The 144,179-nt window shown below is 44.8% G+C and overlaps 6 protein-coding genes across 7 annotated transcripts in view; 2 read left to right on the plus strand and 4 right to left on the minus strand.

Moving 5' to 3' along the window:
• zmat4b (zinc finger, matrin-type 4b) overlaps window positions 1-2,500 on the plus strand; it is a 36,067-nt gene extending 33,567 nt beyond the window's left edge. Inside the window, exons 7-8 of the mRNA XM_030768121.1 lie at window positions 2,317-2,367; window positions 2,455-2,500. Of these exons, the coding sequence (XP_030623981.1) occupies window positions 2,317-2,367; window positions 2,455-2,500 (97 nt within the window). The remainder of the gene's footprint in view (window positions 1-2,316; window positions 2,368-2,454) is intronic.
• A 14,639-nt stretch (window positions 2,501-17,139) lies between these two features.
• LOC115807252 (zinc metalloproteinase-disintegrin-like brevilysin H2a) lies at window positions 17,140-27,421 on the plus strand. The gene is made up of 19 exons (XM_030768122.1): window positions 17,140-17,230; window positions 18,989-19,077; window positions 19,176-19,252; window positions 19,486-19,564; window positions 20,111-20,187; window positions 20,526-20,706; window positions 20,902-20,982; window positions 21,187-21,258; window positions 21,958-22,127; window positions 22,234-22,312; window positions 22,606-22,739; window positions 23,044-23,224; window positions 23,534-23,623; window positions 24,089-24,284; window positions 24,763-24,868; window positions 24,978-25,134; window positions 25,394-25,474; window positions 26,225-26,315; window positions 27,285-27,421. Exons 1-19 carry the CDS (start codon window positions 17,140-17,142, stop codon window positions 27,419-27,421), a joined length of 2,169 nt encoding a protein of 722 aa, XP_030623982.1.
• A 6,294-nt stretch (window positions 27,422-33,715) lies between these two features.
• On the minus strand, window positions 33,716-72,217 carry ppp3ccb (protein phosphatase 3, catalytic subunit, gamma isozyme, b). 2 transcript variants are annotated; one of them, XM_030768349.1, is made up of 14 exons: window positions 71,808-72,217; window positions 59,470-59,667; window positions 57,627-57,751; window positions 51,304-51,415; window positions 49,850-49,995; window positions 48,330-48,469; window positions 47,592-47,669; window positions 47,327-47,421; window positions 47,081-47,206; window positions 44,976-45,053; window positions 42,496-42,580; window positions 42,290-42,387; window positions 39,652-39,678; window positions 33,716-33,897 (listed from the first exon to the last, which is right to left on the minus strand). In XM_030768349.1, exons 1-14 carry the CDS (start codon window positions 71,857-71,859, stop codon window positions 33,722-33,724), a joined length of 1,536 nt encoding a protein of 511 aa, XP_030624209.1. In that variant the 5' UTR covers window positions 71,860-72,217; the 3' UTR covers window positions 33,716-33,721. The 2 variants fall into 2 exon arrangements, with proteins under 2 accessions (XP_030624209.1, XP_030624210.1); XM_030768350.1 differs by lacking the exon at window positions 39,652-39,678.
• Window positions 72,218-82,294: 10,077 nt separating this feature from the next.
• Window positions 82,295-91,900, minus strand: LOC115807398 (complement factor B). Its single transcript, XM_030768351.1, has 18 exons — window positions 91,793-91,900; window positions 90,571-90,777; window positions 90,193-90,378; window positions 89,172-89,345; window positions 88,920-89,012; window positions 88,541-88,680; window positions 88,168-88,315; window positions 87,830-87,958; window positions 87,425-87,517; window positions 86,764-86,901; window positions 86,506-86,612; window positions 85,977-86,115; window positions 85,600-85,738; window positions 85,190-85,266; window positions 84,791-84,891; window positions 83,407-83,536; window positions 82,898-82,947; window positions 82,295-82,729 (listed from the first exon to the last, which is right to left on the minus strand). The coding sequence occupies exons 1-18, from the start codon at window positions 91,836-91,838 to the stop codon at window positions 82,553-82,555; spliced, it is 2,274 nt and encodes a 757-aa protein (XP_030624211.1). The 5' UTR covers window positions 91,839-91,900; the 3' UTR covers window positions 82,295-82,552.
• Window positions 91,901-113,194: 21,294 nt separating this feature from the next.
• Window positions 113,195-123,177, minus strand: LOC115807253 (complement factor B-like). Its single transcript, XM_030768123.1, has 18 exons — window positions 123,100-123,177; window positions 122,173-122,379; window positions 121,792-121,977; window positions 120,696-120,869; window positions 120,444-120,536; window positions 120,056-120,195; window positions 119,676-119,823; window positions 119,337-119,465; window positions 118,935-119,027; window positions 116,981-117,118; window positions 116,723-116,829; window positions 116,279-116,417; window positions 115,902-116,040; window positions 115,492-115,568; window positions 115,120-115,220; window positions 113,956-114,085; window positions 113,802-113,851; window positions 113,195-113,633 (listed from the first exon to the last, which is right to left on the minus strand). Exons 1-18 carry the CDS (start codon window positions 123,143-123,145, stop codon window positions 113,457-113,459), a joined length of 2,274 nt encoding a protein of 757 aa, XP_030623983.1. The 5' UTR covers window positions 123,146-123,177; the 3' UTR covers window positions 113,195-113,456.
• A 12,380-nt stretch (window positions 123,178-135,557) lies between these two features.
• Window positions 135,558-144,179, minus strand: part of dmtn (dematin actin binding protein) — a 9,888-nt gene continuing 1,266 nt past the window's right edge. The window contains exons 4-15 of the mRNA XM_030769195.1: window positions 143,022-143,066; window positions 140,575-140,707; window positions 140,323-140,367; window positions 139,969-140,112; window positions 139,596-139,696; window positions 139,225-139,330; window positions 138,882-138,946; window positions 138,485-138,533; window positions 137,619-137,626; window positions 137,096-137,161; window positions 136,439-136,519; window positions 135,558-136,212 (exon numbers count right to left, since the gene is read on the minus strand). Coding sequence (XP_030625055.1) covers window positions 136,099-136,212; window positions 136,439-136,519; window positions 137,096-137,161; window positions 137,619-137,626; window positions 138,485-138,533; window positions 138,882-138,946; window positions 139,225-139,330; window positions 139,596-139,696; window positions 139,969-140,112; window positions 140,323-140,367; window positions 140,575-140,707; window positions 143,022-143,066 — 957 coding nt within the window. The 3' untranslated portion in view covers window positions 135,558-136,098. The remainder of the gene's footprint in view (window positions 136,213-136,438; window positions 136,520-137,095; window positions 137,162-137,618; window positions 137,627-138,484; window positions 138,534-138,881; window positions 138,947-139,224; window positions 139,331-139,595; window positions 139,697-139,968; window positions 140,113-140,322; window positions 140,368-140,574; window positions 140,708-143,021; window positions 143,067-144,179) is intronic.

Consider the following 144,179-nt stretch of genomic DNA (forward strand, 5'->3'; position numbering starts at 1 on the left):
TTTTAGGACTGTGAATCTGATGATGTCTTAGGTCATTTAAGCAGAAATAGGCTATTGAAAATTCTTAAGGGGTCAACTTTCAAGCAACGCTGTATGTGTGAAAAGGTGGAGTGCAGTGGAATTGGAGCAGAGGCCAGTTTTCCCAATTAAATATAGCGGAAATCTTTTAGTAATTCACTGGGTTAAACAGGGGAGACAATAACATTGAGCCTCATTCAGCAATATCTTGAGTGTTTTTCTTAAATTTGTACTTGAAAAAGGTCCCAAGAAAAAGTCTACGTCAGGTTTCTGACGTGTTATTAAACTGCAGAATTGTTCGCGTCTTTGTTCTTATAATGATGAATCCCATGCTCATTGTAAACTGAAAGAGCGTGCCAGTTTTTCTCAGTTAACATGGCTAAACGCCCCGCCAATCCCCATACAATGGCAAGAGACTGCAGGTCCGAGCGCACACACAGAAATCTGTGGAAGCCCGAAGAAAGCTGGCTTCATTGCGACTTTATTCCTCACAATTCTGACTCTTTTCTCGTATTTTTGACTTTTCTCCTCTCGCAATTCCGACGTTTTTCCGCACTCGCAATTCTGACTTTATTTCTCGTAATTCTGAGTTCTTTTCTAACAATTAACAACAGGTAGTTTAAGACAGCACTTCTGCTCCAGCTTTAATGGTGCGATGCAGCGCGCGTACAGTAGTAGACAGGAGCGAAGGCTACAATGGCTACGTCTGCTATGTCCGGGTATTTTAATATTTATCCATATGTATAAAAGTAAACTGATTCTCACACACCTGCTTTACAACCTGTCAGGTTTCAGATAGGATAACCCATAAGTAGTGTATGTAAAACTACTGCTCACTTATCACAGTCTCCATCAACTATTATATTCTCATGTTGCTCTTTTTGTTCATTATACAGAAGTATGAATAAATATGCACTACATTCTGGAGTGTTACATGAAGTGTTAGTGTAGTGTTTATTTATTTTAAAAGACCATAATGCTTTGTAAAATAATGAAAATAATTATTTTAAAAAATTATTAAAATATTATCATAATTTAAATCCTGTAATATTATACAACTGTAGAATTGAATAAAATGGAATAAACAGTTATTTTGCACAAAAACCTGTCTGCACTCAACTGTGTGTAAGTGTGCTCTTGAGTGTGCGTACATTCTGTTCTTACCCAAGAAAAAACTCCAAATAAGAAAACATTGGTAAATGTCAGAAAACTGCATAAGTAGGTTTTAACAACAAGTTTCTTCATAAGAATGGTCAGTGAAAGAGGCCCATTAATCTTTCAGCAAACTGGGTGGACGATAACATTAATTCTTTCAGAAAATCGCTGGGTCCAACATGGTTGACAATAACATTCTAATGAAGTTCAGTTCAGTAAAGTCCCGTAAACTAAAAAATATCAATAAAGGTCAATTTAAGAATGGAAGAAAAACAGGAACGTGTTTGGAGCAGAGTAGAGCCTGCTCGGGGCTTATCAGACAGGAATCCCTGCTCTCAGGAATGACTGGACGTGATCTGGCCCTGTTTACAAAGATCGTGGGTGTGGCCTGGCCCTTTTTTCCAGTGACGGTGGGTGTGGTCTGGTCATGTTTACCAAAGACGCAGCTGATGCTGATGGCTCCAGTCCTGTGCTCTACATGTTTACTGTATGTTCCAACGTTTTTTGCTGTTGTTGTTGTTGTTTTTTATTTTATTTTTGGACAAAGTCACAGTGCACATCCTTTCCCCTTCACATACCACCCCAGCGGGAACACTGTCTCAGGGAACGTGACGATTCTTGGTCGGCATTTTCCCAGTTTAGATCTCTCTTAATTTATCCCTCCGAATATAAGTGACCATTAAGTTATCATAATACTATATAATACTATACATTACATAGTGCCCTAAGATCCACATTATAGTTCTTTGCTCATGAAACTACTGCTGCAAAACAGTGGAGAAAATGGCAGAAAATTCTGACAATTTTTAAAAACATACTCTTACGGTGTCTTAGAATCTATGGTCACAGTAAAAACACTTTCAATGTTTCTTATATTTCAGCATCTTTTTAATGAAACTCTCTGTGGCACCATTCCTCAGAGAAGCGCTCAGTACACATTAAATATCAAATTACCACATACAGAACCTAACATGTCACATGTAGTGGCAGTGCATTTGCAACATCAGGAATAACAGTAAAAGACCCTAAAATATCTATTAGGTGCAAAGGGTGAAATAGTGAAACATCTCTCCTGTGAGATGGAGAGTGCACCGGAGTGATCTGGTCTCTGTGAACTGAACAGGATCTTGCCCCCTGTTTCAGTGTTCAGTCAGGCATGTGTCTCTCCCATTATGAAACCGAATGCAGCGTCCAGTGAGAGTGAAACGCATGTGGTTGGGTGTTAAAGTTACAGTTTAATCAGCAAACTCCATAACCCCATTGTCTCCGCGGTTACCACAGCCTGGAGCGCAGTCTTCAGCCCCCTGTCCACATCAGAACACAGTGAAGTCACGATTGTAAAGTCTACAAGCGCACGCACGGTTGTGTAATAATGACACTTTGGTAGGCTGCTCTCCGTATGGCTTTCTGTAACACATATCTGCACCTCGCAGGTGTTTTATGAAACAGGATTTCACAGACAGACATGTCGAGCCAAGGGTCAAACCTGTCCAATAGGAGAACAGTGAAGGAGCATTCCTATTGGACAGTCTTGACTTTCGATTTGAATCATCAACCTAACTGAACTTTCCTGGAAGGGGATGTCACAAAATGTAATAGTCAGTTAGACAGATAACTTGAACGGTGCGTGCAGTCTTGAAAAGACTTGAAAAGTCAAGACCATCCATTTGGGTTGTCCCTCAGATATGCTTCTTTTGGACAGTCTGGAATTTCGATTGAAATAGTCCATTTAACAAAGACATCCTGATTTGTAGGAAACACCTCAGTTTAAAGTCAAATGAGAGTGGATGATTTGAATTGGGTATGTTTGTGTTAAAGAAGCTTGGTGATTTGAGTGGTCAGGGACAGAGCGAAGCATCACTGGCTGAATTCCTTTCACATTCTGCTCATGCTGTGTTGACCACTGGATTACCAATAGACTAGTCACTGGATTACCAACAGACTAGCCACTGGATTACCAATAGACTAGCCACTGGATTACCAATAGACTAGTCACTGGATTACCAACAGACTAGCCACTGGATTACCAATAGACTAGCCACTGGATTACCAATAGACTAGCCACTGGATTACCAATAGACTAGTCACTGGATTACCAACAGACTAGCCACTGGATTACCAATAGACTAGCCACTGGATTACCAACAGACTAACCACTGGATTACCAATAGACTAACCACTGGATTACCAATAGACTAGCCACTGGGAGAGGTGGAGTTTCCCACTGTCACACAGCTGTCACTCCTCCTACACATCACTCAGTGTTTGACAGAACATCAGAAAAGACAAATCAGTCGGCACAAGAGAGGAGGATAAACTTCAGCTCTGGACTTCAACACATCATAACACATTCTGATAAACAACATCTCATAACACAATCTGATAAACAACACATCATAACACATTCTGATAAACAACATCTCATAACACAATCTGATAAACAACATCTCATAACACATTCTGATAAACAACATCTCATAACACAATCTGATAAACAACATCTCATAACACAATCTGATAAACAACACATCATAACACAATCTGATAAACAACACATCATAACACAATCTGATAAACAACATCTCATAACACAATCTGATAAACAACATCTCATAACACATTCTGATAAACAACATCTTATAACACAATCTGATAAACAACATCTCATAACACAATCTGATAAACAACATCTCATAACACAATCTGATAAACAACATCTCATAACACAATCTGATAAACAACACATCATAACACAATCTGATAAACAACATCTCATAACACAATCTGATAAACAACATTTCAACTATTTTTTTTGTCTTTGTTTGAAAAGGTTGATAAATGGACGGGTTAAAAGTCATCTGATAGACAGATGCTGTGCTTTCGTTGTACAAAACCAAACAAAATAAACTTTGAGGTGTTTGGTATATAGTTTAGAGGCATGAGTATCTGTTTTTTCATGTAGCCACACCATCCCCTCCTAAATTTATACATTTCAGAGTTCTCCCTCCACAAAGTCTATTGAATGGAATATGACTGGTCATAGTGGAACACTGACGGTATGTGTGTCTGTGTCCACCTGACCGATATGTCAGGTTATGACAGTGAGGGTTAGTGGAGCCCGGGCAGGCACCAGTCATCAGGCTTGTATGTAATTGTATCTCTGGTGGGAGGTGTGCAGCACTTGACTTGTGGGTCATGACCTGGGCTTCAGTCTGTTCATAAACACGAGCTTATTCTTTGACACAACACGTGGTTGAACTTTAATTTCCTCTCCTGGTCTGGATCTCACCAGTCTACACTGGAACGGAAAACACCTCCTCTTTCCAGGGAACCAACCCTTAATGCTTCTGTGATTCTGTGTTCTTCCTGTTGCTATGGGAATGTTGGAGAGTTTACTGATATAACTTAATACAAAATAAAAGATAACACTTTCCACCACATATTACATATCACCCAGCTCTTGGCAGTCTCAGACATTTCCCCGTAAAAAGTTTTATGCCCGACTCAGCCGTGTATGTACCAGCACATATAGGAAAAGACTGTTTGAAGAGAAAACATCTAATTAAAAGAGACACAGTTTCAGATAGTTGTACACTAATCCTCAGACAAACAAGGCGACACACTCCAGTCTGGTTTGAACTGGTTAGGATCAACAGACACTGTTTATGAGGTTCCTGATGAGGGAGACGCCTTACTCAGCCTCCTGGGCCCTTATCTTCACTTAACAAGCAGCTACTGCTGGCTGCCTGTTAACTGACCTAAAACACACGCATGTGACCTTTACAAGACTTTCACTGTGATGCTGTCTTCTATTACAAATCCATGAAACTAAACTATGGTGTGCAACACTGAAGAAAACTCAGTACACACACGCACGCATGCATACACACACACACACACACATGCACCACATTTTTAATGTTTTTTGAGTTTCTTTAGTTTCATTCTCTAGAATATTTACAACCACTGAGGTAAGGTTTATTTTTATGATCACCTAATGTTCTGGTTGTGATGTCACCGCCTGCTGGATTGGCCAAAGAGCGTAAGAATACTCACCAAAAGTCACCCATCTACTCTCTGGAACGTCATATATTTTTAACACCACTCAATGATTCAGTGATTTTATTTTTAATTTACACCTGATGCCCACAGCTACTTCAACACGTCCCAAACTACAGACAGCGTTTTCTCTCAGGAGAGCTGGACGATGAAAAGGTCTTACTCAAATGAAGGAGGTGGACTTTTCATTTACAGCCCCTCTGAAGTCTTAACACATAAAAACTACAATAATCCCCCCATGGAGGATTCTTTTGACATATTATTTTACTGCTAGATTCACAGTTTTATTCATATTGGAATAGACATATCTAATCTAATCTAAATCTAATATTTTGCGGTGCTGTAGAAACCGCCGGTGGCAAAATGTCTCTAAGCACTTAGTGGTATATGCAAGAGTTGTTTGGTGTGAGATTGCATAGAACCACACATGAATGCGGTCTTTAAAAACAGGTCAAAAAGAGAGCTCTCAACAAAATATGAATTTTTTGAGAAAATCTTTATTTCAACATGTCATTTCATCTTTTGTTTATCGTGTACTCAACGACTTTAAAAATCATTATAAACATTGAACGTCGACATATCCCCGTTCTTCTTTGGCATTTGAACAAAATTCTATATTTGCAGGGGGGGAACAAGTGTAGGGTGTAAGCACCCGAACTGCAAGGGAACATCAAAACTCCTCGTCCGACACACTCCTGATATGTCTCTGAAATTCTACGTAGTTCCACCACGTAGTGCAAACATCTTGGTTACTCCGACGCGTAAGAACAGTTTACTTGGCTTGGAACTGGAACCGCCACCGATCGGAACTCAAAAAAGCAGTTCTCACCGGCGAACAGGAGTTGAAGCCGTCTGACATATTTCCCCAGGCTACCACTGGGATTCGTGGAGTAGAAATCAGCGAAACTTCAGCGACTGTCTCGACAGACCCGTGATCAGAAAAAACTTGTCTTTCTTTTGCTGCTGAAGCGCCATTAAGGCTTTCGACATTTCTTCGGGGTCCTGATACAGTGACACTATACTCATCGCTCTCTCCACGGCTTTCATGTCTCCTGCCTTCTCAAACAGTCTGATGAGAACATCCTTGTTTACGTTCTCGAAAATGTTCGCGGAGGCATTCTTGCGATGGGCTGTGTTAAATTTTGTCCCGTATGAAGGACTGACGCATCTAGAGGCTGAGGATGAGTCGGTCGACATTGTCGTTTCAGCAGCTGTCGTGCAGAGATGTCTCACTGAAACGTTTAGCTGTGTCTGTGTCGTTAGGGCAGGTGGTGGGTTTATATGATGCTGTCCGCAACACGGTGTAATCCCTGTATAAATGACATCATGCAGGTCAGTGCAGTAGTACTCACTGAGACCGCCCTATTCTGGGGAACGCTGACACCCAGGGGAATCCGTTAGTGACGCAATTACGCATGTGGCTGCCCAAAGTCAAGACGGGAAGACGGAGCTTTTTTTTTTTTTTTAATTTTTTTTATTTATCTGAGACAATAATATTTTAATAAACAATAATCGACTGCACGTGGTAACTCTAAAAGCTCTTGCTATTTCCATGTGGAAGCATCCTGTCGTATACTAGCCTCATGCTCTAACGCGAAATGAAAAGTGACAGAGTTCAAGGCAAGTAAACAGACTTCATACACACGCCATTGTGTGTTATTCCACTGTTCAGTGCCCCTTAGGTTCAAACAGTTAGCGCTACCAGTCATGTGTAAGCTATGCACTATAATCAAGGCTATTAGCTCACTGGATTCAATCGATTTTTTGTTTGTTTGTTTGTTTGTTTTTTGCTTAGTAAGAAATGTAGTTCAGTTTAGACCCTACACATGCTGTTATCATCAATGATTAAATTACCAATAATAAAAAAACAGTTCACAGACAAACAAACAAAAATGATATCTCTTTAATGAATACCTTAGGTCAGACCTGGTCAAATTTTACAAAACAACATTTAATGTATTTTGCCGCCTGTCCCGTTGCTTTCACTTCTTACTGTCATTCCTCAGTTTTATAAAATGATCTCATTTCACGGTGTGTCTTATATAAGTTTAAAATGCCTGTCTCATATGATACAGGTTTCCCTGACGAGCATCTCGTCATTGCAGGGTTTTTTTTTTTTTTTTCAGTAACAAGGAAAGGCACAAGGAGACAACATTTATGTTTAGAAAAGATGATTTCATCTGTCCGCTGGTATTTTAAAGTTTCATCTCAACAAGGAAGGCTAAACTTGATGTGCATTGTTGTGTACCTCAAACTAACCTGAACTGTTTTGAAAATTTAAAATAGCGTTTAATTTTTCATCATGTAAGTTTCTTCTTTGGGTCATAACGTAAATGTTTTATAGAACTGATTTGAATCGAAAAGAGTTTACAGTTAAAAGATCCTCATCTTCTTGGATTATGAATTGTGTAATTGTCTCGGGGAGCCAATTTCTTACTCCTCTCAGTACGTTATAGAGTTTCATTTTTCTTCATTCATTAGTCAGGTTTTCTGAATCGAATCACAGACACCAGTTCTTTTACTGTTAGTCTCCACTGCCTGCCCTCTCATGCACCTTCCCCAGAGTTACACCCATGCAACATGTAGTTCCTCTTAAAAGGAACAGCACACCATTCAGTATACGACAGAACCCTGATTCCCAGTCAACACAGTCAGTGTCCAGTCAACGCAGTCAGTTCCCAGTCAACGCAGTCAGTTTCCAGTCAACACAGTCAGTTTCCTGTTGATGCGGTCAGTTTCCAGTCCACACAGTGTAGAAGTGGAGAGAAGATGTTGAGGAAAAGCGACTGTTTTTTTGGAGGGCCAGTAAACACTAAGCCACTCAGAGAGATCACCCTCATCCAGTGAGTCAGAGGATTATGACAGACGCATTCTCATTCCGTGTGACAGTGGCCCCATCCAAAAGCGAAAGAGTCGTCACTGAATGGTTTGCTTGAGCATGAAACTGACATAAACCATATAGCATCCTGTGTGTGTTTCAGTCACCATGTCTCAACGCAATCGTCTGCTTCCGGGGGGTTCCCAGGCAACAGCGGTGAAACCGTGTTTTCCACCATATGAAGGCCTTTCTGATGGAAGAGTGGTGTTTTCTGGCGATGTAAGATTAGCACCTGTCCATTGTGTTTGTAGTTCTCCCGAGAGATCAGACGCTGAAATCCTCAGATGAGATGGGCAGCACCAGCCTTTCATCTTTAAAAAGTCTCTCTCATCTGCCTTTTACCGCAAATATCTGTTAGAAATTTATGCTTATTAAGTTTGCAAATCTCTGCTCTCAAATGCAATTACAGTTTTTTACAATTGCTTACACACTAAAATTAAAAATAACACACAGTTAGTGAAACCTGACACTCCAAGAGGAAAACCTCAGCCCAGATCTGCACGACTATAAGCACATTCTCAGCCTCACGCTTTTTACAAAACACCAAACACACTACTCTGCATTAGACACAGAAATCCAACATGATGACACTTCTTTACTATTTCAAGGCGCTGCCTTTCAAACTTTCGAACCAATTGATCAAACACGGCCGTCAGACGTACAGACTCTTAGGTGTTTAACTGTAAACTCACCAGTCAGATGTAAGCACTGTAAAAAAGACAACAGGTGAGTTTACCTGCCCTCAACTAAAATGGAGGGCAACGTTACTGTGAGAGGAAGAGGAAGAAGAGTGAGGATGAGAGGGGTGAGGAGAGGAAGAGGAGGAGGTAGAGTGAGGATGAGAGGGGTGAGGAGAGGAAGAGGAAGAGGAAGAGTGAGGATGAGAGGGGTGAGGAGAGGAAGAGGAAGAGGGAGAGTGAGAATGAGAGGGGTGAGGAGAGGAAGAGGAAGAGGGAGAATGAGGATGAGAGGGGTGAGGAGAGGAAGAGGGAGAGGTAGAGTGAGGATGAGAGGGGTGAGGAGAGGAAGAGGGAGAGTGAGAGGGGTGAGGAGAGGAAGAGGGAGAGTGAGAGTGAGAATGAGAGGGGTGAGGAGAGGAAGAGGAGGAGGTAGAGTGAGGATGAGAGGGGTGAGGAGAGGAAGAGGGAGAGGTAGAGTGAGGATGAGAGGGGTGAGGAGAGGAAGAGGAAGAGGGAGAATGAGGATGAGAGGGGTGAGGAGAGGAAGAGGGAGAGTGAGAATGAGGATGAGAGGGGTGAGGAGAGGAAGAGGAGCAGGTAGAGTGAGGATGAAAGGGGTGAGGAGAGGAAGAGGAGGAGGTAGAGTGAGGATGAGAGGGGTGAGGAGAGGAAGAGGAGGAGGTAGAATGAGGATGAGAGGGGTGAGGAGAGGAAGAGGAAGAGGAAGAGGGAGAGTGAGAATGAGAGGGGTGAGGAGAGGAAGAGGAGGAGGTAGAATGAGGATGAGAGGGGTGAGGAGAGGAAGAGGGAGAATGAGGATGAGAGGGGTGAGGAGAGGAAGAGGAAGAGGGAGAATGAGGATGAGAGGGGTGAGGAGAGGAAGAGGAGGAGGTAGAGGTAGAGGTAGACCTGGAGGAGGACATGGACAAAGAGGACGAGGACTAAATGTATCAGATGAGATTCGAACAACATTGGTTGACCATGTTGTAAACCATGGGTTGCCATTGAGAGAGGTGAGAGAGGACACAGCCTGTGATGTGGATGAAGTGCTATGGCCAGATCCAGCTTGGTGAAGAGATGATGCTTAGGGTTTTTTCTTTTTCAATTCATGCTTCCTTTTTTGTCTCCACAAGAGTTTTTGCTGTACTTATGGTATTTACTATATTCTGTTCAGAACTGTTCTGTTCTGATTTTCAGTGCAAAATGCAACCTTTGGAAATGCATGGATGTATTGACTGATTTTCAGTGTGGAGAGAAATAAATATTTTCATCAGTGTGCAGTACTGGTCTTGTGTGTTGTGTTAGGTCAATATATTCATGTACTTTACTCTAACAATATCTCTGAAAAAATCAAACCAAGAATATATCATTAGAAATGTTAGAAGTGTTAAAAGTGTTTTGGATTGAGCACAGCAGTGTGTCACTGGTTCAAACTGAGTCAGATCCTATGAACCATGTGAGTGCCATACGGTGACAAAATTGGGTATTTATGAATCACTGTATAGTTTTGAATGAAGTGCTTCATTTTGAAAAAGATCTGAGGTGTTCTACTATTTGTGTGTGTGGTTGTGTGAACTGTGTGTAGTGTTTTGACAGAATGTTTTTAAACTGTGAAAAGCTGTAAAAGCTCTTCATGATTAATTCAGCCTCCTGAATGTTATCTTTGCCTCGCCCACACTTTAGTTTGAAGAGAGATATAAACATTGGCATGCTCAAAAAAATACCCATCACACAGAGGCCACGTGAGTAAACAATAATAAACTATTTAAATGATATAAATATTAAATGAAAAGTTCATTTTATAACATTTTACGTGATCTATGTGAGGGACTGAATGACATCAGTGTGCAAATTTTTGTGTGTGTGTGTGTGCGCGCGTGTGTGCATATGTTTGTGTGTGTGTGTGCACGTGCTCACACACATGCCTGTATGTGTGTGTGCATGTTTGTGTGTGTGTGTGTGTGTGTGTGTGTGTATGTGTGCGTGTGTGTGTATGTGTGCGTGTGTGCATGTGTGTGTGTGTGTGGGTGTAGGGTGAAGGTTTTGCGTCTGTAAAGTGCAGAGTTTAGAGGATACGTTTCAGCGAATTCGATCAGGAAGGAGCAGAACAAATTTCTCTCTTGTTGTCATTAAGGTAGGTGACCTGTGCACCGCACTCTGGGCACTGGACAGTATTCATGTCAGTTCATTGACATCAGTCGTCGCCAAAAAATTATTTATCATCATGGCAACAAGACTTCACACACAGAGTCTCAGGTTGTGCATAACTGGACAAACAGCTTTTGTTTCAATGAAAAAACAAAAACACAGAATAAAGAGTGGACATGATACGATGATGTCTCATCGTGTGACAAGGAAGTGATATCATAGACCTAACAGCACTAACAGTAAACTGGAACAAAGTCCTTCCTCTCTGTTGGTGCTGGGCATCTTGTTTTTAGTTTCTTTTTTCACTTTTACTATCAGGTTGAGTCAGTCCAAATGGATCCTCAGATCATTGCATTACTGAGGGTGATAAAACTCCCCAGGCTGCGCCCAGGGCCCTGGGTGTCTGCAGTGGGAAAAGACACTACAGTGTTAAGACTTGTGAAGAGGACCACTGCATGTCTTCCACCAAGAGCCTCTTCAAAATCACCGTCTGTTCACCACCGAACCTCTTCAATATCACCATCTGTTCACCACAGAACCTCTTCAAAATCACCGTCTGTTCACCACCGAACCTCTTCAAAATCACCAAGTCTATTCACCACCGAACCTCTTCAAAATCACCAAGTCTGTTCACCACCGAACCTCTTCAATATCACCGTCTGTTCACCACAGAACCTCTTCAAAATCACCGTCTGTTCACCACAGAGCCTCTTCAAAATCACCATCTGTTCACCACAGAGTCTCTTCAATATCACCATCTGTTCACCACAGAACCTCTTCAAAATCACCGTCTGTTCACCACAGAGCCTCTTCAATATCACCAAGTCTATTCACCACCGAACCTCTTCAAAATCACCGCCTGTTCACCACAGAGCCTCTTCAATATCACCATCTGTTCACCACAGAACCTCTTCAAAATCACCAAGTCTGTTCACCACCGAACCTCTTCAAAATCACCGCCTGTTCACCACAGAGCCTCTTCAATATCACCATCTGTTCACCACCGAACCCCTTCAAAAACACCATCTGTTCACCACAGAACCTCTTCAATATCACCATCTGTTCACCACCGAACCCCTTCAAAAACACCATCTGTTCACCACAGAACCTCTTCAAAAACACCGTTTGTTCACCACCAAGCCTCCTCAAAATCACTGTCTGTTCACCACTGAACCGCTTCAATATCACCGTCTGTTCACCACTGAACCTCTTCAAAATCACCATCTATTCACCACAAGGAAGGTGCTGATGCTGAAAATGCACAAAATTTCCACAACAATTTAATTAACCGTTCTGGCTTGCGATACCAGGGGAATATATCTGATACAACACCTTCACAGAAAAAAGCTTCAGGTATAATGTATTCTCCAGTTAAACTGACTGCTTAGTTTAGAGTTGCTTATCAATTTTCGGGATGAAAAGACTTCTTGATCCTGATTCTTCCTGATCCTGTGTTTTTCTCAATTTAAGCAAGTCACTGGCTGATCACTCACTGATCTCTAGCAGTGTCTAACAGAATAAAGGCGCCCTCTAGTGGTGGTCCACACAAGAAGCAAAACGAAGCCGGGATGGTTGGGTGATTTAGCCAGAGGCAAAATTCAAATGAGGGACTGCACCTCATTTTCAATGAATGTTCCTGTTGGACAAACAATACCTTCAACAATACCCTCTCTTCACGTTTCCCACGAATCACTCATCTAATGCTGACCTCATTTTTTAGTCAGAGAACGCTGTTCTAAAACCTACCGCTTCCACTGAAGTGGTCAGTGGTGTTTGACTTTGTATCTGTGACCAACCACTGTTAAAACACCCTGATATGGAGTCAGACACACAGAGATTAGACAATGACATATCTGTTATGATGTGAAAGAGAGGAGAGATAGAACATGGCACATATTAAAAAAACTGCACAGAAAACTATGCCTGAGTGAGAAATATAAACAATTTCTTTTCTTTGTAGCTGTACCAGTAAGAGTTCAAGTGTCTATTATCGTTCCCTGTGTTTGTTTACCTGGTCTGAGGCAATACAGGAATTTTTCAGGCAATGTACACAAACCAGCCACTTATCGGTAATTAGTCCGATGAGTCAGTCCCCTTGAGAAAAGAGTGTGAGAGAATGAATGACTGATTAATCCAGGTCAGGATTGCACCAGACCAAAGAGCAAAAACACCAGTTCACGAGGCCGCGCTGCTCAGGTCGCGTGAGTCTAGAGGTGAGGTCACAGCTAAAGGAAAAGCTTGTTTGTCTACGGACGACTTATCAGATCCAGTTTTCATACCACAATAAGAAAACTGACACGTGTTAACTTCTCAGTGCTTCATATCCAGATCTCTCAGTAAAAAGAATTTGAAAGAGCAGTTGTTATTTCAGTGAGGTAATAGGGTGTTAGAGAGTGAGTGAGCTGCAGTCCAGAGAAACAGACAAACCTTGACCCTTTTCCTACTGCTGCTTTTCCCGTAACACCATCATGCTTTAACGGTCTCTTGTTCTGTTTGTTTTCGAAGTCGCTTGTGAACACTCTCGCAACCTTTTGAGGTTTGACAGTTGCTACGTCCCAAAAGAATACTTTACCACATGAGACACAATGCTATGTCCTGACCGAGGCAATACATCAGTGCTCGGCTTCCAGTGTATTCAACGCAGGATTATCTGTAAAAATGTAGACGTGCAGGCAATGTGGCAACACTGGCAGCATTCTACTGAATCAGTTCAAACGGTCACAAGAATTATTGGTCACTCAATAGACAACAAGTGGATGAGTGTGACTGTGGATGAGTGTCCTCCTGCACTGCCACAGCTGTGCCGTCCACCCCAACTGAGCCCCATGCTGTCTTGTCATTCCTCATACTACCTACTAGTTGTGTTCTCATTTATTATCACTCTGTTGTTTTGTAAATTGCCCTCTGGGCTGGCACCTACTGCACGCCTGGCTGGCCTAGAAGGGGTCTCCTCTCTTTGTGGTCCTTCTCAAGATTTCTCCTATTTTTCCCTAACGTCTGGGTTTTTTGAGGAGTTTTTTCTTGCCCGCTATGAGGATCAAGTCAGGGGGTGCCACCCTGCTCTGTTTTGTTGTAATCCTGTGGGCATGTAAAGCCCTTTGAGACTGTAAACAGTGATATTGGGCTCTAAATAAACTTAAACTTGAACTTGAAACTTGTGTGTGTGTGTGTGTGTGTGTGTGGTGTGAGAGTCTCAGTAAATTAAATGGCCTCTTCTTGGCTTCTGAAAAAAACGTGACCATCTGTTTTCCTCTTCTCATTTCCTTCACATCATATGTCAGAGAAAACCGACAGCACAACCTCTCTCTTTCACACGTCATTAATCACAAAGTGAGACAGAGGTCTGCGCTGGGTCTGTAAACACATCCAGACAGGATCATCTCAGGCCTCTACAGTCCTCTGACGGCTCCAAGACCTGTCAGATAATCAAGACTCATTCAGAAATAATGCAAAACAATCACCGTAAAGAAGAGGACAATCTCCTCTGTGACCACATTTTTCTCAAATATGGATGAGTATGAGATGAAAAGAAAGCCCCTGAGGGACTTCTGTGTTTGGGAACTCCAAAGCCTTGTGACGAAATATTGTTCTACAGAGGTTCTGTGTTCTGTCAGACATTCAACCGCCCGCTGAGAACATGGTGTGACTACACGTCCACCCACAGTTCTCTTCTCTCCTGTTCGCATATCACTCTCTTAACAGATCCACACCTATGTGACCTCTCAGACAGGTCACCGTGTTAAAGAGCTCTGACAGAACCCACAAAGCAGGTGACCTGGTGACCCCTGTGCCAGATACACCTGAATCTGCAAGTCCCTGTGGCAGCGACACATGCGCTCTACGCACCTGTACCAGAGCTGGCGCACAGAACCGTGATGATGCGGTCGTTGTGGGTCGCTCAGCGCTCGCCGACGCAGAAAACAAACACGGCCTGATCGCACAAACTTGTTTTTCTAATATGTAATACTCATTACTTCATCACTTAATTAAACCACGTTAAACATATTAAACAGCAGCAGAGATGGAGTTTGTCCCTGTTGTCTGCATTAACATGAGTAAAGTTTACATCAGATTGAGCGAGGAAGGTAAGGGCACTCCTGTGGACCAGTGGAAGGGACACTGGCCATCTGTGCCCACCCTGGCGTGCGTGGGGGTGAGTGTGCGTCACGTTTTGGGCCAGGTGTGAACATGACTTACAGAACTGGGTCGCGATTAATAATACTCAGCATGGAGCTCGGCCCGTTCTGGCCTGGGCTTCCACCAGACACTCATAAATCAGAGCAGAACCGGTACCGGCCAGCTGTGCAGAAAAGGTCCTGGGCCAGGTTCGATTCGCGTACTGGCCTGGACCTGATGCTGTGATGGATTCGGCACAGATCTGGTGCTGGCACAACCCAGTGACAACACTGTAGCACTGGCAGACATCCTTCCCTCTGGGAGCAGGTGTCCTCGAGGGTGTCAGCCTGGCTTGAATACTATACACTACAAGTCTGCATAACTCCACAGGCATCTCCTCCAGTCCCGCAGCCTGTATAAAAACACACAACACTGACAGCCTTAAATAAACAGACAAAACTCAGCTATTTCAAAATCAGCCCTTCCCCATGTCACGTGTTCAACTGTAGTTTATTTTACTCATTATTAACCAATCAAACAACATGATCAACCCACAGCATTCTAAAATTAAACATCAACCCACAGCATTCTAACATTAAACATCAATCTGCAACATTCTAACATTACAGATCAACCTGCAACATTCTAACATTAAACATCAACCTGCAACATTCTAACATTAAACATCAACCTGCAACATTCTAACATTAAACATCAACCTGCAACATTCTAACATTAAACATCAACCTGCAACATTCTAACATTAAATATCAACTTGCAACATTCTAACATTAAACATCAACCTACAACATTCTAACATTACAGATCAACCTGCAACATTCTAACATTAAACATCAACCTACAACATTCTAACATTAAACATCAACCTGCAACATTCTAACATTACAGATCAACCTGCAACATTCTAACATTACAGATCAACCTGCAACATTCTAACATTACAGATCAACCTGCAACATTCTAACATTAAACATCAACCTGCAACATTCTAACATTAAACATCAACCTGCAACATTCTAACATTAAACATCAACCTGCAACATTCTAACATTAAACATCAACCTGCAACATTCTAACATTAAACATCAACCTGCAACATTCTAACATTACAGATCAACCTGCAACATTCTAACATTAAACATCAACCTGCAACATTCTAACATTACAGATCAACCTGCAACATTCTAACATTAAACATCAACCTGCAACATTCTAACATTAAACATCAACCTGCAACATTCTAACATTACAGATCAACCTGCAACATTCTACCATTAAACATCAACCTGCAACATTCTAACATTACAGATCAACCTGCAACATTCTAACATTAAACATCAACCTGCAACATTCTAACATTACAGATCAACCTGCAACATTCTAACATTAAACATCAACCTGCAACATTCTAACATTACTCATCAACCTGCAACATTCTAACATTAAACATCAGCCTGCAACATTCTACCATTAAAGATCAATCCTCAGCATTTCACAGAGGGCAAAAATCGCCCCAGTTCTACTTCAACGCTTCCTTATGGCCTCTCAGAGTGTGTGTAGATTTACTGGCCCTAAGATGCACATATGCACTGTGCATATTAAGACAAACGGGAGAACTTTCAAATGCTGGACTTTTTTCTGTTGGACTCTCAGACAGCAGCATTGTTCTGACAAGTATGAGTCACATAAACTATGGCTCTAGTCTCCACTTGACACGACCAAAGGTTTTCTGTCCATGGAGATGATTAATGACACAAATGTTTCATTTAACACTGTTGTAAACTGTGTGTGTGTGTGTGTGTATTTCTGTATCAGATTTGTAGAATTGTTTGATTTCCTGTTTTGGAGAGGGCCATGTGTCTAAAAAAAGAAGGTGTTGAATTAGAGGGTGTATAGGAGAGTGAAACGTAAACACTGATAGACAGCGCAGGAAAAACCAACTGCACAAGTGAATATGGTGAGGAGGAAGTACAGCTGGAGCTTTAGGCTGATCCACCTGTGGGCAGGAGCAGAGGGTGGAGACCATGCAGCCAGAGTCTGATAAAAAGGCAGAGAGGGGTGAACATGGGCAGACAACGTCCGGGATCCGACAGTTTCACGATGCACAGACTCCTGCTCTCAGCAGGGCTTCTCCTGGCCTCTCTTGGCCACGCAGGTAAGAGAAAGAATTTGACTCTTTGACTCTGAAATTCGTAGAGATTCTTTGTCATTGATTTGATTCCAAACCTATTCCAGAACTGCTTCTTTCAAAAACACGATATCAAATACTAACATTACAGATCAGAAAATCCATTGAGTTTTCATCCATATAAAACTGGGAGAAAAAGAGAGATAGTCATTTCCTTTACTGTCATTGGCTGCGTTTCCTGTGTCTGAGTTATGGAGTGTACACCTGTCATGCTGCACTGTGCCTGACTGATAAACAATACCAGTGTGTCTCGTCAAACTGTTGAAATAACAGTTTAGACACTGAAAATCTAAACGTAGGGTGTTTGACAACGCATATTTTTTGAGTAAAATAAAATGCACTCCAGTATCGTGTCTATCTTGATCGATTAAAAAATACATATTTTTTTTTTTGTCTGTTGTCACTCCACTGCAGGTGAGTATTTTTGTCAGATTTTAGACCTGGATTAAAAAGCAGGATAAAAACGTATTACAGTCACTGACTGGCTGTGAATCAGTGGGATGATACAGAAGGTTTTGATATCACTGGCACAACCTGTTTGAAAAACCACGCAACCATTTTGAAAGCTTTTTTTTAAGATGGCACCACAGCACTGGGTTTGACTTTACAGTGGCTGACTGGCTGTGACCTGTGTTCTGGGAACACTGGGTCAGAGATGTAAAGCAAATCCACTCGTGTTTTCGTCGGTGACGGGCTGAAGCCGCCGCCGGCTGAAGCCGCAGGGTCAAATCATGATCTGACTTTCTGAGACTAAGGCGAAACCGATGGTGTCCAACTCTGAGACAGGGAGCGCCTCTTTTCCTCTGACCCACTAACACACATCGGGTCACCCGTGAGTGGAGGGGAGAGCCTTGTGTTGTGAGTGAGCTGTAATCAGGCCTGTGAGTGCTACGTGTGGGCGTCTGAGATATGCGAGAGGTGGGGGGTGTGCCTCAGAGCGAACGCTTAAACACTCACGGTCCCCCACACTCTGAGACACCACACATATACAGCTCACACACTGTACTCGTCCAGTAAACAGAGAAAATATAAATGAAGTGAACGTCTAGTTTAACAGAAACACGTAGTTTAACAGAAAACATGTAGTTTAACAGAAACATGCAGTTTAACAGAAGCATGTAGTTTAACAGAAAACATGTAGTTTAACAGAAACATGCAGTTTAACAGAAACATGTAGTTTAACAGAAACATGCAGTTTAACAGAAGCATGTAGTTTAACAGAAAACATGTAGTTTAACAGAAACACGTAGTTTAACAGAAAACATGTAGTTTAACAGAAACATGCAGTTTAACAGAAGCATGTAGTTTAACAGAAAACATGTAGTTTAACAGAAACACGTAGTTTAACAAAACATGTAGTTTAACAGAAACATGCAGTTTAACAGAAACAAGTAGTTTAATAGAAACAAGTAGTTTAATAGAAACATGCAGTTTAACTGAAACAAGTAGTTTAACAGAAAACAAATGGCCTGAAAGACCTCCCATGAAAAAGCTGTGTCTGGTTCCATCAGCGGGAGTGTGTGTTTCCCTCACGGTGACCGACATCAGCGGGAGTGTGTGTCTTGCTCACGGTGACATGGTTACGCTACAAAGAGGAAAGCTGCTAGATGAACACACACACACACACACACACACACACACACACATGCATGTACACACACACGCACATATTTTACATACTATAAAGATGCTTGTGAGAGTGACAGACATCTTTCTGTTCTCCAGTTGCACTAGCAGTTGACCTAAAAAACGTTGACACGTACGAGGTGGTCCGACCTGTCCGGCTACACACACAGCACAGGGCACGCAGACAGGTACTTTTTCATTAAATCTGTTAGACTGATATTCTAAACATCACCAACCCTACGACGGTACCCAGATGACATTTATCCGTGTTTCTTTTTTCCTCCAGGTGCCAGAGCCGGAGAGACTGTCGTACGCTTTCAGACTGGAGGGGAATGACATTGAGATTCATTTGGAAAAGAACAAGTGAGTGACAGTTTTGTCTTCTTCTCAGGGAAAAGAAAACCGTGTCAAGGACAAAAGGGCGATCAGGAGGAGAGCTGAGTTAGTTTCCACATTACTGTAGAGCTTTGACTGGTCTGTGGATAACGATTGGCTGCTGAGCCGTTTCGTCCTGAGCTCCTCCGTGGCTCTCCCTCACCTGGCCTCCGGGCTGACTCACCTGTGTGTGTGTGTGTGTGTGTTTTCCCTTCTGACAGAGGACTGATAAGCCCAGACTTCAGTCTGATCCACTACACCAGCAATGGCACAAAAGTGACCTCCTCTCCTCGGGATGTGGTGAGGCCTAATTCTGTCCCATCTCTCTTTGGATGCACATAAATATACTGAGAAACATTTCAACATTTGAGCCCTAGTTGGATGAGAGCGGTTTTAGAGGTAACTATGACCTGACTATCGCCGTGATTATACAGAGGGCGATGGGTCTTGTAAGACCGAGAGATATTTGCCTTAAACTTCTGCAAATGTGGCACCCCAAACCGAACAGCTGTGAACCATCCCCCTCAAACTTGGTTCTGAAAACAGTGTTCACCTCAGATGAAATAAGACACAATGGCTCATCCCCGGTCCAGTCGCGGCCCGTCGTCCATCTGGGCGGTACCAGACATTTTTGTTTTGAGTACCGGAGGCAATGTACGATGTATGAGAGCTTTTTGGTGTGACGACAGCGCATGAACAGACGGGACACTCCTGTCTCTTATCCAGTACAAACTGGTCATAAACATGACAGATATCCTGTGATAAGAACTACTTTATCAACATTTGTCATGAAAATCGATCCCGTCTGAACAGGGCTTCACTCTCTCATCTCTTAATTCACCACAGAACCACTGTTACTACCATGGGCAGGTTGGAGAGGACAGTCAGTCTACAGCCAGCATAAATCTCTGTGCTGGATTAAGGTAGAGAGATAACAACAACATCCATTATTGCTGTTAACACTAACTAGCAACAACTACGACAGTTACCAGTACTAATCCTGCCATTACTACCACAACCACTAACACAACTAATAAAACTACTGCTATTGTTACTACTACAACCACCACAACCACATTATCACTACTATCACTGTCTGTCAGAGGAGTCCCTCGTATTTTACACCTGAGACACAGAAACTGCTGGTGTTTATGTTCAGCTGTTAGATTCATTTATTGTGTGTTTGACTCTTTTCTCTAATCATACAATAAGCTATTATCTAACTTTAAACATAAATCCTTCGTGCCCTCGTTCTCGGCAGAGGTTACTTTAGGACAAGAGGCCAAGGTTACGTGATAGAACCGATGGCGGAGAGTGACACGGGAGACCACGTTGTGTATGCGTATGAAACCCTCGCAGCAGAAGACTTAGAGTGCGGAGTCGCTACTGCAGGGGAGCATGCACTACCTCCCTTCATCGGCAGGGGGCCCTCTCAAGCCATGGTGAGAAACCCATTCCACCCACACTGTGGCACCTCTACAGATCTACACATCACAAGTTCTCTTCGCACTTTTCTCTACACGTCTCTGTGGTCACTGTCCTCTGCACAAGAGTGACAAATACGCTTTACACGATGCATTAGACACAAATGAATTTTTAACTTCTCTCTTTCTCTCTCTCTCTCTCCATGTCTATAGCTTGTTCTGCCTCCACAAAACCAGTCTCTGTGGAATATGCAGAAATACATCGAGCTCTTTCTGGTTGTGGACAAGAGTCTGGTGAGTAAAACTCTGTTTTTTTTGTTGTTTTTTTTATAAGTGATGTGACAACGTGCAGTGGTGTGGTGTGACTGTGTTTGAAGAGTTGATGTTCACAGCACACCCTCATCACACTGTTCATTACTCTGACTCCTCTCCTCTCGTGACTGTGACTCTCATATCTCACATGACTCTTCTCTCTGACTCTCCTCTGTGTCCTCTCAGTTCCTGAGCATGCAGAGCGATCTCAGGGAGGTCACGAAAAGGATATTCGAGATCGTTAACTTTGTGGACATGGTGAGTGAGTTCCCCTCTCTGGGCCAGGCAAACATTTTTTCCCTCATCAACATCAGAGTTCCACACATCCATAAATACTGGAATAGACTCTTTGTGTAAAGTTCCACACATTGTAGGCTGAGTTCCATTTGTGTATGCTGAGTAGAGGCCCAGATAGAAATGCCCAGATTCTCTTAGCTTCAGAGGGTAGATACTGTTGTTTGGGCCACAGGAAAAGCAGGTACTCACTTTCTGTCCACTGGACACCAGAGGGTCCAGTCAGCTTCAGTGTTCAAGTTCAACTTCAACTTTATTGTCATGTGTATACTTGAATTGCTTGTGCTCTCTGCCTTACCATAAAGAGGCTGTACAGTAGGGGACTGAGACAGCAGTCCTGAGGCATTCCTGTCCTAAGGACTAATGTAGATGAGTGTATTTTACCTATTCTCACAGTCTGGGGCCTGCGTATCAGAAAAGCAAATAGCCAATTACAGACAGAGTTGCCCAGACCAGCTTGGATGGTACAACTGTATTAAAAGCAGAACGATAGTGTTGTCAAACGTGTTGGGATATTCCAACGGGCGATCTGCTGTTTCCAAGGGAATGTGCACAATAACTCATACACTAGTCTCATACCGAATCACTGGTCTCAGTAGACGGTGCCGAGGCAGCAGTGCTACGATGTCTTGTTCCCCTATTAAAGATCCTGACTCTGTGCAGGTGTACACACCCCTCCAGACATCTGTGGCTCTGGTCGGCCTGGAGGTGTGGACAGACACTGACAAGATTAACGTTGAGTCCTCCATGGGAACGACTCTTCAAAGGTTCACCCAGTGGAGAAACGAGGTGCTGATGAAAGCCAGGAGTCACGACGTCGCTCACCTCCTCTCGTACGTCTCTCTCACGCACTGGCCACGCCTTCCTCTCCTTCTTTTGGCAAAATACCATGGTGATGTGTCACAACGGCTAAAAAACGCGTCTCTGATTTCTTTTCAGAGCGGTGGATTTCGGGCAGATAGCCGGACTGGCGTACCTGGGGAGACTCTGTACTTCAGAATCCACGGCTGTCGTCCGGGTACTTGCGCATTTCAAAATTAAGCAGATTTCATGCCACAAGCTGTGAACATGTTGTCTGTACAAAAGCTCGTAAGAAGTCCCATGTTCACTCCCTGAAAGACAGAGACACCCTGTCTGGGACACCGGTGCGGGACGACTCATTTATCTCAGCTTCTGACAGAGCTACACTTTTTTTTTGTTGACACACAAGCTTGAGGCTCTAACTCAAGCTTCGTTGGAGCAGTACATTGGCAAGCACAGGGCTCAAAAGGGGGTGAGGTTTAATCTCGTACAATCTCCTGTGTGTTTCAGTATTACAGTCACAGCTCTTTAGCGGTTGGGGCGGTGTTGGCTCACGAGCTGGGACACAACCTGGGCATGAACCACGATGTTCCAGCATCCTGTTCCTGCTCAGAGACGTCCTGCATCATGGCCCCTGTCCTCAGGTACCGACGCACCATCAGCAAAAACACATACAGGGAGCTAACGAAGAGAAACACATACAGGGACACTACTCTAAGAGACAGCTAAAGTAAAGAGACACATACAGACTGACTGCTATTGAGTATCCAAATCATGCTAGCCTACAGTTTAGAGTGAATTAGGCTTGTGCTAAGCTGGGATGTCAAGTTATGTGTTGCATTGTGTAGCGTAGCACTGACTAACAACATAATGTTACGTGACGTGGCGTAACGTGACATAACGTGACATAAGATAGCATCTGAACTCAGGAATGTTTTCCCTGTGCAGCTTCATTCCACCCAGGCACTTCAGTAACTGCAGTAAGGCGAACTATGAGCAGTTCCTGCGGTCCTCCCCTGCTCCGACCTGCCTGCAGAACCAGCCGGCCGCAGGGCTACTGCTGACACCTCCTGTGTGCGGCAACAGTCTCCTAGAGGAGGGGGAGCAGTGCGACTGTGGGTCCGTGGAGGTACGTCTGCAATAACTCATTCATACGACTGCTTCCCGAGAGCACTCCCTTCAGGACAACTACCTGACACGAAAGTGGTTCCTGACACGAAAGTGGTTCCTGACACGAAAGTGGTTCCTGACACAAAAGTGGTTCCTGCATGTAGACAGAGAGAGAGCGTGGGGTAGTGGACAGTCAGTTTCTCTGTCAAACGGTTGAAAGATCTTCACCGGTGCTGGCGAACAGCGTCTGAATAAGAGGAGTAAATGTGGTTGGTATGGGCTACGCCTCGTGGGGTTGACTTTTGGTGCTGTGTTTTCTGTCGGACAGGAGTGCACAGACCCCTGCTGTGATGCCGCCAGCTGTCTGTTCTCGGAGGGAGCTCAGTGTTCTGATGGGGAATGCTGCAAGAAGTGCAAAGTAAGAGGTCAAACAGACACACGAGAGAAAACACAGGTCAAACACACACACGAGAGAAAACACAGGTCAAACACACACACGAGAGAAAACACGGGTCAAACACACACACGAGAGAAAACATGGGTCAAACAGACACACGAGAGAAAACACGGGTCAAACACACACACGAGAGAAAACATGGGTCAGCAACAGGTCCTGTCTTTCTGTGGACATTTGGCTCCTCTGTCATGACAATGCTTATCAGAGGCATATCGTTCTGTGCATGAGGATGAGATGTAAAGTCTCTATGTTTATGTTTATGTATATGAGGTTTATCTGTGAAGTTTCTTTGTTTCTGTGTGTGAGGTTTATCTGTGAAGTTTCGTTGTTTCTGTGTATGAGGTTTATCTGTGAAGTTTCTTTGTATGTGTGTGTGAGTCTCATCTGTGACGTCTCTTTGTTTGTGTTTATTGTTCTAACGTCCAGTTCCTGCCGTTGTGGAGGGAGTGCAGACAGAGTCGCGGGGAGTGCGATCTCCCTGAGTACTGCACAGGGACGTCCGCCCAGTGCCCTGAGGACACATTCGTGCAGGACGGACTCCCGTGCAAAAACCACACGGGCTACTGTTACGCTGGCCAGTGTCCACGCCGGGTGGACCAGTGCGTCTCGCTGTGGGGGAACGGTAAGTAACCAGTACTTACCTATAAATGGTTTTCAAAACTGCCTTTCTCCTTGCTCTGCTGGCACGAATGAAAAGGAATTCATGACACTTGAACTCTTCAAGGACTTGAGGAGGAGACAGAAACAGTTTTTTTTTTTTTTCAAATACTGAGCCTGAGATGAAAAAAGACTTTGTTTTCAAGTTTTTTCTTGGAGGCCATTCACATGCTCTGTAGTGTAACACCACATCGATTATAAAACAGTTGTAGCAACATAAACCCTAACATGTGGCACAAAAGAACAATTCTAAAATACTAGTATTGTGTTATTTTAAAGGAGATCCTCTCCTGGATCTTTGAAAGCAAATCAACATTATTTTCAGTTTTCCCTTTGTGCACTATCCTTGCTTGTTTGTTTGTTTTTTTTGTTTGTTTGTTTGTTTATGGCAGAGTGGTCTGATCACAGTGAAACTGTGTTGAGGTTTTTCTTACTTTTTGCAGACACAGAAGATGCTGCAGATGTCTGTTATGATCTGAATCTTCACGGCACTAATTATTCCTACTGCAAACACCCAACCTCTGAAGACTACGTAGGATGCTCACAAAAGTAGGTTTGAGGTTGAGTCTCTCAGGGAACTGCACGTCCATGCTGGCACTGCTGGGGTCTCTTCTCTGGACACGTCTGGTCCTGAGCTGCTCTGTTCTGTCTCCGTCAGGGACGTGATGTGTGGGAGCCTGTTCTGCTCCGGTGGGAAGGAGGAACCAAACCACGGCATTAAAATGGAAGTCGACAACTGCAAGGCCACGATTTCCACTGACCCCAGATCAGATTATGGTCAAGTCCTCAATGGAACAAAATGCGGAGAAGGCCTGGTAAGATCGAATGAATCACAATTACGGAGTATATTCCGCCAATTAGTCTCTATCCCAGTAACAACCAATAAGTGGTTATTTTGCTATATACATTTTTATTTTCTTCACTGCTCACTATGAAAGAGCCTCTAACCACTGAAACGTCTTTACCTGAACTGAGTTTATAGATTTTGTAGTCATGTAATGATGAATACTAACATGGTCGGTACTGATGAGAATAAAACAAGAACAGCGTGTGATGCCCGTTGCTCCTGTCCAGGTGTGCAATAGTGGAGAGTGTGTGTCCGTGGAGATGGCGTACAGAGCACAGAACTGCTCAGAAAAGTGCCGAGGAAACGCGGTAAGAAAAGCCCTGATTATGAACGTCAGCTGTGGCTTTCAGCAAACTCCATCTTTCTGTCTGTCTTTCTTTCTTTTTCATTTTAACTCTGTTTCAGTTTTGTGACCTTGATGTTGAGGAGAGGGAGAGAAAAAGCCTTAAAACGAGTGAGAGGGATCTCAGGGAACTGCAGCAGAAAAACATGCACCCTCTCACCCCATACTCAACACACACTAACACAATCACCCCATACTCAACACACACTAACACAATCATACCATACTCAGTACACACTAACACAATCATGCCATACTCAACACACACTAACACAATCACCCCATACTCAATACACAATTCCTGTATCTGTCTTAGCCTCAGCCAGTTAGCACTGTTTCCGCCTGTATCTGTCTTAGCCTCAGCCAGTTAGCACTGTTTCCGCCTGTATCTGTCTGGAGTTCACTCTCTTACTTCAGCTTTTCTCACATTTGTATCTGGTCTAATACTGAATTCAGTGGCAGCACTTGCTCCACAGACAGCTCCTTAATGACACCATGTTTGGTTTGTATTCTGCCTGTCTGGGAAATCACTTTGTATAAAAGTGTCTGCTAAACAAATAAATGTAATATACACGTTCTTCTGAGTATTTAATGCAATTTAAAATGTCACCTCCTCTGTGTATAAAAGAGCATTAAAACCAAACAGTACAGGTTGGCACCGAGTGCCAGCCTTGCCAATCTGACGTTAAGGTAACACGGCTGTCCTGTGTCTCAGGTTTGCAATAACAGGGGAGAATGTCAGTGCAGGGAGGGATGGCTTCCCCCTGACTGCACACTGATGGTGAACAGCATCAATTTAAACCAGGGTGAGTAACACAATGCCAGACTGGCTGGACACAGACCATGCCAAGACCCAGACAGTGAAATCTGTGCTTGTTTTGTCAGAGGTGTGGCCCACATTGTTATCAGTATATGAGTAAAGGAAGATAAACTTTGACTGACCCTGAAAGGCAGGGAGAGGCAGTTTATAAAAGAGATGAGGATGAGGATGATGATGATGTCATGTTTGTTTTCTGACAGATATGGATTTGCATTCAGGACCAGATCAAGGTAAAGCCCAATTCACTGTGTCTACACTACTGTCTGTGCGTATGTGTGTACCCGTGCACCCACTGTCTGTGTGCATGTGTGTACCTGTGCACCCACTGTCTGTGTGCATGTGTGTACCTGTGCACCCACTGTCTGTGTGCATGTGTGTACCTGTGCACCCACTGTCTGTGTGCATGTGTGTACCTGTGTACCCACTGTCTGTGTGCATGTGTGTACCCGTGTACCCACTGTCTGTGTGCATGTGTGTACCCGTGTACCCACTGTCTGTGTGCATGTGTGTACCCGTGCACCCACTGTCTGTGTGCATGTGTGTACCCGTGCACCCACTGTCTGTGTGCATGTGTGTACCTGTGCACCCACTGTCTGTGTGCATGTGTGTACCTGTGCACCCACTGTCTGTGTGTATGTGTATATACATTGCCTATGTGTGTACATACAGTGTCTGTATGTGTGATTCTTCGGAGAGAGGACTACATCTCTAAAATCCTCCTCAGCCGTCACATAGACATTCATCCTTGAGCTTTGTTGCCGTGGCACCCACTGCATAGAGAGGAACAGCCTTGGTTCTTTCCAAACAACTGAACAGCACTGAATATTTTCACAAGTGGAAAAGAGAATTATGGGAAATTTTCAGAAGGACTCTTCCAGCAGTGAAAACACAGCTCTGCTTGGTAACAGCTCACATGTACAGCGTGTGTGTGACCATGTTCCCGCTGTGTCCGCAGGTGCGTTCATTACTGTTGGAGTTCTTGTCAGTTTGGCTGTCTGTCTTGTTCTGCTGGCCGCTGCCAAGTCTGTTCATTACTTCAGAAAGACACGCCGCAGGTACCTAACACAACCTCTGTCCAACACACACCCTTAGTCAGTTCATTATCTTAACGCATCCACTTGCTCCAAACACCACGACACTCATAGCACTGAGGAGAAGGTACGGCTGGGATCAACCCAACCAAACACACAGCTTGTTTTTTCTCCAAACTGGCAAAAGAGTCTCCAAACAGAGCTGTACAAAAAAACCCCCTATGTTTCATTACAAAGAATCTTAAATTTGAGTTTTAGATCACTCATTACGTTTTGGTCCAGTTTGAATCATCTGTGCCCAGTTTTCATGACTGTTTTTTTGACGTGCCTTTTTTCTTTTCACTAAGGCATCTGCGACAAGAGCAGAACCCACAAATCTCAACGATCTTCACACAGGAAATCCAGGTAAATCAATGTTGGTTTTCTAAGCGCCATCATCTGATGGCATAACAGGCCTGTGCTGTATTTTACGGAGGTGTTTCATTGTAAAAAGCAGCATCTGTAAAGTTCAGGCAACAGTTGGCCAATGTCTCCAGTTAAGCTCAAATCACTTTCTAAACAAGCATCTCACCCCAAACGTCACTCTATAAAATTGCATTTCATGCCAAACATCACTGTCTAAACTTGTGTCGCATCCCAAACCTCACTCTCTAAACCTGTATTTCACCCCAAATATCACAGCAACAGACATCCTGGGGACTGCAGGTTTGAGTCAGAGGCAGCGCTGATACCATGAGGAAATGTTGCCTGACAGATGGACGGAGGACAACTGTCACTCTGGACCTGATAACTGTCGGGGTCGAGTGCAGACAGGGTGAAAGGCTACGCAGATCCTGATAACTGTCAGGGTCGAGTGCAGACAGGGTGAAAGGCTACGCAGATCCTGATAACTGTCAGGGTCGAGTGCAGACAGGGTGAAAGGCTGCGCAGATCCTGATGACTGGAAACAGAACAGGGCCTGGGTTTGAGAGTCTACTCTGAGTCACACACGTGCGGATCTGAGGCCACGAGGCAGATCCACGGTCTACACTGTCCGTGGACCTCAACTCCCACCTACAAAGTCTTTCACTGCACTCAGTGTAGTATTACAGAAGAACTGAGCTGTCTCACAAAATAAAGACAGACCACCCACGCCGACAAAGATGGTTCGTCCTCCAAACGACCTTCCACGCTGCCTCGTATTCACTCAAAAACCACGTTTGACTTTGGCAGAGAACCAATGCAGTTTTTCAAACAAACTGCACCGTTGTCAATATTTTCAGTTAGCTCGCAGAAATGAGATGTATGTGAGACAATGTTGAGGTCGCTAAAAAAGCTTTCTGTGACAAGTGTTGCAACCTTCTACCCAAGTCATAGCAGACCAGCTGTAGAGCATGCATGGACCACATATGCCAAACTTTTAGATTTGAAGAAATGTGGATGTATATTAAAAAAAAATATATATATATATATATATAAAATAAAAAAAAACAGAAAAGTAGCACTTGGTGAAGCAAGTTATTTCAGAATGGACAACATATTGTATATACTGCTTACACTTATTAAAAACTCCTGAATTCAACTGTTTCAGTTGTTTCTGTGGGACATTGAACTTCATGACACTGACACAGATGGCTGAAGTATTGCACATTAAACATCGCTGCATTACTCAGGGGTACCACTGTATTGTTCCGTGAGGTCACGCAGACCTGTGGTGAGTGACCTGGTCATTCAGGGAGATAACAGCCAAAAACTCTGGGTTGGTCACACAGCAAAGTCAACGCCCAGAGTGTCTCAAACATCTAATCAGAGAATTTAACACGTGACCTTGACAAGTGTTCAGGTCAGTAAAACCAAAGCTTCAGTCACAAAAGAGGTGAAATCATAACCACAGTGTGTGTGTGTCTGTGTGTAACAGAGAGAGAGAGAGAGAGAGAGAGAGAGAGAGAGAGAGAGACAGAGAGAGAGAGAGAGAGACACACACAGAGAGAGAGAGAGAGAGAGAGAGAGAGAGAGAGAGAGAGAGAGAGAGAGAGAGATTAAAAACATGTTTTCTGTCAAAGGGCATAGAACAAACTCAAAAAGTAGACAAGAGAAATAATCAATCGACATCAGCTTTTTTCCACAACTTTTTTTTTTAATATTTCTTTAGTTTAGTTTTCTTTTCTTTTCATGGAGTGATACATCTACATAAATCAAGATTTAAAGAGGCCTCGCAATGCACATACTTGACAAAAAGTTTTTTTTTTTCCTTTTTTTCAGCCGTTAAGAAAATTTTAATAAACATTTTCTGTACATTCTGTAAGATATGTCTTAAATCCATAACAGAAGTCAGAAAAGAAGCCCCCCCCCCCCCCCCAAACTACCACACACTTCATCATCCAACTGCCAGCCTGTCCCACCCTAAACCTCATACACCCCCCCCCCCCCCAAACAACCCGCCCCCACCTCCCCTCTCCGATTAAACAGGAGACGGAGACAGGTCTACCAAGCCTCTTTACAGCAAACACAGAGCACAACCTGCAAAGACATTCCAAAAAAACAAAAACAAAAACAAAAAACAAAAAACGAAAACAAGAGGAGTGGGGTGAGGAGAGCACAGAAGCACGCCTGATCTGAGACCAGCTGCCAGAGGAGCGGGGTGAGGAGAGTACAGAAGCACGCCTGATCTGAGACCAGCTGCCAGAGGAGTGGGGTACGGAGAGTACAGAAGCACGCCTGATCTGAGACCAGCTGCCAGAGGAGTGGGGTGAGGAGAGCAAAGAAGCATGCCTGATCTGAGACCAGCTGCCGGCCTTCCAGGCCCTTCTCTCGGGTGTGTTTCCATAACAGAAGGGATTGGACTGCTTTGAGCGGAAGCTTGTGTAACAGGGCTGACTGACTGGACTGTCTGCTCAGAGCAGAGCAAAAGAATTTAATACAATCAGATCCTCAGTCAATGGTTACAGCCTATACTATTTGAACACTGTTTAATCTTTGGATGCGAAGATTACTACTGAATACAGCACTGAGTCAGCACACAGCTGTGCTGCACCACACGTCCATGGTACGCACATTTCTCAGGGCTTTCCGGAGCTCACCTCACAAAGTCTGGCAGTACTGAGAAGAACGCTGTTAAACGCTGAGAGGGTCACAGGAGCTCCACACACACACACACACACACACACACACATGCACGCACACACACACAAGCACAGGATCTATACACAGGAGCTGCTGTCATGGCACAAAATCTCTCTCCAATATGAAATCAATGACGATTTCCTTTAAATCCTGCAACGGTGACGCGGGAAGCTAATCAGGATGTCCTAACCCTGTCTTCTGGAGTAACAGTACAACATGACAGTGTAGAAAAATGTAAGTAAACAATGAATCACAATTTAAAAAACAGAAAAAGAAACCCCCAAAAGTGAAAAGAGAAAATCTGTCCCCTGTTGGAGATGAACAGTCGGTTAGTAAGGGACGCACACTTTGTGACATAACATCTATGGGACTTAACAGAGACAGTTGTGGAAGTGACTGCGCACTCAGCTCCATTGGGAAAGACACAAAAAAAGAAAGAAAGAAAGAAAAACATAAACAGAAAAAATATAAATCAAATCTTGTATCAACAGATGGGCTTCTACAGTTTCAACTGTAAAAGGTATTTTCACCGTATCTTTGCACAAAAGATAAGGGAGACAATTTCAGGGTCCTCTGCTCACGGGGTCTCCACGATGGTTCTGGCCCCTTCTACGATCAAACACGCGGGGACTGCCGTGATGCACCTTGTCACGGGGTTGGTGAAAAGGGAAAACTGTGAGGAGGGTAACTGGGAGGAGGGTAACTGGGAGGAGGGTAACTGGGGGGAGGGTAATTGGGAGGAGGGTAACTGGGCGGAGGGTAACTGGGAGGAGGGTAACTGGGGGGAGGGTAACTGGGAGGAGGGTAACTGGGCGGAGGGTAACTGGGAGGAAGATGGAACACTACACTGCAGTCCTGTAGGCAGATGAATCTAAGGAAGAGTGGGTCTGATCCAAACAAGAACTCCAAACGAGAACTCCAAACGAGAACTCCGCAAGAAGACAGCGCTCGTGGATCCAGGTAAAGGTTATTCAGAGCTTCGTCTTCCTCTGGGAATGACGAAAACAGCAGTGACGAGAAAGACGGAGGCAGCCCCTGGACCCATGAGGGGGGAGCTGGGTTGAGAGGGGGAGCTGGGTTGAGAGGGGGAGCTGGGTTGAGAGGAGGAGCTGGGTTGAGAGGGGGAGCTGGGTTGAGAGGGGGAGCTGGGTTGAGAGGGGGAGCTGGGTTGAGAGGGGGAGCTGGGTTGAGAGGAGGAGCTGGGTTGAGAGGGGGAGCCGTGGGACGGAGAGGAGGTCGAGGGCGGTCTCAGAGGGTGATGAAAAGAGCAGTGATTCTGGAGGCACAGGGAGTCAGGGAGGATTCCGACAGGGTGGGGAGGATGTTGGACTGGGAGGGGTTGGCGTGGAAGGTGGTGGGGGTGGGGGGGGGGGGCAGAGGAAGGGATAAAGAAATGCTCTGTAAAGGCTTCAACACGGCTGATGATGGCGAGGGGGGGTGGGGTTGGGGGGGTAACACTGCTCCAACGGAAAAACAAAAGGAAGTCTGATTTTACAGCCACGTTCCACTGTCAGGAGAAGATAACAACAAGACGTATCCATGGAAACCCGGAACAGAGAGCACCAGAGCAAGCCCTTGGCACTTTCTACTCTGCAGAGTTTCCTATTCTGGCAGCCACGGAACTGACACGACACTGAGTGTGTTCAACGCATGGTGAACTTTGACCTCTCTCTCAACACTAATTTAGTGTGTGACAGAGGAAGGTGAAGGAGGTGGAAAAGAAGGTGGGGAAATGCGGAGAAAGAAAGGCGCGAGGAAAGGGTGTGGTCTGGGACCGCACCAGGGGATGGGCATAAAGCCACAACTCACTTAAAATCATCACTAACGCCTGCTCGGTCACGCAGACGCCTGCTCGGTCACGCAGACGCCTGCTCGATCACGCAGACGCCTGCTCAATCACGCAGATGCCTGCTCGGTCACGCAGACGCCTGCTCGGTCACGCAGACGCCTGCTCGGTCACGCAGACGCCTGCTCAATCACACAGACGCCTGCTCAGTCACGCAGACGCCTGCTCGGTCACGCAGACGCCTGCTCGGTCACGCAGACGCCTGCTCGGTCACACACAGAGCCTACAGACGCAGAGCAACATCTCAGTGAACCTACATCCAGTGGGCCCCAAGTGTGAGAGTAACCAGATCTGCTAACATGCCTGTCAGACCCAGAACTTGACCCAACAGGTCTGTCAGGAGAGAACCCAAAACGACAGGTCTGTCAGGAGAGAACCCAAAAGGACAAAAGGACAAAATGATGCTGCTGTAGTCTCTCACACTCACACACACACACACACAGACACACACACGTGCACGCACATACACACCACTGTCCAGACAATCTTTCTCTGATGATTGTCATTGTTGCCCATGGGTAGATTTGGGACATCTAAGCTTAAAAAAAAAAAAAAAAAAAGAAAATAAAAGGAAAAAAAAAAAAAAAAAAAAGAACCAATCAAAGCAGAGAGAGAGTGAGGGACCACATGAAAAGACGCTCTTAAACATGCCCCGCCCCCAGCACTGGCATCATTAAACAACAGAGCACCCCCCCACTTCATTCAAATCACACACATACACACGGTGCCTACGCTACGCCAGCGGTTCTTTTGCCAAGCATACAGACAATAACACACACACACACACTTTTCTGCTTCAATTACATATTTTGGTTGATAAAAAAGGTGCTGGAAATAAATCTCTTAACAACTGAAATTTACAAAATGGATCTGGATTTTTCTCTTTTCTATTGCGGCTGTAATGACCATATACCAACCAAATTCTATATCTATCTATCTATCTATTCCATATTCTATATATATATATATATATATATATATACTTTATTTATGTACACTGAGCTCTCCATGTATGCATTTATTCATCCTGATTTTCAGTCATAATGTGTGTGTGTGTGAGTGTGTGTGTGTGTGTGTGTGTGTGTGTATATATATATATATATATATATATATATATATATACATACACATATACATATATACATATATATATATATATACATATATACATATATACGTGTGTGTGTGTGTGTGTGTGTGTGTGTAGCCTCTTCTGGACTTGACTTGACCCTTGTTTGTGGTGTTTTGTGATAAGCCCCTCCAAAGACACACAGGCAGTTTGCATGTTGGGGGGCGCCACCTCTACCAGTGGGATGGAGGGAAGGAGCGGGGGAGGAGGGGGGGCGGGCGGGGGCGCGAGAGAGAGAGAGAGAGAAATGGAGGCGTGGTAGGGCGTGTCAGGCTCGGCGGGTACTACGCCTGGGCGTTGGTGCCGTTTTTGTCGGGGGAGTTGACCGCGTTGATGGAGTTGGCGGTGCCGTCCGGCTGCTTCCCGTCCTTGCGCGGAGGCATGCGCTCATTTATCCGGTCCAGACCACGCGCCTCCTCAAAGCTCTGGATCCTGTGCTGCGGGTTAAAGCCTTGGATGGCTGCAGGAGGAGGAGGAAGAAGAGGATGAAGATTAGCTCCGGACCCCACGGTCACTGCACTCCAGCCCAACCAGCTCAGACTGGTGGAGTGGAGTCTGTCACAAAGGACACACACACACACACATCACACACACACACATATCTACACACACACATCTACCGCTGGGAGAGAACAGATAGAGCTCAGCTCCTGGACACATTATCCCCACACACACATCCAACACTACCACTGTAAGAGCAGACAACACATTATCCCCACACACAAATCCAACACTACCACTGTAAGAGCAGACAACACATTACCCACACACAAATCCAACACTACCACTGTAAGACCAGACAACACATTATCCACACACAAATCCAACACTACCACTGTAAGACCAGAACCAGACAACACATTATCCACACACAAATCCAACACTACCACTGTAAGAGCAGACAACACATTATCCACACACACATCCAACACTACCACTGTAAGAGCAGAACCAGACAACACATTATCCACACACATATCCAACACTACCACTGTAAGACCAGACAACACATTATCCACACACACATCCAACACTACCACTGTAAGAGCAGAACCAGACAACACATTATCCACACACACATCCAACACTACCACTGTAAGAGCAGACAACACATTATCCACACACACATCCAACACTACCACTGTAAGAGCAGAACCAGAGCCAGGAAGCTTGAGTCTGACTGGCCTGAGTTTATTCATCTCTCTGTCTGCTTTTACAGGCAGTGAAATCAGATGTGACACACAGCAGTTTTACCAACACAACAGCCATCATCAATAACAACTAACATACTCACATTCAAACAAACAGACCAACCAACGCCTGTGAGGAGACATCAGGCCTCTACATTTACATGTTTGGGTGTAGATTTGGGAATTTGAACTCACAGGCATAAAACTGACAGACAGACAGACAAGGAGGTGATGGAGGACAGTGATGAACACAGATAAAAACATACCCTATAAACACAACTTTCACTGTTCAGTCCCAACACCCGAAATTAAATACAGAAACGATCGCTATGGCAACAGCAATCTTCAGCAGGTCTAGGAAACGCCCTTTTCTATAAAATGGCACTGATAGGATCTCTCACACCATGATTCAGTCACATTCCTCTATCCACAAACACACACCAGAACACAACCATGTTCCTCTGTCCACAAACACACACCAGAACACAACCATGTTTCTCTGTCCACAAACACACACCAGAACACAACCATGTTCCTCTGTCCACAAACACACACCAGAACACAACCATGTTTCTCTGTCCACAAACACACACCAGAACACAACCATGTTCCTCTATCCACAAACACACACCAGAACACAACCATGTTCCTCTATCCACAAACACACACCAGAACACAACCATGTTCCTCTGTCCACAAACACACACCAGAACACAACCATGTTCCTCTATCCACAAACACACACCAGAACACAACCATGTTCCTCTATCCACAAACACACACCAGAACACAACCATGTTCCTCTATCCACAAACACACACCAGAACACAACCATGTTTCTCTATCCACAAACACACACCAGAACACAACCATGTTCCTCTATCCACAAACACACACCAGAACACAACCATGTTCCTCTATCCACAAACACACACCAGAACACAACCATGTTCCTCTATCCACAAACACACACCAGAACACAACCATGTTCCTCTATCCACAAACACACACCAGAACACAACCATGTTCCTCTATCCACAAACACACACCAGAACACAACCATGTTCCTCTGTCCTCAAACACACACCAGAACACAACCATGTTCCTCTATCCACAAACACACACCAGAACACAACCATGTTCCTCTATCCACAAACACACACCAGAACACAACCATGTTCCTCTGTCCACAAACACACACCAGAACACAACCATGTTCCTCTATCCACAAACACACACCAGAACACAACCATGTTCCTCTATCCACAAACACACACCAGAACACAACCATGTTCCTCTATCCACAAACACACACCAGAACACAACCATGTTCCTCTATCCACAAACACACACCAGAACACAACCATGTTCCTCTGTCCTCAAACACACACCAGAACACAACCATGTTCCTCTATCCACAAACACACACCAGAACACAACCATGTTCCTCTATCCACAAACACACACCAGAACACAACCATGTTCCTCTATCCACAAACACACACCAGAACACAACCATGTTCCTCTATCCACAAACACACACCAGAACACAACCATGTTCCTCTGTCCACAAACACACACCAGAACACAACCATGTTCCTCTATCCACAAACACACACCAGAACACAACCATGTTCCTCTATCCACAAACACACACCAGAACACAACCATGTTCCTCTGTCCTCAAACACACACCAGAACACAACCATGTTCCTCTATCCACAAACACACACCAGAACACAACCATGTTCCTCTATCCACAAACACACACCAGAACACAACCATGTTCCTCTATCCACAAACACACACCAGAACACAACCATGTTCCTCTATCCACAAACACACACCAGAACACAACCATGTTCCTCTATCCACAAACACACACCAGAACACAACCATGTTCCTCTGTCCACAAACACACACCAGAACACAACCATGTTCCTCTATCCACAAACACACACCAGAACACAACCATGTTCCTCTATCCACAAACACACACCAGAACACAACCATGTTCCTCTGTCCACAAACACACACCAGAACACAACCATGTTCCTCTATCCACAAACACACACCAGAACACAACCATGTTCCTCTATCCACAAACACACACCAGAACACAACCATGTTTCTCTGTCCACAAACACACACCAGAACACAACCATGTTCCTCTATCCACAAACACACACCAGAACACAACCATGTTCCTCTATCCACAAACACACACCAGAACACAACCATGTTTCTCTGTCCACAAACACACACCAGAACACAACCATGTTCCTCTATCCACAAACACACACCAGAACACAACCATGTTCCTCTGTCCACAAACACACACCATAACACAACCATGTTCCTCTATCCACAAACACACACCAGAACACAACCATGTTTCTCTATCCACAAACCCCACACACGGTCAGTTAACACGCAGCTTCTCTCTCTGACAAACCCCACACACGGTCAGTTAACACGCAGCTTCTCTCTCTGACAAACCCCACACACGGTCAGTTAACACCCAGCTTCTCTCTCTGACAAACCCCACACACGGTCAGTTAACACCCAGCTTCTCTCTCTGACAAACCCCACACACGGTCAGTTAACACGCAACTTCCCTCTCTGACAAATCCCACACACGGTCAGTTAACACGCAGCTTCTCTCTCTGACAAACCCCACACACGGTCAGTTAACACGCAGCTTCTCTCTCTGACAAACCCCACACACGGTCAGTTCAGCCTTTAGACCACTCGGCCAAAAACAGCCGACACACACAAAACAGGACAGTGGAACTTCTCAAAACCTCTCAGTGTTTCAGTGTCCTCTAGAGATTTGAAACTTACTCAACTTATTTATTACAGCTTAGATACTAGGGGTGTAACAATTCACCGATACGAATTGGAAACCGGTTTTAACGTTAAAGATGGGACTACATCGACGCGCGGACCCCTGGATCGATCTAAATGTACCATGCACCGGTCGACGGCCCGATTCTAAAGTTACGAATCGGTTGTCTGAAGCTTTGCTGCTTATTCTACTTCAGTATAAACTAAGCTGCTGCGGAAGACTCGCTGATCTAACAACATCTACAGGTCACTTTCAAAACAATAACCACGCCTCTCACTCGCTACTAAATCTGCACAGCGTCTCGCCTCGACCTTTCAGCTTTTACGAGAGTAACGTTAGCGCTGCTTGCGAGGTAAAAACAAGAACACCGCGTCCGCCAAGGCTGACACGGTTTACAGCGCACCGTCAAATCTAAAGTCTTAAGTCTGGAAGACATTTGGGTTTTATAAGAAGGAAGGAAAACTGGACAAAAGTCTGGACATTTGTAAGGTCTGTAGGACAGCGATGAAACACGGCGGAAGCATGACTCACCACTCACCTGCCGAGACGGCTTTTAATGAAGCCGATATTTATTGTATGAATGTTTGTTCATACAATAAGTCTTTTTTGTCTAACTGTGTCTATTGGAAAAGCAATAAACACAATGACATGGAATTCTGAAATGACACATTTGTTTTCCATTTTTCCCCCGTGCCATAAAGTAACAGAAACACTTAGGATTCCCTGGTCTTTTATGAAATATGTCTATTTGAAGGAAAGCAATGCCACTGTTATAGAATAGGCTTATTTTAATTTATAATGGAAAAAGAATGTCTACATTAAACAAATATTAAGTACTGTATCAGACTGCATCGAGTCAAGGCTAACTGGGGTTAGTTTAGCACAGACTAAAATGTATCGTCCCTGAATCATATCGTAGCCCCTGCATCTAGACACGTATGGGATGGTCTGATAAGGGAGAGATGCACACCCCTATTAGATACATCTCTTAGTTCTGTTTTTCCTTACACGTGTAACACACACACACACACACAGAGTTCTAACAGGACTACATCTATCTTAGTTCTCTGCAGACTTCTTATCGTGTTTATATTTATAGTTTCGTCAGAACTGGGAAGTTGTCAGATAAAAGAAAAAAATAGTTCTCTTTCACTCTGCGGACTTCATACTTGACTGACCTAGCTTTGCAGCAATGCAACCACGCTTTTGGTCCTGAAACACAGCAGTCTCATATCCAGTGTGTGTTCTTTATAAGGTCGCTCACCGGCAGGCCGCCATGACGACAGAAACACGCATTCCACTCAGATGAGGACTTAACGCCACATGCCTCACTGTCTCTATTCATTTACTCAACGTTTGTAAAGGTCATCGGACTCAAACTTAACAAGAGTAAAGGGAAGTCTCTAAAAACACAGATATCATCAACACAACGTAGAATGACTGCTCTGGGATCAGTGGACACAGATCAGAGTCTCTATGTGCTTCACCACAGAAATACATTACATATATGATCATTGAAGACAACACATAAGCCTACACAAGACACAAACAAATAAATAACATAAAACAACATGAAAAAGACTAAATAAAACTACACATCCACAAAGACAGAGAAATGATGCTTTACAGCACAACATTAACACACATATATACAAATACACACACATACAACACACATATACACACACACACGCACACACACACATATACAAACACACACACACATATACAAACACACACATATACATATACACACATACACACACACAAAAACACGCACACATATATACAAATACACACACACGCACACATACACACGCACACACTCGCACATATATACACACAAACACATGCACACATACACAAAAACACACACGCACATACACACACACACACACACACACACACACACACACACACGCGCACACACACACGTGCACACACATGCGCACACACACATGGACGCACATACACACACACACACACACGCACACACGCGCACATACACTCACACGGGCACACGCACACACATACACATAAACACACACAGAGCACACAGAAGAGGAGCAATCAGGCGTTGGGAGAGAGGGCAGACAGACAGGGAGACGGGACAGGAAGAGAGGCGAACAGAGAGACAGGAGAGGAGGAGAAGACCCAGACAGGCGTGTTGCATTACCTCTTGCCTCCGCTGCCTCTACGGTGGCTGTGTAAGCATGAGTAGTAGAGCCAGGGAAAGAGAGTGAGTCAAGTTATCAATGCAATCAAAGTCCATTCCATACCCCCATCTCCACACACACCCCCCACCCAATGGCCCCCACAAACAGCATTCACACTACAGCACAATCAGGGTTAGAATAGCACAGAGCAGGGTTAGACTAGCACAGAGCAGGGTTAGACCAGCACAGAGCAGGGTTAGTCCAGCACAGAGCAGGGTTAGTCCAGCACAGAGCAGGGTTAGTCCAGCACAGAGCAGAGTTAGACCAGCACAGAGAAGGGTTAGTCCAGCACACAGCAGGGTTAGTCCAGCACAGACTAACCAGGGTTAGTCCAGCAAAGACTGGGGTTAGTTTAGCACAGACTAAGCAGGGTTAGTTCAGTAGAAAGTGGCCAGGGTTAGCCTGTGGCATGCACTGGGCCTTTTGGTCTAGATCCCTCTGTGACAGATTAAGAAGTTGGCCTCTTTTTTTCCATTTTGTTTTTAGTTTGTTTTTATGAAGTTATGCATTAAGACTTCAACCCCAAGTGGAGAAATTTGTGTCTGTGTCTGTGTCTGTGTGTGTGTGTGTGTGTGTGTGTGTGTGTGTGTGTGTGTGTGTGTGTGTGTGTACGCGCAGGCGGTGGCGGGGGCTTTCCAACCACTGAAACTGAACACATGTGTCCAAACAACAGCGATAACTGTGATGGTAAAACGTCTGTGGCTTTAACAGGATGGTAAAGGGTGAATGTGGTTTGATCAGTGTGACAGAAAAGAGTGAGTTCAACTTTGTTTAATATGCACAGTATTAACTCACATACGCTACTCACTCACATACGCTATCAACTCACATACGCTACTCACTCACATACGCTATTCACTCACATACGCTATTCACTCACATACGCTATCCACTCACATACGCTATCCACTCACATACGCTATCCACTCACATACGCTATCCACTCACATTCGCTACGCACTCACATACGCTACGCACTCACATACGCTACGCACTCACATACGCTATCCACTCACATACGCTATCCACTCACATACGCTATCCACTCACATACGCTATGCACTCACATACGCTACTCACTCACATATGCTATTCACTCACATACGCTATTCACTCACATACGCTATCCACTCACATACGCTACGCACTCACATACGCTACTCACTCACATACGCTATTCACTCACATACGCTATTCACTCACATACGCTATCCACTCACATACGCTATCCACTCACATACGCTACGCACTCACATACGCTACTCACTCACATACGCTACTCACTCACATAAGCTATTCACTCACATACGCTATTCACTCACATACGCTATTCACTCACATACGCTATCCACTCACATACGCTATCCACTCACATACGCTATGCACTCACATACGCTATGCACTCACATACGCTACTCACTCACATACGCTATCCACTCACATACGCTATCCACTCACATACGCTATCCACTCTCATACGCTATCCACTCACATACGCTACTCACTCTCATACGCTATCCACTCACATACGCTACTCACTCTCATACGCTATTCACTCTCATACGCTACTCACTCACATACGCTACTCACTCACATACGCTATTCACTCACATACGCTATTCACTCACATACGCTACTCACTCACATACGCTATCAACTCACATACGCTATTAATTCATATACACTATTCACTCATATATATTACTCACTCACACACACTATTCACTCAAGTGCACTATTCATTCCCTTCCATTATTCACTCATGTATACTATTCAGTAAAAGAAAGCACAGTGTCTTGTTGTCTACTCGATTTGATTTGACTGAAATTAGTTTGCTGTTTAAATGCTTCCTCCTCTGACTTACTCCAAGTCTAAAAACCGTCCATATGAGAGTGAAACTCTAACTGTGTTCAAGACACGGGAGGTCTCTTCCTCTCCAGACATTTCCCTCGTTTGTGTTTGGACTGGACGTGTTGGGTAGTGTTCAGGAAAAACAAACCTAAGCGTGTGAGTGTGTTAGGGGAAGAGCAGTCAGAGGCACTGAGCTGGGGTGAGTGTGTGAGTGTGTGTCAGCACAGGCCGGAGAGGAAGCCTGTTTCACTAGCAGGGACCCACAAAATCAGGTCAGATTACATCATAGTTTCACAGTGCACGTAGAGAGTCTCTCACTACAATGTCCTACATCAGCACAAGCGGCTCTGTCGACATCCTCTCCGACCACGGCTGAAAAGTGCGGTTTTGCCTCACGGAGAACAGGGAAAAAGGAACATTTTGGTCTGAAAGATGAGTGTTTCCAAGCGAGCCTAAGTGTTTGAAACACAGAGGGCCTGTGAGGTGTTGGTATAGGAGTAGTGATGTGTTTTGTGAGAGATTTGAAACACAGAGGCTCTGTGAGGTGTTGGTACAGGAGTTGTGTTGTGTTTTGTGAGAGATTTGAAACACAGAGGGCCTGTGAGGTGTTGGTATAGGAGCAGTGTTGTGTTTTGTGACGGATGGAGCAGCAGGAGTTGAGACAGGAGCAGGACAGCAGTACAGCTGACGAGGCTAAAGGAGGACAGAGGAGGAAGAGGAACAGCCAGCAAAAGGAAGGTGGCTTACCGCTCTGCAGTGTCTGACGGCCTCCAGACAGAACACCCAAAGGCAACGTCCCAGTGGGAGTCAGACCCTTTAGCTGTAACACACTCTCATTCTCCTCTCTGACACACACACACACACACACACACACAGAGATAATTACACACCATGTTCTTTTAATAGCTGTAGGGACAGGTGGGTTGCTGAGAGTGTAAAGCCGTCACACTTACCTGAGAACAGAGAAAACTCGGGCCATCTTACCAATGGCGCGAATCTTATTCCGGATAACCTCCTTACGGACAGCAGGAGCTCCACCTGTCCGGGCACACACACAAGGTGTAAGACGGAGGGGGAGAAAAAAAAGAACACACACACACGTGGAGTAAGACAGAGGGGGGAAATAAAGTGAGAGATGATGAGGGTGCTCTGAGTGTGTAACCGCTGTCTTCTCTGCCCAGAGAATTTTGCCTGTTCGTCACGGCCTACAAAACTCAGTCAAAGCTGGATAAGAAACATAATGAGACACAGGCCAGGCCCAAAAGGAACAGATCTGGATCATTGATAGTTTAATTTCCCGTCGTCTGTTTTTGCTGGGACTACATGGTGACACGCTGCTATTTTAACTGGTCTGTCTCCCTGATCGTTGGACTCTACGACATAGACTCTGTCAGCTCCTTCTCTAGGGAAGGGCGAATTCTCTCTTCTGAGATGTGGAGGCCTACAAACACACAGCCAATCTGGGTCAGGCCAAGTTAAAATTACACTCCACCCAGAAAGACGGACCAATCAAACGCGTGCGTCAGAAACGGGAATCGGGACAGCCTGTTCCAGAGTGACGACACCACACCAACGCCATGCCTCAGACTGGGCCCGCTCCCCAGGCAAACTGAGCAAACTGGCCTCACTTTGCTACCAAACTGGGTGAACTGGGCTGGCGGTGGAGGCAAACTGGGCCCTGATCAGTGTGTCTGGGTTTGGAGCAGTGGGAAGGCTCTGTCTGAGTAACAGGACTCTGAAGGCACAGTAAACTTTACACCAGGGACACACTAAACGCTCAAACACCACAAACATTTGGCCAAACCCAGGAAAAACAGCACATTTGGCTGAATGAGTAAAACTGTGGAGTACGGTGCTGGCTGTAGATGATGCTGGTTAGCGATGACCTGTTTGTACAGATCCCACGGCCTATGCTGCATATAGCCTTCTCCTCCTCTGTGAAACGACAGCGATTTTCAACAGCAAACGGCAAAGCTGACGGAGGACAGAGGACTCAAAAGCACCCCCACGCATCGCCCACAGTCCCTGTGACTGACACCCAGTGAGGGAGTGCTGATTCAGCACGTCACACCTCATGACTGACACCCAGTGAGGGAGTGCTGATTTGGCACGTCACACCTCATGACAACAGGAATCAAAAGGGTTCTGTCGTTACTTAGTTCAGTCATTCAGTTTCATTAAAAACCTCAATTAAAAGCAAAATCCATTTAATTTATGTAAATGTTTGAAAACAAATTGGGAGATAAATGAAAGAATATGGGTGGTTGCTATTCGATATTCAGCTCAGTGGTTTCCTGAAGTTCAGCTTCAGTTTCATTTCACTGTTGGAAATGCTATCAGTCAAACCACTGATAATTTTACACACTGCAGACAGGCTGTCAGCACATTTCCAGAGCTCTCAGTGTGTGTTCTCAACTCTAAACAATGTTTGTTCAAAATGAAACACAGACACACACACCAACCTACCCACCCACACACACACACACCCACACCGGCTCTCTGCAGACCTCCCTGTTGTAAGCCCAACTGGCAAAGTCTACCTAATTACACATTTGTATAAATCACAAGGCAGGGGGGTGCATTAATTGGTTGTAGGTAAGAATCACAATGAGAAAAGGGGTTGAGTCAATGATTTTAAGAAAAGGCAGAGGGGTGGGTCTCTAAGAAAGCAGCTCCAGACCAGGTCCAGCTCTGACACAGGCATACTGACACACTGACAGCACATTCACGTCCTCACTAGTACTGTTCTTATCATGTCTCTCAAGCTTGTTCTGATCCACCCGAAACGTGATCTAGTCTGATTAAGTCCATTTGTCATTATAATGGGAAAATCATCTCTGTGCCTGACACGTTCACACCTTCAGAGCAGAGTGTGTTGTTTGGATGGTACAGTCTAAGGTTAGGGTTATTAAAGGCAAACGGCATAAGGACGGCAGTCGGCGTCTGCCGAGCTGAGGGCGTGGCGGGGACCAGGCTGAGGGCGTGGAGGGGACCAGGATGAGGGCGTGGCGGGGACCAGGCTGAGGGCGTGAAGGGGACCAGGCTGAGGGCGTGAAGGGGACCAGGCTGAGGGCGTGGCGGGGACCAGGCTGAGGGCGTGGCGGGGACCAGGCTGAGGGCGTGAAGGGGACCAGGCTGAGGGCGTGAAGGGGACCAGGCTGAGGGCGTGAAGGGGACCAGAATGAGGGCGTGAAGGGGACCAGAATGAGGGCGTGAAGGGGACCAGAATGAGGGCGTGAAGGGGACCAGGCTGAGGGTGTGAAGGGGACCAGGCTGAGGGCGTGAAGGGGACCAGAATGAGGGCGTGAAGGGGACCAGGCTGAGGGCGTGGCGGGGACCAGAATGAGGGCGTGGCGGGGATCAGGCTGAGGGTGTGGCGGGGACCAGGCTGAGGGCTGAGGTGACGTCAGCAAGACAGACGCCACACTCTTACCTTCACACGTGTCATCCCCCTCAGACATGAGCTCATCGTCAGAGCAGATATTCAGCACGTTCACCAGCATCTCCGTCACTGCGGGAAACACACACACACACACACACACACACACACACACAGGAGACGTCTCAGTCAGTCACTCACACACAAACAAACCCACACATTCGCAGACAGACGTGCACACACAGGCACAGCTCCAGCCGCAGAGCAGAGCGGCTAAGAAACGAGGCGACATCATCCGCTCTGTCTGAGTTAACTTTACAGTCTGACTGGAAACATGAGGGTAAACCACTGCATGGAGTCTCTGTCTGAGTTAACTTTACAGTCTGACTGGAGACATGAGGGTAAACCACTGCATGGAGTCTCTGTCTGAGTTATCTTTACAGTCTGACTGGAAACATGAGGGTAAACCACTGTGTGGAGTCTCTGTCTGAGTTATCTTTACAGTCTGGCTGGAAACATGAGGGTAAACCACTGTGTGGAGTCTCTGTCTGAGTTAACTTTACAGTCTGGCTGGAAACATGAGGGTACACCACTGTGTGGAGTCTCTGTCTGAGTTAACTTTACAGTCTGGCTGGAAACATGAGGGTAAACCACTGTGTGGAGTCTCTGTCTGAGTTAACTTTACAGTCTGGCTGGAAACATGAGGGTAAACCACTGTGTGGAGTCTCTGTCTGAGTTAACTTTACAGTCTGACTAGAGACATGAGGGTACACCACTGTGTGGAGTCTCTGTCTGAGTTATCTTTACAGTCTGGCTGGAGACATGAGGGTAAACCACTGTGTGGAGTCTCTGTCTGAGTTATCTTTACAGTCTGACTGGAGACATGAGGGTACACCACTGCTTGGAGTCTCTGTCTGAGTTAACTTTACAGTCTGGCTGGAAACATGAGGGTAAACCACTGTGTGGAGTCTCTGTCTGAGTTAACTTTACAGTCTGACTAGAGACATGAGGGTACACCACTGTGTGGAGTCTCTGTCTGAGTTATCTTTACAGTCTGACTGGAAACATGAGGGTACACCACTGTGTGGAGTCTCTGTCTGAGTTATCTTTACAGTCTGACTGGAAACATGAGGGTAAACCACTGTGTGGAGTCTCTGTCTGAGTTAACTTTACAGTCTGGCTGGAAACATGAGGGTAAACCACTGTGTGGAGTCTCTGTCTGAGTTAACTTTACAGTCTGACTAGAGACATGAGGGTACACCACTGTGTGGAGTCTCTGTCTGAGTTATCTTTACAGTCTGGCTGGAGACATGAGGGTAAACCACTGTGTGGAGTCTCTGTCTGAGTTATCTTTACAGTCTGACTGGAAACATGAGGGTACACCACTGTGTGGAGTCTCTGTCTGAGTTAACTTTACAGTCTGGCTGGAGACATGAGGGTACACCACTGTGTGGAGTCTCTGTCTGAGTTATCTTTACAGTCTGGCTGGAGACATGAGGGTAAACCACTGTGTGGAGTCTCTGTCTGAGTTATCTTTACAGTCTGGCTGGAAACATGAGGGTACACCACTGTGTGGAGTCTCTGTCTGAGTTATCTTTACAGTCTGACTGGAAACATGAGGGTACACCACTGTGTGGAGTCTCTGTCTGAGTTATCTTTACAGTCTGACTGGAAACATGAGGGTACACCACTGTGTGGAGTCTCTGTCTGAGTTAACTTTACAGTCTGGCTGGAGACATGAGGGTAAACCACTGTGTGGAGTCTCTGTCTGAGTTATCTTTACAGTCTGACTGGAAACATGAGGGTACACCACTGTGTGGAGTCTCTGTCTGAGTTATCTTTACAGTCTGACTGGAAACATGAGGGTACACCACTGTGTGGAGTCTCTGTCTGAGTTAACTTTACAGTCTGGCTGGAGACATGAGGGTACACCACTGTGTGGAGTCTCTGTCTGAGTTATCTTTACAGTCTGGCTGGAGACATGAGGGTAAACCACTGTGTGGAGTCTCTGTCTGAGTTAACTTTACAGTCTGGCTGGAGACATGAGGGTACACCACTGTGTGGAGTCTCTGTCTGACTTATCTTTACAGTCTGGCTGGAGACATGAGGGTACACCACTGCGTCTTTGACAGTCAGTACAGGCTTGAGCAGGCGCTTACCTTTCTCCCCAACGAAAGGCAGCGACCACGTGAAAACATCCATGAAGTTGGGCAGCCAGTACGGGTGAGGGGAACAGTTAAACTGTCGGATGTTCATCACGTTGTTCTCATATTTTAACACAGCAGCTGAACAGAGACAGAAACAGAGAGATGAATAGAAAAGTAGAGAGATGAACAGCTGACAGATGAACAGCTGACAGATGAACAGCTTTAACGAATGCTCAGTAACTCTTCATCATCTCTTACCTTTGTTGTTATAAACGTCTAAGTAGTTTGGCGCTGAGAAGATTGTGATTAAAGAAGGAAACCCGGTCGTCTGGCTTTTTCTGTACATTCGGTACCTGGGAGAGGAGAGGAGAGGTGAGGGTTAGAGATAGGTTAGTGTTCTTCAGTTATAAGAAACTGGGAGCCAATGGGAATTCCCCACTTGTAATGTATATGTGTGTGTATGTAATGTGTGTGTGAATAACGCGTAAAATGTGTATGTGTGTGTGTGTGTGTGATAACTCACCCTGCATCCTGGGCTTCATGTGCTCGTATTACTGACAACAAATTATTGTTCATCAGAAAGTCACATACTGCAGGGTAACTGTGGGAGAGAGAGAGAGAGAGAGAGAGAGAGAGGTAAAGAGAAAGAGAGAGGGTGAGAGAGAGAGGGGGAGGGGGTGTCAGTGTTGTGTAAAGACATACTACAGACCTGACAAACTCTCTACACGGGCACTTCATTTCCCTCAGTCCTCACATGCTCTCACACAAGCAGACACAAAAAATTTACACTGCCACGCTCTCTCTCTTGCTCTCTCTCTCTTTCACACACACACACACACACACAGACAGACAAAAACATAGGCCGTTACGCTCTCTCTCACCCTGACAAGACCTTACACGGTTACAGCTGTTCTGCTAGGGGTGACGCATGTACACTACAGCCAATGATTACCTGTGGCTGGTCACTACAGGCATTGGTTTTACTCATAGCTGGTAACTAGAGACATTGGTTTTACCTGTAGCTGGTTACTAGACACGCTGATTTCACCTGTAGCTAAATATTCATTACCTGCTTCTGGTGACTAGAGGCATTGATTTGACCTGTAGCTGGTGACTAGAGGCACTGATTTGACCTGTAGCTGGTGACTAGAGGCACTGATTTGACCTGTAGCTGGTGACTAGACGCACTGATTTGACCTGTAGCTGGTGACTAGAGGCATTTATTTGACCTGTAGCTGGTGACTAAATGCACTGATTTTACCTGTAGAAGTAGGAGCAGCCTCTCACGCTGTTGTGACAGAAATGCTCTAACGACTTTTCACTGCCGTAGTCTTCTCCAGGATCAGACCAGAGCAGGTCACACATGGGCCCAAAAGCAGGAGGCTCCTTAAACCTGTCTAACTGCAAACATTACACACAGCCCCATGTGAACACCACACACCACTTCAACACATCACTCAAATACGTCACACAGTCACCTACAGACAGCTTCTGGAAGACAGTCCACTGTGTCACTCCTCATATAACTAATGCACAGAAACCTGAATGCCAACATACACATGATGAGATAAAACATATATTCTAGAATTATTTAATATAGTTCAATTCACCACTTATTGACAACATCTGCATACATACAGATCACATATGTATTTACACAGATATTTAATTAAGCAAATACTACTGTGCGTAAACCTTTACACCATGTTATGACCGTATTTATAAATGTATGGGTATGGTGTTTACTCTGAAATAATGAAACCTGTCAGCGGTGGAGGGAGAGTCTGATATCTGATTGGCTGTTGAATTTGACATGACGGCTTTCACCGCCCCGCTCTGACGTTTGGAAAAACCTGAGCCCGGCGCTGATCTGGGAGGAGGCCGCCCATCCGTCAGGCAGAGACTCGGCCTGTCACTCTCGGAGAGGACGACCCAGTGATCGGCGGAACCCTTCAAACCAGCGACGGGGACGACCTCGGAGCGCTCGCATCACTAACGGCTACATTCTCAGTGAGGGAGAGGAAGTCTGAGCCGCGGTAGCACGTTAGCGCGGGGTGTGGACAGTGTGAAGTTTCGCGGGGCTCGTATGGCTCAGCAATAAGCTAATGGTCTTGGGAGCTCAGAGCAGCTTGTCTCACAGGCTGTCGCCACAGGACTCGGGCTGACTCTGATCCCCACTGGGCAGCTGCTAAACGCCTTACTGTGGCTGAGTTTGGTAGAATTTTGAAATGTCGTGGTGACAGTTACCAATCACACGTTAGGCTCCACCCATTGGCCTTGACAGATGACAGTTTCAACTAGCTCAGAGAAAACACCACATCACCACTGCTGAAATAAACATCTACATAAACACAAGCTACTACACACAAGAGCATAAATTTGTCCAAATAGCTACTGTGCAAGTTAAAAAAAACAGATGAGTGAAAAAAAAAAGGAATGAATGTCTCTGAGAAACTAAAACTTCAAATACATAAAAACCTGGAAAAACTGAATGTTTTCTATTAAACAAATCTTAACTTATATTTCATCAAACATATATATTTTTGTTGTTATTTCATTTATTTAATAAGTACACAATTTAACTTCCAGGCACAGGACAGTGAAACAGATCCATCTCTGACCGACCACAACGCCAGGCAAGAACAGCAGAAAAGACTAATCGTCCGGGATGACTGTGCACACTCATGTGAGTAACAAACCATAAGAACCGACGTTTCCGTTCAGGCGCTCTGCGGACACAGAGACCAGGGTGCGAGGGGCAGGGGCACGTAGCATCCTTACCTTACGGATGTCGTCCAGGCAGCTGATCTCTGGGGACAGGCCTCCGTGGACGCAAAGGAACTGCTGATTCAGCAGGGCGGCCAAAGGCAGGCAGTCGAAAGCGTCCATGCAAGCGTCATACACGCGTTCAGAGTACTTGATTTTGCCTGCGAGAGACGACACAGAGAGAACATGTATGTGTCTGTCGGCCGGAGGCGGCGTACTCCAACGTGTCGCTCTGACAGGCCGCAGCGACCCTGGGCAGGCCACGCCAGGGGCTTGCCAACTTTCCAAGGCCAGCGGAGGAGGCATGCCTTGCTAAGCCATGCTGCGACAGCTTCAAGTGCTGATCGGGAACTGTCGGGGCTCAGCTGACTACAGGGGCCGAGCTCTGACCACACCAGCAGCACAAAACACTTCACTGAGTTTAGAGAATCAAGACGACAAAAAGGAACATTCTGCTCAACAGACAATAATAATACTGACTTTTTTTTTTTTTTTAATTTTAAAAAAAAGGATGAGTTGACAGCTGGTGGGAACCGGTGCATCACAGGTATGAATGAGCCTTGGCACTGAGAAGCTGAGTTACGCTGACCAGACGTGCGTCTCCCATCGGGACAGAACAGCGCCCAGCGGCCACGGGGACCATTACGTAAGCTATGACAAGCCTCAAAAGTTTCAACACACAGTTATTCCCCTCACAAGCACACAAGACGGGCCAGACCAGCTGGGGTGAATTAAGATGTGTGTTTTCATGCCGTTCAGTTTAACGGCCTGGTTACCGGCCCGTCTCTGGCTGACAGACAGACAGACAGAGAGGAGTGCATAAACTATGACTGTGAAGTGTAGCATTTCACAATGCATATCACTGGACATCATTCAAACAGTGTCATCACCTTCCTCTGCCCTGCCTGGCACTAGCATTGGCACTGCCAGCTACAGGCCAGTCTGGAATGAGCACCATCTCAGGCCTCTGTCTTAGGCGCTGACAGCTTTTTCCATCACTGTGTTTTATTGCTCTGGCATGAAGTACTCCAAAGCCAGGTCTGAATCCTGAATCTGTGCGGTAACCATTTAAACCACCAGAGTGGGCACTGCATCATGTCTGCATCCGATCAAGCCCTGTTCTACAACATCTTCAGTTAAAACACAAGCCCTCTCCTACAACATCTTCAGTTAAAACACAAGCCCTGTTCTATAACATCTTCAGTTAAAACACAAGCCCTGTTCTACAACATCTTCAGTTAAACACAAGCCCTGTTCTACAACATCTTCAGTTAAACACAAGCCCTGTCCTACGACAACTTGAGGGAAAAAAAGCAGAATACACATAACAGAGTCAAACACAACAGAAGGGCGCGTCAGTTCACAGACAGACAGACAGATACAGACAGACGGACGGACGGACAGACAGACAGACAGATACAGACAGACAGACGGACGGACAGACAGACAGGCGTGGTCGAGGCACTTACACTCCTGTTTGAAGGTGAAGTACTCGGTGAGGTGCCGGCACTCATGGTTTCCTCTGAGCAGGAAAAGTGTGGTGGGGTAGTTTATCTTCAGCGTCCACAGGTACAGTACACACTGCATGCGCGCACACACACACACACAGACACACACACGCACGCACACAGACACGCATGCACGCACATACACACACAGACACACACAGACACACGCACACACACAGACACAGACACACACACACACGCACGCGCACGCACACACACACAGACACACAGACACATACACACGCACACGCACGCACGCACGCAGACACGCATGCACACACAGACACAGACACACACGCACACACACAGAGGCAGGCACATACGCGCGCACACACAGAGACAGGCATGCACACACACACACACACACATACGTACACACGCACGCACACAGGTTCAATACGACCACAGAGAGAGAACATCAATAGAAAAAATTTCAGTCAGTCATTTCTGTAAACATTATCAAACTTTGATGGTGAGAAACTTAGTTGTAAAATTGTTATTTTCTGGTTAGATGTGCTCATTTATTTCAAATATGGAAGTTTACATTGGTACATTAATAACCACAGAAAAGGCTGCAGGTTAAACACAATGTGTTGAGACATCAGTGGTTACAGTTAATAACATCTACATCATTTAACACAGTGACTCAAACCACAAGCCTACAACTGACCAACATACTAAAGATTAAACCAAACCGATGGTTACAGGACTGATCACTTATCAGTACTGTGCTGTAATACAGAAATTCCAGAATGTTCTACACCAACCAAATGAAGAAATGCTATCTAGACATGGACCACCTGAGACGTGTTGAGTAGCGTAGAGATTGATTTATGCGTGTGTGTGTGTGTTGTGTTGTGCAGTGTGGAGAGAGAGGTGTGTGTGTGTGTTGTGTTGTGTTGTGCAGTGTGGAGAGAGAGGTGTGTGTGTGTGTGTGTTGTGTTGTGCAGTGTGGAGAGAGAGGTGTGTGTGTGTGTGTGTTGTGTTGTGCAGTGTGGAGAGAGAGGTGTGTGTGTGTGTGTTGTGTTGTGCAGTGTGGAGAGAGAGGTGTGTGTGTGTGTTGTGCAGTGTGGAGAGAGAGGTGTGTGTGTGTGTGTGTCGTGTTGCGCAGTGTGGAGAGAGAGGTGTGTGTGTGTGTGTTGTGTCGTGTTGCGCAGTGTGGAGAGAGAGTTGTGTGTGTGTGTGTTGTGTTGTGTTGTGCAGTGTGGAGAGAGAGGTGTGTGTGTGTGTGTTGTGTTGTGTTGTGCAGTGTGGAGAGAGGGGTGTGTGTGTGTGTTGTGTTGTGTTGTGCAGTGTGGAGAGAGAGGTGTGTGTGTGTGTGTGTTGTGTTGCGCAGTGTGGAGAGAGAGGTGTGTGTGTGTGTTGTGTCGTGTTGCGCAGTGTGGAGAGAGAGGTGTGTGTGTGTGTGTGTCGTGTTGCGCAGTGTGGAGAGAGAGGTGTGTGTGTGTGTGTGTGTGTGTCGTGTTGCGCAGTGTGGAGAGAGAGGTGTGTGTGTGTGTGTTGTGTCGTGTTGCGCAGTGTGGAGAGAGAGATGTGTGTGTGTGTGTTGTGTTGTGTTGTGCAGTGTGGAGAGAGAGGTGTGTGTGTGTGTGTGTTGTGTTGTGTTGTGCAGTGTGGAGAGAGGGGTGTGTGTGTGTGTTGTGTTGTGTTGTGCAGTGTGGAGAGAGAGGTGTGTGTGTGTGTTGTGTTGTGCAGTGTGGAGAGAGAGGTGTGTGTGTGTGTTGTGTTGTGTTGTGCAGAGTGGAGAGAGAGGTGTGTGTGTGTGTGTGTTGTGTTGTGCAGTGTGGAGAGAGAGGTGTGTGTGTGTGTCGTGTTGTGTTGTGCAGTGTGGAGAGAGAGGTGTGTGTGTGTTGTGTTGTGTTGTGCAGTGTGGAGAGAGAGGTGTGTGTGTGTGTTGTGTTGTGTTGTGCAGAGTGGAGAGAGAGGTGTGTGTGTGTGTGTGTTGTGTTGTGCAGTGTGGAGAGAGAGGTGTGTGTGTGTGTGTGTGTTGTGTTGTGCAGTGTGGAGAGAGAGGTGTGTGTGTGTGTGTGTTGTGTTGTGCAGTGTGGAGAGAGAGGTGTGTGTGTGTGTGTGTCGTGTTGTGTAGTGTGGAGAGAGAGGTGTGTGTGTGTGTTGTGCTGATGACACATATTACCCATTACCCATGTTTGTCCCACCCAGTATTTTCCATGATTTTGCTTTTAAAAATATGAATAAATTTGTCGGGAGAATTTGGTTGTCATCTAACCTACTGACCGAGAGGAACAAAAAAAACGTTTGGCCGACAAATTCAGCTGCATACGCGTAAACGTTTCTGTTGTCATGGCAACGTTTGTCAATGACCCTGAGCAAGCAGCGTTGAGAGGGATTGTGGGGATAGTGACATCTTTCCGTGAGCGAGTTTTCCATCATGGATATGAGGAAGGGGGAAATGATCAGGCTGATGCAGACTAGTTTACTCGACCCGTGGAAGAGCCTACGTTCTCGGCTAAATTAGCGACTAATTTTTTTATTTATTTATTTTTTTTAATTCACAAGGTGGACAAGGAACAAGGAGTAATCGTCAGACTAACGATTGCTCCCTCCAATACTGATAATACAGTTACGCCCTTGATTGTAGGTTTATTTATGAAACAGTGTGGTAGTTCCAGTGAGTAAACAAACAACGATCATTTCACCCATATTTCTCTCAAGGATTAAATATTTGTGTTTGATTTTTTTTTTTTTAATAGTTTCTCTTTGATGGCCATATGGCAGGCCAACACAACACACACATACACTATTTCCTTTAATGTGCATTAGTAGTAGTTCTCTATAATTTATAACGAATCTGATTTTTTTTTTTTTTTTTTACTTTTTTGCATTTTTATACATTTGACTCTTATTTATCAAAACTTTATATTTTGTGGTACTTCTGTTCAAAGTACTATTAAACTATAAGTTTATTTTTAAGACTGCATTATGTCATGTTGTCTTGGTGAGGACTCACATAAATGTTAGGGAAAACCTTTATGTTTATGTGTTTCTGGGAAATAAATAAATAAATAAATAAATAAATAACGGCCGATATGTCATTATCGGATTTTTAAATCCTCAGATATCAAAATTGGTATCGGTCTTAAAAGTCCTGTATCGGTTGAGCTCTGGTGTAGATGTGGTGTTGGAAGGGAGCAGGTGGACGAGAAGTGGCCTCTCTCTCCCTCTCTCTCTCCCTTTTTTCTATTTATGGAGCAGCTCCTAATCCCCGTAAACCAAACACAGGCTAACAGGGGGCGACTTTAAAAATGGTCTCCTAAAATAACACAGAGACAACGCTGAGGTACAGTATGCATACAGGCTGAAACATATACACACACATATAACCTGCTTTAGCGTCGACGATCTCAAAAGCCCTACAGACGCCCACACGTAAATGCCTCTGACAGTCTACTAATGGCCCATCTGCTCTGCTTATCATTACACATTGTGCCGATTACTGGCCCCTGAGGAAAGAGAGAACACAACACAAATTTAAAGTGAAAGAAGCCGCCAAAACGATTTTCATTTCTTCCAATAACTGGGGGTAGGCAAATGCATGTACATCTGGGTTCCTGAATAACAGACCTCCTGAAGGCCCAGCCTCACAGAATAGGGGGCCATGCTACACCCCAGCTGTCTTATTAAAATACGATAAAATAAGGTAAGACAAGAAAGAACTTTATCAGCCTCCCGGGGGGAAATTCATGATCGACTGTAGTTAGGTCGCTGTGAGACAACGTGTCCTTATCAATGTCAAGCGGCCAGTTTCAAGTTCAAGTTTATTTGTAAAGCGCTTTTTACAATCAAAAGTTGTCTCCAAGCAGCTTTGCAGGAATAAGTGCCTAAACCCCAGTGAGCAAGCCGTGGGTGAGAGTGGCAAGGGAAAAACCTTGGGAGGAACCAAGACTCAGCAGGGGGAGCCCATCCTCCTCTGGCCAGCACATAGAATAGACATTTACAGCATGAGCCAGGGTAACCACATTCAATGGTCATTACATTTTTTTTACAGTATATGATTTGCTTACAGTGCAAGGCAGATAATATATAGAAGTTCTAAGAGTTCTAAGTGGTATCAGATATAGATATATCGGATATAGATCAATTTGATTATCAAGCAGTGTTCATATCAATAAGTTTGTCTTCCAGACAAACTGTATAATGGCTGAACAAACTGTATCACTGCCAACTGTACAAGGGTCAAATGCAGTCGTGTCGCTGTGAGACAATGTGTCGTCATTAAGGTCGACTGTAGTCGTATTGCTGTGAGACAATGTGTCGTCATTAAGGTCGACTGCAGTCGTGTCGCTGTGAGACAATGTGTCGTCATTAAGGTCGACTGTAGCCGTGCCGCTGTAAGCCTGAGTGTCGGCCAGAGTTCCTCTCGCATGTGATCAGACACTAGTGCGTTTGTGGGAATCGCCAAGCAAACAACACTCTCCTCGAAGCATGTTCCATTGCTGGGTGACACTTGGCAGTTTGCAGTGTGAGAAGATGCAGTGACTGGTTTCAAATGTGTCAGAGGAGCAGTGGTTTCACTTCCCTCTCAGACACTCAGGTGGCCGTCACGAAAGAGGCACACAGAGAAATGATGGGTCGATGGCAAAAATTACGGCAGAGACAAAACACAGCTCAGTAGCAGAGGAAGAGAGAGTCAGGGGTTTGCTGGAAGCTGTGTGGATTGTAAAGCAGGTCCAGTCTGGAACAGCATTAAAAGATCAAATCCAGAACCCTTTCAGAGCAACGGCCCAGTAACAGGATAGCTCCACACCGACCCGAGATGTTTATGCATTAAAGCAGATGATGAACACTGTGATCCGAAACTCTCTGAGAGAGAGAGAGAGAGAGAGAGAGAGAGAGAGAGCTCTCAACAGTGAGCACATTACAGGCCAGATTGTGCTCAGGCCAATGTTTAGCCTCCTGAGTTTGATCCTGTTAAAAACACCAGCCTGGCTTTTCATCTCCTCTCCTCTGATCAGAACTGTCAGAGGATTTTCCCTCTCAGCCCCAGGCACTGTGCTCGACAGGCCTGCACGGACGCCCCGCCCCCCCGCCCGTGTCAATCATCTCGCTGCCTCATCACGCCCTACCCGCGCCACAGGAAGCGCTGTGGTCGGGTCTTGCTACTTCCTCACAGCCCATACGCAGAGCTGCATCTGCTTTTAACTACTCTTTTTCTTCTCAAATCTAAAAAAAAACAAACAAACAAAAAAAAGAAACGCGTGCCCGCAATAAAACTACCTGCTCCACCTCCGGGCTTTTGTGCCCACACGCACCACAGAGGGCAACGCAAGGCAGGCAGCCACCAAAGGTCAGGGCTGTGACCTTCAGAATGTTCAGATGGCCACAGGGTCGCAGCCAGGGGCCAGGGGCAGGTGGTCAAGTCTCTTCCTTTGTGTTCAGAGAACGTCTGTGATGTCCAGGAAGATCCAGGGCTCACAGAGTTCCCTCTGTTCTGATATTCTGTCTCTCTCTCTCACACAAACACACACACACACACACACACACAGACCAGCTTTTGATGGCTGTGTCTGTCATGCTCCACCACTAACCTGCCTTTTAACACTGACATTTTCAGCTCCCACAACTTCCCATAAAACCCCAGCGCTTGTAGAAACCCACAGACCAACAGGCCCGCTCCTCTACTGTTTAAACACATACAAAAATACGCATTTATCTTCTGTAAAAATACATGTTTGTCTTTTTTTTTCCACAATCCGGTCAAAATCCCCACAGGACACCCTCAGGGGGGGAGAGGCGCTGGACCATGACAGGCCAAATTGCTTTGGTGCTGTCTCTCAGTGTACAACGTTGAGCAATGTCAGTAGATTCCACGTGACTCAGCGAGAACAAGAGATCAGAAAGATCAAGCTCGTCTTAAAAAGAAAAAAACAAACAGTAAAAAATGACTACCACAAATACGGAAACTGTTTTTAAAAAGACAGCAGCAGCTAAAGAGAAAGAGAAAGCTGACAGCTCTGCAGCGCTCTCTGAATTCAGCGCCCTCTGACCTCAGCGTCCACTGACCTCGGCGTTCTCTGACCTCGGCGCTCTCTGACCTCAATTTACTCTGACCTCAGCGCTCTCTGACCTCAGCGCTCTCTGACCTTAACGTCCTCTGACCTCAGTGCTCTCTGACCTTAACGTCCTCTGACCTCAGTGCTCTCTGACCTCAGCGCTCACAGATGTCTGATTTATACGCTCAACACACAGCTCACCATCTTCAGCCCAACGCTGGGTCATTGCCGAGCGGGTCAAACGTCTCCGGGTCGCGTAGATGCTCCACTCACCTCAATACTGAAGTAGCCTCGGTCCACGTAGTCTCCCAGGAAGAGGTACCGCGTGTTATGAGGCGAACCGCCCACCTCAAACAGCTTCATCAGGTCGAAGAACTGGCCATGGACGTCTCCGCACACTGTGGAGACAGAGACAGAGACCCGGGTCAGAACCAAGGCTCACAGTGTCCTGTTAAAACTGTCTGTAGATGACAGCTTGGTTCATAATCTTCACTAAATTCAGTGTTTCTCAACTCCACTCCCACACAGTCGTTAAGACCCTGCACTATGCTTGGTGTCTGAACCCTTGGGGCCGCCGTGCAGAAGAAAGGTTGAATCAGTAGTTGATGATGGTCTGGGTTTTGGGTCTGTGCGGCTCTCCTGAGCTAACTATGTTAACGTCAAACTGTTTAAGACACAGAGAGGCAGGAGTCACACTGTCCACATTCTCATTAACATGGTACACTCTGCTCTATTCAGTCCTGTGTTTTACCACCTCAGCCCCACACACACGCGCGCACACACACACACACGCACACACGTATGCGTGCACACACATGCACACAAACTGTGGGATCACTTACAGCATACGACACGTGTGTAAAACGTGGGCTTGTGTGATCTACATTTAGCCCGGATGGCGTTTCTCCAGAGAGGTGAGCGGAGGCTGCTGCTCAGGGCCTGGCAGTCAGTGGGTCATGATGACGCAGAGGGACCTGACATGAGAGGCGTGAACATCGCTTGCTGTTGCTACGGAGAAACGGTTCAGGTAACGAAATGCCCTTCTCTAGTCACATTGGGCTTTCAGAGGCCAAGACACCCAGCAAACAGACAAGCCCTTTGTCAGCCAATCTGACCGTCTCGCACGGGCCAGAGACACAGAGAACCACAGAGATGACTACCACTCTGCCCCGTGCACCTGGCCCTGGCAGGCCCAGCTCGGCCTGAGAGCAGGGCCTCTGCTGGCTCCCGCCCTGGAGAACTCTGTTCAGGCAGGACGTCAGAGCGAGAACGTCAAAAGAACCTTAACGCTCGGACCTTTTTTGGGAGAGAGTGAAAAGCCCAGTTCAGGACGCCTGCGTGTCTGCAGTCAGGTGATGCTAATGAAGGATTTCTTCACGCGTGATACGATCAAGGCAAACAGGGAGGGCTGACATCCTCACGCTTTGGTGGGTCTAAGGGACGTTCACAGCTCACGTAAGACAGACAGGAAACATCCGAGGACGTTCCCGTGACAATGTGAACGTCTGGGCCGGCACCTCGGCACCAACCATCCAGAGATCTGCCGGGGACTCTCTTTGGGTTTGTACAGGACAAGAGGTCAGAATCAAAACCTCTGGGAGAACTGGGAGATAACTCAGGCGGGTCTGGCATATAGCTGCACGAGGTGCCTGAACAACAGCGGCCTGTCCTAACGTTTTCACCTCCTCACACGGCTCCTTCACCTCCTGTCCTAACGTTTTCACACAGCTCCTTCACCTCCTGTCCTTTACTACTGCAGTTATTACTCACATTCTAACAAAGTCTTCATCAAACTCACCATTTATCCTGTTAATTAAGAGAACAAGGTCGCAAGGAAAGGCAGCACTGAGGAGAATTGGTACGGGGCCCAGCCATTCAATTACTTCAGAGACTTAGGCTATTTGACCCCCGGCATGAGATGAGGATAGTGTGCGTGTGTGTGTGTGTGTGTGTGTGTGACTAACGGTAATATGCAGAGCAGGTTGTCTGAGGAGAGGTACATCTTTTTTTTTTTTTTTTTGCGCTGATGCAATAGTTCTGCGGCGGACACGTTGAGTCATATGCTGATGAATCTTTTTGATAAAAACAGAGAGAGAGGGTGCACATGCTGACGTACCTGTGATCGGAGCCTCCACCTCCAGCATGCACTTCTCCCGGCGGAGGATGGCGGCTCCCTCGTTAATGATCCGCAGGGCCGCGTCCTCTTCCAGACGACCCTCCTTCACCAGGTGACTCTTCAGCAGGTCCACTTTGGGCTTCCCGTCCACGTACAGCTCTGACATGGTGAGTCGTGTCGTGGGAGGGTATGGCACCGCTGTGGGGAACAGGAGACGGCGCGTTTGTGTTAAGGCACAGGTTTGGGTCTTTGAATAACAACACTCCGGAAACAGTGTGTCCTGTAATTCAGCCTGTTACAGCAGTCTCTTAGAGCACTGCCTGTCAGGGTTTGTGAGGTGGTTTAGTCAGCCACTAAGAGTCAGACCAGGATCAGCCTTGTGACCAGGACTGTAGGGTTACGACCTGTAGCCAATGCCCTGATCAGAAACACACACACACCCCAGTGGTTTACAGCATGACCGACAGCAGAAGACCAACACTATATCTGGCGCGTATGAAACACTATACCCGGCGCGTATGAACCTGCCAACACCACCGGCTAACCTTTAACAAGCTGCAGCCGCAGTGGACCAGTGGAACACTGACAGACAACAGGAGGGTCACACAGAGCTCAGCCTATGGTCAGGAGCATCCCACGGCCTAGCCCGTGCGTCAGGGTCAGGGGCAGAAGGTCAGTGGGGATGTGGATCACTGACACACACTGTCTGGCCTCAGCTCTCTGCACCAAGACTGACTGCAATGCTATGTGTGAACTGCGCTCTCAGACAGGACTACCTCTGAAAATAGTCCAGGGACGTGACTACAAACCACATATATAAAAACAACACACACAACCAAACGCTGCTCAAGACTCTCATGCACTGTTTCTGTACCAGACCAAACACACTCACACTAGTGTTAGTGCAGTGTCACACTAAACCAAACAGACTCACACTAGTGTTAGTGCAGTGTCACACTAAACCAAACACAGTCACACTAGTGTTAGTGCAGTGTCACACTAAACCAAACACACTCACACTAGTGTTAGTGCAGTGTCACACTAAACCAAACAGACTCACACTAGTGTTAGTGCAGGGTCACACTAAACCAAACACACTCACACTAGTGTTAGTGCAGGGTCACACTAAACCAAACACAGTCACACTAGTGTTAGTGCGGCGTAGTAAAAGACCAAACACGCATACACACGTTAGTACCATGTAGGCCTAGCACATGACCAAACACACACTAGTGTTAGTGCAGCGTAGCACCAGACCAAACACACTCACACTAATGTAAGTATAGCTTAGCAACACAGGTGGCATCCAAAGACATGTTAGTTACCACTCCGCTGCAGCCCAAGGGCTGAAGTTATTTTGGGCATTAGAAATCCCACAGGGGAGGGATTACAGTAGTTCTAAGGCTGGGGGGGCCTTACCGACCTGGACTGGCTGGAATGAGTAGTGACAGAGTAACTCCCTGTGAGGGTCCGAGGCCCGGTAAGATGCGTACGGCCCGGGATGAGCCTGGATACCCGGAGGGAGACACTTCACTGAAAGGCCTGACATTGGAACTCTGTAACCAGTGTCACAAGCTTTACAGGATGTGATGTGATGATGACACAAGCACTGCCACCCTTTCTCCCCATTCATACAGTAAGAGAGAGAGAGAGAGAGAGAGAGGCAGAGAGCGAGAGAGAGGCAGAGAGCGAGAGAGAGGCAGAGAGCGAAAGAGAGGGAGAGAGAGAGAGAGAGAGAGGGAGAGAGGGAGAGAGAAAGAGAGAAAGAGAGAGAGAGAGAGAAAGAGAGAGAGAGGGAGAGAGAGAGAGTCCTCATCTTTCACGCCTCACAGAATAAAAACAGGACACCTGTTCATTTGCCTCTTTCAGTGAAGCGGGAACGTGAAGATCATCTGCCTTAAGGGCCTGCGCTTCTCGGGGACCAACAATCGAGCGACACACACTTTCAACCACGCACATTTGCATAGGAGCAGAGCCAGCGAAGTGTGGACGGGGAGGAGAAGTGTGCAGAGCAGATGGACCAGAATCCAGCGGCACAGGAAACACTTAAACCCACTGACTCCGCACAACTCCTCTACTGCTCAGGTCGCCACTGCGCCGTCTGATCAAACAGTTACATAACTCTGCACATCACCAAATTATACTGCCGAACCTCCACGGGGACAGATTAAAGATAATGCTCTCTCATTCAAAAATCCAGGTAATTCATTCCATTAATACAATATATCTGCAGCAAAAAAAAAATCAGATAGTCACAATTTATTACTTAAAACGGCAAATCCAATTTATTACTTAAAACGGCAAATCCAATTTGGACGTTCAAAGATTAGAGGGAATTTGCAGCCTTATTATATTTAGATTTTTATTATCATACACTGTCTGTCCCCTTAAAGCCCAATAGCCCCCCCCACCACCACCCCAAAACCTGATGCAAATGACCCAGGACAGCATAATGACAAGTTTGACTGAATGAGCTATGCTTGTGTTGTGCTGCGTGGGGCGGGGCAGGGCAGGGCGGGGCGGGGCGGGGCGGGGCAGGACGACCCTACAGCCTGGGCTTGAGAAGCACTGATACAGGCCACACAGACAGAGCGTGTGCTCATTCATTTGGGTTTCTGCCTTTCTCAGCAGGGCCGACCCTGAACTACGCCCCACAGTCACAACTCCAGACTGTGCAAACGAACGGCGAGAACATCAAAATTCGCTCTGCCCCCCTCAGAGTGAATGTAGGGTAACAGTGTGAATGTAGGGGTAACAGTGTGAATGTAGGGGTAACAGCGTGAATGTAGGGGTAACAGCGTGAATGTAGGGGTAACAGTGTGAATGTAGGGGTAACAGCGTGAATGTAGAGTAACAGTGTGAATGTAGGGGTAACAGTGTGAATGTAGAGTAACAGTGTGAATGCAGGGGTGACTGTGTGAATGTAGGGGGAACAGTGTGAATGTAGGGGTGACAGTGTGAATGTAGAGTAACAGTGTGAATGTAGGGGGAACAGTGTGAATGTAGAGTAACAGTGTGAATGTAGAGTAACAGTGTGAATGTAGGGGTGACAGTGTGAATGTAGAGTAACAGTGTGAATGTAGGGGTGACAGTGTGAATGTAGGGGTGACAGTGTGAATGTAGGGGTGACTGTGAATGTAGAGTAACAGTGTGAATGTAGAGTAACAGTGTGAATGTAGGGGTGACAGTGTGAATGTAGGGGGAACAGTGTGAATGTAGAGTAACAGTGTGAATGTAGGGGGAACAGTGTGAATGTAGAGTAACAGTGTGAATGTAGGGGTGACAGTGTGAATGTAGAGTAACAGTGTGAATGTAGGGGTAACAGTGTGAATGTAGGGGTAACAGTGTGAATGTAGGGGTAACAGTGTGAATGTAGAGTAACAGTGTGAATGTAGGGGTAACAGTGTGAATGTAGGGGTGACAGTGTGAATGTAGAGTAACAGTGTGAATGTAGAGTAACAGTGTGAATGTTGGGGTGACAGTGTGAATGTTGGGGTGACAGTGTGAATGTAGGGGTGACAGTGTGAATGTAGAGTAACAGTGTGAATGTAGGGGTGACAGTGTGAATGTAGAGTAACAGTGTGAATGTAGAGGAACAGTGTGAATGTAGAGTAACAGTGTGAATGTAGAGTAACAGTGTGAATGTAGGGGTAACAGTGTAAATGTAGAGTAACAGTGTGAATGTAGGGGTAACAGTGTGAATGTTGGGGTGACAGTGTGAATGTAGAGTAACAGTGTGAATGTAGAGTAACAGTGTGAATGTAGGGGTAACAGTGTGAATGTAGGGGGGACAGTGTGAATGTAGGGGGAACAGTGTGAATGTAGAGTAACAGTGTGAATGTAGGGGAACAGTGTGAATGTAGGGGTAACAGTGTGAATGTAGGGGAACAGTGTGAATGTAGGGGGAACAGTGTGAATGTAGGGGAACAGTGTGAATGTAGAGTAACAGTGTGAATGTAGAGTAACAGTGTGAATGTAGAGTAACAGTGTGAATGTAGGGGTAACAGTGTGAATGTAGGGGTAACAGTGTGAATGTAGGGGTGACAGTGTCTTTGAGAATTCAGAGGTAATCAATTCATATTCTTTTAAAGTGGTGCGACTCTGAGAGAAGCCATCTGGGACTGAAGGGTTAGAATTGAGAGCGTCGTGATCCTTGTGTTGACTCTTGCGGTGAAGCTCAGCGTTGTGTTGTGGCAAGAGTCCGTTAAACATGCATGAGTAGAGAATAGTCACAGAGGCTGGGAGGCACTGGCCTGTAAGCTTCAGTTACAACCTGTAAATAACCCACGAGGTTAAAACATCAAACCCACCACGGTCCCTCCTAGTGCCCCGAAACACAGAACCTTAACCCGGTCACAGTGCCCTAAATCACAGACCCTAAACCAGGTCTCAGTGTGCAAAACACACTGACAGTTTAAGCTGTCCGCCTAGTGTCTTTCCATCCTGCTCATGTAGATGGTAGCACACACTTCTGTTGAAACAGGCGTCACCTCCCGAAACGACTCTGGGCAGATGTTCTCATTTCCTTACAGAGGCTGACCCAGGCCACATCCAGACTGGAAATAAACCAGTTATGTCATTTTCTAACCAGAATATTCCTTCGTCAATTTGCCAGAGAGACAACGTCAAGCATATCAGGGACAACGATGGAAAAAATGTGTGGTTTAACACAGTTATTATCTGACACAGAGGAGCATTTCCACTGAACCTGAGACGTCTTTCTCCTCTGTGTGTGTGTGTGTGTGTGTGTGAGAGCAGTGTACACTGGCCCAGTGAGAGGGTGGTACACAGTCAGTGTGCCTGATGTGTCAGAATGGATAAGGGGGTTTAAAGACCTTTTCAAACTCAAGCCAGAGAAAAACAACTGCAGGCGTATGTACACACACACACACACACACACACACACACACACACACACACACACACACACACACACAGAGGTTACAGTTTAAAAAAATCTTGTCTCCCAACCCACATGTCCATAATCTTTTGTGATGTCTACCAGCTGAGCACATCCAAGCATTTCACTAGTTGAGGTGTCAGCAGGTCCACGTGGATCATGAAGCGTAAGACTGGTGGCCACATTAATCAAAGGACAGGTTCTATCAGAACTGAACCCTCATGCCTCCTTCTGCCTCTGATCCACAGACCAGCGCACGACAGAGAGACGGCAGCATCCACACACCGTCACGGACACGGCAGTGAACAGCACCGTCACGGACACGGCAGTGAACAGCACCGTCACGGACACGGCAGTGAACAGCACCGTCACGGACACGGCAGAGAACAGCACCGTCACAGACACGGCAGTGAACAGCACCGTCACGGACACGGCAGAGAACAGCACCGTCACGGACACGGCAGTGAACAGCACCGTCACGGACACGGCAGAGAACAGCACCGTCACGGACACGGCAGCGAACAGCACCGTCACGGACACGGCAGCGAACAGCACCGTCACGGACACGGCAGAGAACAGCACCGTCACGGACACGGCAGAGAACAGCACCGTCACAGACACGGCAGTGAACAGCACCGTCACAGACACGGCAGTGAACAGCACCGTCACAGACACGGCAGAGAACAGCACCGTCACAGACACGGCAGTGAACAGCACCGTCAGAGTCGGCAATGAACAGCACCGTCACAGAGACGGCAGTGAACAGCACCGTCAGAGTCGGCAATGAACAGCACCGTCACGGACACGGCAGAGAACAGCACCGTCACAGAGTCGGCAGTGAACAGCACCGTCACAGAGTCGGCAGTGAACAGCACCGTCACGGACACGGCAGAGAACAGCACCGTCACGGACACGGCAGTGAACAGCACCGTCACAGACACGGCAGCGAACAGCACCGTCACGGACACGGCAGTGAACAGCACCGTCAGAGTCGGCAATGAACAGCACCGTCACAGAGACGGCAGTGAACAGCACCGTCAGAGTCGGCAATGAACAGCACCGTCACGGACACGGCAGAGAACAGCACCGTCACAGACACGGCAGTGAACAGCACCGTCACAGAGTCGGCAGTGAACAGCACCGTCACGGACACGGCAGTGAACAGCACCGTCACAGAGTCGGCAGTGAACAGCACCGTCACGGACACGGCAGTGAACAGCACCGTCACAGAGTCGGCAGCGAACAGCACCGTCACAGACACGGCAGAGAACAGCACCGTCACAGACACGGCAGCGAACAGCACCGTAACGGACACGGCAGCGAACAGCACCGTCACAGACACGGCAGCGAACAGCACCGTCACAGAGTCGGCAATGAACAGCACCGTCACAGAGTCGGCAGTGAACAGCACCGTCACAGACACGGCAGAGAACAGCACCGTCACAGACACGGCAGTGAACAGCACCGTCAGAGTCGGCAATGAACAGCACCGTCACAGAGACGGCAGTGAACAGCACCGTCAGAGTCGGCAATGAACAGCACCGTCACGGACACGGCAGAGAACAGCACCGTCACAGACACGGCAGTGAACAGCACCGTCACAGAGTCGGCAGTGAACAGCACCGTCACGGACACGGCAGTGAACAGCACCGTCACAGAGTCGGCAGTGAACAGCACCGTCACGGACACGGCAGAGAACAGCACCGTCACAGACACGGCAGTGAACAGCACCGTCACAGAGTCGGCAGTGAACAGCACCGTCACGGACACGGCAGTGAACAGCACCGTCACAGAGTCGGCAGTGAACAGCACCGTCACGGACACGGCAGTGAACAGCACCGTCACAGACACGGCAGTGAACAGCACCGTCACAGAGTCGGCAGTGAACAGCACCGTCACGGACACGGCAGTGAACAGCACCGTCACAGAGTCGGCAGTGAACAGCACCGTCACGGACACGGCAGAGAACAGCACCGTCACAGACACGGCAGTGAACAGCACCGTCACAGAGTCGGCAGTGAACAGCACCGTCACGGACACGGCAGTGAACAGCACCGTCACAGAGTCGGCAGTGAACAGCACCGTCACGGACACGGCAGTGAACAGCACCGTCACAGAGTCGGCAGTGAACAGCACCGTCACAGACACGGCAGAGAACAGCACCGTCACAGACACGGCAGCGAACAGCACCGTAACGGACACGGCAGCGAACAGCACCGTCACAGACACGGCAGCGAACAGCACCGTCACAGAGTCGGCAATGAACAGCACCGTCACAGAGTCGGCAGTGAACAGCACCGTCACAGACACGGCAGAGAACAGCACCGTCACGGACACGGCAGTGAACAGCACCGTCACGGACACGGCAGTGAACAGCACCGTCACAGACACGGCAGCGAACAGCACCGTCACAGACACGGCAGCGAACAGCACCGTCACAGAGTCGGCAGTGAACAGCACCGTCACGGAGTCGGCAATGAACAGCACCGTCACAGAGACGGCAGCGAACAGCACCGTCACGGAGTCGGCAATGAACAGCACCGTCACAGAGACGGCAGCGAACAGCACCGTCACAGAGACGGCAGCGAACAGCACCGTCACAGACACGGCAGCGAACAGCACCGTCACAGACACGGCAGCGAACAGCACCGTCACAGACACGGCAGCGAACAGCACCGTCACAGAGTCGGCAATGAACAGCACCGTCACAGACACGGCAGAGAACAGCACCGTCACGGACACGGCAGTGAACAGCACCGTCACGGACACGGCAGAGAACAGCACCGTCACGGACACGGCAGAGAACAGCACCGTCACAGACACGGCAGCGAACAGCACCGTCACGGACACGGCAGTGAACAGCACCGTCACAGAGTCGGCAGAGAACAGCACCGTCACAGAGTCGGCAGTGAACAGCACCGTCACGGACACGGCAGTGAACAGCACCGTCACGGACACGGCAGAGAACAGCACCGTCACAGACACGGCAGAGAACAGCACCGTCACAGACACGGCAGTGAACAGCACCGTCACGGACACGGCAGAGAACAGCACCGTCACGGACACGGCAGAGAACAGCACCGTCACAGACACGGCAGAGAACAGCACCGTCACAGAGTCGGCAGTGAACAGCACCGTCACAGACACGGCAGAGAACAGCACCGTCACAGACACGGCAGCGAACAGCACCGTCACAGAGTCGGCAATGAACAGCACCGTCACAGACACGGCAGTGAACAGCACCGTCACAGACACGGCAGTGAACAGCACCGTCACAGAGTCGGCAGAGAACAGCACCGTCACAGAGTCGGCAGAGAACAGCACCGTCACAGACACGGCAGAGAACAGCACCGTCACAGACACGGCAGAGAACAGCACCGTCACAGAGTCGGCAGTGAACAGCACCGTCACGGACACGGCAGAGAACAGCACCGTCACGGACACGGCAGAGAACAGCACCGTCACGGACACGGCAGAGAACAGCACTCAGCAGTCCAGACAGGTTAAGTCACAGGGACCTGCACCAAAGCCAGGCCCCCTGCCCACCCCCACCCCCACCCCCCGACAAGAGGACACAACCACACACTCCCCGACGTGTCGTAAGACTCGCCGTTACGTTCAGTCAAATCGCTGATGAGCAGACAGGATTCGGTCGATGCTCATAAAACAAACACTGCCTTTGAAATAATCAAAAAGACAGAACATGTGCTTTTCTCAAATGAACAAAACCAACTCTCCGCTCACACACACATTCAGCACACAGTCTTCACACAGCCCACAGGACCCCAGCACAGGCGTCAGCATTTTCTTCCGAAGAAATAGGCGTGAAGATCTTATCAAGAACAGCTGCCAGTTCTCATGCACTAACAGGGCTTTTTTGGACATAGTACTCAGTGGAGACTAATACAGAAATTTATATTTGAGTGTGTGCGCGTGTGTGTGAGAGAGAGAGAAAGAGAATGTGTGTTGGAACAGAGAGCTCTGTGGTCTTAGATTTACTGCGTATTTTCATCCTAATAGGGTTTTTTTGGACATAGCATTCAGCAGAAACTAATACAGAACACATATAGACGTGTGTGCGTGTGCATGTGCATGTGTGTGAGAGAGACAGAGAGAGAACGTGTGTTGGAGCAGACAGCTCTGTGGTCTTAGGTTTAGTGTGGTTTTTCATCCTGAGGCATGCATGCCCTGAGATCTGACAGAGACTAGCCACTGCAGCACAAAAACAACACCTACTGCTGCCACAGAGGGCTCTGCTTCACACTGCAGCCAGAAAGTGCCCCATTCTTCCCCCTCACATGTCACACAGACCTGTCAGACGGAGGGAACGGCAACATCACTAAAGAAAAAGCAGCGCACGCAGCATCGCACCCTTTCAAACGTGAACCTCTTTTGTACCTGGCCCAAAATGGGATTAAAGCCTACGCAGCCCTGTGCACCACTTGGGTCAGGACCTTGAAGGGGCAGAGGCCAAGGCCAGCGGAGTAAAAAAACGGGACTGCCGGCGACTGGCCACTCTCCGAACTGGTCTGTGATCTGAGTTCATGGTTGGGGACCGCTGTAAAGGCAGGGTTATAGCATCCTTCACTGTTACACCGTATAGATATAAACATTACAGAACTGTCTAGGGCTGAATGGTTTTCCTTTACTGTCAGTGTGACAGGTTGTTGTCACAATAAACCTTGTCATTATGTCCTTTCAGGGGAAAAAAAAAAAAACAGCTACGAGGTTCGCTTTTGCTCACGCTGCGGTCAGTGTGAATACGGCGGGAAATGTCGAGCGGACTCGCTCCACGGGTCCTGTCATTCAGCTGCACTCCACTGCGCTCAGTGCCATCAGCCTCATCCAAACGGCGATCGACACATGACACTGGGCCAAGCAGAGTTCCAGCACACGCCTTTTTATTCGTTGCATCACGAGATGCAACGTTTCAAAAAATCCAATCAAATCAAAGCGTCCGAGCTGCCTGCTCCAGCCCTGATCACAGATGCGAGAGCATCCCGTGAGAGGCAGGGCAGCGTGCCAAGGTGTTTTACAGCTCCGTTAATGTGGCCAAATGAACCATTCTGCTCCAAAGCCTCTGGAGCAGGACTCAGAACTTCTGCTGGAAGCGCAGGTCAAACAGGGTGCAGCCGCTGGGCTGGAGTAAACCTCAGCTGTCAAAGACAACATCAGCCACCGAGAAACCAGTCACAATTCTGCTCTGTACCGCGCCACGGTCCGCCACAACAGACACATCAAAGAAGTGACACTTGACGCGCGACACAAAGACATGCATAAGCAGCAGGCCCCACAGCTGAGGAGTAAACGTGCATTTGATTTCGGACGGCATTTTGAAATAATCCTTGCCTTATCAAATATGTTTAAATCTCAATGTCAGGGATCATAATCAGCGGTGAGGCATGTGATGTCGTCTGTATGATACCAAGATAAGGCTTTCAGTCCCACACAGAAGCATCTCATTCGCTTGCATCAGCCCTTCTCTAAACTTCTCTTTATCTTAAGTACAGGCAAACTACAGTAACTGCACCGAATAGCTAACATTTCACCAGAAAAACAGAGCAGGATCACCGTTGTTTTTTTTTTGTTGCTTTTTTTACACATAAACAAATGTTATCGATTTCAAATTTTTATTAGGATATACTGAATCCCTTAACTCTGGGAGGTCTGGCAGCTTTCCTGGAAAATAATTGGAGGGGAACGACTGTGAAAAGAAATAGTAAAATAATCTGAGGTGGGGAAATTGAACTTGGCCAACCCTCTTTGTAAGAGAAACAAAGCCAGGGTGACACAGGAGAGCATTCTTCAACACTAACACAACTACTCATAACACTCAAGTCTAATTAATTACTCATATTAACCGACTCATGAAAGCTCATCAAATCAACCAACCGCGACAAGTATTTGTAGCGCATCTCTACAACGGAGACATAACTAAACAGAAAGTTGCAGCGGGATAAATGACTGTTTGCTGCGTCGATTAAATTAAAACGTAGTCTCAGTCATAGTCAGCGAACGCAGCCATTGTCAGCTTGCTGGATCCAACGGTCCAGTTCAGCAAACCGGCACCAGGTAATTATGAGAGACTTTTTACTCAGCTCAACTGCAGCCAGAGCTGGGAGGAGCGCCTGGAGAGACTCGATGATAAACACTGACCGAGTGCCAAAGGAGAGGCCAGCTTTAATCGAATGAGCCAAACTTTCCCTCTTGCTTTTTAAACCTATGGGGCCACTGACCTAATGAACCAATTAGTCGACTACTCGCGCTGGCTCGCCGCTACGTGCCTCACACGACAGAGGTCAGGAGAGGAGGAGGTATCGGAATAAGACACGGTATCGCCTCCATTAGCTTGGGTTTACCTCAGAGAGACATCGCACACTACAGCACATCTTTTCCACCTGTCACTTTCACACAATGGCAACATCTGTGAGCCATCCGATAGCCCTCCGTTATTATCCTACGAATGACATTTCGTTTTAAACACTGACCGAGTTAACGTGTAGAATGAAAAGACACCACGATACATTCCAACGGTAAAATTTAGCACCAAACCACCAGATACCGTTAGGTGTAACCGACCAGCGGGTTACAACGGTGACATTCTTCCTGTTATCTTAATTACTTCAGACCTCCCATAGCACACTACTTACCCCTCTTTATTACAAAGAACTACCTCCCTCGACATCCTTACGTTGACAAGCATATTACAATTCTGATACCGGGAACACAAGCTATAGTCACTCAGCACAAACGTACATCAACACATAGCTCACACAGACGACGGCCGCAATGTTATTTTTTTTAATAAAAGACTGAAAACGGGTCTCAAGACTACAGACAAAAATACCGAACACAAATGTGCGCTGTGCATCAATAACAAGGAGTTGACAGCGGTCCCAGCAAATGCACTGCGCTTCCTTGCACATCAGTGAAGGAATGCGAGACTCATCCCGCGGCTCTGCGCCCGGCGGAGAGCTAACTCAGACAGACAGCTGACATACAGTGGAGACATACCTCAGTCACATATTGCCATAATAAAACCAAACATTCTGCATGCTGACTGTAACCAAAATGTCCATCAGCAACAAAAAGAACGCTTCTACACTTGCTAATTTCATACCGACAAGTGCAGACAGATGTGCAGGAAATTAGATGATTAGACACAGCGCTGCAGGTAACTAAGTTAACTAGCCAGCTAACGCTTTCTTTTAATGTTATCCAGTTAATTGGCAAGTCCTTCATGAATATACAACATATCGTTCATAATTTAACTGACCTGGTTAGATACCAAGTAATTAACTCGTTGATTACGTTCAAGTAACCTTCAGTAATGTCAACCAACATTAATTTGGGTAGCTAACACTACACATTGTCGTATACATTCTTAAAAGTCACTGTCAATTGACTGGCAGTCAAACGTCTTAAAATGAACATTTACCTTTGATCGGCCGTTCAGTGGTGGATTGTTTATTCTGTTCCTTGCCCGACATTCTTCAAACTCGTTTGCTCGGGAAAAAAAATAATTGTAATTCCTCTACGTAGCTAGCCTAGCTAGACAAATTAGCTAGCTAGCTCGGCTAGCTAGCTACGCTTTCGCTACTGAAAATTTAAGACTACACCTTTCTTGGAGCCGATTTACCCTTACAGTGTGCGGTGTGAGGGTAATATTACTTTGAACTCTTCAATGCCGAAGGGGAAGGGGAAAGGGGGAGCCTACAGTAAAGCTGAAATCGTATGTTGTGCTGTGTCTGTCCTTCGTTAGCCAGAGACCCAGCTGCTGTCAATTTCTGCGAGGGGATGAATCAACCAAGCAAGGAAATGCGCGAGAAGAAATATTCTTGCGAGATTTAAGTATTTAAAACCTCCTGTTACGCTATTGCTATTGCCCCAAAATAGCAAGCGTCCCTCTATCTGCTATACAAAAATTTGGTTCTTAAATTCTCGGCCTCTTAGCTTTGTTTTTCCCTTTTCTTTTTTCTTAGTCGTGATCCGTTGTACAGTCCCAACTCTCTCCCCCTTCACTCGGATTAAATTCTAATCCCGCACAAGAGGATTTCCTATGATATGGCGGTCTGTTTGGCGCGCACAGATCTATGGGTAATGTAGTTGCCCTGCGCACACAAATAAATTAACAAATATCACAAACGCATTTTATGCATAAAAACACTCTCTGCACGGACCAAAACAAAAGATGTTACGTGACTGGGCTCATTTCTGATATCTTCTGCTCTTTCATCACTGGAACGAGAAAACGGTGTAATGTTTAATAAATCCTCCAAACAGTTATCCAACGACGCCATCCCTTGGTCAGAAAAATAGAACAAAATAAATCAACAGAACTGAAGTTTCATTGCTGACTGCAGTATTTCCTAATTCGACCTTGATGAATTTCAGTTGAGGGCTGGTGTACTGTAAACTAAATCACACTTGCTCCACAAAGTCGTGGTGATTATAAAAACAGCGTTTAAACTCGACGCGTTCTATGCTGTACTTTGCTGTACTTTGAATTTAGGTCCGTACAAAGTGATATTTGACAAGTTTTTGCAGATAACTGATATAGGCCTAGCTGACACATTTTAAAGACATCGTTAAAACATAACGCAGATTCATGCCGTTAATTTAAGATATGGTAGCAGAGCAAAATATTTGTCAAAATTTCCTGAGAGAAACGCTGCATGCAATTACTGTTCTTTGATAAAACTGTGACACAGTGTAATAATTTTTAAATGAATAAGATGCTGGAGTTCCAAGCTTTCAGGAAATCACAAAATAAATTGCTCCACTAGTTTCTGAAATGAAAGTAGAGAAGTTATGAGTTGCCTGTGATTTGCTGAATAAGAAAATGGGGGGGGGGGGGGGGGGGGGGGGGGGGGGCATATAAAGAACCACACGGTGGCGCACTTGTAATAGAATTACTATCTTTCTTTGATTTACCAACGTTAGCTACTGCCTTGTGCGGTAAGTGCTATGGCTGAGTCGGTAGAGACAAACCGACTCAGCCATGTCGGCAAACATGCAACGGTTAAACAGTTATCTGTCTCCACGCAAGACGAACGCCAACTAAACATGTCTTCATGGGATCTGCTCTGAGTATATTTAAAGTTAATCAGTACTTGCTGAACTTTTCTTAAACATAATTAGTGACTTTTCTAAACCAGAGAAAAAATGTCCAATATGTGGACTGAGATCAATTATTTCAACTTCCCACGTTTCTTGGGGTTTCAGGCTCAAAAATTGATGGTAGCCTCCTTCGCCAGTGGATGTTTTAAGTTGTCTCCATTTGATATTCCAGTCAAGGGAGCCAAAACCCGTAGAGATCACGTTATAGTTCTGTGTAGTTCTGTCCTGCATACTCAGTCTCTGTTGTGAGCACCAGACCACGGTATGGGATGTGTAAGCCTTGAGTGCATCGGCGATCATTACCCACGCACGCAGTGAGAGGGCTGAATCTCACGCTGTGCATGACACTGAGAACTGGCAACAATATTTTACATAATCGGACTTGATTGATCTTTTAATCTAAATAAGTCACAGATCAGTACCGCTGGACTTCTACAGGGGAATTATGTCTGTTTCATTAATGGAACAATGCAGTCTGGAACTTTACAACTTTACCGAAAACTACAGTGGATCACAACATTAATATGACGTGTGGAGAACACGCGTTGGTTTTGGACGCAACGAAGACAATTTTTATTGGATTGCTCTTAAGTGTAGTTACTGCGGTCACTGTAGTGGGCAGTGCTTTAACGGTCATAGCTATTTAGGTTGTGAAGAAACTCCGACAGCCCTCGAACTATCTTCTCGTGTCCTTGGCAGTCGCTGACCTTTCTGTTGCACAAGTAGTCATGCCTTTCGTGATTGTCACTGATTTAACTAGGGGCATTTGGCTTTTTGGGGAAGTGTTTTGCAACATCTTTATTGGAATGGATGTCATGCGCTGTACGGCATCGATAATGACACTCTGTGTCATCAGTGTGGACAGGTGAGTTAGAGTGCAAACAGGAGAGCTTTGGGCACAACCGTGAGCACTTTTTAGTTTCAGACAGGTAGTATGGCGCAGCTAATTTTCACATCTTTGCTGGTGTTACATACGCGTTCCTGTAACTCCCAGGTTGTTCACAGTTAATCGTAAATGACAAAACACTAAAGTTACATCTGTGAAAGTTAGCGTAGACGTGACTGAGAATGACTCAAACCGCGACGGTAAAAACCAAAAAGTGTAATATCTGAGACATAATCCAATCTTGACACATAACTCTGCATTGTATCAGACTGAGGCTGTAATCACTGTAATCACTGATCAAAACATTGTCTTTCTTCGCCACAGTAGGCCTATGTCTTGATTATCTGCAAGGCACGTAGTCCTTTTCATTTGGAGTTGATCAATACATTGATTAATAATTAACACGTTTCAATAATTAATAAGTTAGAAACAGGAATTATATCTGCTGTGTTGTTAGAATAAACGTTCGATAATGATTTTTACTTGATAATATACTGTATTGTCTTAACGGATCGTGCACCAAACATAACATGATTTTTCCCCTGTAACTGCCGGAGGGAGAAGTGACCGGCAAAACTGGCTTCAGTCCTGAGCGAGCCACTTCACCCCTTTTTCACTCACTCGTCAGTTCTTCTTCTTCCGTTTCACATTCCTGAGTAATATAAAGTCAGTGCAAAGAGCATCCACTTATGTCTTGCTATACGCGGGTTAGCAAATATTTAGTGCATTTTTTTTCTTCCTGATGTTAAAATAAGATTTTGGAAATTGTGAGCACAGCTGTATAAAGAGGGAAGAGAAAATTTAATTTTGTATTATTGGAAACGTAAGTACATCACTGTAGCCTTCGTAAAACTCAGTGCTTCAGTCGTACAACTGACTGTACAGTCGCACCACAGATTGTCTGGAAACACGGTGAAAATCAATATATAAATCTGGATTAATGTTTAGATTGTCCTGGATATTATACTTGAAGTCTGAGCATCCTAAATTTCTCATTAAGTCACATTTCAGCAGCTGACTGTGGGGTTTTAAGTAGGAGTCCATGAGGTACTATTTGTCCTCTACTGTTCCAGCTGATTTATTGGTTTATTTGTTTATATAAGGTTAATCAGTGTAGTCTCATGACATGTCATCAATAAACAATTGTTTAAAGAAACCCTCAGTGCTTCAGCACGGACCTTGTGTCTCTCCTCAGCCCGAACCTCAAAAACAGCCAGCGTTCTCAGCCTGACACGACTATTACAAAGGATAAAAAGACAACTCTGGGCTGACATTTAAACAGTGTGTTGGCCTTCTCAGACTTTGGGAGTGTATGCCTGTCACTGTAGCTCTCTGTGCGCTGGCGAAGATGATCTCCAAGCTCACGTCGGTCTGCTGAACGTCACGGGACCAAAGAGAGATGGACTCCTCCATCCTCACAGTTATCATCCGTCATCCGCCGCCATCCGCTGTCTGTTTACCTGAGGGGCGTGTGATGGTGCACAAGCCCTCTGACAGAACACCCATTTGGGCAGATGAAGTTTCCAGCGTCAGAAATCCTCTTTTGATTTACCTGACACATCAGGTGGAGAGGGTGAACGCACTAAGTGTCCTATTCCTAACCTTGAAGCCATTCAGTTCCCAGAATAAAGACTTTCGTGCAGGGACTGTGGAGTCACTCACCTCCCTTGGATACAGCTGTCTCTGTGACATCTCCTGAGATAAACCTGGAGTCTTGAGAATAAACCCTGTTTTGTGTTTCTATAGCAGACCCAATAACTCATGTCATCATAGGCCTTCTCACAAGCCTACTGTACCCTTCTTCTCTCCCACCGTGCCAGCGTTTAACACGTGCAACTGTTACCGTCCATTCATACATCCATATGGAAAAGTCCTATAAGAATGTAACTAAGGAAGTGTTGTCCTGAATTGCAGTGTGATAAGTGGGTACATATTGTACTAATCCTTTAAGAGATATGCTGCATTAGATACTAAATATGAATAATTCAGAGGTCATTTATATAAACAGGGCAATATTCTCTTCTTTTTTTTTCACATGAGTCCAATAGTATTTTACATTTTTCAGTGTCAGAGAGAAGTCACCAATTTAGTTTTGACACTTAAATTTTTTTTTTTTATGGATGATTAAAACCACTCACTCCCAGCACTCATAGGGTGAAAGGCAGGGAAACACCCTGGACAGGTCGCCAGTCCATCACAGGGCAGACACACACACACACATTCAAACCTCCAATTCACCTAACCTGCATGTCTTTGGACTGTAGGAGGAAACCCACACAGACACGGGGAGAACATGCAAACTCCGCACAGAAAGGACCCTGGCCGTCCGGCCGGGAATTGAACCCGAGACCGTTTTGCTGCTACCCACTGCGCCACCCATGATTAAACCCAAACCTTAAGAAATACGTGGGAGGCACTGTGAGAGAGTGAATCGAGATCATTTGTTTGAGCTCTGAATGATTATTTGTCATTTCTCCCATGATGCTTATTATATGAAGTGTAGTGGTGGCACTGGTTATTTATTTATTTGTTTGTTTGTTTATTTATCTCACACAGTATTTTCAGGTCAACTACAGTACGCTCTGTTGATGGTAAGGGAAGTTCTCTTCCATTTCAGTATACTGGTGGCATTTACAGCTTTGTTCTCTGAGAGGACCTGTGGTATTGATCCTGTTCTCTTGGTGTGCCAAAGTAACTGGGTCAGCTCTAAATGTTACGTTAAATCTCGATGCAGTTGTCTCACGGAAATGTCTGCACTGAGCTTGTGTCTTGGACTTGTTTCCTGTTCTGATGAGAGGCGTTTCTCTTTTTGTCATTTGGAAGAAAAGAGAGAGAGAGAGAGAAAGAGAGAGAGAGACATACATGCATATATACATACAGTATACAACAGGCAGGGATGTGAGTACAATGAAGGATGCATTTATGATAATGTTATCTGGCTCTGTCTATGCCGTGAAACTCACGGTAAAATCACTGGCAGTGCTAACAAGGCTCCTGGATCAGTGACTGCCTTTTTACATAGACTCCCCAGAGCAGCAGTGAGGGTTTACATTAGACTCCACAGAGCAGCAGTGAGGATTTACATTAGACTCCCCAGAGCAGCAGTGAGGATTTACATTAGACTCCACAGAGCAGCGGTGAGGGTTTACATTAGACTCCCCAGAGCAGCAGTGAGGATTTACATTAGACTCCCCAGAGCAGCAGTGAGGATTTACATTAGACTCCCCAGAGCAGCAGTGAGGATTTACATTAGACTCCACAGAGCAGCAGTGAGGATTTACATTAGACTCCACAGAGCAGCAGTGAGGATTTACAGTAGACTCCACAGAGCAGCAGTGAGGATTTACATTAGACTCCCCAGAGCAGCAGTGAGGATTTACATTAGACTCCACAGAGCAGCAGTGAGGATTTACAGTGAGGATTTACATTAGACTCCACAGAGCAGCAGTGAGGATTTACATAAGACTCCACAGAGCAGCAGTGAGGATTTACATTTGACTCCCCAGAGCAGCAGTGAGGATTTACATTTGACTCATCAGAGCAGCAGTGAGAATTTACATTAGACTCCACAGAGCAGCAGTGAGGATTTACATTAGACTCCCCAGAGCAGCGGTGAGGATTTACATTTGACTCCACAGAGCAGCAGTGAGGATTTACATTAGACTCATCAGAACAGCAGTGAGGATTTACACTGAGGATTTACATTAGACTCCCCAGAGCAGCAGTGAGGATTTACATTTGACTCCACAGAGCAGCAGTGAGGATTTACATTAGACTCCCCAGAGCAGCAGTGAGGATTTACAGTAGTAAAATTATGTCACAGAGAGAACACCATGACGTACAGTGAATGGAAGTGTTTTGTTCTGACATTACACACAATGCCATAAAAAGTTTTGAGAAATATTTCTGGTTGTTCTTTGAGCGGAGCTGATCACCCTTCTCATTCTCTCCTGTTCTGAGAAACAGGAACACTGTACAGTCTATAGAAACAGGAACACTGTACAGTCTGTAGAAACAGGAACACTGTACAGTCTGTAGAAACAGGAACACGGTACAGTCTTTAGAAACAGGAACACGGTACAGTCTGTAGAAACAGGAACACGGTACAGTCTTTAGAAACAGGAACACGGTACAGTCTGTAGAAACAGGAACACTGTACAGTCTGAAGAAACAGGAACACTGTACAGTCTGTAGAAACAGGAACACGGTACAGTCTTTAGAAACAGGAACACGGTACAGTCTGAAGAAACAGGAACACTGTACAGTCTGTAGAAACAGGAACACGGTACAGTCTGTAGAAACAGGAACACGGTACAGTCTGTAGAAAACTGTGGAGCTTCGCCCTTGTATATTATATAATTTATATATATTCCTCTTTTACTCATGATTTCATTATTTATTCTGTGTGAAATGTGAATTATTCTTGTCTGTTGTGTCTGGTGGTTCATTTAGGATGTGAAAATGTTAATGATGTACATGTCTGCTCTTCTCAACTTCAGTGTTTCATTTTTGAATAAATAATTGCATTTATGAATATTCTAGAATAAGAGTATCATATTAGCATATTCTTTAGAAGCCCAAGTGTGTTTCTTCTTGTTTTGCTCAAAATGGACTGACTTTGAATTTTTATGAGCTTGATAATTTGTTTACTTCTGCAATAAAGCAAAAATTTCCTCATTGAGAAAGTCAGCATGGTGAATAATTACGTTTTTAAAGCATGACATAATTTGAAACTTCTCCCGCTGAAACATCAAAGCAAAAATAGCCACCAAAGTACAAATTGCAAACATTCGTGTAGATCGTGAAATGTATCCCTCAAAGTTTTACATGTACTGAGGAGAGACATGGAGGTGCAGGCAATTTCAGCAACATCACCACAGACCACAGGATTCTTTCTTTAAATAGTGAAAAGTCTTTATAGTCAGGTCACACCTGACGATACCACACCCGAAGAACAGTAAAAACCCTGAGGTGGCAGGGTCTTCTCCCACGCATGGACAATCGATATGCCTTTGTCATGGGCAGTACCATCGATATGCCTTTCTCATGGGCAGTACCATCGATATGCCTTCGTCATGGGCCGTACCATCAATATGCCTTCGTCATGGGCAGTACCATCTATATGCCTTCATCATGGGCCGTACCATCTATATGCCTTCATCATGGGCCGTACCATCTATATGCCTTCATCATGGGCCAATGTACGTCTTTGGGTGATGGAGACATTCATTCATTCATTTTCAAAGCCGCTTATCCTAATTAGGATCGCAGGGTGCTGGAGATTATTCCAGCATTCACTGAGCAAAAGGCAGAGAAATGCCCTGGACAGGTTGCCAGACCATCGCAGGGCAGACACACAGACAAACACATTCATACCAAGAGCCAATTTAGTATCTCCAATTCACCTGACTTACTTTCTTTGGCGGGAGGAAACCGAAGGAGAGCCACGGAGACACGGGGAGAACAATGCAATTAGACATCTGACAATGAGTAAGAGTCAGGGTTTGGTGATGAGTAGATCAGTGGAGTCAGGTGAGCTGCTACTGGACTGAAACTGACACTGAAACTGTAGGACATGGGGACCCTGGGGAGCAGACTGACATCCACTGATCCACTAGCTCTGTTAAAAAGCCAGGTCTTTACGATGTCTCATTTTAGCCCAGTTATTGACTGTGCTAATTTTCAATAAGTATGTTACAAACAGCCCTCCATTCAAACCCAATACAGAGACTAATATCTGTATTTGAGTGTCACCCTACCTCTTTGGTACTATTATACATTTACTATTTTAATGTAAATGTAGATCTCTTACTAAGTAAAGCTAAAGTCAACACCTTCCATTATCATTCTTTAAATGACTTAATAGCAGAGGAAATGACAACCCAGTTTTTTTCTTTTTTCTTTTCTTTTTTTTTTGACTGTGCGCATCCTTTGTCGGGGACATTCTGAGGGCTAACTCATTTTACTGTAACACAGCCAAACAAAGGCTTTGAGTTAAATTATACAGTTCTCTCTTTGCTCTTACACACTGCAGTACTCATGCAATTCACAGAGCATGAATGGTACATTTCTTTAGACAATTTTCTCAAATCTCAAGCTTTCCTGTTGGTCCTGTGGGGAGTGATATCATAACAACATCATATACCTCTAAAGGACCGTTTCAAACGCACAGCAGAGACTGTTTGATATTATAGTGACTGACGACATGGAGTCCAGCCCTAAAACTCACCACTGTTTAACCACACAGGCCCCCTGACAGAGGCCCTCTCACAGAGGCCCTCTCACAGAGGCCCTCTCATACTCCTTAAGAGAACACCACACTCCGTAACATGAGAATTTTTAGACAACTTCACCCTTAGAAGTGACTGTGGTAACATTATCCATGGAATGGATGTGAAGTGATTGAGGTACTATTATCCGTGGAATGGATGTGAAGTGACTGGTGGTTACATTATCCGTGGAATAAATGTGAAGTGATTGAGGTAACATTATCTGTGGAATGGATGTTCATGTACATGTACTTTAGCTTTAAACCACTGATTTATTAAGCGGCTGAAAAAACATCTTTATGTTTTACAGAATCCTGCAGCACTGTCTCCACCCCAATTAAAGTGCACACTAACACTAACACCAGACACTCTGTGCTACACTCCACTGTCTTGCGCTGGGGGTAGGGGCACGTTTTCCAAAAAAAAAAAAAAAGTAAAAACATTTGTGCATAGTTACTGTATAAGACAGAGAACGGCATCAGCAGACCACCTCTAGAGGCTCATGGTGCTACTCTGTGAACATAAAGTTCGTTTGTCTGGTGCACCAGAGCGGAGGAAAGAAAAAAGGATTATTCAGGTCATTCATACATGTCAACAGGATGTTAAGAGTAAACATATCAACAGGACATTAAGAGTAAAGAAGGACAAACATCCCAAACAAACACTCACACTCTCTCTTTGAATGTGCGACACTCATGTGTGTTTGAGTCGTCTAGACTGCCTTTAACCTGACGACTGTGCCTCCAGGCTGTGGAAAGCCTAGGTCATGTTCCCAGGATGTACACCAGACTCAAACATAAGTTCACCTCACATTCATTTCAGTTTTCTTTCATTGGAAACACATCAATGCACAGTTTTCTCTTCATGTACTGCAAGGGCAAAAAGTGCAAAGCTGTGTAAATTCCACACAACATAGTGGCCAATGTTAATCTTCACAAAATGCCTGTCTAGTTAGTCCTAAATCTAGTTGCTGTGTCAGGGTCTTGACTGCAGATTACCAATGCACCATCACAACCTCACCCTGCCAGATTAGGACCAACTCCAGGTCTGGCCCGGTGCCCAGACCAGGGGCAGTGATGCGCGCTTCTGGTGCCTTATGTGCATGTAAACCAGAGCTCCACACAGACAGAGGCGGTACCTGCACATTAGAGGAGCCAGGACTGGGGCTCAAACCCAGAAGGACAGTGCTGACCACTACACCGCCGAGCAGACAGCCATTGGTTGGCCACAAAGTAATCATCTAACTGGCTCCCGTAACACAGATGGTAAGGAAAAGAGCCCCAGTTACTAAGGCAGAGTTAACGTCAAGTTAGCTGACAAATGCTCACTGTCATCCATGTTCAGAATTCCACTGACATCGGAAGTGTGATGTTAGGTGTGTGTGCGCAGTAGCCTAGGTCATCAGAGAAGCTGATTGGCTGGTGAGTCATAACATTATTTAACTATCAGCTAGCTGATTGACTAAGCTTCTGCTTTAAAGATGGCACATTCTATCTCTGTAACTGTCCCACTGCTTACCGAGAGAGAAAATTTTTTATTTGTGATAATCCAAAGGTTTCTGTGAAATTCACATTTTATTCAAGGCTGTGTCTATGCTGGAGATCACAGAACAACAAGTTAACTCTCATGTATAAATAGACACAGACAAAGTGAATGAAAAATATTTTATTGCTTCACATTCTGAAAAGGCTAGGAGAAATATGATGTGGTAAAATAACAACAACAACAAAAACAAAACAAAACAAAACAAAAAAAAAACAGATTCTAGTTTGACTTTTCAGTGTTGCAGCAAGCAAAAGGGCAGGACAGGTTACAAACAGCAGGTGACATTTGTATGTCAGACAGGTGCACTATATAGAAGACAGGATTCACTTAAACCAATTCACTCCATCTCTTTCTCTCTCTCTGCTAAGACAAAAAACTTAGAGGAGTGTAATCAGCATCAGCTTGGCCCAAATGTTTCCTCAGAAAGTCCTGCACTTTGAAGAGATCTATGTGGAAGTCTCGGGTGTGTTCCTCAGACTGAGGAAGCTTCTCTCCTTTCTCCTTACAGAGATCTGCCACGCCCCAGCTAACGATTCCCACCTGAGTGGAGAGGAGAACAAATGTAAGAGTTCAAACATGTGAGTGCTAACGCATATCCTCTGGGACATCCTCTCATTTTCAGCTCTGTCTCTCCCTGTTTCACTGAGACATTTTACACATGATCACGGTGTGAGAGCACAAGCCCCCAGTTTTAGCTCATTCACTCACCTGGATTACACGAGAGTGTCTTTCCATGACCACGGCTCCTCCAGAATCACCTGCCAACACAGAGAAACAGCAATGAACTTACACACACACACACACACACACAAACAGAAATGCTAGTGATCACTGGGTGAGTGCCTTCAGACTGTCACAGTGTTAGTCACTTGGTCCTTAAATGTGATTCTCTCAGTGTGTTGGGAGCGGCTGGTACACATGTTGGACATGTGAACATGTATTAAATGATTAGTGACTGTGCAGGTCCACAGGCCTCTAGGGTTTTGATTCTGTCATTCAAGAGCTCTGATTTTCCTGATCAGAAAGGTTGTGTTGAACTGAAAGGCATCGGCTATATACTGTATGCTGGTGTTTTTTTTTACACATGCTGCGAAAAACGTCCCCGGGTTCTTAAGAGACGTCAGAAGATACCGAAACAATAAAAGTCGACAGGCAAAACCAGCCCTCATCAGTTTACAACAGTCTCCATTTGTGTATTATGATCAAATCAAACATACCCTTGCAAGAAATGTCATCCACTTCTGGCTCAGTTCCGCCACTGCACAGAAACTGCTCGGTGATTTTGGCAATTTCATTATCTGTAACACCTTTGATCACGCTTTTGGCATCTGCAATACAAGCCGGTCTCTACGAGAGGAAAAAAAAGACCATCCACAGAGAAAGTAACCAAACGAATGCTCTCGCCGCGCTGAGATGAATCATTCACATACAGCACAGATACAGTATCTCTAAGATGAATCATTCAGATACAGCACAGATACAGCACCTCTAAGATGAATCACTCTCATACAGCAAAGATACAGTATCTCTAAGATGAATCATTCACATACAGCACAGATACTTACAGCACCTCTAAGATTAATCATTCACATACAGCACAGATACAGCATCTCTGAGATGAATCATTCTCATACACCACAGATACAGTATCTCTGAGATGAATCATTCTCATACAGCACAGATACAGTATCTCTGAGATGAATCATTCTCATACAGCACAGATACTTACAGCACCTCTAAGATGAATCATTCTCATACAGCACAGATACAGTATCTCTGAGATGAATCATTCACATACAGCACAGATACAGTATCTCTGAGATGAATCACTCTCATACAGCACAGATACTTACAGCACCTCTAAGATGAATCATTCTCATACAGCACAGATACTTACAGCACCTCTGAGATGAATCATTCACATACAGCACAGATACAGTATCTCTGAGATGAATCATTCACATACAGCACAGATACAGTATCTCTGAGATGAATCACTCTCATACAGCACAGATACTTACAGCATCTCTAAGATGAATCACTCTCATACAGCACAGATACTTACAGCACCTCTAAGATGAATCATTCACATACAGCACAGATACAGTATCTCTGAGATGAATCATTCACATACAGCACAGATACAGTATCTCTGAGATGAATCACTCTCATACAGCACAGATACTTACAGCATCTCTAAGATGAATCACTCTCATACAGCACAGATACTTACAGCACCTCTAAGATGAATCATTCACATACAGCACAGATACAGTATCTCTGAGATGAATCATTCTCATACAGCACAGATACAGTATCTCTGAGATGAATCATTCTCATATAGCACAGATACAGTATCTCTGAGATGAATCATTCTCATACAGCACAGATACTTACAGCACCTCTAAGATGAATCATTCTCATACAGCACAGATACAGTATCTCTGAGATGAATCATTCTCATATAGCACAGATACAGTATCTCTGAGATGAATCATTCACATACAGCACAGATACAGTATCTCTGAGATGAATCATTCACATACAGCACAGATACAGTATCTCTGAGATGAATCACTCTCATACAGCACAGATACTTACAGCATCTCCGAGCTTGATGGTCACATTCTTCTGCTTTATGTCTGCGTTATCCTTTGTCATGAAAGCAGCGGGCTCCAATTTCTTACTCAGTAATGCTTCTCCTGAAAAAACAAAAAACAAACATCAGTGCTCATTGTACAAACAGGACAGGGAGATTGTGTGCATTGGCAGTTTTTTGTATTAGTGTCAGCAGAGTTTCCTGATTTGCTTTTTTTTTTTTTTTTTCTGCCTAACTTCCTTGTTGCAACCCAACCAAGGACGCTCAGCCTGCCTGTTCTTGACCCCTGTTTGACTCCATGTTGACCTGGTGTCTGTGTGAGTTTTCCCCTCCCTCCCTGGCCTTTGCCCCTCCCTCCCTGGCCTTTGCCCCTCCCTCTCTGGTTCCTACTCATCACTCACTGTGTTTCTCACACGTCACATCGCCTGACAACCTCAGAGCACGGCTGGTCTCCTCAGTGCACGGAATGCAGAGGGGTCTGTAAAAAATGAGAAAAAAAAACCCCATAAGGAAAACACATAGAAAACATAAGCATTATGTGTATATTATTTAACAACCTTTATTTGGTGTCCTGTAAGAGAGAGAACAGGACGACTCCTGTATCCCATTTTAATCTCCCATGAACAACGACTTTTCAGTTAAGCTATAAGTAGTCTCAGATGTGCTGAATAATGTCTGTAATCGTGATGAAAATAAGACAGAACGTGCGGTCATAAGCTGAGACCGCTGTCTGCAGAAGATGTTTCCATAAGACAGGACAACCTGCAGCATGGAGAGAGTCTGAAATCTTCCGCTGGATCTTAGTCCTCACCTTATTCTCCTGGAAATCGTGGCGTGTTTCTCCAGTTCTAGGAGGGCTACATCATAGTCGTAAGTCTCATTGATGCCTTTGTCTTTTTTAGCAGTGATGTTGAATTTTGGATGAAGGAATAAATTTTTTACATTTTTACCTGAGAGAAGCAAACATAAAAAAAAAGTTCAGTAAAGCTTGTTGTTTTTTTTATCTTATAAAATTATCTTCATAGTTTTCATAGTTTTTTTCAGGGCTAGAAGAGGAGACATTCAATGGAAATGTATCAAATAAAAGCATGAAGTGAAACAATAAAAAGTCTCTTTCATTGGTGTCAGCGTGAAGATCATGTCACTCATGCTGTATGGGACAAATGAAAAAAGAAAGAAGTTACTTACTACTACTGGTGCCATCCTCGATGATAACTTTAATTTTGTCTGGTGTGTCAAGAAAGTTGAAGCAGTGTGCAGCTGTCAGCACAAATCGAGGAGTCACCAGAGAGCCCATACAGTTACTGATTGGTTGTCCTAAGCTACGCTGCATTAGCAGAGAGAGAAAGAGAGAGAGAGAGAGAGCGGGAGAGAAGAGGATAAAATTATATTTTGCCTGACTTGAGAATGTTCAGTATGTTCAGAATCCTCGTTTAGTGTTAAGTTGCAAGTGAAACACAGAGAACGGGATACCTGGTCACTGAGATGGCGTTGAGATGCAAAAAATCAATAAAAACAGGTGGCAAGAACAGCTCATACTTACAGCCACAGAAATTTCACAGAAACACTCATAGCCACAGAAATTTCACAGAAACACTCACAGTCACAGAAATTTCACAGAAACACTCACAGCCACAGAAATTTCACAGAAACACTCATAGCCACAGAAATTTCACAGAAACACTCACAGCCACAGAAATTTCACAGAAACACTCACAATCACAGAAATTTCGGCCAGCCAGGGGTGCTTTATACGTTTTTCCTCAGGGTTGGTGGAGTCGTAGTTCCAGATGGTTCCACATAAATCTACACTGCTGCTCTCATCTGAGGAAAGAAAATGTCACTGATTTTTAACGATGATCACACAGGTAAGACCCACAGGTAGAATGAGGTGAGTTCCTCGGAACTGTGACTACAGTATACAAAACACACACACAGACAAGCGTGAACACAGAGAAGAATGTAGAACACAAACCAATCATTTCATCAAAAGTCTCCTCCAGGTTTTTCAGGTCCTTGAGAATGAAGAAATGTTTTTCTTTTGGACGTTTGGTCACATATTCATCCACATCTTCCTGCTGCACATCTTCACCAACTCCAAACACATATAAATCTGCAGGGAGAGAGAGAGAGAGAGAGAGAGAAGGGATCAAATTTTATTTTGCCTAATTTCAGAGAAATCTTATTGAAGGTCCTTCTGACTCTGAACCAGTTCATCTGTCTTTCCTCTCTCTGTACTCCTCCTGCATCACTCACTCACTCCCACTGCCACAGAAAAAAACATCACTCACTTACTCACTCCCATTGCCACAGAAAAAAACATCACTCTCTCACTCCCACTGCCACAGAAAAAAACATCACTCTCTCACTCCCACTGCCACAGAAAAAAACATCACTCACTCACTCCCACTGCCACAGAAAAAACATCACTCTCTCACTCCCACTGCCACAGAAAAAAACATCACTCACTCACTCACTCCCACTGCCACAGAAAAAACATCACTCTCTCACTCCCAGTGCCACAGAAAAAAACATCACTCACTCACTCACTCCCACTGTCACAGAAAAAAACATCACTCTCTCACTCCCACTGCCACAGAAAAAGAGAAATTCAGTTGGCAGTTCGTGCGTCTCACCGAGATACTCTTCCCGCTCTGGATTGCCTTTCATGATAAGCTCTTTGATCTGCTCCACCTTTGGTCTGGGTTTCCCGCCCATGTTGGCCACACCTGCCCGGAGTCATCACACACACACACACACACACACACACACACACACGGTCATTGTCAGTAAACACTCATGACACAAAAGGACAGGACAGAGCACTGAGTGTGCTTCTTATAGTTTCTTATTTCTAGTTTGATTAGTACAGCTTAGATCTTCATCACAGTCAACTCTCGTAAACTTAGCAAGCTTATATAAAATAATAATATATAAATAAATAGATATAATTTATCTCCTCTGCTTTCAGATTGCCACAAGCATATTTGCACCTGCAGCTTAATGAATAAAAGCCCATGATTCTAAAAGTCCACGATTACCGTCAGTGAACATAATGATGACATGGCGGATGTCATCAAACTCAGGCTCTCTTTGCTTTACGAAAGTCATCTTTCCATGAATAGTGGAGAAGGCTCTGGCGATATTGGTTCCCGATGCATCGCCCTTGTCTGTCACAAATGTGAAAACAGAACCGAGTCAAGATGTGTGACAGTTGTGTTTCAGGTGCTATGACGCTGCATGTGTCATCAAACGTGCTGATGGAGAACCTTGGAGCTGCTCGTCAGAACACTCTCTGAACTGTCCAGTGGAGGACTATTGGAGATTCATTAGTTACTTTAAGATTTGAAAGCTTTACATATATAAAAAAAAGTCTCACCATCATAATCAAACTCATCAAGCTGCTTCAACATTTCTGCCAGAGTTTTATCTGGATTATTGTAGAAGTCCACGATGTCCACGACTTCGAAAACTTCAGTGGCGAAAATAAAAATTTCATACTTAGGCGTGACCTCATACACACTGATCTGTAAAGACACAAACAAACAAACAAACAAACAAACAAACAAAGCCAGTAAACCAGGTAATCATAGACTTACAGCATTCACTTAAAATCCTGGTTGCGATTTTATGCATTGGTAATATTAGTCGTTTAGCAATAGGAACTTCAATAAGAATGTAAAATTCTCACATTTAGGACTAAAACTCCACTGTCAACGTTAATTAATGTGACCAGATTAATCCACACATACCTTGTCAATGAGTTTCTTAACGATTCGTTTTGACTGTTCAAAATCGTCTGGATCTATACTATCTGATGCATCCAAAGCGATGTAGATGTGAAGATTTCCACCCTTTCTCAGTTGGATTTTCCTTCCAAACTGAGTACGATCTGGAGGGGAAAATGTGTTAGAGTGCTACCAATAGCTTGAAAAAAAGTCAGCCAACACCTCAATACTCGCGTTGGGTGGGACTGTATTTCACAAATGGGAACAGGAAGAATAATGACTATTTCTGCTGTCTGAACAGTGGGACTTGTGATTCCACACAAAGACGATAAATTAGCATGTGATACGGCGGGCGGACGCGCGGCGCCGGAGAATGCACTGGAAGAGCTGTAAATGAACTCACTTAGTCCCTCAAACTCAGACACCGCAAGGCTGTTCCCAAGCGAGTTTCCGAACGCCTCCGAAACTTCCTCAGGTGTGTCGTACGTGTAATCATCTGGGGGGAAAAGACAATGTGTCGTGACGTTTTCATAAGAGTGTCTAAAACTCGAATTAAAATCATATGTATGTAGGTATATGTAAGCGTTTAGCAAGCGCAGTTCTGCCTCAGATGCACTCAGAGCGACTGGCGGTGAGATGCGTTCGCTGGACTCACAGTAGCATTCCGGCTCCTTCCCGGTCCACTGCCCGCCCTCCGTACACACGCGCTGTTTGGAACCTAGCAAAATCAGGGGTCTATCACAGCGGTATGTGACTTTGTCGTCGATGTTGAAGATATGCCCGGTTCTGCTTGCACCGGCGGGAATACCAGGATCTGGACAATGGTCGGCTGGGTGGGAAGACAGAGAGACCATTATGTAAATAAGCTGACAGAAACACTGCGCTCAGTGCTTTTTCAGTGAACAACTGAGTTACAGTAACAAAAAGTGTATTTATACATTTAACTTTATGAACTAAGCCACATATAGGGGCAACGTGTGTTAATCCGTCAGGGTACATGAAAACACCACTCACATCATCTAATACCTAGTATACCAGGACTAGTGAGTGGTTACCAATCAGATGTCATTTTCCAAACATTCCAAGCATAAGTTCCATATTGATCTACTTGTACGTGTGTGTGCGCGTGCATGCGTGTGTGTATGCGTGCATGTGTGGTGTGTGTGTGTGTGTGCGTGTGTGTGTGGTGTGCGTGCGTGTGTGTGTGTGGTGTGTGTGTGTGTGTGACAGTCAGAGAGAGAGCATGGGAGAACTTACTGTCATGGCTACAGATATATGTGTGTGCGTGCATTCGTGCATGCGTTCGCGCGTGCGTGTGTGTGTGCGTGTGTGTGGTGTGCGTGTGTGTGACAGTCAGAGAGAGAGCATGGGAGAACTTACTGTCATGGCTACAGATATATGTGTGTGCGTGCGTGCGTGTGTGTGTGTGTGTATGTCTGTGTGTGTGTGCGTGCGTGTGTGTGTCTGCGTGTGTGTGTGTGACAGTCAGAGAGAGAGCATGGGAGAACTTACTGTCACGACCACAGATATGTGTGTGCGTGTGTTTGTGCGTGCTTTCGTGCGTGTGTGTGTGTGTATGTGTGCGTGTGTGGCGTGTGCGTGTGTGGTGTGTGTGTGTGTGTGTGTGTGTGTGTGTGTGTGTGTGTGTGTGTGAGAGAGAGCATGGGAGAACTTACTGTCACGACCACAGATGGGTGTCACACCAGTCCACTTCCCATTTTCTTTGCAGCGTCGAGTGGACGAGCCTCGGAGTGTGTAGTCAGAGTGACACGCGTATTCAGTGACATTTCCCACATAATACCGCGGCTGATATGGGGACACGTTACCATTCTCCAGCACCAGGGGATTGGGACACGTAACCACTGCGGCGTGGGGTGAGGGGGGGGGGGGGGGGGGGGGGGGGGGGCATAGAAATGGTTTAATGTTTTTTTCAAAACTTATACAGATATTAGACATTACAATATAATAAAACATAACATAATATAATACGACTGTATATACTGTTGTGAAAAGAAATGGAACTCATATATATATTTTTGAGGCTGTTGAATTACCCCGACACTCCTGTACAGGTCTTCTCCTGGGCTTTGGGTCCCATGCCCCATCACGGCACTGGCGTTTCTTATGAGGATAAGGATAATGACCTGCTGGACACTGGTAGTGCAGAACACTGTCCTCATCAAAATTTTGAGTCAGAGTGTAAGTCCCCCCAACGATGGACAGGTCTTTATCCGGACACTGTGTAGCCGAAGGAGTGACCACTGGGAGAGAGGAGCAGAAATAGAAAACGGTTTGAAGAGGGGAAAGGATAATCGCACGACAGAGATACAGAGAAAATATTTTAAAATTATGCTAATAATCATAATTTAAAAAAAAATATTACACAGATTGGAGAGGAACAAGAAACATAACAGAAAGAGAGAAAGAAGAACAGACCATCCGATAGAAATTATATATAATTTTGTTATGGTTATGTGTAACCCTTTGTAGTCTGACTTCATTTTGTCCGTTTTGGCATAGATTTAATTTTGCCTCCGTTTAGAATATAAAGAGCGGACTTTTCCCCCTAATGCATGACATCAGTATTTTTTCATCACACACTGAACGATAAATCTGAAAGATCATTTTGTCAAGACATTAAATAACTGTCAACAGCGCAAAATACGAGAAAAAAAAATCTCGCCTTTAGAATTTGAAAAGTCTTTGCTGGTATCCCCCCCAATTGTCCTTAGGGTAAAACGGCGGAAAATGGAACAGGTTTCCCGGCAATAATTTAACATAAATCTGACATTATAATAACTCCACTGCTTGCTGCCGTGTGCCTCCAGGTCACAATTAATGTACATCGCTTATCATCGTCGGCGATGGCGTCGACTCCATACGTACAGCTGACATTCTGATGACTGGTGTACTGTTACTTTATGTCTGTTGTGTAAGGATAGCTGTTTAAGAGACTTTTTCAAGCATTAGATGAGCTTTAAGGAATCACTCTGGTTGATTTTACTCTGGTACAGTAATCATCAAACATGCAAATTCAATCCTCAGCGACCTGAACCGGGAAGTTCTGTGATCACCATGTGTGAAACAAGAAGATTGGAAAAACAAACAAACAAACAAGCAAACAAAAAACAAAAAACACAACAACCTGAGAAGACAGTTTCACCTATGACATTTTTTGAGACCTTTCTCTTTCTTTCTTTCTTTCTTTCTTTCTTTTAATCCTCGACTCTTAGTTATATGCAAGTTTTGTTTAAAATAGCTCGGTAACAAACTTACCTGCCACAAGACAAGCAAATAAACCCCAGCAAAAAACAAGCCCCATGCTGCTTTGTGGTGAATGAAACTCCAGATTAGACTTCTAGGTGAGGAGGAGTGTGTTTTTATGTGAGGAGGAGTGTGTTTTCTATGTAGGAGGAGAAGATGTGAGGCAGGACCTGACTTGGGCCGTTTGACTACTGTTTAACAGAGGGGAAAACAGGGGGCGTCGATAACCGCCTCAGTGACCCATTAAAAAAATCGTCTATTCTATTTGACTCCTCTTCAATGGTCTTAGATGTCAACGATCAGTAAATGATCAGATAAGAAAGAATGAGCACTAAGAGAATGTATGTCAGTAATCTCATCATGTCTTTGCATGGTCTCTGTTCTGTATCCCCACTCATTCTCAACCATTTCAGTCATTTCTGACATTTCAGTTCATTCGTCTGCCCTTTGTTTAAACATGTGACCAAGCTTATGCTATGCTTAAAGTAGAAATTATGAAAGTTAATGATCTGAGTTTTTCCAGTAGAACATAGCAGTGTACGTTAGAGAATGAGACCTGTTTATTTCTACATGCTTAATTCATGAAATAGGTTCACTGGTGACATGGCCCCAGAACACACACACCCTCTTTTGTAATACAGTTTAATTGTTGAGATGCAGATCGTCCTGTTGACAGGCTAGCTTCCCTTTACACGACAGCAATCTTTCCTGTGTTAAAAGTTCACATCTGGAACCTTGGTTTCGTCTCATTTTAATAACGATGAACATCAAACCTGGTTAGAATTTTACAGACCACTCTGGATAAGTAGTTGTACAGTGTTTGCGGTGGCAGTGGGTCAGGCCTATAACGTGTGCTAATAGCAGTCAGACAGGGCTGCCTGGCATTACTGGCCCCTCTCTGGGCATGGCAGCCAAAAGTTATCATTTATATTTTATCATGTTCAGACAGTGTCAAAAAGAAACCACACTGATTCACAGAACTTTTTGACCATTTTTTATCTGTTTTTGAGTAACCCTAAGAGTTTATCTTAAGCTCTTTTGCACACTGAAGTAAAATAAACACACAGACAGACACACACACACACACATCAAGCAAACAAATAAACATGCACTTTGACCTTTTCACCATATACAAACACATCAGATCATTTCCCGTAAGTCAGCATCTATCCACTGTTTACAGAGAGCTCAGGGCTGAGCTTACTAACAGACAGTCAGTCCAAAGTCTTATCCATCTTGTTTGGCCCCATTTCATCAAAGACCAAGTAAAAGCATGACCAACTCTGTGTCTTCAGGGGCAAAAATCATAAAACCATTTAAGTCCCAAGGATAATAAGAGTTGAAACTGGACAGTGTCTCAAAGAAATGTATAACATTAACAACAACAATAAACACAACAATAAACACCACAGTAGTCACTCCAGACGTATGAGAGCATGGGAGCTGGCTTTGGCCCACTGTGGCCCAGTGATAGAAAAGGAGATTTATTACTGAAAACAAGAACCTTTGCCTTTATTTTTGTGCATAATTTCCTGTAATTTGTCACTGGTTTCTGTATGGGATCCTCTTCACCACAGTGACAGATCAACGGCCACTGGGAAAGACTGGGAAAGACTGAGACAGACTGAGAGAGACTGAGAGAAACTGGGAGAGACTGGGAGAAACTGGGGGAGACTGGGAGAGACTGGGGGAGACTGGGAGAGACTGAGGGAGACTGGGGGAGACTGAGAGAGACTGGAAGACTGGGAGACTGAAAGACTGGTAGAAACTGGGAGCAACTGGGAGACTGGGAGAGATGCAGCGGCTGTCTCAATGAATCTGTGAGAAAGGTCCAGTTTGTCATGAGAATGGTCCAGTGTGGTGTGAGAGTGCGGCATTCTATTGTGGTGTTGGCCCTGGTTGAAGCTGAACATTGATTGTTGCAGCCCAGTTTGACCCAGAATGTTTCCAGTTGCCCCTGATGCACACTGGGAGTATACAGAGGCTCTTCCCAGGCCAGGGTAGTTGGCCCAGCTCTGACCCATGCTGAGGTAGACACAGAGATCTTTGCTGCAGTGCTTATTAACGGCACTGGTGAGGAGTCAGAGGGAATTTCGGAAGAGCAGTATCATGTGTTTTACGGAGACATGGCTCCACGAAGACATTCCGGACTACAACTCTGCCGTCACCGGCTTCGAGGCGATACGGGCAGACAGAGATCGAAAGAAGAGAGGTAAGAGGAAAGGAGCGCTGCCTTCTTCCACTCCAGGATCAACTCTGCCTCTTCTAACACCCACCCACAAACTCTTCTCCACCTTCTCCTCCCTACTCTCTCCTCCTCCTCCTCCCTATCTGCTAATGACTTTGTCTCCTTCTTCGAGAAAAAGGTCAAAGACATCTGCGACTCCTTCCCCTCATCCCCTCCCACCTCAGATCCTGCACCCTTCGCCCCCCCCCCCCCCCCCCCCCCCCCCACTATCTTTTCCTCCTTCTCCCCTCTATTTGACTCTGAAGCTCTCCTACTTATAAAATCCCATCGTTCTACTACCTGTCCTCTAGATCCCATCCCCTCCCCTTCCTTTCAGGCCATCTCGGACGACATTCTGCCCTTCATTTCGTCATTCTGCCCAACAGCTCCCTGTCTACTGGCACAGTTCCTTCTGCCCTGAAGAGGGCACGGGTCACGCCACTGCTCAAGAAGCCCACTCTAGACCCAGCTGATGTCAGTAGCTACTATCCAGTCTCTCTCCTACCGTTTTTCTCCAAAACCCTGGAACGTGCAGTATATAACCAACTCTCTCCATATCTTCTGCAGAACAATCTCCTGGATCAGAATCAATCTGGATTCAAAGCCGGCCACTCCATTGAGACGGCCCTCCTCGCTGTCTTGGAGGAGCTCCATTTGGCCAGAGCGAAGTCTCTCAGCTCTGTCCTCATACTCCTAGACCTCTCCGCAGCATTTGACACGGTCAACCACCAGATTCTCCTCTCATCCCTTGCAGGGCTGGGCTTCGTGGGATCTGCACTCACATGGTTCGAGTCCTATCTGTCTGACCGTTCCTACCAGGTCTCTTGGAGGGAATCGGCCTCCTCCACCCGCCCTTTCCACACTGGAGTCCCACAAGGTTCTGTATTTGGTGTACTCCTCTCTCTACACCAGATCACTCGGTCAAGTTATCTCCACCCATGGTCTCTCTTACCACTGCTATGCTGATGACACTCAGCTGTTCTTCTCCTTCCCCCCCTCTGACTCTCAGGTTCAGCCTCGCATTGCAGCCTGCTTAGCTGACATTGCCTTCTGGATGTACGCTAACCACCTCAAACTCAACCTGGAGAAAACATAGCTTCTGTTTTTACCCGCTAAGAACTCCCCAACGATCGACACTGCAATCACCATCGAGGGATCTGTGGTGTTCCCCACCACAGCAGCCAAAAACCTTGGCGTAACCCTCGACAACCAGCTGACCTACTCAATCCTGCAGATTCTCCCTATACAACATCAGGAGAATCCGCCCCTTCCTCACACAACAGGCGACCCAGCTCCAGGTCCAAGTGCTTGTCATCTCCCGCCTGGACTACTGCAATGTTCTACTGGCTGGCTTGCCGACCTGCACCATCAGGCCGCTCCAGCTCGTGCAGAATGCCGCTGCACGCCTGGTATTCAACCTCCCTAAGCACTCTCATGTCACTCCACTGCGTACCGCGCTCCACTAGCTTCCGGTAGCTGCCCGCATCCAGTTCAAGACACTGGTGCTGGCCTACCAGGCCACAAGAGGCTCCGTCCCATCATATCTTCAATCCCTTATAACTCTGTATACCCCTACTAGAACCCTCCGCTCTATGACCTCTGGTCAACTGATGGTCCCCTCACTTTGGGAACCCGGCAGCCGCTCCTCCCGACCACGCCTCTTCTCCGCCATTGCCCCGCAGTGGTGGAATGACCTCCCTCATGCAGTTAGGACTGCGGAATCTCTTACCATCTTCCGCAGGAAACTGAAAACCCACCTCTTTAGAACACACCTGTCCCCCACTGCCTAACCCCCAGTGAGCCTACGTCCCTATTATTTGCCGAGGGAATTCTCACAAGTTATAATGATCACTGTTTATGTTGTGCGAGGCGAATACAGCGGGTGACGTCATACTCTCGGTCACAGCGGAGCTTCAGTCACAGCACCCCAGTGCTTTCATTACGATTTCTGGGGACTTCAACCACGTGACTCTCTCCTCTCCTATGACAAACTTCACCCAGTTTGTTGACTGTCCAACCAGAGACAATAAAACCCTGGATTTACTATATGCTAACATTAAAGACGCATGTAGCTCTACAGCCCTCCCCCCACCTGCCAGATCGGATCACAACTTGGTCCACCTCTCACCCCAGTATAAGCCCCTAGTCCAGCGGCATCCTGCAACCACAAAGACAGTCAGGAGATGAGGCGCTTTCGCACCGAACAGTTCTAGGGTCTAATTCGATAGGAACTACCCCCTGTGGAGCTTCCCCTAGAACTACATTCGTTCTAGGGCCTTTTTTCTGTTTGCTTTCGCACTGCCAGTAGGAACGCTGAAGTGATGTAAGCCGGCCGACGGTATAGCAGCTAAGAGCTGTTGTTTATGACTAACCAGGATAGCTGCACATTTTGAAGTACAAATTTAATGACTTTTAAGACCTTTTAAATACCTCCAAAAGGAAAAAAGAACCGTTACTGCGGCAAAAGAAATCGACAAACTAGACTACAGTATACGCAATGAGTTTTATTGAATTTGAATGACAGAAATATTGATTGCACATTAGATAACCTATAACTGCCTTCTCATTAACGAAAATAAAACTGTATGGCGATAGACCCTGTCCAATGGAGAAAATAATTTCCCAATGCATTTATGCATTTACCACCGCAGTAGCAGTGAATGACTTGATGGGCATAGTACTTTTCGGGTGCTAGCATAGCGCTTGTGCCTGACCCTTGCTCGCAGCATCGTGTTTTTTTTTTCCCTTTTTCCCCGCCGCAGCCCTAAAATCGTCAGCTGGATAAACACATTCTCATTTTAGGTTAAAATGCGGATCACAGCCACACAAGCGGACACACAAGCACCTACCGAAGCGGAGTGTACGCTACCTCTTCAATGTACAAATATACATTGGACGTTGCAAAATGGTCATTGTTGGGGGATATAAAATACCGGTAAAATAAAACATAAAAACCATGTGCCCCCTCCTACAATTCCAGACATTTTGAGACATGAATATCAAAAGCTAAATGAAATACGTTCTAAGACTTTATATTTTGCACGGATCTTTAAAAATGGCGGTTGCAATCATCGTATACCTGCGTCTGGACCAATGGCTGTACACCTACGTCACAAGGTTCCTATTGTGCTGCAAAAGTACCTACCCTGGAGTAGGGGCTAAAAAAGCCCCTCAAAACGGCGTTCTTAGAACTAAAATCGTTCTAAGTTCCTGCGGTGCGAACACGCCAAAAAGGGGGTACTTTCTCCAACAGTTCTAAGAGCTATGAAAAGTTCCTCCGGTGCGAAAGCGCCTATGGTCGCAGGATGCAATTGAGGCTCTGAGGGGCTGTTTCGAGGCTACGGACTGGGAGGTTCTGACTGAGCTGCATGGTGAGGACATAGAGGGGCAAACACAATGTATTACGGGTTACATTAACTTCTGCGTGGACAATGTCAACCCCACATGCACAGTACGGTGTTTCCCGAGTAACAAACCCTCGATCACCAGAGACATAAAGGCCCTCCTTAATGACAAAAAGAGGGCCTTCAGAGCTGGGGACAAGGACGAGATTAAGAGGGTCCAGAACGCACTGAGTGCTAAGATCAAGGAGGGCAAGGATGCCTACAGGAGGAGGAAGTACAGGCTGCAACAGAATAACACAAGGGAAGTATTGAATGGTATGAGGAGAATCACCGGCTACAATCAGACCGGCAGCCGTATGGTAGAGGGCAGCGTGGCCAGGGCCAACGAGTTCAACCTGTTTTTCAACAGGTTTGACACTGGAGCCCTTGCCCACTCACCCCCCAGCCCCTTGACCATTCACACCTCCCAAATCACCATGCAGGCCCCCTTCAGCACTTCTCAGGTCCCTCCTGCTCCTCCCCCCTCACCCCCAACAGCATGAGCACAGAGGTGCTCAAGGGATGTGCTGAACAGCTCTGTGGTGTCTTTCAAAACATCTTTAATTTGAGCCTGGGACTGGGAAGGGTCCCCACACTCTATAAAACGTCATGCCTGGTCCCTGTGCCCAAGAAGGGTCACCCCAAGGTCTTAAATGATTACAGGCCAGTGGCATTAACATCACACATGATGAAGACCCTGGAGAGGCTGGTCTTAAACCCCTGGTTAGACCAGGATTAGACCCCCTGCAGTTTGCTTACCAGGAACGCGTCTGAGTGGAGGATGCCATCATATACCTGCTGCACCGAGCATTGCATGCTCAGTGGGGGAAGATACACACACACACACACACACACACACACACACACACTTAAATCTTCATTTAAAGCCCAGACACAATGGGCCAGATGTAACCGGTCAGGCAGAATGTTCTGGTTCCACTGACAGAGGATCCACCGTCTCTTGCACATAATGGACTCATGGGCCCTCTCCTCACTTTCTCCTCTTCAAGCCAGCTTGGCAGCTTTGTCATTCAGTGTGCAGCAGCTAATGGCTTTTGAGTTGCTTTGTGAACTAGAGGCATAGACTCGCTCAGGAGGCCAGTGAAGCTAATCCAGACATCAGCTGTTTAATGGCAACATCTGGACATGAAAGCGTATATACTGGGTATATTTATACCGGTGACATGCAAGTGTTTGTTTACACACGTAATCATTTTTGGCATGTGCCCGTATTACAGAGGTATTGCTTCACACATCATTGTTCACTGACGATTCTGGCCAATCCCACTGGACCAGAGCTGTCGGCAGAATTCAGCAGAGGGCTGGTTTATCTTTCACTGATTGACCCACATGCTGGACTTTGTTGTGAGTACACTGCAGCACTGCAGAGGGGGGTTTTACTGTTTGCTGGGGATTCAGTGTTTGGATTTAACTTCGCGGTGACAAAATCAGAGTCCAACGTCATCACAGCTTCGTCATTCACTCAGAGAAGCAATAATAAAATCTACATACTTTGTAAATGAATGCATTTTCATATTGTGCAAATGAATGGACCCATTTCCTTAAATCTCACAGACTCTGTGAAAAATTACTACAGAAAAATGCCTCTGAAAAATGATCATGAAAGACTTATTTCGGTGTCTCTGCTCTCACGAGTTTTTCTCACATTTTGTGTAATGTCAGCACAGAGGGGTTTTCTTTTCACTGTAATTTAAACACATTTTGGTAGCAGGTGGAGTCGTTAACATGCAGTATTTAGGTAGACGTCACACAGCTTTGGTGTTTTAGTTTTTGCTAAAGGTCACACAAGGACTGAGTGGTTTGAAGCCACAGTTAGACCTTCAGACGGATTTTGACAGCAGTTACAGGACCAACGTGAACAGTTTTCCTTTGTGTCTTTTGTAGACGGTGGAGGTGTGTGTTAAACGTGCATTCATGCTGGTATTGTTCCAGCTAATCTACATGCCTGAGCAGTCTGTGTGTGTGTGAATGTCCTTCACAGACACCCTGAGAGATAATTGTCCTGACCCAGCCCAATGAGTGGACGTGAATCACGTGAAGCAGTGAAGACTTGGGCCTGGTGCTCTGAGTGAGTAAGTGAATGCACGTCAGATGCTGTTTATGGATCACAAGCTTGGTCACCTGGGATAACACAGTAACATTAAGTCACTTTTTGATTCTTCTAATAACAACACTTTTAAAGACTAAACGCCTGGAGACCCCAACAGCCTCAGAACTTTGGCAGAAATGTGGGGGAGCAATGAAGGTTTGACTGTGGACAGCGCTGTGTGACTATGGTGAGAGGGACAGAGGACATTTGACTGTGGACAGAGCTGTGTGACTATGGTGAAAGGGACAGAGGACATTTGACTGTGGACAGAGCTGTGTGACTATGGTGAGAGGGACAGAGGACATTTGACTGTGGACAGAGCTGTGTGACTATGGTGAGAGGGACAGAGGACATTTGACTGTGGACAGAGCTGTGTGACAATGGTGAGAGGGACAGATGACATTTTTTACGCATGCCCTCTCATATTCCTCATAATCAGAGCATGTCATCCTCTCAGTGCCTACTGGTGTAGCAGAGGCAACTGCTTTAAGACTACACGGGAAGCCGAGTTTTCTCTAAAACGTCACGAAAGTTCGTCAATTAAATATGTAATATTGTATTTACATTATTTAACTCTCTTATTATAAATCAATATTTTGGGCTAGAAAGTGTTCAACTTTACGGCTAGTTGGTTCAGCTTTTATTTCAGCAGGTCGTCATAAGCTAAAGTGATTTTTTTTCTCATAGAAACCCGTGGAAGCACGACCCATATAAACCCATTGACGCTGTGCGTCTCTGGGGTTCAATGGCACTTCAGAATACGCTTTGTTTTCTGTGCAACAAAGCTAGACATTTACTGGACAATGGCTGTGTCCCTAATGGCATGCTACGTACTACTCACATACTAATTTTGACGTAAAATAGTAAGTAGTATGCAGTACGTGAAAAATAAAAATTTTGCAGTACACGACAGTTACCCGGATGATGTACTGCTCTGGCGAAAATTTGCAGTATACAACCGGAGCTCACTTCGTTGGGTACTGCATCCCGTGAAGCAACGCGTTGATTTTCAACTGTCAAAAAATTTTAAAAACATGGCGGACAGCAACAGAACCAGCTTCAACTTCAACTGCAGCTGCAGTTCCGAATATAAATGTATCAGTTGCATATTTTGGTGTAATAAGTCAGAACAGAACAGATAGCCCAACCGATAGCAAACGTGTAGTACACTACACGAAAGCATGTGGAGTAGTGTGCAGTACGCAGTGTGTACTAGGCTAGTATGAGGTATGCAGTATGCTAGTATGCCATTTCGGACACAGCCATTTATTGGACAATATGCTTTTAAAACGTCATTTCTGGACGCACAGCTTCCATGGGAGTCAATGGGACTGGGCACAGCGATTTTTGCATTGAAAAAAAAGTTCTGCACGTTTACTGGACAGCAGGCTTGGTTTTGTGCCGCCCGGACGCCGGGCAGCTATATGATTTGAGGAACTCTTTTAAACGTCATGGCAAAGAGCTTGACTGACAGTGTTTTAAAATTTTACACCGGCATCGGTAGAATTCAAACTCGATCTATGGAGTGTTGGCAGGCGAGGTCATAAGCTTCTGCTCATTTTCTCTGTTATTTGCTATACCGCTTCTGTAGGGGATTATGGGATATCAAGTTGCCGGTCGTACACCCACTGGCCTAATTCTCCGGTTAGAAAGAACGCAGCTCTTCCAAGGAGATTATATTGACAATTTATTTGTAATCTGTCTGTATGGTCTCTAAACAAGAAATAAACAAACAATGTACAATTAGTGCAATATTCCAAGCAAACAGGCATTGTCAACTGACAGAAACGTAATAGAAACGAACAGAATCAGAATGCAGCAACGACTACACCACTAGATGGCAGCGGAAGGCATCATGTGTTATAAGGTACAATACGACATGACCAAGCAATTATACATTGCGACAGTTTGCCGTTAGGAAATTATGTTGTCGAGTTACAGGTAAAGTGCACACAACAAATCTCAATGACTATTAGCGGATAACAACATAACCGTCATAAATATTACATTAACTGAGTGGTAAAACAGACAGATTGTTCAGGCACTCTGGGCTAACTGCTCTCGTACTCGCACCAGTTATGCTAACATGCTGTACGACATAGATAAGGAATAAACAGCAGTCTGACATATGCAAACATAAGCGTACATGTAATACAATGATAAATGAGCAGGGTAGACTACACTTAGGGTGTCACTAACGCGCAACAGAATAGAAATGATGTTTCAGCAGAGCTACGTAACAGGACCAACAGCGTCTCCATACAACTTTGAAGTGCGCACTAAGGAAAAAGCAAACTTTGCGCATGCACAAACGTTAACAGGGGGTCTTGAAGGGACAATGTCCTTTAACAACGGTAGGGAATTTTGTACAGCTTCTGTTTGTACGTACTGTTAATAAAATTCTAAATACAGAGTTCTTGAGTTTGTCACTCGCTATCGTTTCACTTTGGTAAAGGTTGATTTTACGCTAGGTCATAGAGGATCTAGCCAGCTAACTAGCTAGCAGGTTCGAAACTGTAAATGTTGCTAATGTTGTCGACCAGGATTTGGCGACGTTCTTTGATATACATGTAACCCAGTAGGGAATTAAAGGGTTAAATTAATCGTTTTAATAATTTAGAATTATATATAATAATATTGTTATTGTTTTAATATTGTTCATGCTTTGTTTGCATGTTATTTGTACTGTCATTGTTAAACTTATTGTAAATGTTTATTCTGTTTGATTTTACAAGATGGTGTAACCAATTAAAGCTCAGGTCAGGGGTGAGATGGGCGGAGCAAGAGAACGGGGGGAAGAGAGGAGAAGGTGAGAGGAGAAGGGGAGAGGAGAGTGAAGTTCGGGCTTGGTGACTAACCGAGTAATACGTACGGTGATTTAAAGTGTCTAACGTAGACGATTGATGAAAAATTAATCTATTCTATGTGATAGCAGTGAGTATAGGGAAACTAACTTGTTACACTTTGGCTAGAAGCGTGGCTGCCGTTTCCAGTGCTACCGTGTTGTGTGTGAGTTCACGGGATAACTTAGCTATTAGCACGTCAGCTAATACAGTTAACGAATGCTGCTGAGCCTCAGGACGAACACATTAGGAGCACCGTGGACAACCCAGATAGCGGTTTGAGCTACCCGGGAATGCTCAAACTTCCTCTGGCGACGTTGGAGTTCGTAAGTGCCTGTTTTTTTCTCCGAATCGACATCTACTCGCTCGCACAACTGACGCTGAACTGTAAGTAAATGACCTTGAGGAAGCCGCCATTTTGCAGCGATCAGGCCTGCAACGGGGGTTGGTTTTCCTTTTTTCTTTTTTCATGCCGGCTTTTTATTTGAGTGTGTCATTCTGTACATAATTGTCATTCGTGTATAAGTATATGTGAATGTGATGACTTTTACTATTTGAATTGATAAGTTATTTGCAAAGTTAGGTTGTATTTCCTTTTCCACAACCTTTTGATGTTCTTATTGTATGTTTTGGACTGATAGTTGATGTTGAATTTGAATTATTATCGTTGAAACTCAATTAAATGTAAATACTTTTTGCACTTTAATAATTTTGTGTTTATTATAGATCCAATATATACAGGAAGTAGATTTAAGTACAAGAAAGTTCATAGACTTTTAGTAAGATAAATAAGAAACCCCTCTACAATAATTCATAGTGTATATATAAGAGTTAGTAGTGTAAGTTAAAAGAACCCAGAGCCTCGTACTCGACAATCATAGGGGTAAAGGGGCTACATACAGCAGGGCAGACCAACGCCCAAAGTTAATTTAGTTCAAAAGTCAGGGAGCAAAGACCAATCATTTCACCTCTCCTGGCATGACAAAGTGAACTGGCTGACTGGAAGTGCTTTGACTCAGAAAATGTACTGTTGGCCATTGAGAGGAAACTAGTCAAGTCTCCGGAAAAGAATCTGACAGGAATGACAGGGTAATAGACTATTTCCTAGAAAAAGAAAGGAGGGCAGAATTCGCATATAAATAACAACAAATGTAATAACTGACTAATTTTATGACGAAGATGTGCCTCCCCTGTTTCAAAGACCATCAGCCGCCAGGTGTAGTGAGGTTTGAAAGGTATCACTCTGCTGCCACCATGTGTTCACTTGCAGCAACTGCAGTTTCCCCCACAGCCTCGACTGAATTTGTACAGCTCCTCATAAGGCTTCAGGTTCCACGGATGGGTTTGGCAAACAAAAGTGATGGTATATTCACTGATGGTTGTGGTTAATGATGTGTACTGGTGTCAGGTCACAGCAGATTACAGGAGAGGTTGTGTTAGAGGTCTCTTTCAGCTGGGCAGTAACACTGAGGGCTCCCTGGCCTGAGAGAGCTGGTTAAGCCCAGACTGGAGTGGAGAAATCCTGGCTCAGATCTGAGGTGAGGCCAGTAACTGGGCTGACTTCAAACATAATAACAGGGCTGGAACCAAAGACTCCATCATCCTTAGTCAAAAATGAACAGCACATCCACTCAGTCAAAAAAAATACAGTGCAGTAGGAGGTGCTGGGTTAAATTAAAGTGAAAAAAAAAATTAAAAAGCATATTAAAATCACGGCTGAAACCACGGAGTTTGTCATTAGTTCTTGTTGCATTAATGTATACCACATGACTGACATTATGTTCTTTATTGTCATAGATACATGAATGATGCTCTTATACAGACAGACACAGAGTTGATGAGACACAGGTGAGAAACTGTGGATGAATGTGTTGAGTGTTAATTGTGGATGAACGTGTTAAGTGTTGTAGGCCAGTCAGAAGAGTGAGGTGAGTGTGCTCTGCAGGGTCCAAAGCATTTTAAAGGTTGTGTTGTGTAAGTGATAGCTTCACATTTCTGTCTGTTAATGCAAGCTCTAACTGACGTGATGACGCTTAAGGAGTGTAGCAACAAACCTTCAGAGAAAACCCAGAGAAACTTCTAGAAGCAATCTAATTCAGTGCCACTGAGAGCGGTATTTCTATGCAGACTCCTCAGACATGCAAGGAGCTCTTCCATTCTCCAGGAGAGATCTATATACGATGTAATGTTCGTTGGTGAGTAAGAATGAAAGTCATGTAGCACTAATTACTCTAATCTATCCCTCTCTCTCTCTCTCTCTCTTTCACCGAATTTAAATGTTCTTAGTGACTGTTTGCAGTGGATTTGCAACTCTTGCCATGTTGGTAGACAGAAGACTTAAAGACTTAGGGCAGCCGTGGTCTAAAGGTTAGAGAACCGGGCTTGGTTGCCGGTTCGATTCCCAAGCCCAACATCCACAGCTGTGTGCAGAGGACAAATTCACTGCTCACTGTCCACAGTGTGTGTGTGCAATCACAGAAACTTAAAACTTAAATAATGTCTGATAAACTTAAATAATCTGATTAAATAAATACTATCATTTGTATAGTTAACGCAGACTTTTAGCCAGGATAAATGAAAAATTACAACCCAGGGAAGAGCAAGCATGAATGTCAGTGGTGACTCAAGACAGTGCAGAGGTCAAACACATATTTACATTATAAATGCCGACGGATACTCTGACAACTGTTTTGAAAAACAGAAGAGCTACAGTGTGATGACAGACAACGTGTTAAAGATGTTAATGGGTTTAGTATGAACAAGCCAACGATGATTTTAAAATGCAGTTTAAAGATATGACATCTCAGAGCATGTGTGAAGCACAGATCCAGATCATCGTGCATTGTACTTGATGACGTCACACAGATACAGAGTTATGTTAGACACAGCTAGTCCTTCTTATCTCCTAAAGACAACAAGGCTACATCAGAGACAAACAGTGTTAAATATGAATTACAAATCAAATCTGTTCATATACGATGTGTATTCATTTCATATCCTGATATTCTGCGTTGACTTATTGTTACATAAAAGGTGAGTATTAGTCGTCTCCCTGACAAAGCAGTGGTGACAGTCCATGGAAACTTGTTCTCGTGTTAGAAAAGTGACCCAGTAGCAATTCAAACGAATTTGAACTTGGAAAGTGATGAACTGATATCTGGACCACAGGGTGCCACCTCCAAAGCATTCAGCTGCAGGTTACCGCCATGGCTTCTACAAATACTGTATTAAAGTAAACGGAAGGCTTGGTCGCGTTATGAGAGGTGAGTAAAAATGTATGAGAGGGGTTGGGTTAAGGTAAAATGATAGCAGGTCAAAGGAAAGCTTTGGAGGGGCTTTTCATCGTTTGATTAAAACAAAAAACAAAACAAAAAAAAAAACAGTATTTAAAAAGACTCTGTCTCCTTCACCTTCTGTTCCAGAATACTAGGCAGTGAGTTTCCTCTGTCCATTCTGCCTCTCTGTGTGTCTCCGTTCTATACAGACACCGACCCCAATCCCACACATTCCCCAGAACAAAACAGACTGACATGAGCAAGGCAAGTATCTTTCAGCAACTCCCCAAAAACACCACTGTTTCAATGAATTCACTGTCCTGAAAGTCCCTGTGGCTGACTGGGCAGTGTTTAGACTGTGTGTCCTAAACACACACACACACACACACATCTTTTCCAGTGGGATAAAAAAATGACTGCAGACAATTGTGCACAAACCTGAATTAGTCGTAGAGAAGAAGAAATGAAATGACACATACATACACTCACACACTGTTACGCCCACAAGGTGAGTGCAACAATAAGTAAGGGGGGAGAGAATGTGTATTAGGCATAAACAAATATAATTTATTTAATCAATGCAAAAGAAAACGGATGCGAGCCATCAGGGGTTCCAAAAAAGTTCAATGAACGTAAACACAATGTCGGTCCGACCGGCCGCCTCCAAAATTAACATCGTCCACCCCGGAAACCTAAAGCAGACAAACAAAAAAGAAAGAAGAGGAGGGGTGGGGAGAGGTGGTGGGGCAGAGCTTTTAATCTCAGGTACAACTGCGTGCTGGTGTACCCAACTGGGCCGATTGCCTCCTGCCACACCACCAGCATGCCTACCAGGGAACACACAAAAAGATCAACAAAACCATGTTAACAAAACCATAATAAATGCTGAATCTTTGCACCCTCGCTCCGTTAAGGGGAACTGCCAATAACCCTTGAGTAAGTCTAATTTAGTTATAAATTTTGCCACCCCTACCTGGTCGACACAATCCTCTATCCAAGGTAGAGGGAGGAAGTCAGGTTTTGTTACCATGTTAACTTTCCTATAATCAGTGCAAAAACGAAAAGTACCGTCGGACTTTTTTGTACGAGAAGACAAGGTGACGCCCAGCTGGAGAAGGAAGGTTCGGCCAATTCGTTATCTAGTAGATACTGGACCTCATTTTCCAGAATTTCCCTTTTTTCTAGCGGAACTCGATAGAAACGCTGGTGGATGGGTTTAGCATCGCCAACATATACGTCATGCTCCAGGACATTAGTCTGGGTCGGCATGTCAGAGAACAAAGACGGAAACTCGGACAACAAACTGACCAGCTCTTGACGTTGAGCTGGGTTCAGATGTTCAAGGACCAAAGGCAAGTTTCTAAAAGTTTCTGAATTCTTTAAACGTCCCTGTAACACACAGTCACCCGGTGCTTTTAACTCATCACTGTTCCATGCTGCCATTACCGAACGGGAAGAGTTAGACTGTGGAGAACTGTGCACTAACGCCACGGGTTTAACCGGCGGCGAAGCCTGTGTCTCTCTGTCACGACTGTAGTATGGCTTTAGAAGACTGACATGACACACTTGTGTTTTCTTCCTTCGTTCAGGGGTCAAAATTGTATAATTGTCATTGGAGCCACAATGCATGATTTTGTAGGGCCCGACATATTTGGCTTGAAACGGCGAGCCAACTAAAGGGAGCAGAGCAACCACTTGGTCGCCTACACTAAATGTTCGCAACTCTACGGCGATCGAACATTTTTTTCATTTTTTTCTGAGACTCCTGCAGTCACTCTCTGGTCAATTTCCAGGCAGAAGAGAGACATTGCCGAAAGCCCAGAATATACTCCAATAAATTCCTTGGCGGTTCCGAGTCAGCCCACTGACCATGGAGAATGGCTAACAACCCACGCACTCTGTGATCATTTGGGCTGAAACGGTGCTCTCCTGAGGAACCTCCCTGGCTGCCAGCATCAGCCAGGGACGACCCTCTTCCCAATCACGACGTAATTCCACACAGTAGGCACGGAGCAACGACTTCAATGAAGAATGAAAACATTCCAGAGCGCCTTGGCTCTGAGCATGGTATGCAATTGCTAAATTGTGTCTGATACCTAGCTGGCGGAGCACTTCGGCAAACATAGTGGAAGTAAAATTACTCCCCTGATCTGACTGAATTATTTTAGGCAAATAAAAATGACCTGAGATAGTACTTTCACTATCGATTTTGTGTTGATCGAGCACAAAGGGTAAGCTGCTGGGTAGCGAGTGACCTGACGCATCACAGTGAGCAGGTACTCGCTACAGGTCTTCGAAAAGAGGGAGAGGACCGACGCAATCAATGATTAAATATTCGAATGGTTGGCATTTGGACGGACTAGGGCGCAGTGGGGCAGGCTTTAGTGCCAGATTTGGTTTGCCGATAAGCTGGCACGTATTGCATGTCTTAACGAAATTGGCAACATCCTTCTTAACTCGAAGCCAGTGAAAGTACCCGAGAATCCCATCGTACGTTCTCTTTACTCCAGCATGACCAGCGAGACTTTTGTGGGTAGTTTGTAGTACCAACAGTCAGAACTTCACCGGCACCACCACCTGGACAATAGGATCACCAACAAAACAACTGGCATGAGGTACCCATTTTCTCAGCAACACCCCATCTTTACTGTAATAACCCCTAGCCCTATTCCAAATATCATTGGTAACAATAACCTGTTCAAACAGAGACTTAAGCATCTCATCACCCTGTTGTTCTTTTGACAGCTCACCGTGAGAAATGGACAACAGGTAATCAAAGAGGAAAAGCTTGTCAGACGTCGTCGGTTCCACCTGTTTTGGTTCCACCTTTTTACTGGCAGAGCGAGTCACAGCACATGACGTAAACACCTCGGCGTACTGCCGCGCACTCTCATCTGTGCGGCTGACGAGGGAAGGCATGTCAGCAACCACCAGAGGGGGAGTCTTGTCCAGCCAGACACATCCACCAGCCAAGTTGTTACCTAGAATAAGTGATACGCCATCAATCGGCAGAGCAGGCCACACTCCAAGCTCCACATCGCGCTGCACACTATCACACATAAGGGTTACTTTATGCAGTGGTACGGACAATGTGTTTAGCCCTATTCCACGGATTAACAGAGAATCTCCTGTGTAAGACTCTGACGAGAACGGCAACACGGATTCCAAAATGAACGACTCGGAGGCTCCAGTGTCTCTCAGAATTTTCACCAGCACTGGAGTAGCCAGGGCTGCGGGCTTCACGGGAGAACTACGGAACTTAGTGCCTGCATTCTTTGCTGTGAGTACTGGACAATCCGATTTCCAATGGCTCGTTCCCAGACAGTAATTGCAGGTTAAGTCATACACAGGTGACGGACCTTTACCTGTGCTCCTCTCTTGACTCTGATGGACGGTCGAATTATTAGGGCGAGGACGCAAACTACCCCTATCGCCCCTGACTCTAGCCTCACCTGAATGGAACCTGTGAGTAAGCTCCCACTCATCAGCCAGCACCGTTGCCTGAGAAGCGGTCTGAACATGACGCTCCACAATGAATGTGGCAACATTTTCAGGAAGTGTATTTTTATACTGCTCTAATAAAACCAAGTTAATCAAATCGTCTAATGTCTCAACTTTTGTGGACGTACACCAGCAATTAAATTGTACAGTCAGGTCCCTCACAAACTCAATGTGTGTTTGATTATGACCGCGAAAGCATTGGCGGTAGGCTTCAGGTACCAACTCGTAAGCCTTCAGCACCGCCAACTTAACGCGCTCGTACACCTGGCTATCCGCAACTGACAGTGAGGAGTAGGCCTGCTGTGCTTTGCCAGTCAACACACATTGAAGAAGCAATGTCCGTTCAAGGTCTGTCCAAGCATGGGCATCAGCAATCCTCTCAAACAAATTGAAGACCGTATCCACATCTGACTCGCTAAACGTTGGGACTAAATGCAAACTGTTTGCGATATTTAATTTAGATGAAGAGGACAGATCGGATCCAAACGGCGTATGACTCAAAAGTTTGCCCTCCTTAATTAAATCTAAACGTTGTTGCTCAATTTGAATTCGTTGTCTCTCTAAACTCTGCCAACCAGCCTCAGTTTCTTGTTCCAGACATCTTTTTTCGATTTCTGTTTGGCGCTGTATTAGGAGTAATTCTCTTTGCTGCTCAAAAGTAAGACCACTCGCAATAAGTGGCAGCTTGAGAATGGATTTAGGTGGCAACACTTCATTGTCCTCCAAGGCAGACCTAATGATCCCCTCTTTTGATCTCTTTTGTAATGCAGACACACCAATTTCATAATGCGCCGCAACTTCTAAAAGTTGTTCACACGTCATCACATCCAGCAACTCCTCAGACGGAGCCTGGATGAAAACTTCAACAGGCTGGGAAGCCATATCCTAGGCCATGGAAATTTAGTCCAAAAATGAAAACTTAAATGATTCAAATTTATAACAACGATGGTCAATTCAAACAAATTAATTCACACAATGAAGGAGTAAATTCCAATCTGTCTGTACCTCTATAACGAAATAAAACTTCCCCGACCCTCGCTATCACCAAAAGGCTACCTAACTAATGTTGACCCTGATCTTCAGACGACTTGGGGCCGGGTAATTATGCACTAAATCCCGTAAGCCTGAGAAAACTGCCAATTGACAAGCAGTCCCCCCAAACTTCAGACGTGCCCCCGAGACAACCGCTACTAAGCCCTTTACCACCCAGAAAACAACAAACTAAAACAAAACAACGCATCCAAGGACACGTTCTTCACTTACCATAGGGAGAATTTCACAAACACCAATCAATTACAATTCAATTATTCGATTCTAAATTACCCACTTCCGAAATCTGCACTCACTCCGCCCCCCTTACAAAAAAAAGTGCAAAGCACTTACCAAAATCAGAAGTCCAACCACACAAAGGTATTTCTTTGATGTAGTTGTATTAACAAAGTAAAGTTGAATAAGCGGAAAATTCAAAACGCAATAATTGCAAAAACAGACGCCACATCTAATTACAAAATAAGCAGTCTAGCTTTAGACAAGCCCCCAATTGTTACGCCCACAAGGTGAGTGCAGCAAGTAAGGGGGGAGAGAATGCGGATCAGGCTTGAACAAATATAATTTGTTTAATCAGTACAAAAACAAATGCGAGCCATCAGGGGTTCCAAAAAAGTTCAATGAATGTAAACACAACATCGGTCCGACCGGACGCCTCCAAAATTAACATCGTCCACCCCGGTAACCTAAAGCAGACAAACAAAAAGAAAGGAGAGGAGGGGCGGGGAGAGGTGGAGGGGCAGAGCTTTTAATCTCAGGTACAACTGCACACCGGTGTACCCAACTGGGCCGATTGCCTCCTGCCACACCACCAGCATGCCTACCAGGGAACACACAAAAAGATAAGCAGCCATGGCCTGGGGGAAAAGAGGTAAAGCCCAGAGGGCCGTGACATCCGTGGGATGAATGTGAAGTGACTGGTGCATACATTATCTGTGGAATGGATGTGAAGTGACTGTGGAAACATTATCCGTGGGATGAATGTGAAGTGATTGAGGTAACATTATCCGTGGGATGAATGTGAAGTGACTGGTGCATACATTATCTGTGGAATGGATGTGAAGTGACTGTGGAAACATTATCCGTGGGATGGATGTGAAGTGACTGTGGAAACATTATCCGTGGGATGAATGTGAAGTGATTGAGGTAACATTATCCGTGGGATGAATGTGAAGTGACTGGTGTATACATTATCTGTGGAATGGATGTGAAGTGACTGTGGAAACATTATCCGTGGAATGGATGTGAAGTGATTGAGGTAACATTATCCGTGGAATGGATGTGAAGTGATTGTGGTAACATTATCCGTGGAATGGATGTGAAGTGATTGAGGTAACATTATCCATAGAATGGATGTGAAGTGATTGAGGTAACATTATCTGTGGAATGGATGTGAAGTGACTGAGGTAACATTATCCGTGGACTGGGTGTGAAGTGATTGAGGTAACATTATCCGTGGAATGGATGTGAAGTGATTGTGGTAACATTATCCGTGGAATGGATGTGAAGTGATTGAGGTAACATTATCTGTGGAATGGATGTGAAGTGACTGAGGTAACATTATCCGTGGACTGGATGTGAAGCGATTGAGGTAACATTATCCGTGGGATGAATGTGAAGTGATTGAGGTAACATTATCCGTGGGATGAATGTGAAGTGACTGGTGGTTACATTATCCGTGGAATGGATGTGAGGTGATTGAGGTAACATTATCCGTGGAATGGATGTTCATGTATATGTATTTTGGCTTTAAAACCACTAATTTATTAAGCGGCTGAAAAAACATCTTTATGTGTGACAGAATCCTGCAGTGCTGTCTCCACCCCAATTAAAGTGCACACTAACACTGACACCAGACACTCTGTGCTACACTCCACTGTCTTGCGCTGGGGGTAGGGGCACATTTTCCAAAAAAAAAAAAAAAAAAGTAAAAACATTTGTGCATAGTTACTGTATAAGACAGAGCGCAGGTCATTCATACATGTCAACAGCACGTTAAGCATAAACATGTAAACAGCACATTAAGAGTAAACATGTCAACAGGACGTTAAGAGTAAACACGTCAACAGGACGTTAAGAGTAAAGAAGGAGTTTGGGACAAACATCCCAAACAAACACTCACACTCTCTCTTTGAATGTACGACACTCGTGTGTGTTTGAGTCGTCTAGACTGCCTTTAACCTGACGACTGTGCCTCCAGGCTGTGGAAAGCCTAGGTCATGTTCCCAGTTACACCAGACACAAACATAAGTTCACCTCACATTCATTTCAGTTTTTTTCATTGGAAACACATCAATGCACAGTTTTCTCTTCATGTACCACAAGGGCAAAAAGTGCAAAGCTGTGTAAATTCCACACAACATAGTGGCCAATGTTAATCTTCACAAAATGCCTGTCTAGTTAGTCCTAAATCTAGTTGCTGTGTCAGGGTCTTGACTGCAGATTACCAATGCACCATCACAACCTCACCCTGCCAGATTAGGACCAACTCCAGGTCTGGCCCGGTACCCTGACCAGGGGCAGTGGTGCGAGATTCTGGTGCCTTATGTGCATGTAAACCAGAGCTCCACACAGACAGAGGCGGTACCTGCACATTAGAGGAGCCAGGACTGGGGCTCAAACCCAGAAGGACAGTGCTGACCACTACACCGCCGAGCAGACAGCCATTGGTTGGCCACAAGGTAATCATCTAACTGGCTCCCGTAACACAGATGGTAAGGAAAAGAGCCCCAGTTACTAAGGCAGAGTTAACGTCAAGTTAGCTGACAAATGCCCACTGTCATCCATGTTCAGAATTCCACTGACATCGGAAGTGTGATGTTAGGTGTGTAGCCTAGGTCATCAGAGAAGCTGATTGGCTGGTGAGTCATAACATTATTTAACTATCAGCTAGCTGATTGACTAAGCTTCTGTTTTAAAGATGGCACATTCTATCTCTGTAACTGTCACATTTTATTCAAGGCTGTGTCTATGCTGGAGATCACAGAACAACAAGTTAACTCTCATGTATAAATAGACACAGACAAAATGAATGAAAAATATTTTATTGCTTCACATTCTGAAAAGGCTAGGAGAAATATGATGTGGTAAAATAACAACAACAACAAAAACAAAACAAAAACAAACAAACAAAAAAAAAACAGATTCTAGTTTGACTTTTCAGTGTTGCAGCAAGCAGAAGGGCAGGACAGGTTACAAACAGCAGGTGACATTTGTATGTCGGACAGGTGCACTATATAGAAGACAGGATTCATTTAAACCAATTCACTCCATCTCTTTCTCTCTCTCTGCTAAGACAAAAAATTTAGAGGAGTGTAATCAGCATCAGTTTTGCCCAAATGTTTCCTCAGAAAGTCCTGCACTTTGAAGAGATCTATGTGGAAGTCTCGGGTGTGTTCCTCAGACTGAGGAAGCTTCTCTCCTTTCTCCTTACAGAGATCTGCCACGCCCCAGCTAACGATTCCCACCTGAGTGGAGAGGAGAACAAATGTAAGAGTTCAAACATGTGAGTGCTAACGCATATCCTCTGGGACATCCTCTCATTTTCAGCTCTGTCTCTCCCTGTTTCACTGAGACATTTTACACATGATCACGGTGTGAGAGCACAAGCCCCCAGTTTTAGCTCATTCACTCACCTGGATTACACGAGAGTGTCTTTCCATGACCACTGCTCCTCCAGAGTCACCTGCCAACACAGAGAAACAGAAACAATAAAGGACAACAGGCAAAACCAGCCCTCATCAGTTTACAGCAGTCTCCATTTGTGTATTATGATCAAATCAAACATACCTTTGCAAGAAATGTCATCCACTTTTGGCTCAGTTCCGCCACTGCACAGAAACTGCTCGGTGATTTTGGCAATTTCATTATCTGTAACACCTTTGATCACTCTTTTGGCATCTGCAATACAAGCGAGTCTCTACGAGAGGAAAAAAAAGACCATCCACAGAGAAAGTAACCAAACGAATGCTCTCGCCGCGCTGAGATGAATCATTCACATACAGCACAGATACTTACAGCACCTCTGAGATGAATCATTCACATACAGCACAGATACAGTATCTCTAAGATGAATCATTCACATACAGCACAGATACAGTATCTCTAAGATGAATCATTCACATACAGCACAGATACTTACAGCACCTCTGAGATGAATCATTCACATACAGCACAGATACAGTATCTCTGAGATGAATCATTCTCATACAGCACAGATACAGCATCTCTGAGATGAATCATTCACGTACAGCACAGATACAGTATCTCTGAGATGAATCATTCTCATACAGCACAGATACTTACAGCACCTCTAAGATGAATCATTCACATACAGCACAGATACAGCATCTCTGAGATGAATCATTCACGTACAGCACAGATACAGTATCTCTAAGATGAATCATTCTCATACAGCACAGATACAGTATCTCTGAGATGAATCATTCTCATACAGCACAGATACAGCACCTCTGAGATGAATCATTCACATACAGCACAGATACAGTATCTCTGAGATGAATCATTCTCATACAGCACAGATACAGTATCTCTGAGATGAATCATTCTCATATAGCACAGATACAGTATCTCTGAGATGAATCATTGTCATACAGCACAGATACTTACAGCACCTCTAAGATGAATCAGTCACATACAGCACAGATACAGCATCTCTGAGATGAATCATTCACGTACAGCACAGATACAGTATCTCTAAGATGAATCATTCTCATACAGCACAGATACAGTATCTCTGAGATGAATCATTCTCATACAGCACAGATACAGTATCTCTGAGATGAATCATTCACATACAGCACAGATACAGTATCTCTGAGATGAATCATTCTCATACAGCACAGATACAGTATCTCTGAGATGAATCATTCTCATATAGCACAGATACAGTATCTCTGAGATGAATCATTGTCATACAGCACAGATACTTACAGCATCTCTAAGCTTGATGGTCACATTCTTCTTCTTTATGTCTGTGTTATCCTTTGTCATGAAAGCAGCAGGCTCCAATTGCTTATTCAGTAAAACTTGTCCTGAAAAAAAAAAAATCAGTGCTCATTATACAAACAGGACAGGGAGATTGTGTGCATTGGCAGTTTTTTGTATTAGTGTCAGCAGAGTTTCCTGATTTGCTTTTTTTTTTTTTTTTTTCTGCCTAACTTCCTTGATGCAACCCAACCAAGGACGCTCAGCCTGCCTGTTCTTGACCCCTGTTTGACTCCACGTTGACCTGGTGTCTGTGTGAGTTTTCCCCTCCCTCCCTGGCCTTTGCCCCTCCCTCTCTGGTTCCTACTCATCACTCACTGTGTTTCTCACACGTCACATCGCCTGACAACCTCAGAGCACGGCTGGTCTCCTCAGTGCACGGAATGCAGAGGGGTCTGTAAAAAATGAGAAAAAAAAACCCCATAAGGAAAACACATAGAAAACATAAGCATTATGTGTATATTATTTAACAACCTTTATTTGGTGTCCTGTAAGAGAGAGAACAGGACGACTCCTGTATCCTATTTTAATCTCCCACAAACAACGACTTTTCAGTTAGGCTATAAGTAGTCTCAGATGTGCTGAATAATGTCTGTAATCGTGATGAAAATAAGACAGAACGTGCGGTCATAAGCTGAGACCGCTTTCTACAGAAGATGTTTCCATAAGACAGGACAACCTGCAGCATGGAGAGAGTCTGAAATCTTCCGCTGGATCTTAGTCCTCACCTTATTCTCCTGGAAATCGTGGCGTTTTTCTCCAGTTCTAGGAGGGCTACATCATAGTCGTAAGTCTCACTGATGCCTTTGTCTTTTTTAGCATTGATATTGAATTTTGGATGAAGGATTAAATTTTTTACCTTTTTACCTGAGAGAAGCAAACATAAAAAAAAGTTCAGTAAAGCTTGTTGTTTTTTTTATCTTATGAAATTATCTTCATAGTTTTCATAGTTTTTTTTCAGGGCTAGAAGAGGAGACATTCAATGGAAATGTATCAAATAAAAGCATGAAGTGAAACAATAAAAAGTCTCTTTCATTGGTGTCAGCGTGAAGATCATGTCACTCATGCTGTATGGGACAAATGAAAAAAGAAAGAAGTTACTTACTACTACTGGTGCCATCCTCGATGATAACTTTAATTTTGTCTGGTGTGTCAAGAAAGTTGAAGCAGTGTGCAGCTGTCAGCACAAATCGAGGAGTCACCAGAGAGCCCATACAGTTACTGATTGGTTGTCCTAAGCTACGCTGCATTAGCAGAGAGAGAAAGAGAGAGAGAGAGAGCGGGAGAGAAGAGGATAAAATTATATTTTGCCTGACTTGAGAATGTTCAGTATGTTCAGAATCCTCGTTTAGTGTTAAGTTAAATGCAAGTGAAACACAGAGAACGGGATACCTGGTCACTGAGATGGCGTTGAGATGCAAAAAATCAATAAAAACAGGTGGCAAGAACAGCTCATACTTACAGCCACAGAAATTTCACAGAAACACTCATAGCCACAGAAATTTCACAGAAACACTCACAGCCACAGAAATTTCACAGAAACACTCACAATCACAGAAATTTCGGCCAGCCAGGGGTGCTTTATACGTTTTTCCTCAGGGTTGGTGGAGTCGTAGTTCCAGATGGTTCCACATAAATCTACACTGCTGCTCTCATCTGAGGAAAGAAAATGTCACTGATTTTTAACGATGATCACACAGGTAAGACCCACAGGTAGAATGAGGTGAGTTCCTCGCGACTGTGACTACAGTATACAAAACACACACACAGACAAGCGTGAACACAGAGAAGAATGTAGAACACAAACCAATCATTTCATCAAAAGTCTCCTCCAGGTTTTCCAGGTCCTTGAGAATGAAGAAATGTTTTTCTTTTGGACGTTTGGTCACATATTCATCCACATCTTCCTGCTGCACATCTTCACCAACTCCAAACACATATAAATCTGCATGGAGAGAGAGAGAGAGAAGGGATCAAATTTTATTTTGCCTAATTTCAGAGAAATTTTAGGCTTTTGGGACGTTTCAAATGGCTTTTAACTGTAGATGAAAATGATGGCCTGCCTTCCCAGTGGAGTTGTCATGGTCAACCCTCCAGGTTCCCCAGTTCATAAACATTTCACAGTAATAAAGGACACAAAAAAGATCATATAAAATTCAATGATTAAAATGTCAAAATTCTCACTCATGGGAATCCAATCTGTTTCTCTCTTTATCTGTCTTTCTCTGTCTCTCTAGCTCTCCCTCTCTCTCTCTCCCTCTCTCTCTCTCTCTCTCTCTCTCTCTCATTGTTCTGGTGACCTCCCCATATCTCCTGTAAGAGGTTATGAAACCTGTTTATGGCAGGTTAAGAAACCACACCATCTTCAAAGTCAAGCACAACTGAAACTCAACATATCTAACATATGTAGCATAGTGTAACAGGTCTGTAGTGTAATGAAACTGTAGTGTACTCTCTGCAGTGTAAAAAGACAAGCAGAAACACTGCTCCAGGGCGCGGCGTAACAAAGTCCAAAGAGGAGACGGCAGACAATGTGGCTTTAGAGAGGAGGGTTTAAGTAACAGATATAAAGTTGTTTCAATGTGTAAAATGTTCTTTTCCTTGCCATTTCAGGAATGCCTAAAGATACCTCAAAAAGGTATTTTGCTGCATTTTGTCAAAACAAAAAGTGACGAAATATTTCCTTGGTTATGCTTAATGTTAAGATGTAAAGACGTTTGTGTTTGTGTGTGTTTGTGTGTGTGTGTGTGTGTATGTGTGTGTGTGTGCATGTGTGTGCATGTGTATGTGTGCGTGTGTGTGTGTGTGTGTGTATGTGTGTGTGTGCGCATACTTGTATGTGTGTGTGTGTGTGGATGTGTGCGTACGTGTATGTGTGTGTATGTGCATGTGTGTGTGTGTGCATGTGTATGTGTGCGTGTGTGTGTGTGCATGTGTGTGTGTGTGTGTGTGTGTGTGCGTACGTGTATGTGTGTGTGTGTGTGTATGTGCATGTGTGCGTGTGGATGTGTGCGTACATGTATGTGTGTGTGTGTATGTGCATGTGTGTGTGTGGATGTGTGCGTACGTGTATGTGTGTGTGTGTGTGTGTGTGTGTGTTTTCCTTGAGCTCTTGCCCTCTGCTGTAACATTAATTTGTTTTGTAATTGAAGGTCCTTCTGACTCTGAACCAGTTCATCTGTCTTTCCTGTCTCTGTACTCCTCCCACATCACTCTCTCATTCCCACTGCCACAGAAAAAACATCACTCTCTCATTCCCACTGCCACAGAAAAAACATCACTCATTCACTCCTACTGCCACAGAAAAAAACATCACTCACTCACTCCTACTGCCACAGAAAAAAACATCACTCTCTCATTCCCACTGTCACAGAAAAAACATCACTCATTCACTCCTACTGCCACAAAAAAAAACATCACTCACTCACTCCTACTGCCACAGAAAAAAACCTCACTCACTCACTCCTACTGCCACAGAAAAAACATCACTCATTCACTCCTACTGCCAAAGAAAAAAACATCACTCACTCACTCCCACTGTCATAGAAAAAAACATCACTCTCTCACTCCCACTGCCACAGAAAAAAACATCACTCACTCACTCCCACTGCCACAGAAAAAACATCACTCTCTCACTCCCACTGCCAAAGAAAAAAACATCACTCACTCACTCACTCCCACTGTCACAGAAAAAAACATCACTCTCTCACTCCCACTGCCACAGAAAAAGAGAAATTCAGTTGGCAGTTCGTGCGTCTCACCGAGATACTCCTCCCGCTCTGGATTGCCTTTCATGATAAGCTCTTTGATCTGCTCCACCTTTGGTCTGGGTCTCCCACCCATGTTGGCCACACCTGCCCGGAGTCATCACACACACACACACACACACACACACACACACGGTCATTGTCAGTAAACACTCATGACACAAAAGGACAGGACAGAGCACTGAGTGTGCTGCTTATAGTTTCTTATTTCTAGTTTGATTAGTACAGCTTAGATCTTCATCACAGTCAACTCTCGTAAACTAATATATTAATATAAAATAATACTATATAAATAAATAGATATAATTTCTCTCTTCTGCTTTCAGATTGCCACAAGCATATTTGCACCTGCAGCTTAATGAATAAAGGTCCATGATTCTAAAAGTCCACGATTACCGTCAGTGAACATAATGATGACATGGCGGATGTCATCAAACTCAGGCTCTCTTTGCTTTACGAAAGTCATCTTTCCATGAATAGTGGAGAAGGCTTTGGCGATATTGGTTCCCGATGCGTCGCCCTTGTCTGTCACAAATGTGAAAACAGAACCGAGTCAAGATGTGTGACAGTCGTGTTTCAGGTGCTATGACTCTGCATGTGTCATCAAAACGTGCTGATGGAGAACCTTGGAGCTGCTCGTCAGAACACTCTCTGAACTGTCCGGTGGAGGACTATTGGAGATTCATTAGTTACTTTAAGATTTGAAAGCTTTACATATAAAACAAAAAGTCTCACCATCATACTGAGACTCGTCAAGTTGCTTCAACCTTTCTGCCAGAGTTTTATCTGGATTATTGTAGAAGTCCACGATGTCAATGACTTCGTGAACATCAGTGGCGAAAACAAAAATTTCATACTTAGGCGTGACCTCATACACACTGATCTGTAAAGTGTGAGACACAAACAAACATACAAACAAACAAACAAACAAAGCCAGTAAACCAGGTAATCATAGACTTACAGCATTCACTTAAAAATCCTGGTTGCGATTTTATGCATTGGTAATATTAGTCGTTTAGCAATAGGAACTTCAATAAGAATGTAAAATGCTCACATTTAGGACTAAAACTCCACTGTCAACGTTAATTAATGTGACCAGATTAATCCACACATACCTTGTCAATGAGTTTCTTAACGATTCGTTTTGACTGTTCAAAATCGTCTGGATCTATACTATCTGATGCATCCAAAGCGATGTAGATGTGAAGATTTCCACCCTTTCTCAGTTGGATTTTCCTTCCAAACTGAGTACGATCTGGAGGGGAAAATGCGTTAGAGTGCTACCAATAGCTTGAAAAAAAGTCAGCCAACACCTCAATACTTGTAAATGCTCGCGGGGGTGGGACTGTATTTCACAAATGGGAACAGGAAGAATAATGACTATTTCTGCTGTCTGAACAGTGGGACTTGTGATTCCACACAAAGACGATAAATTAGCATGTGAAACGGCGGGCGGACGCGCGGCGCCGGAGAATGGACTGGAAGACCTGTAAATGAACTCACTTAGTCCCTCAAACTCAGACACCGCAAGGCTGTTCCCAAGCGAGTTTCCGAACGCCTCCGAAACTTCCTCAGGTGTGTCGTACGTGTAATCATCTGGGGGGAAAAGACAATGTGTCGTGACGTTTTCATAAGCGTGTCTAAAATTCGAATTAAAATCATATGTATGTAGGTATATGTAAGCGTTTAGCAAGCGTAGTTCTGCCTCAGATGCACTCAGAGCGACTGGCGGTGAGATGCGTTCGCTGGACTCACAGTAGCATTCCGGCTCCTTCCCGGTCCACTGCCCGCCCTCCGTACACACGCGCTGTTTGGAACCTAGCAAAATCAGGGGTCTATCACAGCGGTATGTGACTTTGTCGTCGATGTTGAAGATATGCCCGGTTCTGCTTGCACCGGCGGGAATACCAGGATCTGGACAATGGTCGGCTGGGTGGGAAGACAGAGAGACCATTATGTAAATAAGCTGACAGAAACACTGCGCTCAGTGCTTTGTCAGTGAACAATTGAGTTACAGTAACGCAAAGTGTATTTATACATTTAACTTTATGAACTAAGCTACATATAGGGGCAACGTGTGTTAATCCGCCAGGGTACATGAAAACACCACTCACATCATCTAATACCTAGTGTACCAGGACTAGTGAGTGGTTACCAATCAGATGTCATTTTCCAAACATTCCAAGCATGAGTTCCATATTGATCTACTTGTACGTGTCTGTGTGTGTGCGTGCATGCGTGTGTGTATGCGTGCATGAGTGCATGTGTGGTGTGTGTGTGTGTGTGTGGTGTGCGTGCGTGTGTGTGTGTGTGGTGTGTGTGTGTGTGTGACAGTCAGAGAGAGAGCATGGGAGAACTTACTGTCATGGCTACAGATATATGTATGTGTGTGCGTGCGTTCGTGCGTGCGTGCGTGTGTGTGTGTGTGTGTGTGGTGTGTGCGTGTGTGTGACAGTCAGAGAGAGAGCATGGGAGAACTTACTGTCATGGCTACAGATATATGTGTGTGCGTGCGTTCGTGCGTGCGTTCCTGCATGCGTTCGTGCGTGCGTGTGGTGTGTGTGTGTGTGTGTGTGTGACAGTCAGAGAGAGAGCATGGGAGAACTTACTGTCATGGCTACAGATATATGTGTGTGCGTGCGTTCGTGCATGCGCGCGTGTGTGTGTGTGTGTGGTGTGTGTGTGTGTGACAGTCAGAGAGAGAGCATGGGAGAACTTACTGTCATGGCTACAGATATATGTGTGTGCGTGCGTTCGTGCATGCGTTCGTGCGTGCATGTGTGTGTGTGTGTGTGTGTGTGTGGTGTGTGTGTGTGTGTGACAGTCAGAGAGAGAGCATGGGAGAACTTACTGTCACGACCACAGATGGGTGTCACACCAGTCCACTTCCCATTTTCTTTGCAGCGTCGAGTGGACGAGCCTCGGAGTGTGTAGTCAGAGTGACACGCGTATTCAGTGACGTTTCCCACATAATACCGCGGCTGATATGGGGACACGTTACCATTCTCCAGCACCAGGGGATTGGGACACGTAACCACTGCGACGTGGGGGTGAGAGGGGGGTGGGGGGTGGGGGGGGGGGGGGCATAAAAATGGTTTAATGTTTTTTTCAAAACTTATACAGATATTAGACATTACAATATAATAAAACATAACATATTATAATACGACTGTATATACTGTTGTGAAAAGAAATGGAACTCATATATATATTTTTGAGGCTGTTGACTTACCCCGACACTCCTGTACAGGTCTTCTCCTGGGCTTTGGGTCCCATGCCCCATCACGGCACTGGCGTTTCTTATGAGGATAAGGATAATGACCTGCTGGGCACTGGTAGTGCAGAACACTGTCCTCTTCAAAACGTCGAGTCAGAGTGTAAGTCCCCCCAACGATGGACAGGTCTTTATCCGGACACTGTGTAGCCGAAGGAGTGACCACTGGGAGAGAGGAGCAGAAATAGAAGACGGTTTGAAGAGGGGAAAGGATAATCGCACGACAGAGATACAGAGAAAATATTTTAAAATTATGCTAATAATCATAATTTTAAAAAAAATAGTACGCAGATTGGAGAGGAACAAGAAACATAACAGAAAGAGAGAAAGAAGAACAGACCATCCGATAGAAATTATATATAATTTTGTTATGGTTATGTGTAACCTTTTGTAGTTTAATGTTTTTTGTCCGTTTTGGCATAGATTTAATTTTGCCTCCGTTTAGAACATAAAGAGCGGACTTTTCCCCCTCATGCATGATATCAGCATTTTTTCATCACTTTCAGCACTTTATGTCTGTTGTGTAAGGATAGCTGTTTAAGAGACTTTTTCATGCATTAGATGAGCTTTAAGGAATCACTCTGGTTGATTTTACTCTGGTACAGTAATCATCAAACATGTAAATTCAATCCTCAGCGACCTGAACCGGGAAGTTCCGTGACTATGTGTGAAACAAGAAGATTGGAAAAACAAACAAACAAACAAACAAACAAAAACCACAACAACCTGAGAAGACACCTGTGACGTTTTTAAAGACCTTTTTCTTTCTTTCTTTCTTTCTTTCTTTCTTTCTTTCTTTCTTTCTCTTTCTTTCTTTCTTTCTTTTAATCCTCGACTCTTAGTTATATGCAAGTTTTGTTTAAAATGGCTCGGTAACAAACTTACCTGTCACAAGACAAGCAAATAAACCCCAGCAAAAAACAAGCCCCATGCTGCTTTGTGGTGAATGAAACTCCAGAATAGACTCCCAGGTGAGGAGGAGTGTGTTTTTATGTGAGGAGGAGTGTGTTTTTTATGTAGGAGGAGAAGATGTGAGGCAGGACCTGACTTGGGCCATTTGAGTACTGTTTAACAGAGGGGAAAACAGGGGGCGTCGATAACCGCCTCAGTGACCCATTAAAAAAGTCATCTATTCTATCTGAGTCCTCTTCATTGGTCATAGATGTCAACGATCAGTAAATGATCAGATAAAAAAAATGAGCACTAAGAGAATGTATGTCAGTAATCTCATCATGTCTTTGCATGGTCTCTGTTCTGTATCCCCACTCATTCTCAACCATTTCAATAATTTCTGACATTTCAGTTCATTCGTCTGCCCTTTGTTCAAACATGTGACCAAGCTTATGCTACATTTAAAGTAGAAATTATGAAAGTTAATGATCTGAGTTTTTCCAGTAGAACATAGCAGTGCACATTAGAGGAAGAGACCTGTTTATTTCTACATGCTTAATTCATGAAATAGGTTCACTGGTGACATGGCACCGGAACACACACACCCTCTTTTGCAATACAGTTTGATTGTTGCGACACAGATCGTCCTGTTGACAGGCTAGCTTCCCTTTACACGACAGCAATCTTTCTCGTGTTAAAAGTTCACGTCTGGAACCTTGGTTTCGTCTCCTTTTAATAACGACGAACATCAAATTTGGTAAGATTGCGAGTTCTGGTGTCCTGTCTGTGTAACTGGTTTTACACCAAAGATCCCAGTCTCTCTGGACTGTGTGTAAAGTCAGGAGCATTGGTAAATGTGTGTGCTATAGATTAGAATTTTACAGACCACTCTGGATAAGTAGTTGTACAGTGTTTGCGGTGGCAGTGGGTCAGGCCTATAACGTGTGCTTAACAGCAGTCAGACAGGGCTGCCTGGCATTACTGGCACCTCTCTGGGCATGGCAGCCAAAAGTTATCATTTATATTTTATCGTGTTCAGAATGTGGCAAAAGGAAACCACACTGATTCACAGAACGTTTTGACCATTTTTTATCTGTTTTTGAGTAACCCTAAGAGTTTATCTTAAGCTCTTTTGCACACTGAACACTGCGTGAAAAGAGGTATATCCGGAATGGAATACTCCTGTATATTCCCCGATACTCCACAGATAATCGGCTGTATCCGGCAGTTTGCAGGTCTGTTACGCAGCCTGGAATACTCCTGAATATGTACCAGGTTTGGGGGTCTGCCTAGAGACCTTATTTGCCATGGTGAATAATCCCTTGGGGGTGCTTGAAAGGGAACATTTGCACTTCACACCTTGGGCCACCAGGTATCCTGCAATTGGTCAAAAGTCTTGCTTTGGATTGGTGGAGCAATGTTTCAAGTTTCAAGTTTATTTAGAGCCCAATATCACTGTTTACAGTCTCAAAGGGCTTTACAGGCCACAACAGTCAAAATCAAAACAGGACGGCATCCCCTGACTTAATCCTCATGGCAGGCAAGAAAAAACTCCCCAAAAACCCAAAAGGGAAATGGGAAAATGGGAGAAATCTTGAGAAGGACCACAGAGAGAGAAGACCCCTCCTTGGCCAGACAGGTATGCAATAGGTGCCGACCCAGTGGGCAGTTACAATTGAAAGTAAATTGGAGCATGAACAAAGGGGATGGCGATGCTGACAGGAGGCTGACAGGGGGATGAAAGATGAGAACACCAGGATGGATCGGTCCACAGGGCGGGAGGAGTCAGGATCACTGGTATCTCAGGAGTAGCATGTGTGGCGAGTAGCATGTGTGGCTCGACAGAGAGAGAGAGAGAGAAAGAAAGAGAGAGAGAGAGAGAGAGAGAGACATTGTTAGATGTTCATTTCCACATAGGCCTAAGGGAAAATATACATTGTGTGCCGAGTGCAGGCAGAGACTCCAGCAAGACTAGCTATCACAGCATAGTTAAAAGGGAGAGCTAGAAGGTAATATGGACATGATGGCACTCTGGGACACAAGGCGGCCACCCACTCCACCGTCAACAAACCTGAGAGAACATATTAGAGTGGGGGGGCAACAGCATCCAAACATCCCAGTTCACCAAACATTCTATGCCCGAGAACCCTCCAGATCTACTCCTTTGCCTAGTAAAGAGCTGTTAGCAAAAGGCTTGGCTAAACAGATAAGTTTTCAGCCTTGACTTAAACATAGAGACTGTGTCTGAGTCTCGAACATTAATTGGGAGGCTATTCCATAACTGTGGGGCTCTGTAAGAGAAGGCCCTGCCCCCTGCTGTAGCCGTCGCAACTCGAGGTACCAACAAATAGCCTGCACCTTTTGATCTAAGTAGGCGTGGTGGATCATAAAAGACCAGGAGTTCGCGCAGGTACTGTGGCACAAGACCATTTAGTGCTCTATAGGTTAATAGTAAGACTTTATAATCAATACGAGATTTGACTGGGAGCCAGTGCAGTGTGGATAAGATAGGGGTGATGTGTCCATATCTTTTGGTTCTAGTAAGAGCTCTGGCTGCTGCATTCTGAACTAACTGTAGCTTATTTATACATCTATTTGAACATCCAGACAGTAAAGCATTACAATGGTCTAACCTAGAGGTAATGAAAGCATGAACCAATTTTTCAGCATCTTGAAATGACAATGCATTTCTTATCCTGTTAATATTTCTAAGATGAAAGAAGGCTATCCTGGTAATATTATCTACATGAGCTTGTGAAATGAAAGACTGGAGTCAATACTTACACCAAGGTCTTTTACTGCCGCACCTGATGAAAGAGAAAGGCCATCCAGAGTTACTATGTGATCGGAAAGCTTACTCCTAGCTGCATGTGATCCTAGTACAAGTACTTCTGTTTTTTCAGAGTTAAGTGAAAGGAAGTTAGTAAGCATCCAGTGCCTGATATCCTTTAGACATTCCTAAATTTTGTTAAGCCGGTGTCTCTCGTCTGGCTTCGCTGAGACATACAACTGTGTGTCATCAGCATAACAGTGGAAGCTAATACCGTGTTTACGAATAATATTACCTAGAGGTAGCATATATAAAGAAAAAACAGTGGGCCTAAAACAGAACCTTGCGGGAGACACAACCCTGATCAGAGGCCAGTAATAGGTCATTTGCAACTTTAACCAGTGCTGTCTCTGTGCTGTGATGAGGCCTAAATCCTGACTGATACATTTCATGAATGTTATTCCTATGTAAGTATGAGCATAACTGCTGTGCTACAGCCTTTTCTAGGATCTTGGAGATAAAGGGGAGGTTAGATATTGGCCTGTAGTTGGACAACGAACAGCTGTCAAGGTCAGGTTTTTTAATCAGGGGTTTGATAACTGCTAGTTTAAAAGATTTAGGTACGTAGCCAGTGCTAAGGGAGGAATTGATTATTTTTAGAAGAGGTTCGATGACTACTGGTAGTATCTGTTTGAGGAAACGTGTAGGTAAGGGATCTAATACACAAGTTGGTGATTTTGATGAAGAAATTAATGAGGTTAATTCGGTCACTTGAAGGGGAGTAAAACATTCTAATCGCTGATCTGATATAGTTATATTGTTATCTACAGTGTTAGTGATCAGATTATCTGGTTTAAAATTTATAGTCTGAATTTTTTGCCTGATATTTTCAATTTTGCTATTGAAAAAATTCATGAATGCATCGCCACGGGAGGACTAGCTTCATTTAAAGGACTAGCTTCAATTAAATGAAGCTAGTCCTCCCGGATACAGTTATATACACCAGGCTCGTCTAACTAGCAAAGGAGGAGGCATTGTAGTTATTTATAGTGATAATCTAGGCATCATACAAAAACCTTCACATAAATTCAATGCGTTTGAAGTTCTTTATACAAACATATGTAGCCACAAAAAATAAGTCTAGCCAGTCTATCACACAATTATTTATAGACCCCCCAGGCCGTACTCTGAATTCCTCTGTGAATTTGTAGATTTTATCTTAAACCTCGTTATTTCTTTAGACAAAGCTCTAATTGTCAGAGACTTTAACATTCATTTTGATAACCCACAGGATCCTCTGAGAGCAGCGTTCGTGTTCATTCTAGATTCAGTAGGGATTAATCAAACGGTCATAGGGCCCACTCATAATGGTGGCCACACCCTCAGTCTTATACGAACACTCGGATTAAATGTAGGAAGTATAGTCACATTTCCACAATCTGAAGCTATCTCAGATCATTATCTTATCTCATTCAAAATGTTTCTTAGTGTTGCCCCTTCTAAAACCCTTCCCCTTTGGTCCATTGTGTGTCCCCAGACATGATTTCATATGGTTTATATTATTAATATTATTATTGTTATTATTTTGTTTTGTTATTGGTGATGTTGTTTTATGTTCATAGGTAGATTGTATAGATAGTTGGACAAACAAAAATGAATTACACAACTTTTTTTATAAATAAAGAAAATACAGTATAATATAAATTATAAGGCATAGAAAATGACAATTTTATAAATATATATATATATATCAATGTACAACATATAACAGAATAGAATACATTAGAACAGAATACACTGTAATATCATAGTATATAATATAAATGCTTTTTGGGAGCATAAATGAAACTCTAAATATTGAGCATTCCCAAGAACAACCCAGCTTCCGTGGTCTCCATTGTGAATCTATCCGCACCAGCTCGTGCATGGTGATTCCCAAAATATTTTTGGTCTTTGTCCAGTCTATTCTGTAGCACCCCACACAGTGCAGACAACTCTGTGCTAGGCAGGAGGACCCACGCTGGCCTTCCATCCAAGATGGCGTCCTCCTCTTCAGAAATTATATCTACTGATGCGGTCCTCCATATGGCAGCCTCTTCCTCAGTTTAAAGAACACTAGCTCTGGCCTTGTGCAGCTGCAAAACACAGTGAAAACAGAAATTAGATCAGTGAAAAAAGCAAATGGAGAAAAAGTCTAAGAACTACTGGGGAAATGATGTTTTGACTTACTCTTCTCCTTCTTTGCCTCGTTCGAGTGGCGATCCTGCCCCCCTCTATGTTCTCTAGATTCCCTTCTTGGTTCATCCTGTAACACTTTCGAATAGTCTCAGTAGGTCTTGCAGGATGCTAGAGAGAGAAAAAAGTGGAGAAGAAAGGAAGATTGATTAAAAGTTTGTTTAGAATTTCAGGTACTGTTATGAAACAATCGCGATGATATACCAACAAAACACGTTGTCTTACCTTGTCTGTGGATCATATCTGTGCGTGTTGTTTTCAGCATTATGCATTCTCCGCACAGCTTCCTGTAGAAGCAAAATTAGTACAAGAGTTAAATTCGACCACATTAAGGGATAAAGCAGATAAAGAAATGTGAATGCGTCAGAATGTGCGGCAGTCAAAGACAAAAGCCAGAAGGCTAAAGAAATAAACTTACCGAAACAGAGTTATTTCCCGCTCGTCTTCTTTTTTTTGGGCAGACTCATCTTGCACCTCTTTGATGGGACTCCATCCTGTCCAACCGCCGGATAACATTCTCCATGAACGTTTGCTGCTGTTCAGACATCTTCTTAAAATGCATTTAACGGGGACACCAGTTCTTTGTTTTCGTTCGGACTCGGCGTTGGAAAAATTCGATATTCCCGGCGCACGGGTAGCCTCTCCACTCCACTGTCCGTTCGAAAACTCAAGTGTTCTTTTGCAAGCCATCTTCAAAATGCACACTATCGACAGAATACGGAGTACAAATTCTGTAATCCTTCTGTGACTTGCTTCTCCTACGTACAGGTAACCCCTTCCCCAAAGCAAATTTCGCGCTGCACTTGCACACAATGCTATTGGTTACTGTCACTCTACGCCATGCACACACAGAAAACTGACTGGACAGGACTCAGCCTTAGATTCTGAGTGGGTGGTTTGAAAACGGGGCGCGTCCTTGTACTGAGGAGAAACATTCCAAACAAACAAGCGAGGAACAACAAGAACAACAACAAAAACTCCTGTGCCCTGTAAACTTTTTAAAAAAACTTCTGTACCCTTTGTCCTGAGATAATGTCCTGCATTTTCGCTGGTCGTTTGGTTTGATATAAAGATTTGCATTGAAATTGTTTTATTTTATGTAATATTTTATTTTGAGCCTTATTTATTCTTATAGTTGGATTTGGTCGGGGGTTTAACTTGAAAGACTTGAGCTGTATGATGCCTGCTGCTTTGCTTAAGTACAGTTGCCTTTGATGGGCCTGTAATGGCCAATGCATGTTGGATGTCTATCAATACAAGTGTATACAAGTGTTTCTTATCCAGTTAGACTGATATTATATCTAAGTTTTACATCATCTCTCAGCATTAGTAACATGTCCCGCATTGTCCCACACAAACTTACTACTTGTCCCCCATTTGGTCTGTTTGCATCTGGTCACCCTATACCTTTGACCCCAAGTAAAGGACAGTTGCATAACCATCAAATATGTAATTAATGAACCTCTCATTTAGACTTTTTTTTTTAAATTATGTTTTCAGTGTGTTTTTGTATGCTCCATTTGAAGAGTCCATCGTAATTTAGCTGCACGACAGTGCAATGACATTAAAGGCTACATGGGCCTACCACTGCTGTATTATACACCATGCAACACCTAAGAAGTTTGTGTGGTTATCAAAATATAGCCTAAATATTACATATAGGCTAACTGATAGAAAGTTACAGCGAGGAAGGGGGGCAGGCTTCTGTACCCAGTCCCTGATCTTAGCACTGAGTGCTAAGATCAAGGAGGGCAAGGATGCCTACAGGAGGAGGAAGTACAGGCTGCAACAGAATAACACAAGGGAAGTGTGGAATGGTATAAGGAGAATCACCGGCTACAGTCAGACCAGCAGCCGTATGAGAGAGGGCAGCGTGGCCAGGGCCAACGAGTTCAACCTGTTTTTCAACAGGTTTGACACTGGAGCCCTTGCCCACTCACCCCCCAGCCCCTTGACCATTCACACCTCCCAAATCACCATGCAGGCCCCCTTCAGCACTTCTCAGGTCCCTCCTGCTCCTCCCCCCTCACCACTCCCCCAACCATCACAACTGACCAGGTGAGAAGACAACTGGAAAGACTCCACTCAGGCAAAGCTGCTGGCCCCGACGGCGTGAGCACAGAGGTGCTCAAGGGATGTGCCAAACAGCTCTGTGGTGTCTTTCAAAACATCTTTAATTTGAGTCTGGGACTGGGAAGGGTCCCCACACTCTGGAAAACGTCATGCCTGGTCCCTGTGCCCAAGAAGGGTCACCCCAAGGTCTTAAATGATTACAGGCCAGTGGCGTTAACATCACATGTGATGAAGACCCTGGAGAGGCTGGCCCTCTCCCACCTTAAACTCCTGGTCAGACCAGCACTAGACCCCTGCAGTTTGCTTACCAGGAACACGTCTGAGTGGAGGATGCCATCATATACCTGCTGCACCGAGCCTGCTCTCATCTGGACAAGGCTGGGAGCACTGTGAGAGTCATGTTCTTTGACTTCTCCAGTGCATTCAACACCATACAGCCTGTATTGCTGGGAGACAAGCTCAGGAGCATGCGGGTTGACACTCCGCTTGTGACCTGGACAATGGACTATCTGACAAACAGACCACAGTACGTGAGACTGGGGATCTGTGTGTCAGAAACAGTGTTAAGCAGCACAGGGGCCCCCCAGGGGACCATCCTCTCTCCCTTCCTGTTCACCCTGTACACCTCTGACTTCAGTTATAACTCAGAGTCATGCCACCTTCAGAAGTTCTCTGATGACTCTGCCATTGCAGGGTGTATCAGCAGGCAACAGGAGGCAGAATACAGAGGACTGGTAAACAACTTTGTGGAGTGGTTCATCTACAGCTGAACATCAGCAAGACAAAGGAGCTGGTCGTGGACTTCTGCAGGAATAAGCGTACCCTGACCCTGACCCTGACCCCCGTCTCCATCCATGGAGAGGATGTCGAGGTAGTCCACTCCTACAAATACCTTGGAGTGCACGTGGACGACAGGCTGGAGTGGACTAAGAACACAGAGGCCCTTTACAAGAAGGGCCAGAGTCGGCTCTACTTCCTGAGGAGACTACGATCCTTCAATGTCTGCAACAGGATGCTGCAGATGATCTATCAGTCAGTGGTATCCAGTGCCATTTTCTACGCAGTGGTGTGCTGGGGGTGTGGACCGAAAGTTGGGGATGCTAACAGACTGAACAAGCTTGTCCGGAAAGCCAGCTCTGTCATAGGAGGTTGAACTGAGCTAAACTTGCTGGGGGTGATGGCAGAGAGGAGGATGCTTAAGAAACTGGTGAGCATCCTGAACAACTACTCCCTTCCCCTTCGTGACGAGCTTGTTAAACTGAGAAGCACATTCAGGAGCAGGCTGATCTCCCCCAAATCCTCCACTGAGAGATACAGAAGGTCGTTCCTGCCGATGGCCATCAAATTGTACAACTCCTCCCCTCTCTGCCGCAGCAAAGGGTTACACTGACGCCTGATGCCCTATGCTGCTCCTACTTCAACATAATGATTGCACTATGGACAATTGCACAATGGACAATAACTATGTCTATCTGTCTCACTCCTTATCACAGTATCTGGTTTAGAGTTGCACTATGCAGTTAGTATTATTGTTTTACACAATGTGTAACAGCGACAATGTACTCCATTGCACATATAACAACAATGCTCTCTATTGCACATTACACACCACACAATAGTGATAATCTCACAGCTACTGCTCTATATTGTGGCATATTCATTATATACTATGTATATAACTCCTGCACTATGGCAATAACTTCTATCTACCTCACTATTCTCACTTTATGGCTATTACTACGTTACCAATCACTGCACTATGTACAGAAACAACCTTTATTTATCTTATTTTAACTTTATTTTATTTTATCTGTTTTAATTTTATTCCTATTTCCTATTTATCTTATTATATTCTACTTTTTATTCTATGTTGTGTTTGGCGTGTGCTGACTGTGTTGTTGCGACATTTGAATTTCCCTCGGGATCACTAAAGTATTTCGTATTTCGTATAACTCACGATGACTTTGTCTTCAGCGGCTCAGAGATTCTCCGGACGAGAGCAACAGTGAGACATGGATCTTCTACCACAGCCTACATGCAGAGCATACATAGCATGTTGTCTTCAAAGAGTGAATGAAAGAAGATGGGAGAAGGCAGAGAAGAGACGCTGCTGTACATCCATGATCATCTGTGTCAGAGGGCTGCCCACAGTGCCATCTACTGGACAAAAGAGAGATTTTCTCTGTGTGCAAAAACTGGAGCACAAACATGTGCATGGAGATCAGAAATCATCCAGGCCTCAGTGACAGGTTAGGACAAGTTTAACGCACAGATTCAACAAGTTAATCTTTCTGAACGTGTGTTAATGTTGTTTATTGAAATTATAAACATTTTGGCTATGGTATTTCTGTTGTCAAATGATCATTGACATAATTTGTATTTGTGATCCAAACACCCATAGACAGAGATTTCCTGTAAAAGCAACAACAAAGACAAAGGAGTGATCAAAGCCTCCAATCAGTCAACCATTCACCCTGAAGAAGAAGGGTTAGTCAGTGTTTCCTTAAAGTGCCGCTGAATGTCTCACGTAGAAGGAAAGCCTGAAGTCCGCTGACTCCAATTCAGCTGAAGTCCATCTCCCTGTGAAAACACTGCATTTTCCTTTGTGACAGAGCTGAACAATGGAAGTTGATTGGCGTTTGCAGGAGCAGAGCTCAAAGTGAGTTGAGTTTGGATATTCATGCTAACAAGATTCTTACCGATGTCACATCAAAGGATAGAACTTCAAATCAAATGTTCTTACTTTTAGACCACACTGCATGACTGAGTACAACAGCTCTGTATTCATTCTCTCTCCTTGCCCAGGATCAAAGTGCCACTTTTTAATCTCTCTAAAACCCACTCGCACCTACACACACACACACATACACACACACACACACACACACACTGGCTGGCATACTGGCTGTCAGCTGTGGAGTAAATGGGGTTTGGTAGTGACCTTTGACCTGTAAGGAAGGTTTGAAATAACCATATGATTAAACTGCACTCCGGGATCTAAACTAATCTTGTGTGTGTGTGTTTTTTTTTGGGGCGGGGGGGGGGGGGGGGCATTGCATGCTCAGTGGGGGAAGATACACACACACACACACACACACACACACACTTAAATCTTCATTTAAAGCCCAGAGACAATGGGCCAGATGTAACCGGTCAGACAGAATGTTCTGGTTCCACTGACAGAGGATCCACCGTCTCTTGCACATAATGGACTCGTGGGCCCTCTCCTCACCTTCTCCTCTTCAGGTCAGCTTGGCAGCTTTGTCATTCAGTGTGCAGCAGCTAATGGCTTTTGAGTTGCTTTGTGAACTAGAGGCATAGACTCGCTCAGGAGGCCAGTGAAGCTAATCCAGACATCAGCTGTTTAATGGCAACATCTGGACGTGAAAGCGTATATACTGGGTATATTTATACCGGTGACATGCAAGTGTTTGTTTACACACGTAATCATTTTTGGTATGTGCCCGTATTACAGAGGCATTGCTTCACACAACATCATTGTTCACTGACGATTCAGGCCAATCCCACTGGACCAGAGCTGTCGGCAGAATTCAGCAGAGGGCTGGTTTATCTTTCACTGATTGACTCACATGCTGGACTTTGTTGTGAGTACACTGCAGCACTGCAGAGGGGGGTTTTACTGTTTGCTGGGGATTCAGTATTTGGATTTACCTTCGCGGTGACAAAATCAGAGTCCAACGTCATCACAGCTTCGTCATTCACTCAGAGAAGCAATAATAAAATCTACATACTATGTAAATGAATGCATTTACATATTGTGCAAATGAATGGACCCATTTTCTTAAATCTCACAGACTCTGTGTAAAATTACTACAGACAAATGCCTCTGAATAATGATCATGAAAGATTTATTTCGGTGTCTCTGCTCTTTGACTGTGGACAGAGCTGTGTGACTATGGTGAGAGGGACAGAGGACATTTGACTGTGGACAGAGCTGTGTGACTATGGTGAGAGGGATAGAGGACATTTGACTGTGGACAGAGCTGTGTGACTATGGTGAGAGGGACAGAGGACATTTGACTGTGGATAGAGCTGTGTGACTATGGTGTGTGACTCTCATATTCCTTATAATCAGAGCATGTCATCCTCTCAGTGCCTACTGGTGTAGTGAGGTTTGAAAGGGACAAAGCCTCTCAGTATCACTCTGCTGCCACTGTGTGTTCACTCGTAGCAACTGCAGTTTCCCCCACAGCCTCGACTGGATTCGTACAGCTCCTCATAAGGCTTCAGGTTCCACGGACGGTTTTGGCAAACAAAAGTGATGGTAATGATGTGTACTGGTGTCAGGTCACAGCATATTACAGGAGAGGTTGTGTGAGAGGTCTGTTTCAGCTGGGCAGTAATGCTGAGGGCTCCCTGGCCTGTGAGAGCTGGTTAAGCCCAGACTGGAGTGGAGAAATCCTGGCTCAGATCTGAGGTGAGGCCAGTAACTGGGCTGACTTCAAACATAACAACAGGGCTGGAACCAAAGACTCCATCATCCTTAGACATGAAGTCAAAAATGAACAGCACATCCACTCAGTCAAAAAAATACAGTGCAGTAGGAGGTGCTGGGTTAAATTAAAGTGAAAATTTTTTTTAAAAAGCATATTAAAATCACGGCTGAGACCACAGAGTTTGTCATTAGTTCTTGTTGCATTAATGTAAACCACATGACTGACATTATGTTCTTTATTGTCATAGATACATGAATGATGCTCTTATACAGACAGACACAGAGCTGATGAGACACAGGTGAGAAACTGTGGATGAATGTGTTGAGTGTTAAGTGTGGAGGAATGTGTTGAGTGTTAAGTGTGGACGAATGTGTTGAATGTTAAGGGTGGAGGAATGTGTTAAGTGTTGCAGGCCAGTCAGAAGGGCAAGGTGAGCGTGCTCTGTAGGGTCCAAAAGCATTTTAAAGGTTTTGTTGTGTAAGTGATAGCTTCACATTTCTATCTGTTAATGCAGGCTCTAACTGACGTGATGACGCTTAAGGAGTGTAGCAACAAACCCTCAGAGAAAACCCAGAGAAACTTCTAGAAGCAATCTAATTCAGTGCCACTGAGAGCGGTATTTCTATGCAGACTCCTCAGACATGCAAGGAGCTCTTCCATTCTCCAGGAGAGATCTATATACGATGTAATGTTCGTTGGTGAGTAAGAATGAAAGTCATTTAGCACGAATTACTCTAATCTATCCCTCCCTCTCTCTCTCACTTTCACCAACTTTAAATGTTCTTAGTGACTGTTTGCAGTGGATTTGCAACTCTTGCCATGTTGGTAGATAGTAAGGTTTGACCTCTAAGACTTAAATAATGTCTGATAAACTTAAATAATCTGATTAAATAAATACTATCATTTGTATAGTTAACGCAGACTTTTAGCCAGGATAAATGAAAAATTACAACCCAGGGAAGAGCAAGCATGAATGTCAGTGGTGACTCAAGACAGTGCAGAGGTCAAACACATATTTACATTATAAATGCCGACGGATACTCTGACAACTGTTTTGAAAAACAGAAGAGCTACAGTGTGATGACAGACAACGTGTTAAAGATGTTAATGGGTTTAGTATGAACAAGCCAACGATGATTTTAAAATACAGTTTAAAGATATGACCTCTCAGAGCATGTGTGAAGCACGAATCCAGATCATCGTGCATTGTACTTGATGACGTCACACAGATACAGAGTTATGTAAGACACAGCTAGTCCTTCTTATCTCCTAAAGACAACAGGGCTACATCAGAGACAAACAGTGTTAAATATGAATTACAAATCAAATCTGTTCATATACGATGTGTATTCATTTCACATCCTGATATTCTGCGTTGACTTATTGTTACATAAAGGTGAGTATTAGTCGTCTCCCTGACAAAGCGGTGGTGACAGTCCATGGAAACTTGTTCTCGTGTTAGAAAAGTGACACTTTTTTCTTCAGCTCGTTTCGTTTCCATAGTGACAGGCGATCAAATTCCGTAATTGTCATTCCGAATAGCTCCTGGAACTCCTCTGGAGACAGGTGCCTCTGTAAAGGAAAACTCATCAGTCGATCTGTTCGGCCCATTTCTCAGCACTTCACAAGATTTTATTAAGGACAGTGATACACAGGGTATGACTGTTTGTACGCCAAATGTAAGGATGGGGGAAAAAAACACCAAAATTGTAACGCGAAATGTATTTCTTATCATGTTGCTAATAACGCTAATAACACGTCGAATTGTGGTGTAAGATTTTAAATAGCAGTATTTTACCTCTAGTCTCATACGGTCCACTCCAGGAGGAAGCTTGCTACGCCCTCTCTGCTGTACGATTAGCATTTCATAGGGGTAAATCTACAAGCAGAGATGTTGACGAAACTTTAACACACGAAATCTAACTCAACTTCAACATACTGGATCAGTCAAATTCAGAGACTTACAGCATCACAAAAGTCGCTACACAGTTCTTAGCACTTAGCATCTCCTAGCGTGAGGACAAAGCAAAGCCCATCACTTGAGATAAAGCGTATGAAATGATGTGCGGAAGACCACCGCTCTTTCCATATTCAGAAACGTCCGTTATTTATAGAAAGTTCTCATTCTGCCTGTTTGGCTTAATCCAGTAGCAATTCAAACGAATTTGAACTTGGAAAGAAAATAAAGTGATGAACTGATGTCTGGACCACAGGGTGCCACCTCCAAAGCATTCAGCTGCAGGTTACCGCCATGTCTTAAAGCCATGGCTTCTACAAATAATGTATTTAAGAAAACGGAAGGCTTGGTCGCGTTATGAGAGGTGAGTAAAAATGTATGAGAGGGGTTGGGTTAAGGTAAAATGATAACAGGTCAAAGGAAAGCTTTGGAGGGGCTTTTCATCGTTTGATTAAAACAAAAAAAAAACAGTATTTAAAAAGACTCTGTCTCCCTCACCTTCTGTTCCAGAATACTAGGCAGTGAGTTTCCTCTGTCCATTCTGCCTCTCTGTGTGTCTCCGTTCTATACAGACACCGACCCCAATCCCACACATTCCCCAGAACAAAACAGACTGACATGAGCAAGGCAAGTATCTCTCAACAACTCCCCAAAAACACCACTGTTTCAGTGAATTCACTGTCCTGAAAAGGTCCCTGTGGCTGACTGGGCAGTGTTTAGACTGTGTGTCCTAAACACACACACACACACACATCTTTTCCAGTGAAATAAAAAAAAAATGACTGCAGACAATTGTGCACAGAAGGGTCAAACCTGAATTAGTCACAGAGAAGAAGAAATGAAATGGACACATACATACACTCACACACACACATACAGACACATATAAATATATATGTGTGTTTATGTGAGACATGTGATGGGAACTGTGGGAATGGTGAAACAGAGCATTTAGATTGAAAATAATAATAAAAAATGCACCTGCATGCATATGTCAAATTAATTGAGAAAACATGCTTACCTGCACTCCTGCAAACCATGAAAAGAGAAAAAAAAATCAAGAACATGTAGAACATGTAAAGTCATAACCCTGTGACATACTAAAGTCATTACCCTGTGTCAAACTAATGTCATAACCCTGTGACACACTAAAGTCATAACCCTGTGACACACTAAAGTCATAACCCTGTGACACACTGAAGTCATAACCCTGTGATAAACTAATGTCATAACCCTGTGACAAACTAAAGTTATAACCCTGTGACACACTAAAGTCATAACCCTGTCACACACTGAAGTCATAACCCTGTGACATACTAAAGTTATAACCCTGTGACACACTAAAGTCATAACCCTGTGACAAACTAATGTCATAACCCTGTGACACACTAAAGTCATAACCCTGTGACAAACTAAAGTTATAACCCTGTGACACACTGAAGTCATAACCCTGTGACAAACTAATGTCATAACCCTGTGACACACTAAAGTTATAACCCTGTGACACACTGAAGTCATAACCCTGTGACAAACTAATGTCATAACCCTGTGACAAACTAAAGTTATAACCCTGTGACACACTAATGTCATAACCCTGTGACACACTAATGTCATAACCCTGTGACACACTAAAGTCATAACCCTGTGACATACTAAAAGAAAAGATTTAAAAAAAAAACTGAAAGAGGAGGAAGCTGAGCACCACACGGACATGGCATGGATGAATTTCTCTCTGTATTGTAACTGTAATGAAAAGTCTACAAAAAAACCCCAAAACAATAATCTACAAGACTCTAATCCCTCCTGGTCATAGGCAGGGAAGATATATCTGTGTTTCACAAAATCTCATCAAAACTTTCACTGTGATCATAGAGTGGAATATCTTACCTGATTTTGATTTGTCTCCGTCTGTGGAGCAGAAGTCAGCCGACTGCAGCTGTTAAAGAGAACAAAGAGACGTGTAGTTAAACATCCAGTATCATGACGGCTATGACATGACACTGAGTATATGTTAAGTTTACACTGTAAAAACCTATGATGTATAGAGGATGGTTCTGCACATATGTAAGTAACCTTAAAAACAATACAGTGTATTTTTATGACATATTCACTGTCAACACTACACAAAGGAGTTGATCAATGCTCCTTAAGATAGTGTAAATCATTTTATAAGGGTATGTTTTATTTAAAGAGTGTAAATCATTTTTCACAGGGCACTAAAGAGAAGTGGAAATGTCGTGTGTGAGGTCTGGTCAGTGTTTGTGTTGGCTGGGCGTGTGCGGACCCTGGTTAGGCCTGTCCGACTGTACCCAGGCAGCGAGGCTGATTTAGAGGCACTGGAGGAGGAGCCTGCAGACAGGAGACAAACACAGCAGTCACACCACAAACAACAACCCAAACACACATCTCCTTCTCTACCTCTGTCACACCACTGAGAGAAAAAGAGAGCAGGTTTTATTCTAAAGTCAGACGGCTCTCATTGGTTGTCCTGTCACTACGGAAATGAGCTGGAGATCCTTAGATTCTAGCTTCTTTGATGTTGGTCAAATCTGGTTAAATTAATTATTACAAAATAGGTTGCTACGGTTATTATACACGGGCACACACACTTTACACCCATCACTCACCCAAATGCATGTGTGTCCTGTCTGGAAGTGAGCGAGTTTTTCTGCGGATATGGATAGATTTCTCAATTTCCTCTTTTAAAATCAGTTTGCCCAAGTTTGACTGGATCTGAAAGATAAGGAACAGTTATGAAAGGAAACGGTCATTAAGACTTTGGCCCGGCGAGAATGTCACTTGTTTTGAGAGTTTGAATTAATTCTCCTGCAAACAAAGTGATTAGACGAGAGAGGAAAAACTCCACTTTCAAAGGCATCCATTACTTCAAATGAGGACAGTGAAGGATGTCCACTCAGATTTAATCTCCACACAGAGGGAGCAGACACACACACACACACACAGAGCAGTGATTTGGTCTGAAGCCAAAGCCTTTTACCTTGTTAAGTTCCTGCTCCTGCAGATGTTTCGCTTCCTCAGTCAGGTCCTCAAACTCATCCTCATCCTCTGTTTTTCCCTTTCGTTTCCTCCACTCAATCTCTACAGCAAAGAAAACACCAGCACCCACACACTGAGGTTTCTGTGGGATCACTGAAGAACATGGAGGGTTCTGGGGCATTACACTGTTGACTGATTACTGGTGTGATTTAACAAAGAGAGGGAGACAGCCCAGTTTTCCTTTAATGCTGAAGAGTTGATCTGATCAGTTCTGGATAAACTCACGGTACATTATAGCAGTGTCTAATTGAGCAGAGCTGTGAGCATTCCTGTGAGGTGGAGATAGGGGAAGCAGAAGGGTGCTGAGGTTTTACCCATGGTGGCCAGTGATGGCGGGCAGGGCCAGTACTCTGTCTCTATCTTTGACGGCTCATTGGGATCCGGCGGTTGGGCTGCTGGGAACTTGGAGGACTGGATAATGTTGGCATGTTTACTCTGGGATGCGGAGGCGGACCCGTCTGAGGAGGGGAAGCAAAGGGTTAATATTGAAATATCGTCTGGCTGGCTGGCTGGCTGGCTGGCTGGCTGGCTGGCTATCTATCTATCTATCTGAGCCATATTTCTGTATAATCTCAATTATAATTTCCCCAGGTGTATACATATTCAGACCTGATCATCAATATTTGTTAGAGCCAAAAATACAGAAAATGGAAGAGAAAGAGAAGTACCATGTTTGTAAATGGGAGGCTTCTTGTAAATGTTGGTGCCATTGTCTAAGAATGAGAGAAAATCCAAGTATTAGTGTTCCTGTTACATTCCACTGCTAAATAGCACAAGTCCCAAAACACATACCAGAGTGATGTCCATCAAATGGCATATACCAAAATGGACTTATGCCAAACAGCATGTGAGAGACAGAGAGGTGGAGCGAGAGAGAAAGACACAGAGAGAGAGAGAGAGAAAGCGGGTGCTGTCTGTACCTGGTCTATGGAAGTGATGCAGGTGGCCCTTGGTGGAGGGGCTGATGGTGCGGAGCTGGGTGGTGGAGCCCATAGTGGAACCTCCTGGAGACCCGTGCTCTGGCCACTCCTTCACCTCTTTGGAGGCAAATATCTGACAGAGAGCAAAGTGGGCAAACAGAGCACGATCCATAAACTCATCCCTCATTCAACACGAGTCTCGTTCTCCTACAATGCAATCTAAATGCCTCGCAACTCACTGTCAGAATTTGTCTGACATCTCGTGAATAGTAAAATATTGGGCAGTTCCTAATGACTACACACTGTGCCCACTCAGACGTTACTCAATCAGCTAATGGGCACAGTGCTGCTATGTCTCAGAGACTGCAGCCACAGCACTATGACACTCAACATTTATTCTTCAACGCAGCGCAACGCAAACACCTGCCAATGAGCTGCTTCTCTTGCGTCTGTTAAAACCTGGCCTTCGGAGAAGCGTCTGTTAAAACCTGGCCTACAGAGAGACGTCTGTTAAAACCTGGCCTTCAGAGAGACGTCTGTTAAAACCTGGCCTACAGAGAGACGTCTGTTAAAACCTGGCCTTCAGAAAGGTGTCTGTTAAAACCTGGCCTTCAGAGAGACGTCTGTTAAAACCTGGCCTTCAGAGAAGTGTCTGTTAAAACCTGGCCTTCAGAGAGGCGTCTGTTAAAACCTGGCCTACAGAGAGACGTCTGTTAAAACCTGGCCTTCAGAGAGGCGTCTGTTAAAACCTGGCCTACAGAGAGACGTCTGTTAAAACCTGGCCTTCAGATAGACGTCTGTTAAAACCTGGCCTTCAGAGAGGCGTCTGTTAAAACCTGGCCTTCAGAGAGGCGTCTGTTAAAACCTGGCCTTCAGAGAGGCGTCTGTTAAAACCTGGCCTTCAGAGAGACGTCTGTTAAAACCTGGCCTTCAGAGAGGCGTCTGTTAAAACCTGGCCTTCAGAGAAGTGTCTGTTAAAACCTGGCCTTCAGAGAGGCGTCTGTTAAAACCTGGCCTTCAGAGAGGCGTCTGTTAAAACCTGGCCTTCAGATAGACGTCTGTTAAAACCTGGCCTTCAGATAGACGTCTGTTAAAACCTGGCCTACAGAGAGGCGTCTGTTAAAACCTGGCCTTCAGAGAGGCGTCTGTTAAAACCTGGCCTTCAGAGAGGCGTCTGTTAAAACCTGGCCTTCAGAGAGGCGTCTGTTAAAACCTGGCCTTCAGAGAGACGTCTGTTAAAACCTGGCCTTCAGAGAGGCGTCTGTTAAAACCTGGCCTACAGAGAGGCGTCTGTTAAAACCTGGCCTTCAGATAGACGTCTGTTAAAACCTGGCCTACAGAGAGGCGTCTGTTAAAACCTGGCCTTCAGAGAGACGTCTGTTAAAACCTGGCCTACAGAGAAGTGTCTGTTAAAACCTGGCCTACAGAGAGACGTCTGTTAAAACCTGGCCTTCAGAGAGACGTCTGTTAAAACCTGGCCTACAGAGAAGTGTCTGTTAAAACCTGGCCTTCAGAGAGGCGTCTGTTAAAACCTGGCCTACAGAGAGGCGTCTGTTAAAACCTGGCCTACAGAGAGGCGTCTGTTAAAACGTGGCCTTCAGAGAGGCGTCTGTTAAAACCTGGCCTACAGAGAGACGTCTGTTAAAACCTGGCCTTCAGAGAGACGTCTGTTAAAACCTGGCCTTCAGAGAGACGTCTGTTAAAACCTGGCCTTCAGAGAGACGTCTGTTAAAACCTGGCCTTCAGAGAAGTGTCTGTTAAAACCTGGCCTTCAGAGAGGCGTCTGTTAAAACCTGGCCTTCAGATAGACGTCTGTTAAAACCTGGCCTTCAGAGAGGCGTCTGTTAAAACCTGGCCTTCAGATAGACGTCTGTTAAAACCTGGCCTACAGAGAGGCGTCTGTTAAAACCTGGCCTTCAGAGAGGCGTCTGTTAAAACCTGGCCTTCAGAGAGACGTCTGTTAAAACCTGGCCTTCAGATAGACGTCTGTTAAAACCTGGCCTTCAGATAGACGTCTGTTAAAACCTGGCCTTCAGAGAGGCGTCTGTTAAAACCTGGCCTTCAGAGAGGCGTCTGTTAAAACCTGGCCTTCAGAGAGACGTCTGTTAAAACCTGGCCTTCAGAGAGGCGTCTGTTAAAACCTGGCCTTCAGAGAGACGTCTGTTAAAACCTGGCCTTCAGAGAGACGTCTGTTAAAACCTGGCCTTCAGAGAAGCGTCTGAGATGTGAGGGTCTGAGGCAACAGGGCATTGTGTCCAGACACAGAAAGCCTGCACCTCTACAGCTAATCTGTTACCCAGCTACACCTTCACACAACAACACAACATAACATAACAACAGCTGTCAAAATACAGAGATGCAGTAGTGTGTGCAGGAGATCCAAAGGGACCCAGTCAGTTTCAGTAGAGGCCAGTGACACAGAGGCAGACACTGGGCAGGAGGCTCACCTCGGGAGAAGGAGGGGGAGAGATGGAATGGGGCGACAGTGATCTCTGGAGAAGACAGACACAGACACCAATATGAGTCAGAGTTTCACACATTATACGTACACTACACACATACGCACGCACACACACACACACACACACACACACACACACACACACACACATTATACATATGCCACATACGCACGTGCGCGCACACACACACGTACACTACACACATACGCACATGTGCACACACACACACACACACATTATATATTTGCCACACACATACACACACACACACATTATACATACACTACACACATACGCATGCACACACACATTATATGTACACTACACACACACCCAACTACCCACTCCCACGTAAAATACGAACTCTGGGCAGAACATATCACAGATGTACCATGTCTAACAGTAGAACATATCACAGATGTACCATGTCTAACAGTAGAACATATCACAGATGTACCATGTCTAACAGTAGAACATATCACAGATGTACCGTGTCTAACAGTAGAACATATCACAGATGTACCATGTCTAACAGTAGAACATATCACAGATGTACCATGTCTAACAGTAGAACAAGACGAGACCCTACAAATAACCACTACGGTCACTGTCTAAATACACTCTACAAATATACTGTACAAATACACTGTCTAAATACACTGTACGAATACACTGTACAAATACACTGTACGAATACACTGTACGAATACACTGTACGAATACACTCTACAAATACACTGTACGAATACACTCTACAAATACACTCTACAAATACACTCTACAAATACACTCTACAAATACACTGTACGAATACACTGTCTAAATACACTGTACGAATACACTGTACGAATACACTGTCTAAATACACTGTACGAATACACTGTACGAATACACTGTCTAAATACACTCTACAAATACACTGTACGAATACACTATCTAAATACACTGTACGAATACACTGTACAAATACACTGTCTAAATACACTCTACAAATACACTGTACAAATACACTGTCTAAATACACTCTACAAATACACTGTCTAAATACACTGTCTAAATACACTCTACAAATACACTGTCTAAATACACTCTACAAATACACTGTACAAATGCACTGTCTAAATACACTCTACAAATACACTG

The sequence above is a fragment of the Chanos chanos genome, chromosome 3, assembly GCF_902362185.1.
Source record: "Chanos chanos chromosome 3, fChaCha1.1, whole genome shotgun sequence".
NCBI lineage: Eukaryota > Metazoa > Chordata > Actinopteri > Gonorynchiformes > Chanidae > Chanos > Chanos chanos.

What these genes read in the sequence shown, in the direction of transcription:
- LOC115807398 (XM_030768351.1), bottom strand. Translation starts at nt 91,838, where the DNA reads ATGGGGCTTGTTTTTTGCTGGGGTTTATTTGCTTGTCTTGTGGCAG. An exon ending in AGAGCGGGAAGAGTATCTCG is followed by an intron (nt 86,902 to 87,424) that starts GTGAGACGCACG and finishes CTCTCCCTGCAG; the next exon opens with ATTTATATGTGTTTGGAGTT. An exon ending in GGATGACATTTCTTGCAAGG is followed by an intron (nt 82,948 to 83,406) that starts GTATGTTTGATT and finishes CTGTGTTGGCAG; the next exon opens with GTGATTCTGGAGGAGCCGTG.
- LOC115807252 (XM_030768122.1), top strand. Translation starts at nt 17,140, where the DNA reads ATGGGCAGACAACGTCCGGGATCCGACAGTTTCACGATGCACAGACTC. An exon ending in GGCCTCTCTTGGCCACGCAG is followed by an intron (nt 17,231 to 18,988) that starts GTAAGAGAAAGA and finishes TCTGTTCTCCAG; the next exon opens with TTGCACTAGCAGTTGACCTA. An exon ending in CAGCATCAATTTAAACCAGG is followed by an intron (nt 26,316 to 27,284) that starts GTGAGTAACACA and finishes CTGTGTCCGCAG; the next exon opens with GTGCGTTCATTACTGTTGGA.
- LOC115807253 (XM_030768123.1), bottom strand. Translation starts at nt 123,145, where the DNA reads ATGGGGCTTGTTTTTTGCTGGGGTTTATTTGCTTGTCTTGTGACAG. An exon ending in ACGATTTCCAGGAGAATAAG is followed by an intron (nt 115,569 to 115,901) that starts GTGAGGACTAAG and finishes CATTTTTTACAG; the next exon opens with ACCCCTCTGCATTCCGTGCA. An exon ending in GACACTCTCGTGTAATCCAG is followed by an intron (nt 113,634 to 113,801) that starts GTGAGTGAATGA and finishes CTCTCCACTCAG; the next exon opens with GTGGGAATCGTTAGCTGGGG.
- ppp3ccb (XM_030768349.1), bottom strand. Translation starts at nt 71,859, where the DNA reads ATGTCGGGCAAGGAACAGAATAAACAATCCACCACTGAACGGCCGATC. An exon ending in CTTCACCTTCAAACAGGAGT is followed by an intron (nt 49,996 to 51,303) that starts GTAAGTGCCTCG and finishes CGTCTCTCGCAG; the next exon opens with GCAAAATCAAGTACTCTGAA. An exon ending in CCGTCAGACACTGCAGAGCG is followed by an intron (nt 39,679 to 42,289) that starts GTAAGCCACCTT and finishes ATGCTTACACAG; the next exon opens with CCACCGTAGAGGCAGCGGAG.